This window comes from Artibeus jamaicensis, unplaced genomic scaffold, assembly GCF_021234435.1.
Source record: "Artibeus jamaicensis isolate MK-2021 breed Jamaican fruit bat unplaced genomic scaffold, CSHL_Jam_final scaffold_537, whole genome shotgun sequence".
Lineage (NCBI taxonomy): Eukaryota > Metazoa > Chordata > Mammalia > Chiroptera > Phyllostomidae > Artibeus > Artibeus jamaicensis.
In genome coordinates, this window is record NW_026522047.1 from 43,968,975 (window position 1) to 44,112,997 (window position 144,023).

Sequence of the window (144,023 nt, forward strand, 5' to 3'; positions counted from 1 at the left end):
AATGAACTGACTACTATCTCTCTTTTATGAGACCTGGCCTCTGTTTCTTCTCCCCAATGTCTCCCCAGCCCAGGGCCTGGCACAAGCTGGGTGCTTAGTAAGTTCTGTAGAATGAATGAGTGAGGGCATGAAGGTTTGCCATCACCCCCAGGTCCCCATTCAGGATGCTACTGGCATACCGTGGGTCAGGCCAGGGATGCGGCTCAACACTGTCCACTGCACTGGACAAAAAGTTATCCAGCCACAAATGCCAATAGTATGTGGCAGGGACACCCTGCTGTAGGGTGTCCCTCATCCGAGGCTGACTTATAAAGGGGTCGCCCCAGTGGGCCTGGCCCCAGCAGCCACTTGGACAGAAGTGGCAGTGCTGGTTAACCCAGATCCCCAGACTGGATTTCACCTTGGCCCGGCCTCCACATTCTAACTGTAAAAAGAGGGGTGCCATCAAGGACATATCCACAGGGCAGAAGGACAACCCACAGCATGGGAGAAAATATTTGAAAATTCTATATCTGATAAAGAATTAACATTCAGAATATATAGAGAACTTTTAAAGCTCAACAACAAAATAAACAATGTGATTTAAAAATGGGCCTTAAACACCCATTTGTACACCTGTCTTCCCAGGAGCATCATTCACAGTAGCTGAAATGCAGATGCAGCACTAGCCTCTACTGGCAGATAAGTAGATAAACACAGTGTGGCCCACCCAGACAATGGAATATCGTTCAGCCTTAACAAGGAAGGACCTTCTGACACCTGCTATAACATAGGTGGACCTTGAGGACATTATGCTCAGAAACATAAACCAGGCACAGAAGGACAAACACCATGGGATCCCACTCACAGGAGGTCCCGGGAGGAGACAGAGCCACAGAGACAGGAAGTGGATGGTGGGGGCCAGGGGCTGGGGGAGGAGGTGGGAGTCAGTGTTCAATGGGGGCAGAGGTTCGGTTTGGGAAGGTGAGAAAGTTCTGGGGACAGATGGTGATGGTGGCTGCAGAATAATGTGAACGTGCCGGATGTCACTGAACTGTACACTTAAAAATGGGTTAAGATGGCAAATTTTATGGGGCATGCATTTTACCATAATTTTAAAAATTGGAAAAGAAAAAAAAGAAGAGGAGGTATAGTGTTGGTAGCCACATCTGGGCCACAGGCTGTCTGGCTTGTCCAGGAAGCCTCACAAATGTCCTGTCCCAGTGGCTTCTGCCTCCCTCAAGGTAAAAAAGCCCAAGTCCTCTCTGCGGCCCATGAGGCCCTGCACAACCTGCCCCGCCCCCCGCCCCCCCTCACCCCCTTCCTCTCTCTCCTCACACACTGCTCTGGCCACACCGGCTCCTTGCTGTTCCTCTGACACATCAGGCCCAGTCCTGCCCTGGGACCTTCGCACTGGTTGTTCCTTCTACTTGATATGCACTGTCATTTCAACATCTTCATGGCTGGTCCCCTCGCTGAAGGCCCTTAACCCTCTCTGCTCCTGGAGGAGAGAGTCCTGCATCCACCCAAGCCCCTCAGCCTTGTGTCTGACTCGTACTTTGGGGAACAAGACCTTTCCAGGGTGGAGGTGGCCACTGGGACACAAACATTCAGCCTCTTGCTCCACGTAAACTAATGGTTCCCACCCCTTGTGCCCACCTTGGGTGGGTGGGCATGTCCCACCCCCTCTTCCCATCTAAGCAGGACCCAGAACCCCCAGGAACCTGCTGCAACCAGATGGTGGGCACGAAGTGGTTGCTCAGTTAACCTGTGACCGAGAGTTCAATATGGGGGCAGAGAGAGGTGGAGACAGAGAGAGACAGACGGACAGAGGCGATGGGCAGGGAAAAAAAGAGAGAGAGCAAGCAGGAGGCCCAGAGACCGGAGGGGAGAAGGAGAGGGAGCAGGCAGAGAGCGAGCCGGTGGCCACTAACCCAGGAGCCGCCACCTCTGCATGACAACAGTGAAGGCCTGTCCCGCTATGAGCAACCGCGCTCACCCTGCCCCCACGGCCACTGGAACCTCACAGCAGTTACGTCAGACCCCAACCACCCCAAAGCTCCACAATAACTGGACCCCCACAATAGTCAGACCCCCCCACAATAGAGGGACTGCAGATCTGCACGGCAACGGGACCCACCTCGCCTCCAGCCCCAGAGTAGCCGGGCTCTTCGGCGACAGACCCGAGAGCCAGACTGGAGGACCAGGCCACAGCCAGACCCTCCCTGGTCCCTAAGCACCCTCTTCTGAGAACACAACCCCACCCCGTCCCCCCTCCGTACACACACCCACTAACGGGTACAGTCACCCATAAGTACCAACTCCACTGGGTCTTTTTTGGGGTTGCACGAAACCTGGCTTTTCATTCCAGTAGTGTTGACAAGGCGACAGCTGGCTGGAAGTCAAGTGTCAGTGGCTGCGCCGTGTGAAGATCAGGACCCTGGCGCGGGGATGACACCCACTGAGGATGCAGAGACATGAGAGGAGGTCGGAGTCCTGGTGATGAGAAAGGCAAGACAAGAAGTGAGCTGTGGGGAGCAGGTGGGTGGTAGAGAGAGTGTGGCTGCAGGGGGCCCCCAAAGTGGAAGTCAGCACTGGGGTCTTAAACTGGACACTCCCACAGGGGACTCCATGGAGCCCAGGCCTGGACCCTCTCCTCCCGAGGCAGCCCTCCCTGCCCCTTCCCCAGGACGACAACCTCTCCTTCTCCTCCCTCTCAGAGCCAAGTTGTCATAGGCAGAACTTCAGGAGAAAGAGGACCCTGGGGCAAGGATGAAGGGGAGAAGCCAGTATCCACCCCCCACACTCACTGCTTGGGGAGTGGAGGTCCAACGGGGCAACAGGGACAGAAGCGGACACAGATGAAAAGGGACACAGAGGAAGGCAGACCACAGAGAAACCCAAAGAGCAGAGAGAGACAGGCTGAGAAGTTGTTAGAGCGGAAAAGGCCCAGAGACAGTGTGGGAGAGGAAAGGGACATTGTCCCGCAAGACAGAGAGGGAGCTGCGATGGGCGGGGCGGCGGTCTGGGTGCCAGTTCCCGAAGGCCCCCGACCCCTGACCCTCGGCCAGCTCAGCCGGGCCTCTGCTTGCCTGTGCAGCTCACCTCCCAGCACCGCTTCCCCAGTGAGCCCTGTGGGAGCCGCAGCAGCCTCCGGGTCAGGCCTCCGACTCCTCTGTGGTGGCGAGGTACCACGCTTTCACAAAGGTGACACCCACTACCCAGCCAGCCGCTGCCCGTGGCTTTTCCTGAAGGGCCGTCCCTCTGGCTGGTGTCTGCCCAGGGAGCAGGTGCTGTGGGTTGGCCCTGTCTCGGGGGCTCACCCAGAGCAAACAGCCCCACCAGGGGGGGCACATGGGGCTGATCTAGCCACCGGGAGCCCAAGGAGCAGGACTGTGCCGGCCAGAGCTACAGCTTCTTATTCAAACCCTCTGTGACCCTCTGGAAAGATCGGGCCCTTCCTCTCCGCGCACACGAGGACGCCCTCCCGCCCAAACCCACTGCCGCGCAGAGCCTCTAACGCTCTGGCTCACCTGCTCTGTCCGGCCTGCCCATCAGAGGAATCTGGGGCACAGAGAAATTGAGCAATGTGCCCCCAGGAGACTGTGGGCCAGTTACTACCTACGGTATGCGTTTTCTGAGTGAACACCAGTAAACAGAGAGGAAAGGCATTCCACGCAGAGGGAACAGCGCCTGCAAAGGCCCAGAGGTAAGTCAGGGTGGATTTGCTGGGGAAACCCTGGAAGGAGGTGGAGAGATGTTTTCAGAGCTTGTAGGAAAGATCCCACATGTGGTCAGGGGCTGAACTGACCGCAGGGGCAGGATGGGGTCTGTAGGTGGGGAAGAGCCTGAGGCCTCTGCACATCCTGTGGGGGTTCCAGGTCTGGCCCTATTTGAGGAAAATACACCTGCGGTGGTGGGGGTGGGGGGGGGGGGCTTATTTTGGGGACAGCGGCACCTAGTGGGCTCTGTGTGGAACTTCACCCTTCATAGTTTTATACAAAAGATACTGCCATCCCAGCCACCTTCCCAGTGAATTAACATATTTAAAAAATTTTACATTCAGGACTTCTGCCAAGATGGAGGCATAGGTGGAGATGTTGTGCTTTCTCTCACAACCAAGTTTAGAGACAAGAAAATATTAGCAACAGAAAACACAGCCAGAACACAGAAAATTGAACTTTTCGGAAGTCTGATAACAATGAATGCTTCAGCCTGACCAGTAAGAGGGGCGAAACCAGCAGCTGGCGGAGCAGGGTTGCACAGAAAAACTCGGTCAGAGGGACTCAGGCGAGCGGATCCCAGGCGTGGGGGTGCAACGGGCAGACCCAGTGAGTGACCCAGTGAGCGACCAGTGGATCCGGCGAGGGTGCACGGCGGCGGGTTGACTGTGGTCCCACATTCCTGCACAGATAGACTGGCGAGGGAGTGGGCGGTGAGACGGGACCGAGCGGGCCCCAGTAGCAGGAGGCAGCAGAGAGGGCTGCCATTTTCCCGCTCTGACCCGGCCCCCACATACAGTGTCACAGCCCAGTGACCGTCCCTGGTGGCCCCGCCCTGCCCCTAAGGCTCTGCTCCTCATACTTAACGGGCTTGAACAGACCAAAAATAGCTCAAGAAGATCTCAAAGCCCCGGAGTCCATAACTCTAAGCGATGAAGAAATAGCAAAACTTTCAGATGCACAGTTCAAAACACTGGTGATCAGGATGCTCACAGAACTGGTCAATTTTAGTCACAAATTAGAGGAACATATGAAGGCTAAACTAATTGAAATGAAGGGAAATGCACAGGAAACCAATAGTAATGGAAAGGAAACTGGGACTCAAATCAAGGGAGTGAACCAGAAGGAAGGAAAAAATGACTGAACAGGAAAATATGAAGAAACAAAAATTCAAAACAATGAGGAGAGGCTTAGGAACCTCCAGGACATCTTTAAACGCTCCAACATCTGAATTATAGGGGTACCAGAAGGGGAGAAAGGAACAGCTGCCAGTGGAAAACTTATTTGAACAAAGAATAAAGGAGAATTTCCCCAATCTGGCAAAGGAAATAGACTTCCAGGAAATCCAGAAAGCTCAGAGAGTCCCAAAGAAGTTGGACCCAAGGAGGAACACACCAAGGCACAGCATAATTACATTAGCCAAGATTAAAATGAAGGAGAGAATCCTAGAAGCAGCAAGAGCTAAGGGGACAGTCACCTACAAAGGAGTTCCCATCAGACTGTCCGCTGATTTCTCAAAAGAGACCTTACAGGCAAGAAGGGGCTGGAAAGAAGTATTCCAAGTCATGAAATCTGAAGACCTACAACCAAGATTGCTCTATCCAGCAAAACTTTCATTTAGAATGGAAGGACAGATAAAGTGCTTCTCAGATAAGATCAAATTCAAGAAGTTCATCATCACCAAGCCCTTATTATATGAAATGTTAAAGGGACTTACCTAAGAAAAAAAAGATAAAAAAATGAACAGTGAAAGGACAGCAAGCTTACAGTTATTAACAACCACACCTAAAACAAAAGCAAACTAAGAGGACAGATAAATCAAGAGCAGAACCATAGAAAGAAGATCACATGGAGGGTTAGCAACAGGGGAGTGGGAGAAGGAGAAGGGGGGAGAAGGTACAGAAAATAAGTAGCATAGATGGTAGGTAGAAAATAGATAGGGGGAGGGCAAGAATAGTATGGGAAATATAGAATCTAAAGAACCTGAGACACGTGGTCATAAACTAAAGGGGGGGAATAGTGGGGGCGGGGGTGTGCAGGGTGGAGGGGAATGAAGGGGGTGAATAGAACAACTGTAATGGCATAATCAATAAAATAAAAAATTTTTTTAAATTTTACATTCATCTTCAGGAATAATTGTGAAATTAACAAATAATATTAATGGCTATAAAATATATTTAGATGGTGAAATTTTGATTAATTTCTGATAAATTATTTTATGTAAATTTTTCAGTAGCTGCAAATTTTAATAAAACTGAAATATCTGCAAACAGTATAATTTGGGAAACCACTGATTGAACATCTTATTTTTTTACTCATTCTTTTTTTTAAAAAGATTTATTTATTTATTTTTAGAGAGAAGGGAAGGGAGGGAGAGAGAGAAAAAACCATCAATGTGTGGTTGCCTCTTGTGCACCCCCCACTGGGGACCTGGTCTGAAACCCAGGCATGTGCCCTGACTGGAAATAGAACCAGCGACCTTTTGGTTCACAGGCAGGCACTCAATCCACTGAGCCACACCAGCCAGGGCTGATTCATTCTTTAATGTTAAGACCAGGAACAATTTTAAAGGAATAAGTTTTGTATACTTTCAATTACAATTTTATTTCTCAATTATAGCCCAATAAAGGCAAAAAATAAAATAAGTATAAAATAATGCTTTTATTTTAAAGATATTATGTAAATTCAATTCATGTATGAACTCATATTTACGCTTGATAGTGAGAATTATTGCAGCTCATGATTTGCAATGCTTCACTGTTTTAATAAAACACAAATATATCTTCAAGTGATCACGGGAAAGTACAGATTAATAATAATCGTTAGGATTTGCTGCCCACGTGACTGCTAGGTGTGCAACATTCTTCTTATCACTTTATACATAATAACCTTCTTTATTCCTTACCCAAACCCGGGAGGCAGGTGCCATCATTACCTCATTCCACAGGTCAGGAAACAGGCCCAGAGGAGCCAGACAATGGCCTAAAGTCACACAGCAAGGAAGTGATGGAACTGTGTGAACCCAGGCGGACCGCCTGCAAGGTGTGCATTCTCGACGTCTGGGCTGGAAGGAGATCAGTGAGGGACCACTTTCCTGGACACATGGCAAAGCTAACCAGGAGGAGTTGCGGGGGGACATTTTAGTCAGAGGGAACAGCAAGAGCAGAGGCCCTGAGGCAGGAATAAGTTTGACAAGTTTTAGGGATGGGAACTGGAGCTGAATGGGGAGTTGGAGGGGAGCACAGTGGGAGCTGAGGGGGAGATGGCAGCAGGTGCCGAATCATGCAAGGTCCCCGGGAGCCACTAGAAGCTCCCGGCAAAGGAGGAGTGACCCTACTGCCTTCTCTCCTGTCTTGCAGTCTCTAGTGTTGCCTAGAACCAGTCGGGGTCCCTTTGCATGTGAATGACAAAAGCAGGAGGTGGGATCTCACCCAAGAGGAAGGACCCAGAAATCCTCTCTGCCCAACCCAGCTACGTGGCTGTGGACAGGTTGCTTTCCCTCTGTGTGCCTCAGTTTCCCCATCTGGGCAGTGAGGATAATGACAGTATGTACCTCAGAGGGTTATTGGGAGAATTACATAAATAGGTTAATACAGGTCAAGTGATTAGAACAAGGGTCTGCGAAGGGAATGGTGAGCGTCCTAAACATCCTCCTACTGTCTCTCCACCCTCATCTTGTCCCTCCTCTCCAACTGCTGCCTCGGTCCTCAACCCTCAGAGCGAGTAGACGCTGTACTGCCCCTTGTCCCAGGGCTGCCTATGAACTTGAACCTCTAAAAGTTTATTCTAGTCGTTTTAAAATCATGGTTGTAGCTTTCCCCCCTCTCTCTCTGTTGCCACCTGTCTCCCTCTCCTCATCTCTGAGGCAACAGCAGCTCTATGCAACTTCCCCATCTGGACCCAGACACCCTCAGTCCTAGGGGGCTGGACGGAAGAGTCAGATTCAGTGAATCCTGGGGGTGGGATGGATGGGGAATTCGGAACACTTAGGACCACTTTCCCAATGTGTCACAACTAAGGAAGGCCTTGGGAAGCTGTGGTTTTGTGACCCCTTTGTGGGGAAGGTGCTGAGGTGGGGTGGGGTGAGGGACCAGGGTTAGCAGGACATTTGTGCCTTCGACAAAGAGGCTCCCTCTGAACTTCTGCTCAAAGCATTTGAGAGCATATGATGTCCTGGCCACGTGTCTCCGCTGCCCCCGGGTGTCTCTTTCCAGAACTGCATGGATTCAGCAGTCCAGACCAGCATCAAGTCCAGCTCTGAGAACGCCCTCAACCTTCGGTGATACCGTGGGTCCATCTCCCTGAAAAGACTACAGGTGAGAGGACAATAGAATGTCTGGAAGCCTCTGAGACGGCTAAGATCCCAAAGACCCCTGCCCACTAGTATTTACCCCTGAGTATTGTTGTCTCCTCTAATGTGTGCTGGACATGTGACCTGCTTCCAACGAATGGGATACAAGAAAAGTGGTTGTGTGGTTGGTTATACAGATTGCGACTTCTGTCTTGTTTGTACCTGCCCCCCGGTCTGCCCGCATCCCTTTTCCCCACCCCGTGCCTTTCCCCTTCCTACCTGTTTCTCTCTTCCTCTCTTCCTCTCTTCCTCTCTCCCTCACTGTCTCGTCTCTCTGTCCCCAGCGGCCCCACTCCTGTGGAGAGACTCATATCCAGCAGCTGCTGTCTTTGGTCAGCAGAGAGCTGAGGACTGCTCAGATGAGGCTGGAGGCAGGTCCTCCCTGTCAAGCCCCCACTGACCTCTTGATTGCAACCTCCTGAAGGACCCTGAGCCAGCCACCCAGCTAAGTCACTCCAGTTTCCTAACCTACAGACACCCCACGGTTTTAAAATTAAAGTTATTGGGGTAACACTGGTCAATAACATTATCTAAGTTTCAGGTGTACAGTTTTATGACACATTTGTATGTTGCATTGGGTGCCCATCGCCCAAAGTCCAGTCTCCTTTGTCACCGCATATTTGACCCCTTCACCCTCTTCATCCCCCCACCACGCTGTTCCCCTCGGTGACCCCCACCACGCTGTTCCCCTCGGTGACCACCGGCCTGCTGCCAGTGCCCGTGAGTCCATTTGTTTTGTGTGCTCATTTGTTATTTTCTGTTTTATATCCCACATATGAGTGAAATCATACAGTTCTTGTCCTTTCTGCCTGAGTTAGTTTGCTGAGCACGATACTCTCAGGATTCATCCCTACCGTCACAAAGGGCAGCCTGTCGCATCTTTCATGGCTGATTCGTACTTCAGTGTATGTATGTCCCACATTCTCTTCATCCAGTCACGCGTCAGAGGGGGCTTAGACTGTTCCATGTCTCAGCTATTGTGAACATGGGGTGTATATGTTTTAGGAATAAATGTTATTAAAAATTGTAGGTAGGTACCCAGAAGGATTATTGGTAATATGGTAACTTAATTTTTTTCATTTACAGTTTTTATTCAATATTATCCTATATTAGTTTCAGGTGCATAGCATTGTGGTTAGACACTCATATACTTTATAAAATGTTAGCCCTGATGTTTCAAGTACCCACCAGGCCCCATCCATAGCTGTTACAATATTATTGACTATATTCCCTATGATGTACTTGATACCCCTGTAACTATTCTGTAGCTACCAATTTGTACTTCCTAATCCCTTCACCCATCCCCTGGACACCCCTCCCCTCTGTCAACTGTCAGTCTGCTTTCTGTATCTATTTTGTTTGTTTATTTTGTCCTTTAGATTCCACATGTCAGTGAAACCACATGATGTTTGTCCTTCTCTGACTTATTTCACTTAGCATAATACCCTCTAGGTCCATCCACGCCGTCACAAAACGTAAGATTCCATTCTTCTTTGTGGGTGGAAAGTATCTCATTGTGTAAATGTACCGTGGCTTTTTCATCCAGTCATCTACTGATGGGCACTAGGTTTGCTTCCCAATCTTGGCTGTTGGAAGTAACACTGCAATGAACATGGAGGTGCATGTATTAGTGTTTTGGGTTTCTTCGTATATATACCCAGAAGTGGAATCGCTGGGTCATAAGATAGTTTTATTTTTAATTTTTTTGAGGAAACTCCACACTGGGTTCCACAATGGTTACTCCAGTCTGCATGTCCGCCAACATGCACAGGGGTCCCTTTTCTCCACATCCTCGCCAACACTTGCCATTTGTTAATTTATTGGTGATGGCCATCCTCACAGCTGTGAGGTGATATCTCATTGTGATTTTAATATACATTTCTCTGACGATTAGTGACACTGAACATCCTTTCATATGTCTGTTGGCCGTCTGTATGTCCTCTTTGGAGAAGTGTCTATTCAGGTCTTCTGCCCACTTTCTAATTGGTTGTTTGTTTTTCTGGTGTGAAGTTGTGTGAGTTCTTCATATATTTTCCATAGGAGCATTTTATCAGAGGTATTGTTTGAAATATCTTGTCCTATTTTGTTGGTTGCTTCTTCGTTTGGTTGATGGTTTCCTTGGCTGTACTGCTGGTTGTTTTAACCCAAGTTACATGTTGAGTTTAATGCTTGCAAGGCTTTGTTCCAAGATTGTGAACGGCACAAATCTAAATATGTTTTAAAAACATGGACAACTCTTTAACACTTGCTAAGCACCGGTCCTGACTGCTTGGCTGCCCCTTTCTTGTCCACACTGCTCCGCCTCCTGCACAGGAACACTCTTCTCAGCGCAACTCGGGTCTCCGCTCGGAAGCCACCTTCACAGAGACCGAGAGCCCCCAGAAACCCCCAGATTAAAACGCCTCCCATCTGTCTCTCCCCGTCGCCCTTCATCATGCTTTGAAGTCCTTCTCACCATTGGTTATTATCTGGCACATTGATTTTTTGTTTATTTATTGTTGCTTTTCCTGCTGGGCTGGGGGTTGTTTTATGTTCTGTTGTTTAATTTTATTGTTTAGCTAACATCAGTGAAACTACCCTTTTTCTGGTGTGCAATGCTTGGAATTTTATCCTACGTGTAATTTTGTGGGACCTGAAGACATAGAGCGTTATTTAATTTTTTTTTTGCACTTTCAAAGCGAAATACCGTTGCTCTGATATCTGGATAGAGAACATTCCGCCCCACCCCCCAAAACATACTTTCTTGTACTAAAACTTTGTAGTCACAGAAAAGGATTATTTTTCTTTTGCTTAGTGCTCTATTGCCAGTGCTTAGAACAATAGCTGTACTTGAATAGATAATTGGTAAATATTTTATGAATGAATGAATGAATGAATGATTGAATTGATGCCAACAAATATTGGAAGTTGATATTGTAAAGGCTACCAGGAAAAACTTCTCCTGGAGTTTAACTTCTTAACACAAAACGAGAGAGAGAGTCTGGCCAACAGAATTTGGAGAGTTTTATTGGTGCTGGGCATCTCTCATTACATAGAGGAGAAAGGGAGCTAAATAAGGGCTTCAGCTCAAGCTGGATACAGAGAGAAAGGTTTTCACAAAATTCTCTGATCTGCCAAGTGCTAATAATTTCCCAAGCCTCTGGGTCTTCCACCCTTGTTCATCAGCACACTAATTACTTTCAGGCATGAGGGAGGGGAATGGGGGGAACTTCCCAGGACAGAGAGTTGTGGTTCAGCAGTTACTTGATTTTTGGTTATTAAAAAATTTTTTTTCACCAGAATCATGGGATGGGTTCCCCATGGCAAATCCCAATATTCTTAACTTCTGGGTTTCATTCATCAGAATGCCCACCAGAAAGCTTTATTTTTTTCAACCTACAACAGGGCCAGGTCTAGAGGTCTGTTTGGCCCACAGAGAAAGTCTAATGTAACCCTCCTCGGAAAGAAAATAATGTAAGCAAATTAAATGCGCGATTATCCAAAATCTCCCTGCTTAAGAGGATGTCCCCTCCACAGCACCACTTGGAAACGTCTGGTCCCATTTAAAGCCACCGCATAATCCATTTGAGTTGTAAGTATCCATGTGAGTATGAGGATTACTTCACAACAGACATAAATAAATTTACTGCCTTTATGGGGACTTCAGAATGGGGAGATGAATGAGACTGCCAAGAAACATACTGTGGTGTGTGACACAAGACATGCTCACAAGGAATAGCTCTCATTTCTGCCACAAGCAGTGTCACTCCTCGAATGCATCCCACAGACCTGTGGTGACTGAGACCTAGGCCTCGACTTCCTTCTGATTTAAAGTCATGGTTCCATGGATTGTATCACCCTCGATATCTATCCTCTGGCTCTGAAGACACGCGGGTCAGGTGGTGGCTCCTGACGTTCCTAGAGCGTGGTCTGAATCTCCTTGTCCCTGCGCCTCCCACAACGCCCCCCTGGCACAGCCCATCTCACCCCCACCCGACGGTAGGGTAGGGGTGAGGGCAGGGGGGGCATGCTTCTCGCTCACATCCTCCTTGACTTTGGCCTCTGGGCATCAAGTTAATTGCTTGCTTCTTATGAGCAAGACCAAACTCTTGGGTTTATCCTAAAACTCTTCTCGGTGTGGCATTTCCCAAGCCATTCACCAGAATGGGATTTTCCACACCACAGATGGATTCTTCTTTCTCTTTCTCTTGCTCTCTCACATTTCACACACTGTTTTCTCTATCTCAGACACTCTTACTCCTCATATTGGCCTCCACAATTTTAAAGGACCATCGGATCCTTCAGGAGAAGACCCTGCACTCCAGAGTCTGTCGAACGCCCCTGCTGTATTCTACCCTCCCCACGTGTACATACTCCATTCTGTTCTGTTTCATTACACGCCTGGGGTCTATTTCCACACTCCATTACAGGAATCTTCCAAACTGCAGGCACTGTGTCTCTCCCACTCACCACACCACGGCCAGCGCCTACATGAAGTTCATAGTAGGTACTCCATAAGTATTTGCTGAGGGCTCAATGGAGGCTGAGCCGTGGAAAACCCCATCCGGTAGAACTAGACTGATTCTTCTGGGAATATGGCCTAAGACACACACAAAAGGACTTTTAGTGGTCTCAGTAACTGAGGAAATAGTGACAGGGTCATCTTAAGGTTTTCTTTTAAACTTCTGCCATTCAGAACTCAAAGTGGTTACTCTTCCAACCCATGCAATTCCAGATTTTGGCCCCCAAACACGGATGTCTGTGTCTTACTCCCCAGGAACTCCCAGGTGTCCTGATGGCTAGGAAGATGGAGTGATTTTTCTGTAGATGAGCTTCCTCAGGGCCCCCTTGAGGTCTTTGTTCCTCAGGCTGTAGATAAAGGGGTTCAGCATGGGGGTGACCGCAGTGTACATTACAGCAGAGGCTTTCTCCTTCACAGCCGTGCGGACAGATGAAGGGCACAAATAGACCCCAATGGTGGTCCCATAGAAGAGGGCGACCACAGAGAGGTGGGAGCTGCAGGTGGAAAAGGCTTTCTTCCTGCCACCTGCAGAGGGGACCTGCATGATGGCCACGATGATGCGAGCATAGGAGGCCAGGATGCAGATGAAAGGTGTGGCTATCACCATCCCGGCCACGATGAGCACGAAGATCCTGTTCACCAAAGTGTCGGTGCAGGAAAGTCTAAGAAGGGGAGTGAGGTCGCAGAAGTAGTGAGGAACCTTGTTGCCACAGAAAACCAGGCGTGCCATCAGGAGGATGTGTGTGAGGGAGATGAAGCAGGAAAACACCCAGGGGACACCGACCAGCAGGCCACAGACGCGTGGGCTCATGATGGTGGAATAGTGTAAGGGGTGACAGATAGCCACGAACCTGTCATAAGCCATCACAGCAATTAAGACAGTGTCAACAATGCCAAAAAAGTGGAAAAAGTACATTTGGGTCAGGCAGCAAGGATAGGAGATGGACTTGTTCTTAGTTTGAATGTTCACCAGCATTTTGGGGACAGTGTTGGTGACCAGGCCAAAATCAACCAAGGACAGGTTGGCTAAGAAAAAGTACATGGGCGTGTGGAGGTGGGAGTCCGAGCTGATGGCCAGGATGATGAGCAGGTTCCCCACCACCGTGACCACATACATGCAAAAGAACAGAGCAAAGAGCAGTGTGTCCACCTCTGGTTTTTCTGAAAGTCCGAGCAGGATGAATTCAGATGTGCTGGTGTGGTTCCTCGGGTCCATGGGCATGATTCCTCTGGAGGTATTGAAAAGGGGAAGTTATGTGGGTGATACAGAGATGATTTCAAAAGATTAGGCAAGATCACACCCAACTGCCCATTGGGGTTAATTACGATATCAGCTTATACACTTGTCACCTCTTAGACTACGGATGGAGCGTTGAAAGCAAACCACATGCCGAGGCTTCCTTCCAAAGTCCGTCTCTGAACATCCCTGTTCCAGACAAAGACTAGACAGTATGTCATGTGTGAATCCTTGCTGGGGAAAAAAAAAAAAACTACTAAAGACTAACTTCAGGGTAAAATCAATGAAATCCAGAAAGAAGAGATGTCCAAGTAGCAATAGTCAGTCAAGAAATCAGTATACAAAAGGGAAACCGCTAAACACCCAAAATTTATTTATAAAAAATTGTGAACTTATTCTCACATGTTTAAACTTCAGTCACCTTCAACATGCTCTCCATTTGATGCAATACACCCATCGAGATGTTTTTTCCACTGCTCAAAATAGTTTTTGAATTCGTCAATTTTGATGACTTTTAGTGCTTTTGCTGTTTTTTTGTTTTACCACTTCCACATCAGCAAAAGGTTTCCCTTTGAGGACTTTTTTTCAATCTGAGAAACAAAAGCAGTTGCTCAGGGCGAGATGGGGTGAATAGGAAGGGTGGGGCACAAGGGTCATACTGGGGTTTTTTTGGTCAAAAACTGCTGAACACTCAGCACTGTGTGGGCAGGTGCACTCATAAATCACCCATCATGAAATGGGCAAATGTGTTGAAACTCACTGAAGCCAAACACAGCCTCTCATAACAACACCAGCTCGTACACGGATACAGATGGATTCCTAGAACACTCACCTAGCAGAGGAAGCCTGTACTACAAGGGGCCTGCTCTACAGAAGACAATTCTGTTTTTTTTAAGGGTCCCTCCTTGTGTATGTAGAAAAATATGAAAACATTGAGTTTCAAAATAGTTCATTATTGTAATGAGAATGTGCATGTAAACAAGGTAGATGAAAAATGAGGCAGAAATAATATTAAGACAAGAAGAGAAATTAGAATAAAAGCTGTAAGATTCTTGTACTGAGTTGCAGGAGAATGGAAATACTGAGTATTTTGCACTTGCTATATAAAGCATACATAATTAAAGTTTAGGTGTAACCACTAAAACTAACAAGTACAAAACATATCACTTCTAAATTATAATAGGGGCACAGCAGAAATAAAGAGATTTATAACCAAACCATTTTCAGGAAAGGAGGTGGAAACCACAGACCACAGGAGTAACAGCAATTGTCTAAATGCCTTAACCAGTCGCTAAAGAAAAGGACTCTCAGATCGGACCCAGAAATGAAACCCTGATACTTCCCATGTACAAGGGATGCCGCTAAACTGTACTGGCATAAAAAGGCTGGACATAAAAGAATGGTAAAGATATAACAAAAAATACTAACTGAAGGGAAGTTTGATAACTTACTGATGTCGGGTAAAACATACTTAAGGCAAAAGGCATTACTAAAAAGCAAAAGGAAAGTCATTGTGTAAATGACTTTCAAAGTCATTTTTCCAAATGGAAAAACTCATTTGAAAGGGAATAAAGAGCTACTCATATGCATTTTTACATAGGCTTACTTTATAAAAAGAAAAACTAATGGAAGGAAAGAAAAATTACAAACCACATCTTAGAAAATTTTATAATTTTTTTAGTGCTTGCTATATCAGAATTTTGGTAAGGGTATTGAAAATTTGAATAATACAATTAACCAGTTTGATATGAGCACTACACTAAATTATTAGAGAATCCACATGTTTTTCAAGGACATATAGAACAACTATAAAAATTAGGCCATATAGAAAATCTTAATACCAAAAAATACATATCAAGCAACGCATGGAATCTGACCAAAATGTAATACAATTAGAAGTCAATAGTAAAAAAGATATGTTTGGTCGTGGTCAGGTGCACTGAGAAGCAGGCACCGCAGCATGGGCTGTGCGAGGACCTCCAGGCGTCTCCCTCCGAAGTTACGAGTGGGACAGCCGAATTCAACGAAGGATTCACGCAAACACGGCGGAGTCTTGGTGCACGAGACTCTGAAGGCGGGCGTGTGGGAGCAGATGGCAGACGTGGGACTGGGAGGGGGAAGAGCAGAGACAGGAGCGTGGGCAGTGCTACACTGCACGGCGTCAGAGACAGCGTGAGGGGTTCGGGTGCCACGCCAGTGTCCCTCTGGAGGGGATGCGGGCAGTCAGATCTGGGTGGCTGACACACACCGAGTCTGGGTCCAGGGCCAGGGCCCAGAAGCGGTGCAAAAACCGCCTCAGCGCTCCGCAGCCCTCTGGAGCCGACAGAGGGTCCCACAGATGCAGACACCTGCCCGCCCCTCCGCCCACGGCCCACGCAGCAGTCACATCCGCACTCAGCACATTGCTGAGGGCTGAGAAAAAACCTTTCAAACTTCAGTGGCCTGTGCTCGCTGTGGTGAAACCCGGGAGGAAGAGAAGTGTGGACGCCTGAACTCCCCCCAGCCCCGCACAGGCCCTGCCCGGCACTGTGCACCCTTTCTTCCCGCATCCATGGCCCTGAAGCGGGGCAAATCAAAACGACAATGAGACACCACCTCACACCTCTTAGAATGGCCATTATCAGCAAGACAAGAAATAAGTCTTAGAAAGAAGAAAAAGGAGCCCACACACACTGCTGGTGGGAATTTAAATTGGTGCAGCCACTGTGGAAAACAGTATGGAGTGTCCTCCCCAAAATTAAGAATAGCGCTACCACATGACCCAGGAATCCCTCTTGTGGGTGTCTACCCCCCAAATTTGAAGACACTTATTTGTAAATATACATGTGTGTATCTGAGAGGTCTATCTGGAAAAGTCCAGCCATTGTTAATGTAATGAAAACAGTTGGCGTGACAGTGGTGTAACCTGGCAGCCAAGGAGAGTGAACTGGAATGTGAGTGTGTGAACAATGGCGACTTCACTGTCCTAGTCAGCGGGGGTGGTAGATGCCATTGATTGAGCCCGTGTGCTGTGTGGCCACTGCATTCAAAGTGAGGGAGCAGAGCAACGAATCTGCATTAAATTTTGCATTAAGTTTGAACCTTCCTCCACGGAAACTATTTGAATGATTCAGAAGGTCACGGCTATGGGCCACCGGTAATTGGCTGCTTCATCATGACACCATGCCCGCTCATGCACCAAGTCTCATGCAAAGTTTTTGGTGAAACACCAAATCACCCAGGTGACTCGGCCCAGATTTGGTGCCCTGTGACTTCTGGCTCTTCCCAAAACAAAAATTGCCTTTGAAAGGGAAGACATTTCAGACCCTTGATGAGATTGAGGAAAATACAATAGGGCAGTTAATGGTGATTGTGAGAACTGTGTGAGGTGCCAATGTGCCTACTTTGAAGGGGACTGACTGAGCTGTCATTGTCCTATGTGCAATGTTTCTTGTATCTTGTATCTTCATCAATAAATGTCTCTCGTTTTCATATTACATGGCTGGATACCTTCGGGACAGACCTCATACAACCCTATGTTTATTCCAGCATTATCCATGATAGCAACACATGGGAACAACCTAAGCATCCTTTGGTGGATGAATGTATATAAAAGATTTGTTATATATATATATATACCATGGAATACTACTCACGTATAAGATGAAATACATCTGAGATGACATAAACAGATCTGGAGAGTCTCATGCTAATCAAAGTAAGTGAGATGTATAAGGAGAAGCCAAAAGCATAGTAGGCAGGGCTTGCAATGCATCAAAGGGACATAGATCCTACTAACTGCTTCTCAGATTTCATCAGGATGCCCACCCCCTGGTGCTGCTGGTGGATGCTCACCTGTGGACCCCCAACTGGCCCATGAGCTCACCCAGCACTCCACACAAAACACAGCTCACCCCTCCACACACGTGCTCCATGACTAGTTCCCTGTGTGTCCCAAAGGGCAGCAAGAAGAAACATCTTCAGATGGCTAGTGAACAAGGGCAAAGCCAGCCTGACTGAGGTTCAGGAGAAAGCACACATTCCTGAGCGGTTCAGACACCACCCCAGGGGAAGCAAACAGGAGGCTGCTTGCACCTGGCCTGGCTTTGCAGATGCAAGGGAAGGCATTCAATCTAAAGAATCCTCCACAGGGTGAAGAAGAAGTGTGGAGCAGGCGTGTCCACTTACGTGCTCTAACAAAGACTGAGAATTCCTAGAAAGGCTGACAGAGGTATTTCTAGCCCAAAGCAAGCTTGTACAGACTGATAAAAAGGTGAAGGCTTCTTCAAAGCCTTGACAACACCAACACATGACTTCGGGGAACATGAAAAGCCAAGGAAAGGACACAACCAAAGGCATACAGTTTTCCAGTAACTGACACCCCAAAAATGCAGATTTATGATCTGGTAGAGAATTCAAAATAGTCGTTTTAAAGAAGCTCAGTGGTTGGGGGAGGGGTGGGAAACAGGGGCTGGGTGAAGGGAGCAAAGGAGGGAAAAAACACGGGACATCTGTAATAGTCAACAATAAAGAAAGAAAACACAGAAAGACATTTAATAAAATTTAAAAAATACATGCATTGATCTTTTATATTGAAATTCCTAAACACCCCACAAAAAAAACTGTTAGAACTAATAAATGACTCAGTAAAGTTGCTATATGTGGATCAACTTACAACTCAGTCACATTCCTACACCTTATCAATAAGCTGTTTGTAAAAATTAATTCCTAAAACAACCACATTTACAATAGTATCAAAAATAATTTAAAAGTTAGGAATAAATTTATCCATTCGGTGAAAGAGCTGTACACTGAAATCCATAAAATAATCATTGAAAAAAATTGAACACACAAATAAATTGAAAATATTACATGTTTATCAACTGAAAAAATTAATACTGTGAAATGTTCTACTCAAAGAGGTGTACAGATTCAATGCAACTTCTCTTAAAATTCTCACAGCATTTTTCACAGAAATGGAAGACACAATCCTAAAATTTGTGTGGAACCACAAAAGACTCTGAAAGGCCAAAGCAATCTTGAGTAAAAACGAAGCTGGAGACATCACATTTCCTGAGTTCAACTATATTACAAAGTTCTAGTAATCAAACCAGTGAGGCACTGGCATAAAAACAGACATGTAGACCAAGGGAACAGGATAGAGAGCCTAGAAATAAGCCTGTGCAGACAGTCAACTAATCTTTTACAGGAGTGCCTAGAACACACGATGGGGAGAGAATGGACTCTTCAATTACTGGTGTTGGAGAAACTGATACCCACACGCACAAGAGTGAAAGTGAACCTCTGTCTCACACCACTCACAAGAATTACCTCAAAATGTGTTAAAGACATATGTGTAAGATCTGAACCTATAAAATCCCCAGAAGAAAACAGGGGAAAAGCTCCTTGACATTGGTTTTGAAATGTTTTAAAATCTGGCACTAAAAGCATAGGGGACAAATGTAAAATCAACAAGTGGAACTAAACTGAAAAGTAAACTAAATATTCTGCACAGAAAAGGAAACAATCAACAAAATGAAAAGGCAACCAGTGAAATGGGAGAAAATATTTGAAAACTGTATGTCTGATAAAGGAACGATATCCAAAATATATAACAAACTTACCTCAATAGCAAGATTATAAATAATCCATTTGAAAAGTGGGCAGAGGACCTGAATAGACATTTCCTTAAAGAAGATATACAAATGGGCAACAGGTACCTGAAAAGGTGCTAAACATTACTAGTCATCAGAAAATGCAAATAAAAATCATGAGCTACCACCTCACATCCTTCTGGATGGCTATTATTAAAAAGACAAAATATAACAGTGCTGGTAATGATATGGAGAAATGGGAACCCTTGCAAACTGTTGGTGGGTATATAAATTCTTATGGCAGCTGTGGAATACAATCCTCAAAAAGAATTAAAATAGAACTACCCTATGATCCAGCAACCCCGCTTCTGGTTACATATCTGAAAGAAACGAAGTCCCTCAAATGGGTATCTGTTCCCCCATGTTTATTTTGCAGCGTTACTCACAATAGCCAAGATAGAGAAACAACCTAAGTGTCCATCAATGGGGAATGGATACAAAAGCTGTGAAGAGAGAGAGAGAGGGAGAGAGAGAATGTTATTCAGTCACGAGAAAGAAGAAAGTCTTGTCATTTGTGACAACCTGTATGAACCTAGAGGACATTATGCCGGTGAAATGTGCCAGGCAGAGAAAGAGAAACATTGGGTGACCTCACTGTGTGGAATTAAATTTTTTAAAAAGTCAAACTAATAGAAACAATAGAAGGGTGGTCACCAGGGGCTGGGGAATGAGGAGATGTGGGCGAAGGGTGCAAGCTTTCAGCTGCACGATGAATAAGATGTGTTCATGCACAGCATGGTGCCTATAGTTAATAATACTGTATTGTATACTTGAAATTTGCTAAAACAGTAGATCTTAAGCATGTTCACATTGGCTCTCTTTTCTTTAGTAAAGAAAAGACTTTGCTAAACATTTTGTCCCATGACTCTTTGATAATTCTGCTAAAATTATCGGCCCTCCCCCCACAGAGAAACATGCATTTTGGCATTATTCTGCACACCATTTCAGGGTGTTCAGGGACTGCCCTAAACTCCAAGTCAAGAGCTACTCAAAGAACAAATTCGTAGAAGTTTCCTGCTTTTCAAAATTGATTCTCAGACTTAAAACTTCAACCCCTAACACTCACACCTGAATTTCTACCTGCAAACTCAGTATTTCCTCTTGGATATTTGCATGGATACAATGTGGAAGGAAGGAAAGTACATAGATGATTGGATTCAGATCGACCAGGATTAAAACCTGGCTCCATTTAGTGACTGTTAGCCTCTTTAATCTTCATTTTCTGTACCTTTATACTTGGGAGAAATAATACCCACCTTCAGGTTTTCTCAGAAGATGAAGTGAAGTAACACGTGGAAAGCGTCTGATCCAGCGCTCAGTGTCGTACAGTCTCGACCAGCATTTGGCAGCATCAGCTGATATGAAGGATGACGGCTGTGCAGAGAAACACCTGGGCGTGACCCCCGGGCTCCCACTTTCTAGCTGGGTGGTGCCAAGCAAGTTGCCTGACCACTGGACTCTCACGCTCTTGGCCAAAAAGGAATGATAATAGCATATAACTTACTGGGTTGTTTTGATGTTTAAATAAGACATTTATGAAGATTGTCTACCATGTCTGACACAGAATAATATAGTTAAAAGTTGTGATCTCCCTTACTCTTTCTTCCTGGTTGGTAAATTCACCATGTAAAAAGCCAAGTGTACTGTCTTCTGCAGCCCCTATGTCCATGAGTGAAATCACCGACCTCCAGACCTATGACTGAAGAAGCATTGACTCTTCCTCCCTCATTTCGTCCACTGCCAAAGCCAATCTGTCCATAAGTTGCCGCATCTTCCACAAGTTGAACATTACATTTTGATATTCATTTCCCATCTACCTCACACCCTGAACAGAGGCTCTCACCCATTCTAGGTTGACAAGTACTCGTTTTTAACTAGTTCTCCTGCATCCATTCTCTCTCCTCAAAGCCCTCCTGAAATCCCTGCTGGATTAATCTTCATGAAAGATAGCTATGACCACACCTCTTATTTACTCACTTACTCCATGAACAATTATTGACGGTTGCTGTGCACCAGGACTTGGGCCGAGTGAGGGGAACGGACACGCGAGAAGACAAAGACCCAGTCCTGCTGATTTTTGTGGCCAGCAACTTGTGCGGGATCCAGAAGGGCACGAACACAGTTGTTTAATATATAATGGATCAGTAATGATTCTTACTGAGAGAATACATAATAAATGCGTGAATATATAATAATTCTTATTTTATATATGAAATATATACACACACATATCTGTCTCCTTGGGTCTCATATCAGAAAATGGAGACAGGAGGAAATAGATAAAATCAAATGGGGTTTCACATTTGATTTCACATTTGAAACTAAGCCAGGCAGACTGAACCTAGAGCTTGTACTCTGAATCTCCATTATTACAGGAATCACAAGTGAATTACTGGATTCACAGTGGAGATTCAAGAGGCATTCATCAAATTTGGGGGAGTGGACATGAGAAATAGCCCCTGAGAATTACAAGAATACTCAGGCAACAGAGCTGAGTCAGGCAGCAGTGTTTGTAGATCTGGTGTTTGCCCAACAGACTTCATGAATCACTGCTGTTCACTGGGTAAACTCCAATGTTTAACTTCAAATTCAAAAATACCCTGTGATTCTACTACAATTTATACTTCTTGCTTTATTTACTACTGCCCTCCTAAAACTATGTTTGATACCAGCTTGGGGGGGGGGGCAATATGCCAATCTGCCTCACGACCCACCTTTTCCTGCTATTTCTTGTCTCCACGCTTCTTCATATTTCTTATTACTTAGTAAAATTCCTAGTATGTGCCCAGAGCTACAGTAGACATGTTACACATATGACATAGCATCCTAACAACAAACTACGAGGTACAGCGCACAATCTTCGTTTTACAGATGAGCTGCCTGGGGATGCGCAGCTCCCACAAGTGTGGAATGGTGAGCTTGGTTCCAAATGCACGTCCACCTGAGTCTAAAGCCCACAGCCTCTGCTCTTGGCAGCACCGGCCCTGCCTGCTCTCTCTTCCCGGAGCTACCTTACCGTCCCCCACCAGACTCCGCCTCCACAGAGCCCCCGAGTCACCGGTGGGTTCTTACTCTGTGTCCTGACATCAGATTAGAAGTTATGCCACTCTATGGCCCTGACAACATTCTACTTTGTAGTTTCATAATTTTACTGAAAGAGTCAGACATGTTTTTAATCCCAAGAGGGGCTAGTGAATGCCCAGCGGATTCCATTCCTAGATCGAAGGGCTCCTCTCACATGCCCCTGCTCTCACATCCAGTGTGTCACTCGCTCACTCTGTCTGTCACTCCTCATCCTCCCACCACCCCTGGGGAAAGTTCATGTCTCAGGAATCAGGAGGCTCAAAGTTAACTTCATCCTGGTGGGGCAGGAAGCAGAACTCTCCCACACAAACCCTGGGAGTCTGTGTCTGGGCTGTCTCAGCCTGGAAAAACAGGAATGACTCTCCAGGGATTTGGAGACTCAGTGACGGAAATAACTCAAACTTCTGCCTATGGAAGTTTGGGGAAAATAGCTCTTTTTTGTGGGCTTGGAAAAGCAGGTTCGGGTACTAAGAACTGCACTACAAATCGTGGGGTTGGGAAATGGCTCATTGGCATCACAGCTGGACGAGGTTGAGATAGGTAGATAAGTGTGGTTCTTGGATCCAGGGATGGGAACTGGGTGCTGAACTGAGCCAGGGAGACTCTCCCAGTTCCCTGAGAACACAGGCTATTCTCTCTCCCTTTCTGCCACCTGCATTCTCTCCAAGTGCGCTCGCTTTCCCTTGCTCTCTCTGTCTCCTCTCTCTCCCTCTTGTTCCCCTCTCTCCTTACCTCCCTCCCGTCTTGTCCTCCAAGTCCACTCACTGGGCTATTTTTCTCTCGGTATCATCAGAGTCATGAGTCGAACTTGTCCCAGTGTCCTCCCTGGTGATGTAGTTAGACCTTGGAGTTAGAAGGATGCCTCATAGGGGCATAAGTAGATATCCTCCTGGCCCAGAGAAGAAAAGCTGGAATAGAAGACAAATTGTAGAAACTGGGGGGAATATTTGTAATTTCCCTGCCAATAGAACTCAATTCCCCAGGCCCCTTGTTAGACAAATTGTCCAATTTCACCTCTATTCCCTGAAGAGTTCAGTTTCCTACGGAGGCCGGAACGTGGTGGTAGTAAGAAGCCTCTATTGATTACTTTAGGTCTTCAGGAAGCAACTTGTGGCAAACTGTTCCCCAACTTGCTCTGCACCCTCTTCTCAGGGAACGAGCTCTCCTAGGCTCCTAAACTCTGTCCTCCCAGGCCCATAGGGAAAGTCGCCATCCTTCAAAACAGTGTTGCTCATCACTTAACCGAGAACAACTCCCTGCATTCACCCAGTGACGTCACACCAAGCAGCAAGGCTGCCTGCAACCCACTTAAGCTCAAGAGGGCAACCCTCTGTAAGGGCACCCCGGCTCCCTTCCAGTTCTGCTGATGGGACAAGTAGAATCTGACCCAATGGGCACACAGAGAGAGGGAGGCTGCCTGAATGCATCTGCAGCCAGATCCTCACTCTGAGTGTTGGTTCTAGGGTAGCAGCAGAAAGAGTGTCTGCCTTTGCATTTTTAGGAATTCAGTTTTGTGAGATCACTGCCAGATGATCAGGGCATGTGTCCACTCAATAAACACCCATGGAGCTGATTGATACATTAAGTTCCAGTCTTTAAAAATGTTTAGTTATAGAGATGCCCAAACACAGACAAAAGTAGAGAAAATAGTACTGGGCTGTGTTATATGATATTGCTAGTGTTTCACCATTTTTGACCAACATAACTGATCATTTTTCACTTGCTTGCTGCTTAGGTGTTCAGGCAGGTAGGTCTGATGCCCGGAGGTCAGGCGGTGTGCAGGTCAGGTGTTTGGATACATGGGGATGAGTGTGGAGCCTGGATCCACTGGGGTGGGCCTGGCCCATGAGTCTGCAGTGCTGGGCCTGGGGCCTGGGTCCACGGAGGTTCTGGGGCAGACTTGGAGCCTGGGACCCAGGGGGCCAGCCTTGTGCCAGGGTGGTCTAGAGGCCTGGACCCTTGGGAGCCGGTCTGAATTCTAGGTCCACAGGAGCAGGCCTGGTGTTGGACAGGCTGAGAGTCTGGGCTACTGGATTCAGCCCAGTGCTGGTATAGGCCAGAGTCCTGGGGTCAAAGGGCCCAGCCTGGCCCTGGGCTGAGTGAGAGCCTGCGTCTAATGTCACTGGCCTTGAGCTGGGTCTGGCCCAGGACTGGATCTGTAAGTGCCTGACTGGGGGTGACAGGTGAGCCGGGAGCTGCTGCAGCCATTGCTGGCTTTGGCAACAAAGCCGGGTGCTCACCCATTTCTCTCCCACGTGGGCTGTGCTGCCCGGGATTGGGCCAAGGTGGTCAGGAACAACACAGACCACCTTTTCTACCACCTTTTCTACGATCTTTTCTGATTTCTGTGCTCCACTCTGGCACTGTAGTCCCTCACCTGGAAACCTTTAATTGGGTGTTTCTAGAAGGCAACAAGCACAGGGAGCCTCTGTCCTGTCATCTTGCTGACACTACTCCCCTGTATCAGACTTTTTAGTACAATGTAGCTGTTCATCTTGAAGTTGTTATCTGTGGATTCCTTTTTAAAAAAGATTTATTGGGGTGACATTGGTTAATAAAATACAGGTTTCAGGTGTACATTTCTATAATACATCATCTTTATATTGTATTGTGTATTCACTAACCCAAATCAAGTCTCCTTCTATCACCATTCATCCCTTTTACCCTCCTACCTCCCCCACCCCCTTTCCCTCTGGTAATCACCATATTGTTGTCTGTTTATGGGATTTTTGTTTGTTTTTTGCTTAACCCCTTTATATTTTTCACCCAATCTCCTCTCCTGACAGCTGTCAGTCTATTCCATGTACCCATGCTTCTGTTTCTATTTTGTTCGTTCATTTATTTCATTCATTAGATTCCACACAAAAGTAAAATCATATGGTATTTGTCTTTCTCTGATTGGCTTATTTCACTTAGCATGATATTCTCCAGGTCCAAATATGCTGTTGCAGAAGGTAAGATTTCCTTTTTTTAAAACAGCTGAGTAGTGTTCCATTGTGAAAAATGTACCATAGTTTTTTTATCCACTCATCTACTGATGAGCACTTGGGCTGCTCCCAAATCTTAGCTACTTTAAATAACACTGTAATAACATAGAGTTGCATGTAGTCTTTTGAATTAGTGTTTCAGGTTTCCTCAGGTATATTCCCAGAAGTGGAATCTCTGGTCATCAGACAGTTACATTTCTAATTTTTTGAGGTAACTCCACACTGTTCTCCACAGTGGCTGCACCAATCTGTGTTTCTACCAACAGTGCACAAGGGTTCCCATATCTCTACATCCTCGCCAGCACTTGTTGTTTGTTGATTTATTGGTGATGGCCATTCTGACAGGTGTGAAGTGATATCTCATTGTGGTTTTAATTGAATTTACTTGAATATTAGTGACATTGAATATTTTCATGTCTATTGGCCATCTGTATGTCCTCTTTGAGGAAGTGTCTGTTCAGGTTCTTTGCCCATTTTTTCATGGATTGTTTATTTTTTTGGTGTTGAGCTGTGTAAGTTCTTTATAAAATTTTTTTACCTTTTCAAAGTATATTTTATTGATTATTCTATTACAGTTGTCCCATTTTTTCTCCCTTTTATTGCCCTCTGTCCTGTACATTCCATCCCCACCATATCCCTTCCCCCAGTTCATGTCCTTTCATGCGTGTAAGTTCTTTGGATTCTCCATTTCCTATACTATTCTTAGCCTCCCCCTGTCTATTTTGTGCCTACAAATTATGCTTCTTATTTCCTGTATGTTATCACCCCATTATCCCCCTTCTCTCCCCATTGATAACCCTCTATATGATCTCTATTTCTGTGATCCTGTTCCTTACATTCTGTTCTTGTTCTAGTTTTTTGCTTAGTTTTAGTTTTAGTTTTTTTAGGTTTAGTTGTTGATAGTTGTGAGTTTGTTGTCTTTTTACTAGCATAGTTCTTCATAAATTTTGAATATTAACCCCTTATCAGATGTATCATTGACAAATATGTTCTCCCATTCATTGGGCTTTCTCTTCATTTTGTTGATGGTTTCCTTGGTTGTGCAAAAACTTAGTTTGATGTAGTCCCATTTGTTTATTTTTCCTTTTGTTTCCCTTGTCCCAGGGGATATATCAGAAAAATATTGCAACTTTGCTCTTCCTTCTTAAGATTGCTGTGTCTATTCAGGACCTTTGGTGATTCCATATCAATTTTTGAAATATTTGTTCTAGTTCTGTGAAATATGCCATTGGTATTTTGATAGGAATGCGCTGATTCTTTAGATTGCTTAGGTAGTACGGACATTTTCATGTTAATTATTCCTATCCATAAACGCAGTGTATGCTTCCACTTAATTGTATCTTTTTCAATTTCTTCAGTATCTTACCATTTTCTGAGTACAGGTCTTTTATATTCTTAATTAAATTTATTCATAGGTATTTTATTTTTTGATGCAATTGTAGTGAGATTATTTTCTTAGTTTACATTTCTGACAGATAATTATTGGCGTATAGAAACACAACTGATTTCTGGATATTTATTTTGTATCCTGCTACTTTACTAAATTCATTTATCAGTTCTACTACTAGTTTTTAGGTGAAATCTTTAGGATCCTCTATATACAGTATATCATCTGCAAATAATGGCAGTTTTACTTCCTTTCTAATTTGGATGTCTTTTATTTCTTCTTCTTATCTGATTGCTATGGCTAGGACTTCCATTACAATGTTGAATAAGAGTGATGAGAGTAGGCATCCTTTTCTTGATTCCGATTTTAAGGAAAACATTTTTAGCTTTCCCCCCATGAAGTATGATGTTATCTATGGGTTTGTCATGTATAACCTTTATTATGTCGAGGCATATTTCTTAGAAGAAATATGGGAATAGATTCCCACTTTGCTGAGAGTTTTTATCATAAACTGGTACTAAATTCTTGTCAAATGTTTTTTCTGCATCTTTTGATATGATCTTATGATTTTTGTTCTTAATTTTGCTTATGTGGTATATCACATTAATTAATTTGCAGATATGGAACCAAACTTGCATCCCAGGAATAAATCCCACTTGATCATGTATTGCTGAATTCAGTTTACTAATATTTCGCTGAGGATTTTTGCAACTATGTTCATCAGAAATATTGGCCTATAATATTCTTTTTCATAATTTCTTTGTCTAGTTTTGGGATCAGGATAATGCGAGAAGGATACATGTAATTCCTCTTTAAATGTTGTATAAAATTTACCTGTGAAGCCTTCTGCTGCAGGACCTTTGTTGAGAGTTTTTTACTACTGTTTTGATTTTGTTAGTAATTGGTCCATTCATATTTTCTGTTTATTTTTTATTCAGTATTGAATGGTTGTATGTTTCTAGGAATTTCTCCATTTCTTCTAAATGGTCCAGTTTCTTGGCATATAATTCTTCATAATAGTTTCTTATAGTATTTTGTATTTCTGTGATATCACCTGCTACTTCTCTTTTATTTCTGATTTTATTTATTTGGGTCTTCCCTCTTTTTTTCTTTATGAGTCTGTTTAAGGTTTATCCATTTTGTTTATATTTTCAAAGACCCAGCTCTAAATTTCATTAATCTTTTAAATCTTTTTTAGACTCTGTTTCACTTATTTCCAGTATGATCTTTATTATTTCCTTCCTTCTACTCACTTTGGTCTTTCTTTGTTTTTCTTTTTCTAGTTCCTTTAGATGTAAGTTTGGATTGTTTATTTGAGATTTTTCTTGTTTCTTGAGGTTGACCTTGCAAGGGAATAAATCAAGCTTCCTAATATCATTAATTACAAAGAGACACCTTTGTTTGAAACTTTTAAAAAAATGTAGGATTTATTGGCAAAGGAGTGCATGTACATGTGTTCAAGGCACGTGGAACGGAGGTGAGCGTGAACAGGTGGAGAGAACCGGGTGATGTGAACTGGCCTAACATGGCTAAGAATTAGCCACAGTTAGTTTCTCTCTTCTGTAGTCTTGGTCTTAAAGGAGTTGTAGTGCCCAGGGAAGAGAATGAATGAGACTAAAAATACTTGCCTAATGAGGAGTTTTGAACATTGATCCCCAGGGATACAGAGACTATAAAAAATCAGCCTGTCACAATCTCGCCCAAAAGCCCTTGCCTGGCCAGGAAGCAGCACACTGGAGCCTCCTTCCAGACATGATCCTCATTGACCAGGAGCCCATTGCCACCCTTGGTCTCTCTGCCCTTCCTGTGGACAGAGCTTCCATCTTAATATCCAGGTGACATGTCAAGCACCAATGTACGATGATGCCAGCCAGGTAACTTAAAATCCTTTATTGATGCTCTGGAAGTGAGGGCAGGCATTTTACTACAGTTTCATCCAGGAGAATCTGCATAATATAATCAGAGCCAAGTGTCCCGGGGACTCTGCCTGTCTTCTTGTTGACAAGTTCCCATGCACATTTGTATCCGTACTCATCTAGTTCTCAATCTGCTGTCTCCTATATCTAAAATATGATAGAATTTGGTTTCCTCCTGAGCAGAAATCTGCCCCTTCTCAAACATGGTGACTGCAACAAAACTTTCTGACATTGACTTGAATTCTTGTGGATTGTACTGGGGAAGGGACTTGGTCAGCTTTTCCCTTCATTTCCATTCCTGGTTTATGATACACCATGTAGGGAGGGGTGTTTGTATTCTCTGCGTAGCTGGGCTGTGAAAACACAGAGGAGAAAGTACAGAGAGATTTAGCCAGCTGCCTTCCTAGTGCACCCGTTTCTCTTTATAAAATTACCAGGTATTTTATATAAGGACATAGCATGATATCATATCATACTATAGCAGACATACTATAATAAATCAAAAAACATAGGACCACTCTTTAACTTATTCCAGAATTAACAAAGATTGACATTCTGTTGTATTAGCTTCAGGACTTTTTAATAAGTAAAACAAATAATAGGCGTACTGAAGCCACCCTCTTTTTATCTCCCTCCTTTTCTGTTTTCCCTTTCTAAAAACAATACCATCTGGAATGTGATGGAACCCCCCAGGTGCCTTATATTTTATGTATCTTCATAAACATATAAAGGATAAAAGGCATTGACCATAATACTATCAGGGAAGAGAGAAATAGATTGTGATGTACAATATAGCATAATACTATCTGTTAATTAAAATTAACAAAGTGTTACTAACTATGTCAGCACTAGTCAAAAAATAAATTGCATAAGAATGTCAATTGTAAATGACATGTACTGTATGTCTCCACTTATGGAATCTTTTTAAATGTCAAAGAATGCAGTTATTTATACTCATTACAGTAAAAATTGCAGGGGAATAATGTGTATGAAGTCAGTGTGGTTAGTGTGGCTACTCTGAGGAAGGAAAAGAATTGAGACTATGAAAATTATGATGTGGGAGCTTCACACACACCTGTGTTGTCTATTGCAGTAAAAGCATCTACAGTGAGGACTGAGATGTGTGTGGATTTTAGACTGTGGTCTGATGTGTACCTAGCACCTTGTTATCTATTTATTTTGTAGCTCTTTAAAAGTTATAATTTTTAAATGTGTGTATATTTATTTTTATTCTAGACTATTACCTGAGAAAGTTCATATATATTTTTAATATTCTCAGGCTGCAGACTTTTAGTCATACAAAATCTTTTCTTATATAGAAACTTATATAGGTTTTTGTTATTTATATTGACTCAATATCTATTCATTTTATTATTTAACTCATTTTCATTGGTATACATTTCACTATAATTTCATGCCAAACGAATTTTGATATTATTAATGTTTACTTCATTCTTTTTCTACACAATAAAGATTCCAGCCGGAGTTTCCTCTCATAAGCCCATATACTAAGAATGTTCTGTCTTTCTATTTTTTTCCAGCTTGCCCACCCATTGCTTCTTTCTGAGGAATAAAATGTACCAGAAGCTCTTGTTCAGGGACAAAAAAGAGCACACACACAAAATAGGAGGTGTCCATACGAGGGTCCCACTGACTGAGGGCTGTGTTGGCTGCTTCACCTCTGTCCGTGGCTCATCATTGCTCATCACTCAGCACTGCAACAGCCCCATAAGGCTGCTGGACTTCCCATGAGATGAATGAAGGCACCAGGCTTCTCATGTAGTTGGACAGCTTTCTCCACTCACAAAGCAAGCACCAGTTTGGATTAAATTTAAAGCGTTTGAATCTAATCAGTACACCAAATAATAAAGACTGTCACGGCATCTTCCGCCTTCCCCAGAGAGGAAGGCCTGCTGCTTTGCAGACAATCCTGTTAGGACACCTGATTATTTCATTAGTATCTTATAAATCATCCTGTCTCTGTCTCCAAGGACCAAAAAGCTGTGCCTATTTTTGTCTGTTTTATTAAGAGCTTATGCATTTTATTTTTTGTCTAATGTAGCTGTTTTTATTGTTCCGAATGATATTCCACTTATCACCTTAGGGGAAGAAGTCACTTAGGAGGAGATAGATAATGTCAACAATATGGTTGTCCACCCTCTAGAATAAATTCATAATGCAGATGAGTAGCGTGCCTGTGGGGAAGTTTTATGAACTGTATGCTAATGGGCAACATTTCAAAAACCTATGCTCGGCGGCAGAGACTAGACTTGGGCAGATGCCATAACCTGACACACTTTTCAATGTGTACAAGTGAACACACCCTGCAAGGGAAGGGAAAATAGTGAGGCATTCTTTAAGATGAATATATTAAAATTTTGAAGTAAAATTATGAAGTCCAGGGGATGGTTTAGGAATTCTAATTCTCTATTATCCAGAGGCATTAACAATGATTTTCAAACAGCCAACTCAGCAGTCAGTTGAGTTCTTATCTTTTCCAACCCTGTACGCTTCACATCTGTGACAACCTCATCTTTCCTCAGTTTCCCTGTGGAGAGATAGAGGGACGGCATGGTCTAACTCATGGCTAATTTGACAAGCCCCTCAAATGACCCCAAGCATGTCAAAGTTTGAGGACTGTGCAATACAGGAGAGACTGAATAACTTCATTCTCATCTTTCTATTTGTTTGAAGGCAAAGAAATATTTCTGAAAGAAATGCCATGTTTTTTCTTTGTTTCAGTCTCAGCACTTGACATAAGGTGAGAAACAAAGATGGTGACCAATACAAAATTGGGGAACAGCTTGGAGAGACCAGAAGATGCAGCAAAGGAGACGGAAATAGTAGCCAATGACACAGTGAAATCTGAATAATACATGGTGCTGAAATATGACTAAGAAAGTGCTTCATTTACATTGTAAACTGAGTCATTGTTGCTGACAATTTAAGTAAGAGAAGGATGAAACATTAAACCTTGACCTTAAGGTAGAGCACGTTGATGACTCTTCAAAAGCACTTGAATGGGACTATGAAAGGAGCAGAAAAATGAGTGAGCCTGTTGCTAGAATAGGATGTAGGAGTCAGAGAAATTAGACTTCTTAGAGATTAGGAAATGCCAATGTATTGAATGCTATCAAAAATGAATTAATCAAAAAGGGGAATTATGATATAGGGAGAGGTGGGAGAAAAGAGTTATGTTCCAAAGTAGGCAAGAGTGTTTTGGTTCTAACAGAAGTGAAAATTTTGACCTTGATCAGGTGCTAATAAAACAAAATATTTCTCTTAAAAAGAAATAGACAACAATTATTGAGGAACATTATGGTAATTAAATTGCCTGATAACACAACTTTCCAGGAAATACAGCCTGAACTAAGCAGACTCACAGAAAGGTTCTTTCAAGCATTCAAGAATTGTACATTTCAGTCCTGGCCTGATAGCTGAATTGGTTAGTGTTGGCCCCATACACCAAGTTTGTGGGTTTGATCCCTGGTCAAGGCACATACAAGAATTGATCAATAAATGCATAAATAAGTGGAACAACAAACCTATGTCTCTCTCCCTTTCTCTCTCTCAAATCAAATAAAGAAAATAATTTTTAAAAAGAATTGTTAGTTTCAATATTAAAGGTTTATTTTAGAAAATATAAGGGAAAGAAAATACTCTATCTCATTTTCTAAGGTCAGTACAACCTGAATGCCTAAAGCATAGAAGTTTAGCAGAAGAAAAAAAAAATCACAAGTACTTTCACTCCTACAAAATGACTAACAAAACTCCATAAAATTGAATCAACCAAGAATATAAATGGATACTGCATTCTGGCAAATTCGGTTTTGCTTCAGGAATGCAAGGCTGATTTTTGCTCTGTGTAACCCCATTGTTTACTTCCACAGGTCTTTAAGGCCTTCGTTAAAATGGTAATTTCTCAGTGAGTCTCCTTGCCCTTCTGTGTCCATTCGCAACAGCTTTACACATTCTTGACCTGTGGAGAAGTGTGCTCTCTGCAGCACCTCTCATCACCTCTTAGCTGATATTTTTCTATAGTAGGTAGATGTGTAGACAGAGATTAGCATCTAAGGGTTTACTGGGGGAGTTCTCACCAGTCCCTGTGGAAGGAAAGGGAAGAAACGTAGGACTGGCCAGAGACACAGTGAAATGTAACGGAGTTCCAGTGCCAAACTCCCATGACTCTGCATGAAGTTCTGTGTCTGCAATGTTGCTTCAGTTGTTCGAAATCGGGGCAAGAAGTCCAGGTCTTAACATCTTCACTGATCAGTCGTTATTATGCAGCCCTGGCAAAGGGGCTGACTGTGAAGGGCTGTCCACACCCAGCACAGGGCCTGGCAACAGTGTGTTCTCAACGTTTGGTGAATGAATGACTAAATGTGTGCATTAGAATCTTAAATATAATTTGACACATTTACAGAGTAAAAACCAAACACATGATTCTTTTCAATAGATAGAGAAAAAACATTGGAATATAATGCAACATCCTTTCATGATGACAAAAATAGTGATGCGAGAATAAAAGGAACCAATTTAAGCCCCAAAAGGATATTTCAGAAATAATCCACAGTAAATTAAATACCTAATGGTCAAAAACTCAAAACATTCTTTTCAAAATCAAGAACAATACATAACAGATGTTGATTAACACTACTTTTATTCAAACAACACAGTTCAGGTTTGACTCATTAAGAAGAAATAAACATGCAACCATTAACAGATAATATTAACACCTGGGTAGAGAATGCCAAAGAATCTATAGATAATTTATTAGAAAGAACAAGAAAATGGGGTTAAGTTGCTGGAATCAAAATACTATACAAATATTAACTGCATGGCTTTACTAAGCAAAATTTATTTAGAAAGTGTAATTTCTAAAAGGTACTTCAAAAAAAGATTTTATTTATTTTTAGAGAGAGGTGTAGGGAGGGAGAGGAACATGAATGTGAGAAACATTGAGACTGAACCTATAACCCAGGTGTGTGCTCTGACAGGGAATTGAAGCCATGACCTTTTGCTTTGCAGAACAATGCCCAACCAACTGAGCCACACTGGTCATGGCTAAAAGACACTTTGAATAAAATGTTACATAAATACCTGGAAAGGGGTTTAAGAAAAGATGTGAAAGCACAATGTGGAAAAATCGATAACATTTTATTGAAGGACACAAAAGAAGATCTAAAAAATGGAACAAATATTTTAATTTCAAACAAATATACACAATACCATAGAGGTGTCAATTTTCCCCAATAGCTTTTTAAATTAAGACAAATCTTGGGATTTCATTGTATTTGAGAAGCTGATTTTAGAAATTTATATGAAAGAACAATGGAGAAAGATTATTCAACTTGAAGGCAAATAACAAAGTGAAGTATTTGCCTTTCCAAATGTTAAGATAATATGGAGCTATTATAATTAAAATGCTTTGGTCCTGGAACAGATGGAAAAATAATACCAAGTAAAAACTTCACTGTTATGAAAATTTCACTATATGATGAGGACAGAGGAGGCATTGGACACTTTTTTCTGATAATGTGCCATGTAATCCAGCAATCCTACTCCTGTGCATCCAGAAGAAGTGAAACGGGGACCTCATAGAGATCCCCATGTTCATTGTTGATAGAACTATAGAACAGAAGTATGTATCTCAGATCTTCCCAACATGTGAACTAATGTAACTATGTCAATTTTATAGATGAGGAAACTGAGTTTAGAGAATTTAAATAAATAGTCAAAGGCCACCGAGCTATGGTTTAACAGAGGTAGGATTTAAACTAACAGGGTCTGATTCCAAAATTCTACCCTTAACTTGTTGATCTCTGGTTTGGGGTATTCGAAGAAGTTGGTTAGGTTTTCTGGGTCTCTATTTATTTCTCTCTGTTGTATTCTAACAGTTAATCCCCAAACAGCTACCTATCAATGAAAACATGTTATTCTAGAGACAAGCTTACTCAAAGCCCCAATCATGTCTTTGTTCCTCAGACTGTAGATAAATGGGTTCATCATAGGGGTGACCACTGTGTATATCACTGATGCTATTGCACTTTTCCTGGAAGAGTGAGTAGCTGCAGAACTAAGGTAGACCCCAAAACCCGTCCCATAAAATGAGGAAACAACTATTAAGTGTGACCCACAGACAGAAAATGCCTTATACTTTCCACTAGCTGATGGAATTTTCAGGATGGAGGAGACAATTCGGATATAAGAGAAAATTATCCCTGAGAGAGGAACAGCGCCGAACAGGCTGGTCACTAAATACACAAAGACGTTATTGATGAAGACATCAGAACAAGCAAGTTTGAGAATTTGAGATAACTCACAGAAAAAATGGGGAATTTTCCAGTCTGTGCAGAAGGACAGCCGCAGTGCCATCAAAGTGTGGAGCAGGGCGTCCAGAACACTAGTTAGAAAGCACAACAGAACCAGCAGCCCACAGAGTCTGGGGCTCATGATGGTGTTGTACCTCAGTGGGTGGCAGATGGCTACAAATCGATCATAGGCCATCACTGTCAGAATTTCATTTTCCAATCCAGCAAAAGTCAGGACAAAGCAGATTTGGGTGAGGCAGCCTGTGTAACTGATGGCTTTGCTCTGTGTCTGGATGTTCACCAGCATCTTTGGCACGGTGGTAGAGGTGAAGCAGATGTCGACAAAGGACAGGTTGCAGAGGAAGAAGTACATGGGCATGTGCAGGTGGGAGTCATACATAATGGCCAGGATGATGAGCAGGTTTCCCAGCACGGTGACCAGGTACATGGACAGGAACAGACAGAGCAGGAGGGGCTGCAGCTCTGGGTCATCTGACAGTCCCAGGAGGACGAATCCCACAGTATCTGAGAGGTTTCCTGATTTCATGTTGTGAATGGTCCTGATGTAAAAGATAGAGGTGACCGGAAAACACAGCTTGAGAGACACTTCCTTAAAGTTGTCTATGCTTTCGAAACCAAATCAGTTACAGAGCTTTTCTCCTGCTTTCTTCACTCCCCTCTCTCCTTTCTTCTTCCTTCCCTGCTTTGCATTCCCACACAGCCTACCCCCACACCAGACTCTGCCCCAAGGTTTTATTTTCCATCCATTCTTTGTCAAGTAGGGGTGCTAGGTGAGAAGAAAATAGGAATGAAACATCCTCTCCCTTAAGATGCCGCCAAGCAAATAATAATTCCAGAATAAAACTATTGCGTCTGTATTCTAGAAAACAGTTTGGAAAACTACAGCCTGTGGGCCAAATCCTGCCTACTGCTTATTTTTGTAAATAAAAGTTTAAGAAATGCAGCTGTTTGTTTATGTGCTGTTCATGGTGACTTGCATGGTACAACAGCTGAGTTGAGTACTTGTGAAAGAAACCATACAGCCCCCCAAACCAAAAAGATTTACTATCTGGCTCCTTACTGAAAAAGTTTGCCTACCTCTATTTAGCCCAGAAACTTGCTTAGATTTAGGTTTCACTTTTGGCAAATACCCTTAAGTATTTTCATGAGGAAGCACACACTGTCTGCCTGTCTTGTTTCTTATAGTAATTATTGCCTGGACCCACTAATTCATCTGGAGTTACAAAGAGCTGACATCCTAGTTCTTTGTTCATTTATTGGCTGAAATACTTGCATTAAAGAGGAACTTTCTCTAATCAAATAGGAGGTCACCCTAAAGCAGAGTTTTTGTTTTTTAAAAAAGCAGAATACACCTAGATTCATCACTTTTTAAAATAATAATTTGGCTTTTGGCATTATCCAGAGATGAACCTTGTATCATCCTGAACTCTGGATTCTAAATGCATTTGACATGTTTTAATTTATTGCCATTATTATTCATCTTGACTCTCAAAATATCTCATTGTTGGCTAGTGAAAAACTCCTCAACTTGCCTCCTGAGTCCTTCTGAAATGAACCTAGCAGTCTCACATCTGCCTCAGATTTGGTATGAAAAATGTTCTATGCCCATCTTATGCACTTTCCATCTCAGGCTTGCAACCACTCATTTTTCCAGGGAGTGCTGGCTTTCTTACAGGACAAATGGTATCTAGGAATCACAATCTAGCCCTGATGGGATTTTGGTGATATCAGACTGGTCATTGGTTTTAGTCCTTCTTAGTAGGCAGAGTCCAAAAATAAGTCTTTTTAAACATTAGTTTATCTAATTCTTTCATAAAATCTAAAGAATAGGCATCACTGGCACCCTTTTATATTTGAGGAACCTAGGCAAGAGGATGTTTAAGTGTGACTAACAGGTATATACACAGATACAGCTAATGGGTGGCAGAGTTAAGAACTGACTTCAGGAAGTCTGACTCCAGGGCTGGCATTCTTAACCATGATGTGTTAATGCCCTGAACAACTCTACAATTTGATTTCATATGAAATCATTCTGGTTCTGTCATTTCCCCTTGAAAAACTTGAATGACATCCTAGCAAATAAAAGCCCAAGCTTATTCCTTGGTCTTCAGTCTCCCAATCTCCCATGACTCCCCATAGTTAGTGTGTATTGACTGGCACCATCACAGCAGTGCACATCTGTAACACCTGAGGTCAAGATTACAAAATGCTGCCTGGTCAGATGGAAGCTTATATAGGCCTATCATGAGTCAGATGTATGGGCAGAGGTAGTTTAACAGACACTGGGCACAGGGGGTCTGTTCCATAGGGTCACACAGGGACCCTTGCTGGTACAGGCTCCACAGTCTTGTCATTGTATCACTTGAAACATGTGGCCTTTTTAGTCATGAATGTGGTGGATATAATGTGTCCACAAATTTTTTGATACTTTCCCTTAAGGAAAAAGACAAGGAGAAATATGTTAAGAAAATACATTTCTCTTTTCTCTTCATTATTTTTAAAAAACTTTATTTATTTATTTACTTTTAGAGAGAAGGGAAGGGAGGGAGAAAGAGAGGAAGAGAAATATCAATGTGCGAGAGAGAAACATTTATCAGTTGCCTCCCACAAGCCCCCAATGGGGGACCTGGCCTACAACCCAGGCATGTGCCCTGTGTAGGAATCGAACCTGTGACCTTTCGGTTTGCAGGCTGGCACACAACCCACTGAGCCACACCAGCCAGGGCTTCTTGGAGTCATTTGAAGTCTAAAATATCCTTCTCAGAAGCTAGGGTGAAGCACTTTTCATATAAAAGGCTCTAAATCAATAAAATAAAATAATCGTTGTGTCCCTTCAGAATCCTAGTGAGAAAGTATCTCGTTTAAGTAGCCCTGACATCCATGCCACGTAACAGTGACATAAACAGTGGCATGAACAGTGACATGAACAGTTACTCCCCAGAAAGGCTGGTGAAGAGAGAAGGGAAATAGCAGATACACCTGAGTAATTATACTTTCCGGGTAATGACTGGACCTACAGTAATAAATGCAGTGCTTGGCACAGTATATTCAAATAGCAAAACGTCAGTACTTTGTGCCTGTCTTTATGTTAGAGAATAAAAATAAGACACTTGGTTTTGAACGTTTCTAACCTCTTCCTAACTGGTAATTTCTAAAATAAACACACGCGATTTCTTCTGCTTAATGGTCTTTGAACACAGGACTGGAAGGGAAAACGAGAGGGGGGGGGAGAGACAGACAGAGAGAAAGTAGTTAATTTCAAAAATATTTAAATGTTAATGGAGTCATTGCAGTTAATCTCTGGGCATATTTAATAGTTTAGATAGATTCATTTGCCCTTCTCGTTCTTCCTTTATTGATATCTCATCATCAATGTCTTCCCCTCTTATCAGTTTTCCTTTCTTATTGCAGTGTGTGAAATGAAAATTAATCTCTCTTTATCCAATAGCATAGGTCACCCCCTCATTTTTTGTCGTAACCCACGTCTTCCATTTGTATTATGGGTAATGAAAGGTTAAAGTCAGTGTCAGTTGCTATTTTGGCACTATTTGCTGAGCAAGCCCTTGACCATGTTAAACACAACAACCCTTTTACTCTTCTGAGCTTTTGTCCCCAGGACTGGAACTCAATGGAAAGCAAGAACAGAATTTGAATTACTGGCCCCCCTCCCACAGCCGCAGGCAAAAGGTGACATTGGAGCTTATGCAAAACCACCCGAAATCTCCGGTGTTGGAAAGTCCCCAGCAGCCTAGAGGCTACACAACAGCACCCCCCACCCTTTTTTAATCCAATTGTAAACCAATAAAAACCGTGACCCTCTGCTTTCTTGGAGAGTAAGTAAAATTTCACTCCCTGCACTTTCTTCTCTTTGTGAATTCTTTCACAGCTCTTTTCACAGAACTCTCTATCAGATAATATAAGAAAGAAAATGTAATCTTAAAAGTTCTCATCACAAGGGAAATGATGTCATTCTGTAGCATGATGGATGTTAACTAAATTTACTTCAGCAATCATTTCACAATGTAGATGTATATCAAATTAATATATTGTACACCTAAAACCAATACAATGTAATATGTTGATTATATTAACATTTTTTTAAATGTCAGTGAGCCATCACTTTGGCCCCCTCCCTATTATTCCTGGTTGGGCCATCTCAGCCCCCGGGTTGGGGGAGGAGTCACCACTGGAGCCAACTCCGAACCAGCTCCAGGCCTCTCCTAGCCCGGCCTGGCTTATCCAGATGCCCGAGAAGTGGATCATGCAGCCCCCTGTGAAAGAGAAAGCAACAAGCTCAAAATGTCCTTGTGCTAAAGCTCATGATAACAAACCTGGACTTGTACTTGACCTAACTGCTGTTTTAACCTCCCTCAGATACATAATCTTAACCAGTCTGGAATTTTCTGGTCAACTTCAGTGTGGTAATCAATGTGGTAACCCCCACCCTCCACCCTTTAGAGCAAGGGATCTGCATGATAAAAACAGGTGCTATTGCGTTTCCCCAAAAGAAGATGCCCTGGTCAAAAAACAATCTCTTCTTTTCTCTTGTTAATAGCTCTCTTGCTCCACCCTTCTTCCTATAGAACCTTCCCTTTTCTGCATAACTCCTTGGAACACCCTTCCGCTTGCTAGATGGGAGGCTGCCCAATTCATGAATAAAGCCATTGCTTAATAAAGCCAGTTAGATCTTCAGATTTACTCAGTTACATTTTGTTTCTTGGCAACCATATAGAAGCAACAAAAGGTCAGCATGTGCTAGCGTTGTCAAAACATCTGCCTACATTCTTATAAACTGAGTTTAAAAATTTTCTGTAATGGTGCCTCAGCCTGATACATCACAGACACACACCAGGTTAGAGTTGAGTGGTGCGGGGAGCCCACTGACTCCAAGCCCTTCGCCTCACAAATTGAGGCCCTGAGCAGAGGTGACTTTTCCTGGAAAAAGCCAAATGATCACAGGAACGTCAACCATCTAGAGGTAGCACCTGAACTCGCACACTCCCTGGTTTCATCCTGCATCCCCCAATTAATCACGTGAATCTGTGACATGGAAGGTTCCCTGTGCTTCTCTGAGCAGGTTCAAACGTTTTCATTTCTGTAATGAGAACTACTATAAAAAAGGGTGCAGGGTGTTGTAGGGGAGAGAGATGAATAAATGAAAAGCACCCAGCACAACAGTCAGCATGCGGGGCCCTGCAGTGCTTTTCCCTATCGTTTTTGGTTTTAGCTGTGGACAAGGCGGAGTGAAAGGGGGAGAGCAAAGGGAGGACACCGATTATCCTGTCTCAGGGCTGAGCAAGGAGGAACGTGCTCAACTCCCCCCCCCCCCCCGCCCCCCCCCCCAGCCCGGGAGCCCTCTTCGTGCAACACAGTGGAGAGAGGTGATAATCTCTGTAAACACCACCGTGAGAGTGGACATGCGAGTTATGGCAGAGCCATGTTACAGAGCGTTATTTTAACACTATTTCATTGTACTTAATGTTTTCATTGTTGACCACATTAGTTTTTTAAATATTCAAAATCAAAATATTTATATTACTTCTAGACACATAAAATTAAACTGGAAAAATTATTAAAGGAGAAGTGCATTTCTACAATGACAGCTGTAGAATGTTGAAATTTATGTAAATATAAGTGTCCCTTAAAAATTAACTATCATTTATTTTCATAAAGTTTTATAACGTTATATCTGAAACATCCCCAAAACTAGAGTGACAGTGGAGGGCTTTAAGCCCACCAGCCAGCATGATCAAATACAAATTCAAATACATGCCATACTTGCTTCAGTTAAAAAAAAAAAAACAAAAACAGATAAACAATGTAGAGTTGCTCGAAGCCCCAGCACCGTCCTGCGCAATCTCAATATTCATGCAGCCTTCCCTCCCTGGGACACTCAACTTCATCTGTGTCATTTCCCTGAAGTGTTTCACACAAATAATGATGTGTCCAGAGACATTCTGTTTATGTAACATTACATATTACACGTTCATGTTTGTTACACATGGTATCACATTCCATTTTTATTCAGCAGCTTGTTTTTGGCTTAACACTGTTTTCTATATTTAACAAGGTATTGATACAGGCAGGTCTGGTTCATTAATTTATCATACTTCTCACATCAATGGACATTCGGGTTTGTTATAACTTTTTTCCATGGTAGAGAAGTACTTGTAGAGACACATTCACGTGTAATAATAGTTAAAGTAATCATGGCAAATACCCACCAAACTCCTCAGAGTCGAACCCTCTGGGAGGGATGGAGGGGAATGAATAATAATAAAGAGGACTTTCCCGTGCTGACATAAAGTTATCCCTGTGTGAAGGAAAAGAAAGGCCTTTCTGTGTAGATTTTGGATTCTGAAATGCAGTTAAAAATTAAAAAACAAGAATATTTTATATGTATGTGTAATACTTTATTATTTTTAAAAGGTGCCTGAAACTAATATGGCAAAATTTCAGCATTAATTATAGAAGGTGGCTGTTTATTTTACTGCTCACATTTATGCTGTTCTGATGGTTTAAAATATTTATTTAAATTACTTAAAATCATGTTTGGTTTAGGAGGTTTTTACAGAAAGACTGAGAATGTAGACAAGCGAATCCCAATTTCCAACCCCAGGGTCCACACAGTTAAGAGATAGGGACAAAAGACCTAAGTTCTCTAAGAATGAAGTTTGATCAAGGTGTGGTAAAACTGAGAAGCCAAACTCACCCCATTCCAGCCCCACTCCAGACCAAATAAATGAGGGACACCAGAGAATTATAGAACATCTGTCTGGTTTTGAAAGGGGCTAATTCATGCTCAGATAGGAAACAAGTGCCTGCAATTTAGAAGACGGAGTAGGAGCCAGAAATGATGAAGGCTGATTACAAATCAGATGCAAAAGGGAAAATAGATATAGGAAGAAGAGAGTCAAAAATTAGTTTTGAATTTCACTTAACAGCTTAACCCTACTGAATTTTCTCTTGCCTTGTGATGTCCCTCAGATAGACCAATTTTTAAAAAACTGCTCAGAATATTGCACAGCGTTTCCTGGGCAGGGCAGATTACCTCGGAGCCGTCCATGGAGCCATTGATGAGTAACTCACCTTTCCTCTGGAAATGGGAGATGGGACATCTATCCCCAGGAAGGGCAGGAGGGCCACGTAAGGCTACTGGGCTTCTGGGAAAGAAGGCTCATCTCAGGAGACTGGGACGTGTGGTTTACTGGCTTGCAGTGGGCTGAGTGGAGTGGTCACAGGCAGACTATTTGCCGTCTTTGTGGCCTTGGGGGCTCAATTCCCAGAGCTCCCCATCAGCCAAATATGTGCTTTCATTTCTTCCCCAAGGCTGTTTGAATCCTTAAGGAGCATAGCTCACAGAAGAGAACTCCTGGGTGACTGACTTCCTGACCCCGAGAAAACAGATATTGCTCCTTCTCTTCCTGTGTATTTCCTCTTACCTCCAGGGAATCTCATGCCAGGATTCTTGGGTCTGACTTTAAGGGAACTGGTGGTCTTCTCCTCAGACCCATCCCCGCTTTCTCTGAGAGCATCGCGAAAGGACTAGAGAACCGGAGTGAATGTCCCCACAGGGACAGAGACTCAGAGAATGTGTCATGGGATCACTTCCACAAGGCCACTCTGAGAAAATTTTATCTTAATCGAAGTCTCTTGATGAATGAGGTTGGTTTTATTGTAGGGAAGGGGTAGCAAAAAAACCCAATTTACTGGCTACTCAGGCAGGCTTTTAGAAGTTCCCTGAAAAATACACACCAAAGTCAACTCTCTTGAAGAGGTCACAAAAAGGCACCGTCCATACAGGAAGCAACTGACAAATTGACTGTGTTAACATTGGGAAACTGAAAAGTATACAGGAACTCTCTGTATTATGACTTCAACTTTTCTGTCAGTCTAAAGTAGTTCAGTAAAAGTTTTAAAAAGTCAAAAATGGTACTGCGATGTACTTGTCAAAATGGCCCAAAGGAAAAAGACAATATGAAATATTGGCAAGAAGGCAGAATTGTATTATGTATTGGTTGGTTTCCAAACTACTTTGGAAAATTGTTTGGTACTATTGAAAGAATGTGACCATATATATATATTCCCTGTGCCTCATTAATTGTATACCTAGATATATACTCAACAAAATATGGACAACTGCGAACCAAAAAATATATACAAAAATGTTCAGAGCAGAGCTATTTGTAAACTGCTCCAGCTATAAACAACTTAAATGCCCCCAACAATTTAATGAGTAAATGTAACATATTCATGCGAGGGAAAATGATGCGGCGATGAGAATAAACTCTCTGTGTTGTTGAGATGCAACAACACAGATGGATCTTGCAAATAGTAATGTGCAGAAGACAAGCACACATGATAACATGTGTTGTCAGGTACTATAACTCTGCCAATGTACCAAAACCCACCAAATCTTACGTTTCAAAAGGGTGAACTTTATGGTGTGCAAATGGTATCTCAATAAGATGTTAAAATGCATATGGTTTCATATAGTACTTACACTCTGGTGGTAGGCATCGGGGTGATTAGTGATCAAAAGGGAGCATTAAAGGATGATTCTTGGGGTCCAATAATCTATTTTTTGGCCAGTGTGTGGGGTAGTTAATACAGTTTTGGTTTTTTGGGTTTTTTGCCTTGTAAAAATTCATGGAATTATACATTTTTTAAAGGTTTTATTTATTTTTAGAAAGAGGGGAAGGGAGGGAGAGAGAGAGGGAGAGAAGCACTGATGTGTGAGAGAAACATTGCTCAGCTATCTCTCACACATCCCCAAATAGGGACCTGGCCTGCAATCCAGGCATGTGCCCTGACTGGGAGTTGAACTGGTGATCTTTCAGTTTGCAGGCTGGTGCTCAACCCACTGATCCACATCAGCCAGGGCAATTATACATTTTTGTACATGTTAAATATAAACAATAAAGTGTGTTGGAAAAAGCGCAGAATTCCAAGGAGAATTTAACCAACCACAATTTTTATAGGAAGATTCATTATGGACCACTGAATCAATAATGAATCTCTCAGGAGATGGCAGGTCAAGAAACATGAAATGTACAAGTACATAGATAATTTGTAAGTGCAGTTTAAAAGCTTTATCTAATAGATAATCACACATCCTTATATACCAAGTAATTATTCAAATGTTTACCATATATAATTTATTTAAAACTGAACTGCCATGGGCTATATTGGTTAGTGATTGCAGTCAGTTGGGAGAAAAAAAGAAAAACAACCTTCCTCCCACCACCAACATACACCCCACAACAAACACACTGAAAACATGGGAGCCTAATCCATTAGGTGTTTATTTTTCTCAAGTAACAAGTCTTAAAGATATTGCTAGCCAGTCCTCCTCCTCAGTGTTGAGCTGTCTACCACAGAGATTCCAGGGGTGATGACTGAGCAGAGAATTGCTCACGGTCATCTATAGCCGAGGTCTCTCCCACATGTGTGTTATTCAGACACATTCTCACCCCCTTCACACCCAATTTTCTCTTCAGTCAACATTTGCTTGTATGTTCACTGGACACCGTTCTGAGTGGAGGTCACTGAGGGTTTCATCCGCCCTGAACTCTCTCTCTCACGGCACCAGAGGTGTAAGAGTTTACTGAGAGTGTGCCCACAGACATGGCATTGAGGGGGTGTTCTCCAGGACGCACTGTCTTGCACACAGTAAGGTTCCACCTCACACTAAAGGTTTTCCCACATCGATTACCCTCATAGGACTTCTCTCCAGTACAAGTTCTTATGTGCAGTGTGAGAGGGACATGCCTCCTGAAGGCTTTTCCACTCACCCCACTTAGAGGGTTTCTTTTCCCTGGTGTGATTTTTCCTGTCTCTTGTGAGGTAAGAAACCCTGGAGTCACATGGTCAGGCATTCCAGTCCCCGGAATAAGAGCTTTTTCCACAGACAATGGAAAGGCACTGAGAGACCCACTCACCCAGTAATTCCTTTCCAGTCTCATTGCAAGGGCCCAAGGATCCATCGTCCAGGATCCTGAAGCAAAATGAGGGGACAGAGTTGGTGGGGATTTAAGCCTTGCTTATGCCATGGATTCTCCAGGGGATAGTGCTCACTGAATCAGACTGGCTATGATCCTACCAAGCACAGAAGAAGGTAAGACCTGAGTCTCCATGAAGGATGTTAAGTAGTCCCTGATCTGAAGGATTCCCTGGCTGAGGTGGAAGGGTGAGACAGAAGTGAGAATGGCCCTGACCTGTGTGGGTCAGCTTATTGGGCATTGTCCTCCAAACCAAAAGGTTGTGGGTTCAATTTCCAGTCAGGGCACCTGCTTGGGTTATAGGTTTAGTCCTCCTTTGAAGTGCATATGAAAGGCAACTGATCAATGTTTCTCTTTCACATTGATGTTTCTCTCCCTCTCTTGCTCCTTCCCTTTGTGTCTCTCTAAAATCAAGAAGCATGTCCTTGAGTGAGGATAAAAAAAATTAAGGCTGTTTGATTGAAATAAATATGTGAAATGAGAAAACATTTTTTTTAAAAAGTAAGCATGGGGCTGTCTCCCTAAGAACATCCCTGAAGTGTGAGGGGTGGCTGATTTCTCAAAGCACTGGGAAGGATAGGAGCATGGCTAAGGCAAACCAAAAGAGTTTATTCAACATTTGTATTAATTACTCACTTTTTAATTACAGATAAATATACAAAACATAAAATTTACTGTTTTAAGCATTTTGAAGGGACAGTTCAGTGGTATTAAGCACCACCCCTTGTTGTGTGGCCATCACTGCCCTTTACCCTCAGAACCCCCGAATGCATTTCATCTTGCAAAACTGGAACACTATGTCCTCAATCCACTGCCCGCCAGTTCCGGCCACCGCCCTTCTGCCTCTTTGAATCTGACCACTCTAAGTATCTCACACAAGTGGAATCATACAGTATTTGTCTTCTTGTAACTGGTTTATTTCATTTAGCATGATGTTTTGGGGGTTCATCTGTGTTGTAGCGTGTGTCAGAATTTCCTTTTTTAAGGCCAAATGATATTGAACATTCCATTGTATGCATACCCCACACTTTGCTTACCCATTTATCTGTCACATACACTTGGGTTGCTCCCATCTTTCAGCTGTTGTGAAGAAGCTGCTGTGGACATGTGTGTTTAAATATCTGTTTGAGACCCTGCTTTCAATTCTTTTGGATATACACCCAGATGTGGAATTGCTGGATCATATGGTAATTCACTTATTAATTTTTTGAGAAACTCTTTAACATTCTAACACAGAAAAATTATCAAGTCTCTTTTCTACATTTAAATTTTTTCCAAATATATAACCTTCCCTCATGTTTCCAGAGTAGTAGCTGCTGAAACAGGTGACAGCCTGTGTGTCAGGAAATGAAGGGAAATGAAATGTCCTAAACTGAGCTCAGCATTTCCCATCCAGACTACTCTAACAATGATGTTGTTATTAATAAAAATAATCACAAGGGCAATAATTACAGCTGATATTTCTAAAGTATCCACTATGTCCCTAGTATTGAGACCCTTTCTTGTTTCATGCACAAAGCATCTTATTTATTTGAAGGACACAAATGTTCTTTGAATGTCGCTCAACTTCTTTTCCCTCTCTCATCATGGACTGTGTCCTTCCTTCCTCATAAACCATGGACTGAGCTGTGATCCTGTAAAGGGACCTGCACGATCGCCTTAGCTAGATGAACAGTTCGCGCCCGCTCCACCCCATGTGAGGGCCGAGGAGAAGCGGCTCACTGGTCTCCTTTGCTTGCTCAAGTCTCCATGCCCTCCATCCTCCCTTCACTCCTGTTAAGAATGTGTCCCCCTGCCCCCAAAAATAATTTCAAAAAGAAAAAAAACAATATGTGTAAAGCATACATCCTGAAATGAGTAGTTCAGTTTTGATGAGAGCAGGAAATGACATATTTTCATCAATTGTGTTTTTGTGCTGGTATTTATGCACCTTAAACTTCTCTCCTAAGAGTTTCTAAACTCGGCCATGATGTGGAGTGCTGGTTTTATGAGGGGGCAATTGCTGAAAGTACATCACCTCATGTGCAATTGTTACAGGGACCAGGTGATGGAGGAATTTGAAAGTCAGAGTGAGGACTTGGGTTTATCGCATGGCATGCTGCTGAAGTGATCCACAGGGGTGTGCTGGATCTGCACTGGCACTTTTGGGATGATTTCTCCTCAAAGATGACAGGTTTGAATGCAACTCAAGAGTGCTTGGAGAGTGGAGGGTAATTACAAAACCATTTCCATATAGACATAAACTAGAAGGTGGCTGCCAAGGAAAAATTAGCTAAAAGCAATTATTACTTGGTTACTTATTATAAAGTGACCCTGAGTTTCCAGACGTGGTCCACATATCTAGCTATATGGTTCCTAGCAGCCAAACAGAGGAAAGAAACGTGTGATTACAAGAGAAAACAAATCAGTAGTTAAGAGAAAGCACTAAGTATTCTTGTTTAAAGGGACAGATACGGGTGTGACATTTCTACAATAGACACAATAGAGGCTCATTCAACCTTTTCTTACAATATTCTTCCTTAGAAGCTCTGACAAATGACAAATCACCACCCAGCAAAAACAATTCCCTTGAAATGGCTGAGTCCCATAAAGTGGTTTGATCTAACTGTAAAATATAGAATATTTAAAGGACTGACTTAATGATGTTATTTCTCACATTGCAGCAGTAGAGAATGTGGGATATTTCCAGCAATCCCTGAGACTTACAATCAATGAGCAGACTCAATTTCTAGTTAACTACAGAGTTAAGATTCTCTGAGAAAATGAAGACCTCTAACCAGGTTTTGTGTTGTATGAAGAAACAGCTAGAATTTAGTTCGAGATTTTTAAAACAACATCTGGGAATGACAATTCCTTAAAAAAATAAAACAGCATATGTTTTCATTTTTAATTATAGCATTAGAAAAATATGTGACACATACGAATCACCCAAAAATTACGTGGTGAAGGAAGGAATGAGTAGAGAAACCTGAAGGGAAGAATTGTTTAAATATTACTAGAGCCATGACCACTATTGCTCAGTTGGTTGGGCATTGTCTCACAAAGCAAAAAGTCACAGGTTCTATTCCCAGTCAGGGCACATGCCTGGGTTACAGGCCAGTTCTCAGTTGGGGGTGTGTGAGGCAACCAATCAATGTTTCTCTCTCACATCAACATTTCTCTCCCACTCTTTCTCCCTTCCTTCCCCGCTCTAAAAATTAAAAAAATTAAATCTTTAAACATGAGTAGAATTGAAAGAATAGCTAAAAGATTGTGTCAAACAAGTGATGTCTGATCCATTGTAATTCATGTCTCTATTTTCCAGTGGACTCATCAATAACATGGAATCAGAAAACCAAACAGGTGTAGCAGAATTCCTCCTCCTGGGTCTCTCGGAGGACCCAGAACTGCAGCCCCTTCTCTTTGGACTGTTCCTGACCACGTACCTGATCACTGTGCTTGGGAACCTGCTCATCATCTTGGCCGTCAGCTCTGACTCCCACCTCCACACCCCCATGTACTTCTTCCTCTCCAACCTGTCCTTTGTCGACATCTGCTTCAGTACCACTATAGTCCCCAATATGCTGGTGAATATCCGGACAGAAACCAAAGCCATCACCTACGCTGGCTGCCTCAGTCAGGTATATTTTTTCATGGTTTTTATATGTACAGACAATTTACTCCTGACTGTGATGGCATATGACCGCTATGTGGCCATCTGCCACCCTTTGTACTACACCGTCATCATGAACCCACGCTTCTGTGGCCTGCTGGTTCTCCTCCCCTTGTTCATTAGCATTATGATCGCCTTGCTCCACTGCCTGATGGTGTTGCATCTGTCCTTCTGCACAGACTTGAAAATCCCCCACTTCTTCTGTGAACTTGCTCAGATCCTCAAACTTGCCTGTTCTGATACCCTTGTCAATGACATCCTGGTATATTTAATGACCAGCCTTTTGGGTGGGGGTCCCCTCTTGGGGATAATTTTCTCTTACACTCGAATTGTCTCCTCCATCTTGAGAATCCCATCAGCTGGTGGCAAGTACAGAGCTTTTTCCACCTGTGGGTCTCACCTGTTGGTGGTTTTCTTGTTCTATGGAACTAGTATGGGAGTCTACCTTAGTTCTACAGCCTCTTTCTCCTCCAGGACTAGGGCAGTGGCCTCAGTGGTGTACACAGTGGTCACTCCCATGATGAACCCCTTCATCTACAGCCTGAGGAACAGAGACATGAAAGGAGCTTTGAGGAAACTTATCTCTAGAACATGTTTCTTTTCATGACTTTGCCATTTGCCTTGGGTGTGAACTTCCAGAATGAGTCAAAGGGAATGAAATATTGCATATGCCAGAAATCAGAACTCTTCATAACTCAATCCTCCTAGAAAATTAGTTAATCATGGGCTTTCTAGTCAAACAGCTTTGTACTAAATCCTGCTGTCCTGTGTTTTACTACTTGTCATTTATCAACTAACTTAACTCTGAATTCAGCTCACCATCTGCAAAATGGGCAAATAATATTAATTACACACTTAACAGTGATATTGGGAATATATCTTATGTTGGGATATATGAAATAATTTAATATATGTCTATTAAGCACTAGTAAATTTTAATAAATAATAATAAGGTGTTGAAAAGTCTATTATATTTCAGTAAATCTTGGGGAAAATAATAACTATCAAGTGTACATTCCATGTGTTAGTGAACTTGTAGTGGATACTCATTTGCCTGCACATTAATATGCTGATTAAGTCGATTCTTATCTTACCCTCCCCTTTGAGTCGTCTTCATCTTTTTCTTTATTTTTGTCCTCTTTTCTGCTGAAATCTATACAGAGAAATATATTTGAATAAAGTCAACTGGGATTTTTATTAGAAATATCAATTGGTTGCCTTCTGTATGCACCCCAACTGGGGACCACACTTACAACCCAGGCATTTGCCCTGATCACACGAATCAAACTTGAAACAGCCACATTTTGCTTTGTGGGACAACACCCAACCAACTGAACCACACCGGCCAGGGCACAGAAGTACATTTTTAATGTCCAGATATATGGAGGATTTCTTTATGCTTTTGCTATTGATTTCTAATTGCTATTGTATTGCATTGTGTATATCTTGTATAAGTTTAATTTTTTGAAATTTATTGAAACTTGCCTTTTGTAGCCCTTGTGGTCAAACTTAATTAATATATAGTGTTTGCTGAAAGAAAAATGGGTATTTTGATGAATGTGTAATTCTGTAAATTGAGTGCATTTTCTACATATGTTCAATAGGTCAAGTTATTGAATCATGTTTAAATCTTATTTATTTTGACTGATTTTTTTTTTGGTCTCCTTGTTGTATCAGTCATGGAGTGAATAATATTAGAATCACCCAGAGTGGTACTGAATTTGCCTATTTCTGCTTGTAGTTCCATCTGGACCATTAAGTACAGATATTCAGGATTGTTTTGTCTCCTGGTGCCTTGAATCTTTCATGTTTATGAAGTCGTCTTTGTTACCTCTGGCTGTGCTTCTGCATTAGAATGTGCCTTGTCTGGTAGTAATGTGCTGCAGGTGCATGAGCTTCTTCTGGGCCCTCCAGCGACCGGAAACCAGCTGCAGTCTGTATGGTCATGGGGTTGCCCCCAGTTAGTTTTCCTGTTCCTAACAGACATCCCTCTGGGATGCCAGCCCACAGCAAGGAGCCCCTGCTTTGCCACCTTCACTCTTGAGCCTGTAGATACCTAAAGCTCATATTAGTCACTCAGCTGCCTCTTCTAGACAACCTCAAGGGTAAAGCCAGCTGAGGGCCTGGCTCACCTCTCTGGAGCCCTGCCCTCTCTAAGTCTCCACGCAGTGATTTATTTCAACAAGAACACATGTGTGTGTCTGAAGGGTGATGCACCCCAAACACAACAGGACATAAGCTCCTGTGCTCAGGACCCTTATGGACCCTCCCCTTAATATCTTTTGTAAACAACCTGTTTTCCTGAGTTTGGTGAGCTGCTCTAGAAAATTTATTAAACCAAGGAGGGGGTCATGGTAGCCTCCAATTTATAGCTGTCAGAAGCACAGGTGACGACCTGGACTTGCCATTGGCATTTGAAGTTGCAGCAGAGAGTGGAGGAAGTGCAGTCTTGTGGGACTAAGCCCAGAACCTGTCAGATCCGATGCTGTCTCTGGGCAAGTAGTGTCAGGCTAAGTTAACTTGGACACCCAACTGCTATCCAGAGAATCTGATAATCATTCAGTGTGGGGGAAATTTGTGGCCAGAGTGTCAGCAGTGAAGTATTAAGCATAGTCTGAAACTAAAGGAGACAGTGGGGAGACAGAGTTTCTCTTTAGTTCCACATAGCCTAAAACGTTTACTCTATGGCCCATTATGAAAAAAGTTTGGTTCCTGCCCTTCCATGGTTCTCAACTAACATTTGAGGCTCTTCCTTCCCTAAATTTTTACAACTAAAATTTGACAAACTTTGTGTAAAAATCCTGCAAGGTGAGCTGCCATGTTTCAAATAATAAGTAACAAGCATAAGAGTAATGATCAATAACTCCAAGGGGAAAATAAAAGTGCATGTAAAAATCCTTTGAGCCTTCTTCTTTTATGCACAATAGAAGGAATTTCAGTTTTTAGACATTTTTGCCTAGCTTCCAAAACCCTGGTTCTTTCACAAAGGGGCGATGGGCAGAGAATTTAGGGTCCCCTGCCTTGCCCCTGCTTTGGAGCTGGTTAACTTTTGATGGTGGTCAGCTGTCCTGTGCATGTGATGTTTAGCTGCATCTCTGGATTCCACCATTAGATGCCAGAAGTACCCCACCAAAACCCAATTGTGACCCCCACCAAATTATCTCCAGCATTGCCAAATGTTCCCCAGTGAGAACCACTGCTCAAAAAATAAAATAAAATAAAAAGTTTTTAATTAATTGATTTGAGAGAGACAGACTTGGAATTGTTGTTCCACTTACTATGCACTCATTGGTTGACTCTTTTTTTTTTCTTTCCGCCCCACCCTGCCCCCTCATTGGTTGATTCTTGCAGTACCGTGACTGGGGATCTAAGCAGCAACCCTGATGCTCCAACTGACTGAGCTACCCTGCCAGGGCTAAAATAAAATGTTTTAATTTGCCTTACCCATCTTTAACTGAAGATGTGTGAGCATTTATGTCTGTGGTTCAAATAAAGCAGAGTAACCATATTGAACTTCCCCCATGCTGCTGAAAAACCATGTCCAGAAATGACTGACTACTACAAAGAACCTCCCTGCCCCATTTGACATGGGTAAGACTCACTGATGAACAGCTTGTTTACCCAAAACAAGGCCAGACACACCCCCTCCAAATTCCTATTCCTTTGTCTTATAAATGAATAGGCGAACTGTTTGTCCCCTTCCCTGAAAAACCAGCAACACACAGAGATAAATATTTCTTGTTCAGCTAACAGACCTCCCTAGTTACAGTGGCAATTCCAAATGTACAACCCCCCACCTATCACTTGCCTATTTCTCCCTATAAAAGTCTGAAGCAAAACCATCCAGCAGAGACATTCTGATCTCCAGATCTGGATTGTTTTCCCTGCTGCAATAACCTGAATAAAGTCAATCTCCTTACTTGCTTGATTTATGTTTGTCTTTGACAAACAACAACAACAATAATAGATACACACACAAAAATGAAATGGAAGAGTGAACTCAATTGAAAACAAAAGCACAAACTTAAAGTTATCAAATTAACAACTTTGAGGATGTAATATATAAAGCATTGTGATTATAGCCAGTAATACTGTATCTTATATTTGAATGTTGCTAGGAGAGTAGATCTCAAATATTCTCACCATGAAACAATAAATGATAACTTCCTGATGACATGGAGGGATGGGGGTGGCAGCCAACACCCTGGTGGCTCCATTTTAAAATGGCTCCCCTTATATTACCCTTTCATAGGCATGCGTCCTTTTCATGATTAGAGCATAGGTGTGTTCACTTTAAATTTGTATTTGTTGACTTTCTGTATGTTTGTTAAAATTAAACAAATACATTTTATTTTTACATAAGTTGAAGTCAATATTATTTTATGTTAGTATCAGATGAACAGCGGTTAGGCATTTACCTAATTTACTAAACGATCCCCCCAATAATTCCAGTACCCACCTGGCATCATACACAGTTATTACAATATCATTGACTATATTCCCTATTCTATACTTTAGATCCCCGTGGCTGTTCTGAAACTACCAATTTGAACTTCTTAATCCTTCACCGTTTTCACCCAGCTTCCCTACCCACTCCCCTTTGGCAACCATCAGTTTGGTCTATATCCATGAGTCTATTTCTGTTTTGTCTGTTTACTCACTTTGTTCTTTAGATTCCACCTGTAAGTAAAGTTGTATAGTATTTGTCTCTCTCTGTCTGACATTTCGCTTAGCATAGTACACTCTAGGTCTAATCATGTTGGCACAAATGGTAAGGTTTTATTCTTTTTGATGGCTGTTGTATATAGTAAATACCAATCATCTATTAATGGGCACTTAGGTTGCTCCCATTCTGGGCTTTTGTAAATAATGTTGCAGTGAACACTGGGGTGTATATATCTTTTTGAATTAGTGTCTTGAATTTCTGTGGATAAATACTCAGAATTGGAATTACTGAGTCATTAAGGTAGTTTTATTTTTAATTTATTGAGAAACATTTATATTGTTTTTCACAGTGGCTGCATCAATTTGTAATCTCACCAACAGCACACAAAGAATCCCCTTTCTCCACATCCTTGTGGATTTGTTGATGATAGCTATTCTGACAGGTGTGCAGTGAGATCTCATTGTGATTTTAATCTATATTTCTCTGATGACTAGTGGAGTTGAGCATCTTTCTATATCTATTGGCCATCTCTATGTCCTCTTTGGAGAAATGTGTATTCAGGTCCTCTGCCCATTTTTAATGGGATTTTTTTGCTCTTTTGGTGTTAAGTTGTATGAGTTCCTTATAAGTTTTGGATATTAACCCCTTATCATATGTAGCATTGATGAATATATTCTCCAGGATATTTACCAGTATGTAACTGACCAATATTTTATCTTTCTATAATAATTATGTATTTACTTTTAAAAGGATGTGCATGAGGTTTTTCCAATATCCCCTTCTAGGGTATTGTTTACCTGAGTAATATTTTTTACTGTTTGGGGAGTATTGCAGAATTATCCTACTCTGAATTCAATGGTTAAGTAGGTATTTTTCTCCTTTTTCATTCCATCAATTAATCCTCCTTGTGAGTTCACTGGGATTTCTTTTTGATGGCCATTGTATATAGTAAATACAGAGCTTGCAGAGAAGACAAGCTCTGATGCTGACCCCATATCGTCTACTGATTTTAACTACCCAATTTCTCCAATCCTGTCTGAATCCCAGAGAATCATTTTCCTTTCTTTGTCCTCTGTCCTGGCTCTAAATCTTGAAGATCCAATCCCTCACTTCTTCTGGAGTTTTCCCTGCCTTTCCCTGAGCCACCTCCTGTCCCAAGTCTTTCCACTTTTCCTCACATCTTTACTCACTTCTCTAGGTGGGCTTGTTGTGTTTAAAAACATTAAAAATTATTTTTTATTTATTGATTTTGGTGGAGAGAGAGAGAGATGGAAACATCCACTTGTTCCATTTATTTATGTGTTCATTGGTTGTTTCTGGAGCATGCCCTGACCAGCCAGACGTCCAACCCACAACCTTGGTGTATCAGATGATGCTCTAACCAACTGAGCTACCCAGCCAGGACTCTGCCAACCCCTTGTTTCTGAAAAGCAATAATCTAAGATACTTGTGTTATGCATTTCAGTCTTGCAACAATTTTAGGATGGCTCTTTTATACAGGTGAAACAGGCCGTGGACAATTTACTTGAGGTGGCTGCCTTGGTGGAGTTAGGATTAGAACTTTAGCTAAGAGGACGACTAATCTTGGTGCTTCCTGAGTTCTCACCCGACCCAGATAAACGCCCTCATCTGGAAGATTTGCCTCTTAAATGTCTGACTTGGGTGTTATAAAAGAGAACCACGAAATGCTAATGGAGACTTTTCCAAGTCTCACCATGGCCACTCTTGAGTTGATGCAGAGGTATGAAAAACAATTCTGGCAAAGTGATCAGGTTCTGGGTTGCCCGTCAAGTAGAACTAAATAATCCGTGATGGATCAATGGGATAAACAAAAAGGTCCAGGGTGTTGCCAAGGTTTACAGGTGGAAAGGTAGGATTCCGATTATTTGGGTTTGAGAAGGTGGAGTCCGGGGATTGAACTGTTATGTGTTAAAGTGTCTGTAAAATATCCAAGTGGTGAATGTCTCATTTGGTCTGGAATTCAGGATAGAGGTGTGGGGCTGTGAGTGGACATTTTGGGTCTTGAATGCAGAAACAGTTCTTAACTGAGAATCGCTGCAACGACAGAGAATGATTATAAGAAGCCTAAGAACTGAGTCCGGAGACTTTCAAACATTTAAGTTGAGGGCATGTGATTAACCATCAGAATACACCTGGGCACCCCTGCCATGCCCTCCTAAGCTCGAGGACTCCATTTTCCAGAATCCTTTCTGCTCAGTGCTTCCGGTTTATAGCGGCCAATGAAGTCCCGCGAGATTTAGAAGGCGGAAGCGGAGCGGAAGCCATTATTCTCCGGAGGCGATCGCTGCTCCTTACTGGGGCCTTAGAGAACTCTATGGTTTTCTCCCAGCTGTTGGTGACACTTCGAGTCCCCGTAGCCGATCGGACCTTCGGTTTGAACTTCTCGACCCTTTGGCGGGGACTTCCAAGACTTCCGCTACCCCTGCTCAGTTGGGTATGCCCCCTTTCCTCATTTAACCCTTTACGACTGGTCTTCCTGAGGGCACGGGAGGCCCACTAGTCACGGAGGAGTGAGGGGAGCCGGGACCTGGGACTGGGAAGCCAGGCAGTCCGGCGAGGAGTGTGTTTTAGGTCCTATGATTAGCGTTATAAAACGCTGGTGACGCGAGGACTGACATTTAGGACCATATTTAGCGGCCGGGGCAGGTACCGCTAATGATCTGGTTAAAAACAAAACAAAAAACTGACACCTTGGGGTGGAGAAGGAAAAGCCCGGCGGAATGAGCTCAGGGCATTATAGTGGCTCAGGAATTGGAGAGCGCGAGGATAAATTACCTTTCTTTTGCTCTTGTGGTCAGTTCCCTTTTGCGGTTAGTTTTGTTTAATATTAGAAAACTAGGCACACTGGTTTTCTTTCTGGCAGCGTTTGTCTCGAATGCTTTTTATATTTAATTTTTTGGTGCGCTTGTATATTTTTATGTTATTATGTTATTAAGTTTGACTCTTATGTACTACTGTAAATAGCCTGTAACTAGATGCAGAAATTCACTTCAACATTGCTATTTAACTTGAGAGTTGGTCCATTAATAGTTATTGTGATTACTAACGTTTTGCATAGATTTTTACCATCTTACTTGGTTCTTTTTATTTATCCTTCTCCTATAGGATATATGTGAAAAAAAGTATGAAAACACAAAAACACAATTCAAAGGACAACATAAAGCAAATCCACAAATCAGGCCAAGAAAGATTATGAAACCTCAGAAACCTTTGTGCACCTACATTGCATCCTCCTCTTCTCCTAAGATTTTCTATATGGATTTTGCTGTTTATATGTTTTCTCAAAAATGTATTTCCTTATTTTAGTAATTATTTGTGAATGGACTCACACTCTTTAAGTATTTTCTGACACATCCGATTTTCCATATTGGTGCAACTACTCATCCTAGTTTAGAGATTTCTAAATATCTTGTGGGTGAAGTTCATACACCCACCTATTCATTCTTGGAGACTCATGGCTTAAATTTTAGAATTAGTTTACAAAGTTCCACCTACTGAGGTTTTATTTTCAGGTTGTGTTGAATATTAATTTTGAGAATATATTGACATTATTATGCCATTGAATCTTATAATTAATCAAAGTTTATCTAGTTACATCTTCTGTAATGTCTTTTAATAAATTTTATGAATACCAATGAAAAGAATTTAAGGGTTTTTGGGCTTTTTTGTTAGTTTTTGCCAGGGAACTTTGTGTGCTTGTGCATGCTTTGAAATTATGGGGTTTTTTGCCCAACAGCTTTGTATATTGAATTTGAATTTCACAAAGTTTGCTAAAATAATGTAATTCTCTTAATTTTTATTAAGTGTCCTAGATGGTTTTCATAGACAATTTTATCTGTATAGAATGAATAAGTAAATATTTATAAATATTATTTGTTTAGTGCACTTAAAGAATTTTTTTTTACTGGATTAGCTGGGGACTTCTGTTAGCACTGAATGGAATTTGGGTAGGAGACAGTCCTGTTTTTTACATTAAGGGAATGACCTTTAGTGCTTGCTGGAGGCTTTTAAAGATAGTATTGATTAGAGAAAAAAACACCCCTCTTTTCCTAGTTTAAGAGCTTTTCTCTTTTCTCATGAACAGCTGTAGCTTTTTACAAGTTATTTTTTTTCTACTATCTACTTTCAAATCCTTGTTAATATATTTCCAGCACCTTAAAGGATGCCTGGACTCTTGGCCTGTGAAAGGTACTAGTACTGTTTGTTCATAGAATCAGTGAGTGAATAATATGCTTTTCTTAACTTGTCTGATAGTGTGATGAATCATACCAATGAAGTTTTCTAATATTACATTAAATATGCATTGGAAAATAACTTACTTAGAAAGGACACTTACTATTGTACTATTTTTGGCCTCCGTTTGCTAATTTTTCTTTGGTGATTTGGATCTATGTTTGAGTGAAATTGGCTTTTAATTTTCTTTTTCTTTTCAGATTTATGCCAGCCTTACACAATGAGTTGGTGCTGTTCCCTCTTTTTTTCTAAACACTGGAATATTTTGCCTAAGAATAGAGTAACTAGTTCCAGAAAGGGAGCTGTATCAGGAAAAGCATTTAGATCTGGAGGTTTTTTTGTAGGATTTTATTTTTTTAAATTTTAGTTATTTGATTTTACTTTAGAGAGAAGGGAAGGGAGGGAGAAAGATAGGGAAAGAAACATCTATGTGAGAAAGAAACACCCATTGGTTGCCTTCCCTGGGACCAGGGACCACACCCACAACCCACGCTAGTGTGCAGACTTGGTCAGCACTTGTTATCTCCTGTCTTTTTGCTAATAGCCATTCTGATAGGTGTAAGGTGGTATCTCATGATTTTGACTAGCATTTCTCCGATGATTAGTGATGTTAAGCATCTTTTCGTGTGACTGCTGGTGATTTGTATGTCTTTGGAAAAATGTCTGGGGCCTTTGCCCATTTTTTAATTGGATTTTTTTTTACTATTGAGTTGTATGAGGGTTGTGGGTTTTTTTTTAACATATATATTATTTGGTTATTAACCTCTTGTCAGATGATTTGCAAATATTTTCTCCCATTTAGTAGGTTGCCTTTTCATTTTGCTGATTATCTACTTTGCTGAACAGAGCATTTTAGTTTGATATAGTCCCACTTGTTTATTTTTGCTTTTGTTTGCTTTTGGTGTCAAATCTAAAAATGTCTTTGCCAAGACCTTTGTTAAGGATCCTACTGCCTGTTTTTTACTGGGACTTTTATGGTTTCAGTTTTTACTTTCAAGTGTTTAGTTCATTTTGAGTTAATTTTTGTATCTAGTGGTTTGTGGTTTTATTCTTTTCCATGTGGCTGCCTAGTTTTCCCAGCACCATTTATTGAAGAGACCATCCTTTCCCTGTTGTTTAATCTTGGCTACTTTGTCATAAATTAATTGACTTTGTATGTGTGAATTTATTTTGGAGCCCTGAATTCTGTTTCATCAGTGTGTCTGTTTTTATGCCAATCTGTTCATTTTCTTAATGATGTTATTTGATGATTAAAATTTTTTCATTTTTGTAAAGTTTAACTTACTGATTTTTTTGGTCTGGTTTTGTTTGTGTCTAGTTTAAAATATTGTTGTGTAATTCACAGTCATTAAAATAGTCACTGGACTTTATTTTCTGGTGTTCGATTAATCTCAAACAAATTTTTAAATTCAGATTTTTTGTGTGTGTGTGTGGTGATAAGAGAAGTCAAAGCTTCTTTTTTCCTATTGAGTCTTCTAGCATTGTTTATTAAAATGGCTGCTGTCCCTTTTTAAGTGAACAGTACTGTGATAACTATGTATGGTGCCAGATGGGTACTAGACTTATCATGCAGATCATAAGTTATATGTGTCTGATCACAATATTGTACCCCTGAAACTAATATAATAATATCAGCTATAATTTTAAAATAAATTTGTAAAAAAGACTGCTTTCCCTATTGAATTGCTTTGTTTCCTTATTGAACATTATGTAACTCTGCATTTATAGGTCTATTTCTTACTCTATTCTGTCCCATCGATCTATCCATTTATGCTTATTCCAGTAACTTCATTACTGTGGTGAAGTTTGTAGTATGAATCATCCAGGTATGTTTTTCTTACTTAACATTGTCTGGCTCTTTTAGATCTTTTGCATTTTGATACACATTTTAGATTTGATTTATCAATTTTTGAAAAAAGCCCTGCTGGGATTTTGCTACGGACTATATTGTATCTGCAGATGAAGTTGGGCAACACGAACACTTTAATAATGACTCTTAGAGTCCACGAAAATTATATTCCTTCCCAGTTATTTAGGTCTTTAAGTTCTTTCAGCAGTGCTTAAGTTTTTATTGTCAAGGTCTTACACAGGTTTTGATTTATTCCTAGATATTTTATGCTATCATATGTGGAATTTTTTTTTCTGGTTGTGATTCCTTTGAAAGGAATAAGATTATTTGCCAAAAGTAAGGGTAATGGTAAGACAGTTTTTTATTCAGGAAAAAAATGTTGAGATTTTTACCTGGCTACTGGGAGATTGGAAGATTGAGTTGCCTAGTATGTGTTTCTTTAGTGTAGATACTCCTCTCAGGGTAACACCTCTGAGTTTCAAAGGTTACTGGTTGTGTGGGGGATGGTCTTTGCTGATTTGGGGTTATATTAGGCGGAGGGTTAAAGGAATTTGGACAAATAAATTGTAGAAATGATGAATTGTGATGAATCTCAGCTTGAGAGGTGTGGCAGTGAGAAGAGGAATTTGCCGTTGGGGGGGCAAAATGGTAGAAGCATGAGTTGCCTGGCATCCTCTCTAAAGTGAAAGAGTTCATGCAAGAAGAATGTTGTGTGGAAGTTTGTCCACAGAACAGATTTCTAAATCATTGTCTGCTAGGTAAAGTTGATAACTAGAGATGACAAGGCCTGTGTGTTGGCCCACAGTTGTGTATGTTGGTGTGGACTATGAGGCCAAACAGCATTGGAGATTGAAACGTGTGGTGCTAGATGGCCTGTATTCGTGGATACCGGAAGCACCCAAAACCATAGCAAACATTGAAGTTGAAGAACAGATGTCTATGGCCCAAGTGTATAATGAGTGAGAGAGTTTAACAGAGTTGTACTTGATGACAAATTACTTGGAATGAATCTGAATCTTATTTGAAGCAGGTCAAGGTTCTCAACCACATTGCCTGGAGGTTTTGCCTAAGTAAGGTAGAGTCGGGATCAAACAGGACTTGCAGCTTAAAAGAGGAAAATTCTGATTTTTGCGGCTGGAAAGCAAAAATCAGAATTGTCCTGTGATCAGGAGATAAAGAGCCTTGACTTCTAGTAATCTATTTCTCATTTACCCCAGAGGCCTGCTCCAAGAGTCCCATACCAGCAAGAGAGTAGCTTGTTGATGCCAGTGCCCTGTTGTTTAGGCAAATTCATTGTCATTCTCACAGGATGGCAGCTGTTGATCTCTCTCCCGCATGTGGTAAGTTCTTGGGGTAGAGAGTGCCCTCAGAAATCAAGTTTAACTGACTGCTGCCACTTCACAAGGACAGAGGGAGGGGTGCCATGGGAGGATGGATGAACTGGAAAGCAGTGGGAGCGAATGTCTGGGAGGCCTCCCAGGGGCCTGATTCAGGGTCTTTGTGAGTTTGGGTGAGGGAGGGAGTGTGTGTAGTGGTGGGAAAGGAAGGATACAATTGTAACTCTACACTATCTCATTTGTTATTTTGATAAATCGGAACAAAATAAAAGCTCTACCTCTTAGAGCTTTAATTTCTTCACTTATAAATTCAGACCGTGTATCACTTTTTTATGGTATGTTGGTCCACCTTTCTTTTTCTTGTCCTTGAGCAGAGCAGGACTGCTGTGGATTGTTACCAAATGTGTGTGTTTGTGTTCATTGGGGACATGTATGCACATGTACAGTTTTATGGTTTGTGAGTGTCAGACAAGCTTTCATTCTCATGGATCCTGTCTTCTATAGCTGTATCCACCCAGGACCTTGCCCATATCCAGGAGTCAGAAATTCCTCTTGCTTTGAAAGACTATTCTTGTCACCAAGATGTGGACCTGCTGGCTTATAATGGCCTGGAGCTTCATATGCCAACTAATGTTGGTTCCCAGGTACACCAAAATCTCAGGGGCCTTGAGGGTGGGAGAGGGACTTCCTAGAACACCCCCAATATCATGTAATAAAAATTTTTAGACCCTTATTTAGGCTAATTGAGGTCAATCAGGGATCAAGAGAAAGAGCCAAAGAATGTTGTGAGGCCATCCTGGTATCAGGGTTGTTAGGGAAAATGACTTATGTACCAAATGTTTCTCTTATGATATGATTGAAAGGGCTTGGGCGAGGCTAAAAGTGAAGAGAGATTTTGCTCTCATGTCAGAGTTGCATCTAAAATTGTGAGACAGGGTGAGATTACCTCACTGGGAAGAGAAGACAACTGCTGGCTGGTAAACACAGGTCGGTTTCTCACTGACCCCAAATATATGTGTGTTTCAGGACTCAGTGACTTTCCAGGATGTTGCAGTGGACTTTACTGAGAAGGAGTGGCCCTTGCTGGATTCTTCTCAGAGAAAACTATACAAAGATGTGATGCTGGAGAACTACAGCAACCTTGCCTCAGTCGGTAAGACTGGCATCATTTCTTCATTTATGAATAAAGTCTTTTTAAGTACTTGCTGTGACGTAGCAGCTAGGTGGGGATTTGGAACACAGTTGTGACCTGGTCCTCCTGGTATCTCCCCACGGATATTGAGAGAAGTCTGTTGCATTGGCTATGGAGATTATCGAGTGTGTCTGAGGTTGGGCATAGGTTTCCTTCTTTTTTCTTTTTTAATTGAATTTATTGGGGTGACACTGGTTAACAAAATTATACAGGTTTCTAGTACACATGGGCATAGGTTTTGGGACTAAGAAATCCTTAATTTCTGAGTTAACAACTCTTTTGAAGGGCAAAATATGTGGGTATTTGTGTTTTTGTTTTTTACAAAAGCCTTTCACTGTGTTCCGTAGAAATCTGTCACCATCATTTTGCTGCTCCTAAGTCAGTCTTGTCTATCTTCAGAACTCTTGACTTCAGAACCCATGTCCTCTGCACAATCCTCCCTCAACATGTGTCTTTCCCTGTGATTAGGGTGTCAGGTGGGGAAACCCAGCCTCATCTCCCACTTGGAGCAAGAGGAGGAGCTGAGAACAGAAGAGAGGGGTCTTCTCCAAGGCACATGTCCCGGTAAGCACCAGGCAAACACAAGTGCTTCTGAGTGTTGACTGTATCCAGTGACTGGGGTGGAGGGAGGGCCAGTAGCAAAGGTCACCCAGGGAATTTGAAAATACTCATTGTCTTTTGCTGCCCCTCCATTCTCTCATAGGTGATTTGGTTTCACTGTCCTCTCACCTTGGAATTTGACATGTCCATACAGACATTTTCTTCTGTCCTTTCAGTCAACATTCCTGATCATAATTCTTTCTGTTGTTATTAGTATCAGTCTTTGAAGAAATGTTTGGTGTGCTGACTTAAGTGTCTACCACTGTCATTGCCAGGTATCTCCCACAGCCAGATTTTTCAGTCTTTTCACTTGTGTGCATTCTTTCTGTTCACATCACTTTTCCTTCTTTAGGATTGTTACCAAAAAATTCACCCATTTTTGTCACCAGCATGCCACCATTTTTTTCCTTACCAGAAGCTTTGTCTTTTTCCAATATGTTTCAGGTTGGGAGATTCCATCTAAAAGCAGATGGTCCATTCTCATGCAAGATATCTTTTTTGGGAAGGAAACATCTAGTGGTTTGACAATGGTAAGATTCCCTTGGCGTGATGCTGAATCTTCCGTATCAGGATACGACTGGGGCAATGTAAGGTAGAAAAGGAGCTTAAGAAGTAGGCCAGTGGCATTCCCCAAGAGGAAACAGTGTCAGAGACACTGAATATTACCAGTTACTAACCCCAGATTTTTCCAGTTAGAGTTCTGATGAGTAAATGCTTCTGTAACTGGTTCTCATTGAGTGCTGGGGCTCAGTTCAGATTTAAACATAACTGTTTAAATCTGCATACACAATGTGTATGTAGAGAGCTTTGTAACAGTGGCACACATGGAACCATACGGTGTACACAGCATTCACCTGTTCTGGTTGATAGAGTCCAGGTGGGTCAGGAGCAGTACTTTGCACTGTGGGTTTTGACATCTCTAGACATAATGACGTGCTTTGATTTATGTCAGTTTATGTGGGGATAAGTTTTAGGAATGTAATGAATAGTGGATATGCCTTGTTTAGCACTTATCTTTCAATTAACAGGAAGGAACTCATCTTGGAGAGAAATCCACTGAATATGCCCTGTTTGAAGTCTTCAGCATGGGTGCTCATCTTACTCAGCAAATGGGAAGGCACACTGGCAAGAGGCCCTATCACCGCCGGAACTGTGGGGTAGTTTTCAAGAATAGACCCCACCTAACTCAACATGTGAGCATTTACAATGGGAGAAAAATGCATGAATGTCATCAGTGCCAAAAAGCCTTCACCACAAGTGCTTCCCTCACACGGCACAGGAGAATTCACACTGGGGAGAAACCCTATGAGTGCAATGCCTGTGGGAAAGCTTTCAATGACCCCTCAGCACTTAGGAGTCATGCAAGAACTCACCTCACAGAGAAGCCCTTTGACTGTAGTCAGTGTGGAAATGCATTCCGAACCCTCTCCTCCCTGAAGATACACATGCGAGTTCACACTGGGGAGAGACCTTACAAGTGTGATGAGTGTGGGAAGGCGTATGGCAGAAGCTGCCACCTCATTGCTCACAAAAGAACCCACACTGGAGAGAGACCCTATGAATGTCAAGACTGTGGGAAAGCTTTCCAGCACCCTTCACATCTCAAAGAGCATGTCAGGAATCACACTGGGGAGAAACCCTATGAATGCTCCCTGTGTGGAAAAGCCTTTCGATGGAAGTCTAATTTTAATTTGCACAAGAAGAACCACATGGTTGAGAAAACATATGAGTGTAAAGAATGTGGGAAATCCTTTGGTGATCTTTTATCACGGAGAAAACACATGAGAATTCATATTGTAAAGAAACCCATTGAATGTAGGCAGTGTGGGAAAACATTCAGAAACCAGTCCATCCTTAAGACACACATGAATTCTCACACTGGAGAGAAGCCATATGGGTGCGACCTATGTGGGAAAGCCTTCAGTGCGAGCTCAAACCTGACCGCACACAGGAAGATACACACCCAGGAGAGACGCTACGAGTGTGCTGCCTGTGGGAAAGTCTTTGGTGATTACTTATCCCGCAGGAGGCACATGAGCATTCATCTAGTAAAGAAGCGTGTCGAATGCAGGCAGTGTGGGAAAGCCTTCAGAAACCAGTCAACTCTTAAAACACACATGAGGAGCCACACGGGAGAAAAGCCGTACGAGTGTGATCACTGTGGGAAGGCCTTCAGCATAGGCTCAAACCTTAATGTGCACAGGAGAATACACACTGGGGAGAAGCCTTACGAGTGCCTGGCCTGTGGGAAAGCCTTCAGTGATCATTCATCTCTTCGGAGTCATGTGAAAACCCACCGGGGAGAGAAGCTCTTGGTGTCGTCAGTGTGGAAAAGGCTCCAATGACACACCTTTAAGAAACATGGGAGTTTAGACTGGAAGGAAATCTTGCGAGTGTAAGGAAGGCAGGAAAGCCTTACTGAACTCATCTTACTGGATAAAGGAATACATGAAACCTCGCAGAAATAGTTTGTGTAATGACTGGAAAGACCTGAGTTTTTTTCTCATCACTTTGGAGATCTGTGAGAATTCCTGCTGAGGGAGAAAGGGTGTATCTGTGGTGTGGAGAAGCCATCAGTGTACATCGAATGCTTAACAAACATGACAAGGAGCGAAACTCTAGCCAGGTGTTTAAAGTTAAAATGACTACAGTACCACCTGGCACCTTCTGACACATGAGTAAGCACACGAGGGAGAATCTGTAAAGTCATCAAATTGGCAAACAATTCCTGATCTCATTGTATTCCTCATGAGAGAAGTAACACAAAAGAGAAACATCTATAAAATAATAAACATGGGAAAGTCAGTAACGGGTCAGCAAGCTACAGCCAGCTGTCTATGTATGTACAGTTCTCAAGAATAGGTTACATTTGTAAGGAAAAATATGAGACAAAGATTATATGTGGCCCACAGAGTCTAAAATACTTGCTGTGTAGCCCGTTACAGAAGTGCCAGCACCCATGGCACAGCAGTGGTTCTCAACAGGGGCTAGTTTTGCTCCCCGGGAGGCATTTTGCAGTTTCTGGAGACAATTTTGGGTTTTAAAATTGGGGAAAGTGTTACTGATGAGGTTGGAAGACATCAAGGATGCTGCTAAACGTCCTGCGGTGCAGAGGAAGGAGCCTCCCAGACTTATGTGTCCCAAATGTCGATATTGCTGAGGCTGAGAAACCTTGAGGCTGAGCCCCTCAATTTTTATGAAATTTGAGTATTTACAGTAGAATATTTAAAATTTCAAAAATACAATCCCTTTGTGGAGATGATTTCAGCCACAGCTTCCCACTTGAGCTTATGAGAATTCATTCATACCCCAATTGAATTTTTCTAGTGAACAGGAGATTGCATTTGTCTTTCATCATGAATACAGACTGTAGCTCATAAATTTTTAATGTTTGTTTTTTTAAAGATTATGCTCTAAATTTCCCTTATACCGTATCACAAAAGATTTGTATGTAGTAATTTTATAATTTCATTCTTAATAATGTGTTAATTTTCTTCTGGATGACTTACTTGACCAGTAGACTCTATAAAATCTTAAGTACTGTGTAATGTGGGTATTTTAGAAAAATGCCTTTTTGTTATAGTTTTCCAAATTGAATGCATTGTGATCAGAGTATGATGTATTTATCATGTGTGTCCTTTGGGATGTTCCAACCAATGTGGCATATACTTGTAGTTGCTTCCCCAGTATCTCAGCTTCTATATCAAGAAAACCCAATTTTTGTCAGATTAGTAAGGTGTACTGTTTTAAAAATCTCTTAAAACATTTTCTCACATCTAGTACTGTCCATGTTCCACAACCTGGCCACTAACAATTAAGCAGATGTTACTGTATGGACTCTAAAAATACTCTTGAAAAAGAGGCCTTTCCTACCTGAATTCTCCTCATGTTTGTTTTGTTTTCTTTTCTCCCTTCTTCCCACCTTGCAAGGATATCCAGTATCTAGTGTCAAGAGGTACATTTTGTGACCATAAGGATACAATGCAGATTAGGGAGGATCCTGTAGCAAATTCACAAATGAGTCTGGCCTTCTCTGTGGCTTCTTTGAGTGTCTCTAGCAATCCTGGATTTGTTATTTCCAGAGTTCCTATTACATAAAAAAATAAATAAATAAATAAAACTGGTAATTGGTTTAAGCTGCTTTGGATGTTTCATTTTTTTTTCTTTTTACTAGGTTGTTTTTTTTTTTTTTTAATTGGTGGAGGGAGGGTTCTGCTTCATCCAGCTGAATGCTGTCTAAACTTCACCTGGTCTTTAGTGAGGGTTTTTTTTTTTTTAGAGATATAAGAAGGGAGGAAGGAGAGGGAGAGAAACATTGATGTAAGAGGGAAACATCCATCTGTTGCCTCGCATGTGCCCCACCTGGGTTCCAAATCCACAACCCAGGAATGTGCCCTGACCAGGATTCAAACTGGTGACCTTTTGTTTGCAGAACAACTCCCAACCAAATGAGCCACACCGGTGCGTTTTTATAACGGCTACATGTGTGGATATTACCAGCTTATGTTTTTAATTCTTGGTTATGGATTTTTTAATTCTTAAAACCAAGTTATAAAGTTATGTTTCATTTCTTTGTTCTACTTAAAACATTAATTTTCCTGACTTCTTATATTAAACTTGCATTGAGTGGACATCTACTTTTCTTCATTTTCTTCTTAAGTTGAACAAAACTGTTCATAAATGTTTTAGAGAAATACACTAGCTTTCTATTCACCTTTTGCAAGTAAAAAGAGTGGATTATTCCACTACTGACATACTTAAAAAACAAAAGTGCTGAAAAAGCAGGTGCTGTCAGTTGTGTTTGCACATGGAGAATCAGGCTAGGAAGTCTGGTGACTTGTCTGAGGCCAGCATGTTAGCAAGTGGTAGTGCTTGTATCTAAACCCTGGCATCTGGGCCCATCTTTATGTTAGGGCTTGATCTGCACCCTAGGTCTGTAGAGTGAATTAGGATATTTGCCTTCCAGTTGCTTCCATTCTACATAGGGTTGAGGCACCTGAAAAATGAGTAAATATATTGTATGTCTGATGGTGGGCGGTGCAGTGGAAGAAAAATTAAGCATGGTGATGATGGAGAGAAATGTGGGCTTTAGGAGAGCTGTGGAGTGGTTGGGGGAGTCTGTTAAAGGAGACATTTGAGCAGAGATGTAAATGACCTGTAAGTGTGGGTTGTATTATAAAATGGAGAAGAGCACCCTCAGCAGTTCAAAGGCCATGAAAAAAATGTGCGTAGGATAAAGGGGCCAGTGTGACAAGTGGATCAAGCAAGAGCTGCAGAAAATGAGGTCAGAGCTAGATGGAGGGTCCTGATTCATGGGCACATCCTGTGGCTTAAGTGGGAGGACTGCCTTTCATCCTTAGTGTGGAGGGTTTTGAACAGAGGAGTGGCAACTATACAATTGATGATTTTAAAGGATCACAGTGGCTTGTGGTTGATAGGTTCTGTTAGGCCATTGCAGAAGTGAAGTTACATGTGGTCAGATAAGCAGTGATTTGACAGTCATAGTAATGACTACAGCTGTAGTTTCATTTTCATTTTAGATTATGTATTGTCCCCCAACTTACCTTTTTACCTGCTGATGTATAGTTAGTTACTGGACTGTTTTCATTTTCCCAGTTATGAGCAATGCTGCTTTACAAAATTTTGTACATGTCTCCCGGAGCACTGGTGAGTTATTCCAGAGTGTGGGGTTGCTAGGTCATGAGGTCTGTGCATGTTCTGTTTATTAGTAATGCCTAAGTCATTCCTACAGTGTTGATACTTGGTGTGTGTGTGGTAGTATTTAAAACATTGTAGGGAAATGCAGAAAAATGCTTAAATCACACATGTAAAGGAAAATTATGTGAATAAATGTCATCAGGCAGGAAAGAGTATTGTCAGCATTCCTGATACCCCTTCTTGCCTCATTCAAATGACAAGCCCTTCCTTACTGTCTGTAGATAAAAAAGCCAACATAGCTTGGATTTTTTCTTTCTTACCCCTATACAAATGGAACCATACAGTATATGTTCTTTTGTTTCTGCCTGTCTTTTTTTTTTTTTTCTTTATTAGAAAGAAAGGGAGAGAAACATCAATGTGTGGTTCCTTCTCATATATGTGCCCTGCACTGGGGACCTGGCTCACAGCCCAGGAATTTGCCCTGACTGGGAATTAAACCTGAGACATTTGGGTTCACAGTTTGACACTCAGTCCACCGAGCCACACCAGCCAGAGTTGTGTATGTGTGTGTGTGTGTGTGTGTGTGTGTGTGTGTGTGTGTTTGTCTTAATTTTCCCTAATATTTTTGTGAAATGGAGGCATATTGATTTGAATATCTCTGACTAGCACATTTCATTGTGTTATATTGTTTTGAACATTCCACAATTTGTTTAAGCAGTTTGTGATGATGGACAGGTATTAGACATTTCAACTTAGGTCTATTATGAATAATGTTACTATGAGCATATTTTAATATTTCTGATAGTGTACAAATGTATGTATTTCTTTTGGGTGTGTGCTCTTTACTGAAATTCATGGGTCACATGGGATGCATATGTTCATTTTTCCAAAGTGGTTATGCAAATTTGCTTTCCAAGAAGCCTTTTTATTTAGTTGGATAAGATACTGAAGTTGCCTGCCTTTTTCTTATTGATTTATGTATTTCAGATACCCCTTCCAGAGCCCTGTGATTAGATATGTTTTGCAAATACTTTTCTTCTACCCTGTAGCTTGTCTCTTCAGTGTTTTAATTGCTATTTTTTTTGATGACATGAGTTCTTAATTTTAATGTCATTTAATCTTTACAGACAGTGCCCTTCTGTTCCTGAGTAAAAATACTTGCCCACCTTGAAGGCAGGAAGATATTCTACATTTTCTTCTACAAGTTCTATTGTTTTAATATATACGTTTACATTTATAATCCACATAGAATTGATTTTTTTGTGTGTGTATTTTGTGAGGTAGGATTGAGGTTTTTTTTTTGTTTGTTTGTTTTTTTCAAATTATTCCAGATCATTTATTTAAAAAGTACATGTTTATCCTAGGGATTTGAGCTATCACCTTTGTCATATACTGAGCTTTATATGTCTTTGGCCTCATTCTGAACTTTATTCTTTTGTCATGAAGTTTAAATTGTAAGAGGCTTTATAATAATTTTTAATGTCTGTATGGACTGGTTTCCCCTCATGATTTTTCTTTTTAAATATTTCCCTAGGTGTTCTACTTTTTTATATTTGTACTTTCCTATTACCTTGTCCAACTCTTAAAATTAGCTTGTTAGTATTTTTATTGTCATTGCCATGAATTCATAAGTTCATGATGGAAGAACTACATCTCGATAATGTTAAGTTGTCTTATCCAAGAACGGGATGTCTTTCCATTTGTTTGTCTACTTTGGTTTTTGTCAGGAATATTCAAAAATTTTTGTTACACAATTTTTCTCATAACAAGTTTTTGTTGTTTTCCCGAAGTATTTAATCTATTATTGTAATGAAACTTTTCATTACCATTATGACTTTTTTCATAGTTTCTGTGTAAGAAAGCTACTAACTTTGTATCTTAATTTTATAACTTGTTATTTCACTGAATTCTTTTACTTTTTAAGTTTTATTACTGCTTTTCTGGGTTTTTCCAGGCATACTATTGTTATCATCTGGAAATTGAGATAGCTTTACTTGTTTACCGATTTTTAAGCCTGTAATTATTTTTGCTTGTCTAATTGCATTAGCTAGTACCTCTAGAACAATAATAAATAGTAGCAGTGATAAATAGTGGGCATTCTGGCCTTGTCCTAGGTTTAAGACCCCCTATTGTTCTTCTGTTAATTAAGACAATGTTTTTTAGAATGAAGGGAAATGTTTATTTTATCATATTGTGAAGGTATTTTATATTGAAAGTTTTTACCATGAATGGGGTTTGAATTTTGTCAGTTTTTCTGAGCATCTATGAAAATCATGATTCTTTTTCTTTTGATGTATTAATATAATATATGACTTAAGAGATTAGCCAAAGAACATATATGCATATATGCATAGCCATGAACAGAACAATGCGATGAAGGCTATGGTGGGGGTAGGGGCTGGATGGAGGGGGGCAAAAGGGGAATGAAATGTGGGGCATCTGTAATAGCATCAACAATAAAAAAAAGTCTTGCATTTTGAATGAATTTCACTTGGTCATGGTGTATTATTAATGCGATTTTAGAATCTGCTAGTATTTTGTCTAGAATTTTGCATGGTATGCATGAGTGATAATTGGTCTGTAGTTTTCTTTATGCTTTATTTATCTGACTTAGGTACTATTATACTTGCTTCATAAGAGGAATTAAGATTTCTTAATTACCTTTTCAGTGCTCTGGAATAATTTATACAGCATTAGTAGTCTGGTTTTGGAAGATTTGGTAGAACTTCTTGTGAAACTGGGTCAAGTGGTGTTCTAATGGGATATTTCTTTAGGAACTTTAATTTCTTTTATGGACGTTGTTATGTGTTAAGCTTTCTAACTTGAATGGCATTGGTGTTGGTAATCTGTTTTCCTGGGAAATTGTCCAGTTCATCTAGTATAAAGGTCAGCAAAATCATCTCATGATTTTAAAAATGGTTTTTGATTCACTGCTCAACACCTTTTTTTTTATATTTGCTTTTTCTTTTCCTAAATCAAATGAAATAGTGATTTGTTGTTTTGTTTTTTTAATGAAATTTTGAGTAGTTAGATCTGTTGTTTTCTGTTTTCCTCATTATTTTTTTCCAAACATAAACAAACCTCAAAACCAAACTTAAATTCCAGCCTAACAGTGCCGGGTGCAGTAGCTGTGGACAGACTAGGTACAGTGCTGTGAGACCACTCACAAGTGGCTCCAGGAAGTGGCGCCCCTTCCCCAGGGAATTTACCTTCAGGGGCCTAAGCCAAGGGGAAACAGGGAGTCCTGCAATGGAATGGGGGCAGGCAGAGGGAAAGGCACTACTTCTTGGCAAAGGAGATCTTCATGGGGTTGTTCTAGGTAATTTTGAAGCCCTGTGGCAAGTCCCCAGGAGCCCCTGCGTGCACCTCATTGTCAAACTCCATGAAAGCCATGTCATGCCATCCTGGGACCAGCCATACCTTGAAGCCAGGGAACTGATTGAAAAGCATGGACAGCATGAGCTTGTTGGTCTCCTGGCAGATTGGGGAGGAACAAGATGGGATTCAGTGGGTTTTCTGAAAGAGGCTGGTCGGCAGCATCTGGCCTGGCATAAGCTGCTGTGGGGACATGGACCCTGGTGGGTTCTGCTGGGGTTTGAGCCCTGGAGATAGGATCATGCCAAAGGGTGGCGTGTAGGGAGGCTGGCCCAACATGTGGTGCATGATGCAGGGAGACTGAGTCATTGGCAGCATGCCTGGCACAGGCCCTACTAGGAGGGCAACTGTCCCACCCTGCACAACCTTCTTAGCAGCCAGGGTCTCTTGGTTTTCCTCTTCTGTTTACCATCCTGCTTCACGAAGGTACCCTTCATCTTGGCAGTGATATCCAAGTTGGTCTTCGTATACTGGGTGTGCATGGGCTTGTCATAGAAGGAGAAACTCTGCATGGAGCACAGGGCTTTGGTGGCGCTGCTGACCTTGAAGGTGACAAAGGCCTGGCCCTCATCTTAGCTCTATGACACCAGGATATACAGGATCTGGCCAAACTGGGAGAAGATGGCATATAGGGACTTCTTCAGCTCATCCTTTTTGAGGTTGTTGATGTAAATAGCGTGATTGGTGTGGGTCTGGGGACCTGCCATGGAGGGAAGTACCCATGGTGGGGTGACAGAGGCACAGTCTGGCAAGTGCCTCCTGTCATGTTTCTGAGTGCCGAGCACCTTCCCCATTAATTTCTGCTGTTATCTCCATTTTTCTTTATGCTTTCTTTTGTTTTATTTATTTTTCTTAACTAATAATTCCTTAGTCATTAATTTTATTGACAAGTGTTTTGTGCAATGAATTTTCCTCTCATCACTGATTTAAAATGCATTCTGTAGATTCTAATATATATATCTTGAAAATTGGTATTTCATTAAGAATCTAATTGAAGTTTGTATTTCTCCTTTTATGCAGGAGTTATTAAGTATTTAAATTTCCAGGTAGCCTTTTTTGTTTTTGTTAGGTGTATTATATGTTGATTTTTCTGCAAATTAAATATAACATGCCTTGGTGTAGATTTTCTTTGGTAGTGATCCTGCTTGATGATATCTTAGCTTCCTGAATCTGTGGTTTGATGTCTGTCATTCATTCACTTTGGAAAATTCTCATCCATTATTACTTCAGATATTCTGGTTCTTTCTGTCATTCTTTTCCTAGTACTTCCATTACATGTTACACCTTTTGTAGTTGTCCCACAGATCTCAGATATTGTTTTTTTCCTCTCCTTGCATTTTCTTTTTTGACCTCTAGCATTTCCTTTGGATTTCTTTGAGTTTCTCTCCTTACATTACCCTTTTGTTTTTGTATGTTCGCTTTTTCCATTAGAATCCCTAACATATTGATCACAGTTATTGTAAATTCTCGACCTGATTATCCCCAAATCTCTGTTATATCTCAGTCTGTTTCTGATGCTTGCTTTCTCATTTTAGATGTTTTTTTCTTGCCTTTTAACATGTCTTGCAATTTTTTTGGTTGAAAGCTTGACATAATATGTTGGAAAAAAAGGAACAGCAGTAGATAGATAGGCCTTTAGTGGTTTATTTTTATTTTTTCCTAGCTAGAAGTTAGTCTGTTACTGGTTGCTGTAGCTATTAGGTCAGAGGCTAAAGGTTTCTCTAGTGTCCTTGTTTTTGTCCCCCCTGTTTTCTTTGGGTCCCTCTACAGACTCCTTGTATAAGGGCTAAAACTAGCAGTTCTTTTAACTCTATTCCCACTGTACAGAAGGCCTAGAAAATTATTCTCACCCTTTAGTGTAAGCAATGGAGTTTCTTTATGTCTAGCCCACTGCTACTTTTCTAAATTCAGAATAAAAGCTGATTGTTTTTTCAAACCTACCCAAATGCTCCTTGGGAATCTAAATAAATAAATATATCTGCTTCCAAAGACAAGTTCTAGGCTCACACCCTCAAGAATTGCTCTGACTTAATATTTATCATTATTTAAAAAAAAAACTACTTTCTCTACCTCACACAAGAAGATGGTAGATTTAAATACTTTCTAGGTAGGTTAATGACAGTCTTCCACACACCACAGTGTGTGGTTCAGACAGCCCTGCCTTTCCTGCCTGCACCAAAGGGTGAGTCATTGGGCTGATGGTACGTGATGGGAGGGGCGTATGGCCACAGGGCTTCTGCCTTCCTGACACCTCCGCCCTTCCTTTGCATTTGGAATGCTTCTGTGCAGGTGTTTGGGTGAGTGGTAGGAGCACTTTCACATCTTTGAAAGAGGTGCTGAGTCTTCCACAGGCCTTGGTCCATAGTTTTCCCAGGTTCATTAGTGAAGGAATAGCATTCATTGCTTGGCTCTTGCCTAATGTGGAAAAGATAAGTGTATATGCCCTAGAGGCCAGGCCTACGGGGAGGAGAGCACGCCTCTCAGCACTGAGTCAAAGTTGGTATTTCTTAATTAGGAGCCTTGCGATCCAGTGCAATTATGCCCTCTGTGCCCAGTCCCTCCGTCACATTAATTAGCACAGAAGGAAACTGAATTCCCATCTCCACCTAAGTGTTCCAGAGCTGTCGCATGTTATTGCACTTCCTTGCCAGTTCTTGGCACAGATATATCTTACACAATCTCTCTGGAGGGAACTTCTAATTATACTCTTACCTAGTCTTGTCTCACTATGGCTTTCAATTATTGGGGCCTCTCAGCAGTAAGCAGCTCTGTCTTGTATAATGCCGATTCACTCAGGATTTTTTACTCTCTAGAGAACCAGTGACTGTCAGCTAAGTGCCTTGCATGAAATTAGGCTTTGGGAAGAAAGACAGTAAGAAATGGTACTGTCCTTAAAGGAGTAAAGGTCAAGGAAGAGAAACAGTTAATTCATTCAGGAAGTCTCCAGGATAGGATGTTGAACTTGGAGCTGTCTAGGAAAGCCATATGGAAGAGGTGTTACAAGTTAGGTGTAGAAGGCTTATGTGTGGTGTTGAATGAGCATGCCAGTCCTGTGTGTAAGGCACAGACAAAATGCATCACATTCTCTGACATGTAAAAGGACAGTCGTAGAGGTAGGAGGTAAAGCTGGAGGGATAAATGAGACAGGTTATATAACACAGAGACATACATTAATACTTTACATAACAGTCTCAATTTAAATGTTAATTGGGGCTCCAAGCTGGCTGAAGAAGTTCATAGCCTTTGTCAAGCCCAGATGGGAGATACAGCTCCGAGCTGCAGGAGCAGGCATCTGAGGATCCAGTCTCAGGGATGCCGACCCCAGGCTTCCAGGTGCCACCCTCATAGGACTGAGGAAGAAACCGGACCGACCTGATCCAGGCCTTTCCCCAGAGCTTCCAGAGGGAAGGCAGGAAGGAGGGCCAGGAGGTGCCCTGTCCAGAGGTTTGAACTGAATGGGTGGGGAGATCAGGATCTTCAGAACTGGGCAGATTGGTAATCATGGAGAGAGATTGGGCTGAAATGCCTAAGAAGAGAGCTATGTCTTCCCAGGATTCTTCCTTTTCCCAAGAGACGAGCACAGAAAAGGGAGAAGTGGCAGCTCTGTGCCTCACAGCCAACTCCCAGGCATCCATGACATTCAAGGATATGGCCATGGACCCCACCCCAGAGGAGTGGGCTGGATCCTGCACAAGGGGACGTGATGTTGGAGAACTATAGGAACTTGGTCTCTCTGTGGTTTCCAGTTTCTAAGCCTGAGAACGAGTTTGGAGAACGGAGAGGAATCATTGATGCTTGAGGAAAAAAAGTACCCCAAAGCAGCTATTCAGGAAGAATAATTGTCACCTGTCTCTGCCTGAGGAAATTACACGTATGTCATCTAATGGGTAGGACCCTGGATGCGCACCACTGGTCCACGTGTCTCACCGAAGACTCCTGAGGTCTTTATATGTAGGCCTGCAGAGGTCCCTGCATCCACATTAGCAGCTGCTCAGCTTTCTTCATCCATGTGGACCAGGATTCGTGGGTCTCATCCTCTGTCAGTGAACATTAGCACTCTTTCTAGTTCCTAGCAGTTTCATCAGTGCTCTGATGAGGAACCTCGAAAATATACCTTTGAAAAATTGTGCAAGACTTGCTGTGGGGGGACCTTTTGAATGAACAATGAACGAAGGCATGCACCTGTGGAACTGGGACGGGTCCTGCACACTGTTCTTCCATGGGAGGAAGGGCCTTTCCCCCTTCTCTGCAGGGGATCACTGGGGCCTCTGCTATCTCACTGTGTCCCCAGGGCTGGTAGCCACCAGAACAGAATCCTGCCAGTCCGAGGGTGACAACACAGTGTGTTTCCAGTGTTGACAGTGGGTGTGTCCCCATCTGGGAGGTTGGGCGTCTGACATGTAGAGACGTGTGCACTGCCTCTCACTGGAAGTGCATGTGCTTGCCTCTGTCCCTTTAAAAAACACAGACTTGTGAGAGTTTGCCGCACTGCAGGCATGTGACGCCTCCCTCTGGCCTTGTGTCGTGAGGAATGCTGTCCACCTTGTGGTTTGTCCTCCCAGATTTCTGTATCTTTTCATTTTGTCTGGGCACAGGATGAATCAGCCATTGTCCCACTTGCTTCTGACCCCCACCTCACACTTAGCACAGCGGTCTCTACCCCAAGATTATGCACAAACTTACCAAAAGGGCTTCTTTTTCTCTATATCGTCTCTAGTGCCTCTGGGATTTTCCTCTTAAATAACAAAAGTATGTGAGCAAACAGAAGACACCTATTGTAAGATTCCACATAAGGAAATGTCCAGAATAAGTTAACAAAAGAGGGAGAGAGCTCATCAGGGATTGCCAGGGGCGGGAGGAGTTGGGAGTGAGCACTTTTGGTGCATGATTTCCTTTCTGGGATGGAACATCCAGCAGCTGGTCAGTGGGGATGCTTGCGCAGTGTTGTGAATGCCCATATGCTCAGAGATAGCCCAATTTACAATATGAACAATATTTAATACTTAATCATGCCGTGGAGAGAGGGGAAGTATAACAATATAAAAGGAAAAGGGGGAGTAGGAGGGCTGGTTCAATAACACACCGCTCTAGAATTGGCCCTGGTACATTTTGTAGGACAGCTCCTTGTGGTGGGAACTAGGGCAGGCAGGGCGGGGCCTCAGATCAGCAGATGTTGCACAGCCTGACCTGGGCACCAGTGCTGGAGCTATAGCAGCTGCCGCAGGTGGCATAACCACTGGAGATGGGCACCCCTCCTGGTCTGACCCTGCATCCAGCTCTTCCAGATGTAGGACAAGTGCTGAAGCAAAAGCAGGCTTTGCCTCCTGAGCTCCTACTGGAGTTGCAAGAACAATCACCCATGGGCCTGGATTTCCATGTCCCCCCACAGATAAAATACAGCCACAGCCTTCCAGAGAAGCCACAGCCCAGGACCCACTGCAGATCGTCTTCCCCATGGACAGACCAGCAGATGGTGGTGTGGGACTGGGCTTTGCCCCTGGGCAGCCTCTGTGGGGGCTTCCTGTGTGTCTGGCACCACCCTGCCCCATATGCTTGATTATATCGCCAACTCACACCCCTCTCTTCCACCTCTCACCCTTGGTCTCCACATCATTTGGCCACTTGCAGTAACATGGCCACTATGCTCCAAGATGGATTCTGAAGTTTTGAGCTGCCTGTGGAGCCTGGATGGCTTCAGGTGAAGAGCCCATTTTGGCCTCCATGGGTACCAGACCCCCAGGAACCTATGTGGCTATTGTCACAACAGGCCTTCTCTGGCCCACACTGGTGTGACACACCTGCCCCTCAGTGGTGGCGACAGGACCAGGGTCTTTGTCAAACACCTGTTGCTCCTCCAGGACCTGGGCTGAGCTCTATAATACAGTGACTGACAGCCAGTCCCAAGGCCTAAAGCCCTGCTGGACCCTGGTTGCTGTTGCTTCTGCCCACTGTACCCTTCTGCTCCAGGATCAGGTCCAGCCCTGTGTCTACACACACCTCTGCCCAGGGGAAATGAGATTCACCTCCTGGGCTTGGGATGAACCTCAGGCAGGTGCCACCACCCATACTCCATGTCCACCCAGGCAGCCTTGACTTGGGGTAGAATGTGACTGGCCCACTAGGCTTCACACCTTCCTCCGTTCCTGCTGAGGGAAGGCCCTGTTCATGTGAATCCCCTTATACACACGCACAGGTAGGTGACATAGGGCCGCTCAGGTGGGATCAGAGTGTTGGCCTGGCCCAAACAAAACCACCCTGGACTTCCCCGTGTGTTACCTCTGGGTTCCACCTGAAAAGGACCACAGGCATCTAGGTTGAGTCTGGACCCAGGGGGTGTGTGTGGCCACGACAAAATACACTTTCACGGCTCCTTCTTTTGAGGCCTTGGCCTCAGGATATAGTCAGACAACAAGAAATCATCTGCTGGCTGAAATACCTCTACCTAAGTGCTCTGGGAGAGAGGCAGTTTCAGAATGTGGCTGCCTGGTTACCAGGGTTCCAAGTTCTGTGGGGCTCTGTTGTCTGGAAGTGAGGTTGCTGCCTGGGTCCCCTACCCTGAGCATCTCCTCCGATAAGAGCAGTGACCCTGTCTGGAGAACCCTCCCCTGCTTCCAACCCTGCTGGAGGGGCTGACCCTGGAGCGTGTCTCAGGGCCACACGTAGGGCCACTTGTTGAACCTGTGCTTTCTGTCCCACTAGAATTTTTCTTCCACCAGTATGACTTTTCTAAGTTTTTGTTTCCTTCATCTTCTTTACAGTGTGATTCATGTCATAAATAAAATTCACAGTTTATTGACACAGACAGTGTCTGCGGCATTATGGATGAGACATGAAACAAATTCACATGGACTACTGAGTCCTGTGGAGGAAAAGGGACAACACAGCTACTCCCTCAAGGGGGAGCGCCTCGGAGTAGCCTAGCCACTCTCTCAAGGGGAGAGTACCCTGACCCTTGCCTAGACAGGCTTTTACTGGGGTTAATTTTCACAGGAATATAGGTAAAGCTCATCAGTCATTGTCAGGCAGTAAGGATCTAACAATAGATAGCATAAGAAGAACTATGAGGGCCTATTCTGAGTCAGAGTCTGTTAGCTAAAGGGTTACAAAACTTTGGGAAACAAACTCATTTCCTGTCCAGACCTTTATCATTTAATTGAGAGCATTATTAGAAAGGCAGGTTTCACAGGATTTTATATATTCTTTCTTAGGCCTGATCACCTGGGGAGCCTGCCCTTTCCAGCACAGGGCTGCACTGCCCTCTGGCATTGTGTCAGGCTTAAGTCAGGTAGTGGACGTAAGGCTGCCAAGAGATTAGGAGACTTCTCACAGACAGAATGAGAACTCAGACTTTGTCAAAGCTGAGGGGCAAGGGTCCTTTACCCCCTTCCTCCCCCCCCAAGTCCTTCCCTAGGGCCCCCATGCCTGTCTTATGTCCTTCCTCCCTTGGGTAATCTTACCCATTATTGGCTAACTGATCAAGTATTGGGGGCCAGTTATGGAAAAGGGAGCAGAAGTGGCACCCCTGCCAGGAAGATAAGCTTTGTCTCCTTAGTGGCTTATGGTCTGAAGGTCGTTCACTCAGCCTTAGCCATGGGGAGTTTCAGCTCCTGGAACCAGGCAGGGTGGTTCCCAACAGTTTACATTTAAAAAATAAATGTGAATTGAAGTTGATGGAAATCCTTTGACATGTGATGAGCTATGCAGCTGAGAAGGTTAACCTGTGCCCCACACTAGATTATAATAAAGGGGTCCCGTTTATATTTACCCAAAACACAGTGGTTTGATGCAACCAGGGTTTATTTAGTTTACAATTCTGTTGGTTGACAGTTTGAGCTGTGCTTAGCTGGGATTACTCATGTGTATGCCACTGGCTGCAAATTTGGTGTGGGGGTTACTTGCTCCTCACTCAGGTCACATCCAACAGCTGTCCAGGGGGGCCTGGATACATATCGTGGGAAGGTTCAGAAGAGCACAGGCTCTACTGTGTGAGTGTTTGTCCAGTACCTGCTTGTGTCAGGTGTGCCTTGCAGCAGACTGCCCAGTCCAACTCATGAGTAAGCCCAGAGTGGGCAGGTACTCACTCACCCAGAAGGGGTGTGGGCACAAGCAAGCAAAGGAACAGCAACTGTTTTTGCAGTTGCCACAGGGTCAGTGTTTGTATCGCAAGTGTCCAGTGGAGAGGGAATAACTTTATATAGATGAAATTGCCATGCAATAAAGTGCACTCTTAAAATACACAGTTTGATTAGCTTTGACCCCTGTGTACACTTGTGAAGCCATCACCACAATCAAGTTGGTGAACCTCTAAAGTTCCCTCATATTCTTTTGGAATCCCAATCATTCCCCAGGCAGTGAACCAGCAAGGGTCTCGTCCTCTGGAGCTCTGGGCCACTAAAATTTGTTCATCTGGTTATTTGGCAAATGGCACTGGTGCTTCTGTTGCAGACCTGAGGCTTCCTCCATGCAAGGATATTCCTGACCAGAGACTGGTAGCTTAGTTCCAGACTGTTCTGGGCCTCGGGGAAAGCAGGGTCTTCCTCCCACTTCATTTTCTCTGCATTTTCCTTTCCTTGGTTCTGCTGAGTCATGATAGACCAGTGGTTCCCATCCAGGAGTGATCGTGCCCCTTAGGGACATTGGCAATGTCTGGACACGTTTTAGCGTGTGAATGACTGAGGCGAGAGGGTAAGGGAAGCTGTGGCCTGTAGTGTAAAAGGCACAGATGCTGCTACATTTCCTACAATACACAGGACAACCCCATCATAAAGAATTATCTGGCCTCAAATGATAACAATACCCAGGTTAAAAAAAAATCATAGAGTAATTAATTTTCTGTACCGGGGCAAATTGAAAGATGGAGAATGAATCAGACAATGCTCTAAGCTTGTTAGTGTGGTCTTACTCTCTTGCCTTCATCTGATCTGCCCAGGTCACCAGGGCCAGGTGCTGTGTAGAATGGTCGGTAGTAAGACCGTGTTGCACTGAATAAAGTAATTTGTTTTTCCCAGAAGCAATCAGCTTGTACCTACCTCACCCTCAGATATCTGCTAGAGAATGAGGCTAGGCAGAGCTTTTTGGGTTCCAGCATCCTGATCTGCCTCTTTCTGGCACAAGGTGGGGGCACAAATAATTAAATGCTGTGTTCATAATATTATGCCCACTATGTTTTGTATATTAGACACTTAACACTAATTTTCTGTTTTTACCCCAACAACTATTTACACATAAAGATTTGGAGGCTGCTTAGAGATAGTAAGCTAATAAATGGTAAAGGGAGGATTCAAATATTAGAATCTTCCTAGTCTGAATCCAGTGATCACCAAGAGGGTTCCACAGTCATCCAGACAACCCAAGACAGATTTTTTAATTAAGTTTTTAAAAATATATATTTTATTAATTATACCATTACAGTTGTTCTATTCCCCTCTTCCTTCCCCTCCATCCTGCACACCCCTCCCCCACCATTCCCCCCCTTTAGTTTATGACCACGTGTCTCAAGTTCTTTAGGTTCTATATTTCCCATACTATTCTTGCCCTCCCCCCTATCTATTTTCTACCTACCATCTATGCTACTTATTTTCTGTACCTTCTCCCCCCTTCTCCTTCTCCCACTCCCCTGTTGCTAACCCTCCATGTGATCTCCATTTCTATGGTTCTGCTCCTGATCTAGCTGTCCTCTTAGTTTGCTTTTGTTTTAGGTGTGGTTGTTAATAACTGTGAGTTTGCTGTCCTTTCACTGTTCATCTTCTTTATCTTCTTTTTCTTAGGTAAGTCCCTTTAACATTTCATATAATAAGGGCTTGGTGATGATGAACTTCTTGAATTTGATCTTATCTGAGAAACACTTTATCTGTCCTTCCATTCTAAATGAAAGTTTTGCTGGGTAGAGCAATCTTGGTTGTAGGTCTTTGGATTTCATGACTTGGAATACCTCTTTCCAGCCCTTTCTTGCCTATAGGGTCTCTTTTGAGAAATCAGCTGACAGTCTGATGGGAACTCCTTTGTAGGTGACTGTCCCCTTATCTCTTGCTGCTTCTAGGATTCTCTTCTTCATTTTAATCTTGACTAATATAATGATGATGTGCCTTGGTGTGTTCCTTATTGGGACCAACTTCTTGGGGACTCTCTGAGCTTTCTGGATTTCCTGGAAGTCTATTTCCTTTGCCAGATTGGGGAAATTCTCCTTTATTCTTTGTTCAAATAAGTTTTCCACTGGCAGCTGTTCCTTTTCCCCTTCTGGTACCCCTATAATTCAGATGTTGGAGTGTTTAAAGATGTCCTGGAGGTTCCTAAGTCTCTTCTCGTTTTTTTGAATTTTTGTTTCTTCATATTTTCCTGTTTGGCCATTATTTTCTTCCTTCTGGTCCACTCCCTTGATTTGAGTCCCAGTTTCCTTTTCATCACTATTGGTTTCCTGTGCAATTCCCTTCATTTAAATTAGTTTAGCCTTCATATGTTCCTCTAATTTGTGACTATAATCAACCAGTTCTGTAAGCATCCTGATCACCAGTGTTTTGAACTGTGCATCTGAAAGTTTTGCTATTTCTTCATCGCTTAGATTTATGGGCTCTGGGGCTTTGAGATCTTCTTGAGCCATTTTTGGTCTGTTCGTGCCCTTTGAGTATGAGGAGTGGAGCCTTAGGTGTTTAACAGGGCAGGGCCACCCAGGTTGCTGGGTTTTGATGCTGTATGTGGGGGCAGGGTCAGAGCAGGGAAATGGCGGCCCCCTCTGCTGCCTCTCGCCGCTGGGGCCTGCTCGGTCCCATCATCTCACCGCCCACTCTCTGGTTGTTCTATCTGCGCATGAATGCGGGACCACAGTCAACCCACCACCCTGTACCCTCGCTGGGTCCACTGGTCGCTCACTGGGTTGCTCACTGAGTCACTCACTGGGTCTGCCCGTTGCAACCCCATGCCTGGGATCCGCACACTTGAGTCCATCTGACCGAGTTTTCCTATGCAACCCCGCTCTGCCAGCTGCTGGCTTCGCCCCTCTTACTGGTCAGGCTGAAGAATTTGTTGTTATCAGACTTCCGAAAAGTTCAATTTTCTGTGTTCTGGCTGTGTTTTCTGTTGCTAATATTTTGTTGTCTCTCAACTTGGTTGTGGGAGAAAGCACGGCGTATCCACCTATGCCTCCATCTTGGCGGAAGTTGTTTTTTAATTAAGTTTTTAATTTTTGCTCACAGTTTAAGAGATTCTCCCCAATGGGTCTGAACCAGTGTAAAGGATGCATTGTTTTCCCCATTCCCTGTTGCAGGGAGTCCTTGTCTGGAGTCCTTTCCAGGTTTAATTTTAGTCTCTGGGCCCAGGGAAGTTCTCTCCTGGACTCTACTGATAGTTTACAATCTCTGCATCTTTGTGTGGTCAACAGAGATTTTGGTAGCCCTCCTGGATCTTGTGGTGGCTAGCAATTATTGAGTCAGACACTGTTCTGGGCACCCTCATGTGTGACATTTAATCCCACCCCTGCCCCCCAGAACTGTTTAGAAAATGCATTGTCATTCTTATTATTATGGATGAGGGTATGGATGTGCAGAGAAGTAACTGCAGGTAAGATTAGTGAGTGATGAAAATATTTGAGCCCAGAGCCCTCTTAGCCATTGTGCTCTGCTGCCCCTCAAAATATGATAAGCATTGTGAAAACTGGAATGATTGTGGGGATGGTGGCCAGGGTGGGCTTCTGAAGAGCTGAGTTTGACTTGAAGCCTAACTTGTGAGAAGAAGCCAGGCATGTCAAGATTTGGTGAAACATGCACCAGGCAAGGAAGACAGAGAGTGGATTTCTTTGGACTCTTGTTTCAGATCTGCTAGTGAATAGGGATGAACAAAGTTCAGAATTTTCTCTTAAAGTACACACTACAAAGAAGCTTCTTATTAAAGTCTAAAGTATAAGTCAATGGCTGCCACCAAAGCAGGATACAGCAAGTAAAATTTTATATGGTCAGGGAGGTCAGTATGACAGCTAAGATAACAGTTCCAGACAGACCAGGAAAGACATGGTCCATAGTGATTTGTTCTAGCTAGAATATAACCTAGGGATAATGATGAGTCAATAATGTGTAAACATTTGTTGTCACTCTTTTCCTCTTCTCCCCCACTGCATTCCTTGACTTGCTTTCTCCTCTCTAGATGCTTGCAGGAGTCTGCATTTTTAAAATAGTTTATTTTTACAAGTTTAGCTATTGGTTAGTCATTCTTTTTCCTTGGTAGATGGTGGGTGTTTGGGTGTCCTCCTTCAAGTTTGTCACTGGTTCAGCAATGTCTTCTAGTATATCATGAATAGCAGTTCTTCTCTGTCTTTAGACTACATATTTAGGAACACTAGTTATCAGCACCTTGGATCTCTGTTGCCTTAACTTGCATGACCTCACCAAGAGTGAACTCCTCTGCTGAAAAGTCTCCTCAGAGCCTCTTTAATGTCCCTGTTCCTCAGGCTGTAGATGAATGGGTTCAGCATGGGGACGACCACTGTGTACATCACTGAAGCTATCGAACCCTTCCTGGAGGGATGGGCTGTTCCAGAAGTGAGGTAGACCTCGAGGCCAGCACCATAGAACAAGGAGACAACAGAGAGGTGAGACCCGCAGGTGGAAAAGAATTTATACTTACCTCCAGCAGATGAAATGCCCATTATAGAGGAGATAATTCTAGAATAAGAAAAGAGAATCCCAGCCAGGGGAATAACACCCAGCAGACCCGTTACAAAATACTTTAGGATGTTGTTGGCAAGGGTGTCAGAGCATGCAAGCTTGAGGATCTGAGCAAGTTCACAGAAGAAGTGGGGGATTTCTGTCTCTTTGCAAAAGGACACCCTCAGTACCATCAAACTTTGCAACAAAGAATATGTCAGGCAGATTAACCAAGAAAGCAGAAGCAGGAGACTACAAAGGCGAGGGTTCATGATGACTGTGTAGTGCAGGGGGTGACAGATTGCCACAAACCGGTCATAGGCCATCACGGTCAGTAGCAAATTATCTAGCCCAGCAAAAATCATAAAGAAATACATCTGGGTAAGGCAGCCTTCATATGTGATGTCTTGGCTCTGTTTCTGGATGTTCACCAGCATCTTCGGGATGGTGGTGGAGGTGAGACAGATGTCAGTGAAGGACAGGTTGAAGAGGAAGAAGTACATAGGTGTGTGGAGGTGGGAGTCAGATATGATGGCCAGGATGATGAGCAGATTTCCTGTAACACAGACTATGTACATCTAAAGGAACAACCCAAAGAGGAGGGCCTGTAGGTCCATATTTTCTGAAAGTCCCAGAAGGATAAATTTTGAAGTAGCTGTTTGATTCCCTGTTTCCATATACATTTATGGGAATTCTCTGGAAAGAGGCAAGAATTATATTAAAACTAACAAAGCAGGAATGTGCCATCCATTTCAAACTCATTCACTCATTAAGTTTTATGTTTTATCTAAGAGTTTCATTTTCTTTAGTTGATGAAAATCTGTTCTATAGTACCTTCTCTTCCATGCTTCCACCACTACTACCCGGAATACTTTCTCTTTAAAATGAATGTACCACACCACTCAGGGGTCTCCTTTGCATTATCCCTGACTCCCAGCTAGTACATGTCCTTGTACTTCTTCTGAAAGGACAATCAGCCTCCTCAGCAACTCCTTTCTGCCTGGTAGCTGTGGTCTCTTTGGGTCCCAGGGAAATGTACAGGATGGGGAGATTATTGGCAGTTGCTAAATTTAATGATTTTTTTCTAAAAGAGACTTTATTTAGCTTGCTTGTTTTATTGATTAGGTTCCACTAATAGGTGAGATCATATGCTATTTTTCTTTCACCACCTAGCTTATCTAACTTAGCATAATCCTCTCCAGTTTCATCCATGCTGTCATGAAGGGTACAATCAACAAAACAAACAAGCAAGCAAAATATAACCAGAAACATTGAAATAAAGAACAAGCAGACAGTAACCAGAGGGGAGAGTGGAGAGGGACTATGGAGGAATATAGGAGAAGGTCCATCAAATAATGTATATAAAGGACACATGAACAAAGCCAAAGGGGGTAAATTTTAGGGTAGGAGGCAGGGAGAGGTGGGGCATGGGAGACCATGGTGGGGTAAAAGTGGAGACAACTGTACTTGAACAACAATTAAAAAAAGAAAAGAAAAAGTAGGTAGAGAACTAGAGAAAAATATTACACATCCACAGATATAAAGAAAAAGTGTACATAATTTTTAAAAGTTTATTTAAAAAGTTATACAGGTAGTGGAAACTTCCCCAACCCCACTCTGTGGACGGGGGAACCTCGCCTGGGTGTGCAAACCCCAATAAAGCTCTATATTGCCTTAAAAAAAGTTATACAGGTAGTAATGGTGAGTAGTATGTGACATAGACTTAGGAAACAAGTTGCAGAAGTAAAAGAAAGGACCCTTGGAACATACATTCAGGAAGTGGTGGGAAAGAGAGAAAAAGAGCTAATGATGTGTTTTGTTTGCCCTGGTCCTTTACCAGTATCTAGAAATACATCATTTTCTGTGTCAAGTTTGGCTCAGAGAAGGTATTGGGAAATGATTTTACAGGTAATTCATTGGTGTCCCAATTTATCCCTGTGCCATTGTAATGACTGCGATGCACCTCCATGCCAAAGGCCAATCAGACTCCCTCACCTTGCATTCTCATTATGTCCTGAATGTTTGCATTGTAGTTCTTTAAGTTTCTTTAGATGGGAGAACTATGCCTTTTCTATTTCATTTGCATTTTCTATCCCAAGCATTTAGCACAGTACCTGGTATTGTTTTTTTTCTGTATGATGGCTCCAGTAGTGCTTAGTTGTCTTTAACTTCATTCAAAACAATTTTGTTAGATTGTATTGTAACAGCTATCATTGGTGTGCATTTTTAAAAACTTATCAAAATTGGTGAATTTTTGTGCAGCCATTTTAATATTGAAGATGGCATGAAATATGCAACATTTTTGGCATATTATGCTTTATTATTTCAAGAAAAGTAAAAATGCAACTGAAATGCAAAAAAAAGATTTGTGCAATGTACGGAGAAGGTGCTGTGAATGACTGAACATGTCAAAAGTGATTTGCAAAGTTTCATGATGGAGATTTCTCACTGGAAGATGCTCCCCAGTTGGGTAGACCAGTTGGAGTTGATAGACATCACATCAAGATGGTAATTGAGAATAAGCAATGTTCTACCATGCAGGAGATGGCCAAAATATTCAAAATATCCAAATCAATAAAATTATTGGTGAAAACAATTTTAAATGTGTCTTTTCTTTTATGGAAATAAATGAACAGACTTTTGGGCCAATCTAACACATAATAGGTGTTCTGTAAATATGTATTTAAAATACAATAAAAATTAAATTAAATTAATCAAGAAAAATAAATATGTTAAAAGAAAATTTTAGGGACTAGGAAATTCCCTATCAAAACCCTCTAACCAGAAATAAAGACACTGTTTATCATAAAGGCATTTTGATTGAACAGAGAGAGAATGAGAGCTTTCTACCTTTTTATTTCACTCCATTAAAAAAGGGGGTCTTTGTTTCTGTTCAAATATTAGGTTGCTGCCATAGGAGGGAATTTATTAACTCAGAGACAGCTGTCTTCAATTTTATTTTTATTTTTTATCCTCACCTAAGGACCTGCTCACTGGCTTTTGAGAGAGGGGAAGGGAGAGAGTAAGAGGGAAAAAAAAACATCAGTTGCCTCCCATATACACCCTAATTGGAGTTAAAGCCTACAGCCATGGTATGTGCCCTGTCTGGAATTGAACCTGCAGTCCTTCAGTTTACAGGATGGATGCTCCAACCAACTGAGCCACACTGGCCAGGACAGCTGTCTCTAATTTTATACACATGTAAGAAAAAGTCCCTTCTTTTGAGTTGAAACATGTCTCTTTATAAATTATGTGATCTTAGTTCCTCCCTCTGAGGGTCATTTCTCTTTACCATGGTCATCTTTAAATATTTTGTAGATATTTGGAAGACTCTGTATCCTCATCTTTCATTTATTCCACAGTTATTTGAGTGCCTACTGTATGCCAGGGTCTGAGCGAGGGCTTGGTATAGAAAGGAAAGAGGCAAGAGCTGTCTTCCTATAACTTTGAGTACTGTGGAAACATTGCTGCCTTTGACTCCTCTGCACTAATTATCCTAATTAAGATCCTTATGATACACTTGAGGAAAGGGATTAGAAATATTACCTTATCAGGAGATCCAATAAAGTTTGTAAAAGAAGGTTAGTGATGAGGGTAGGCAACTTTTAAAACCATGATAGACATAAATGCAGCTCCACAGTCAGACAGGGGAAGTGAGGAATGGGTGAGGATGGCTGTTGATACAATAGTTTTTCATAAAATAGGTGAATAAGTGAACATTCTTATTTAGGAAGACTGACTGTCTTTGGTATCAAAATGGCAAAATAAACCGCCACTGGACATGTTCTTCACTCACCAATGCCACTTTAATTCAGGTCCTGCTAACCTCTCACCTGTGCTCCAGATGGTCTGGCGCCCTTCTAGTCCATTCTGCGGGGGATGTCACCATAGTTCAAGTCAGCATTGTATGCATCTTAAAAATTACTCAGTGGCTTTATGTTCCTCCAGGAGAGAACCTAAACTCCGGAGCCCTTCACGACCTGGCCCCTGTCCTATTGAGCTGTCTTCATCTTCCACTCCACCGCCCTCATCCTGGCTTCTAATCCATCCTTTGCATTGAGAAGGAAATTCCCCAAAACTTTCCAGTGAGGCAAGAGGATGGCTATCACTCTGAAGTATTGTCTAGTTTCCTGCCTAATTCTCTCATTTTCTGGGGAATGTTCCTTTGTTTGGGACCTAGACACTGTGAAGTTCGTGTTCATAGGAGTTTAATAAATTGCAAGTGAGTCCTGGCTGGTGTGGCTCAGTGGATTGAGCACCAGCCTGTGAACCAAAGGGTCACCAGTTTGGTTCCCAATCAGGGCACATGCCTTGGTTGCAGGCCAGGTCCTCAGTAGGGGGCTCTCAAGAGGCAACCACACATTGATGTTTCTCTCCCTCTCTATCTCCCTCCCTTCACCTCACTCTAAAAAAATACATAAAATACTGAAAAAAATAAATTGCAAGCGATTCTGTCTAGCAGACATACAAATTATTTCTTTTCATCTAAGAAAGATTACCCCCAAAGGTTATTGTTATTGTCCTTGGGAATCTCTGTCTGATAGAAAAGATAATCCCAAAGGCTATGGTTTTCTTTTCTTATATTTTTGCATCCAACTTGGAAACTAATTCCATCATTCCTTTCCTGCCTATACAAATTTCTGTTCTTCAAATGTTCTGCAAACTAGCTTTACTTTGCTCACTCCTCACTAATAAGTAAGTCTTCGGCATACATTCTCTCTATATTTCTATGAGTCACATTTTCATCCATTGGAAAATAATGCTGTGATGTTAGATACTCAACATCTTATAATCCTGGGAACATTAAATACAGTTTCATAGCTTTAGACCTTTGCATTTACCAACCCCTCTCACACAGGGTCCTTCTCCTCTGTGTTCACCTGGAAGAGTCCTATCCTTCCTTCCACACTGTTCTGAAATATTTATTTACGCCCCCATGCAGCACTGACCACTCTCTCTTTGGACATTCTTTGTACCTTGCTAGACTGGACTACACATGGGGCAAGTCATCACACTACATGCCTGTGTTTGTTTCTAGAATTTTCATCCTCCCAGGAGAGCAACATGTTATGGTTACCTCTTCATGTGCAGCACCTAGCTCAGTGTTGGGCATAGGGAAGATGTTGTATAGATTCAAAAGTGTCCCATCCAAAAAAGTGGGGGAGTGAAAGTTCAAGTGAGTGGAGAGGGGGCTATGATGGGGAGGCCCAGAACTGAGAGGCAGTGAAGGACAGCAGACCTAAAGACAGAGGTAAGAGAACATCAGGTCTAGCAAGTCTGGAAAGAGCTCCATTCAGAGTCATGGACTTTACCTTGCTTGGCTTTGGTAGGCTTTTCCTCATTCTATATCCCTGCCGATGTGCCAGGAAAGCATGCAAGTATATCTTTTGTCCCCCTCTTACCTCTGTTGCAGCAGCTTCTGAGAATGCAGGTGCATCACAATGGAATTTCTGAAGATGTGGGATTTATAATCTTTACTTCTAATGGGGGATGAATAAGAGGAGCAAGGATGATATGGTAAGTGCAGGACCCAGGGGTAGACTGACACGTGGCATGGCCCAAGGGAAATTCCTACTGGCCTGGGACAGGTGAACCTGAAGTGAAGGAAACAGGAGGATTATTTGGTTCTGAATTTCCTTGCTTCTCATTAACTAAATTGCTCTTCTGACTCTTTCTGGAGAGCTCCTCCCTTGAGGATCAGTGGAGTGATCTCTTCTACCCACTGTGAGCCACACTGGAGCCACATATGGGACCCTAAATGCCAGGCTTTGAGTTCTGTGTGCCATGTAGCTTGTTTTATTTCATCTGCAAAATCCCCTTCAAAATCTATGTGCACATTTTATTATTATCTTATGGAAGATGAAAGGAGCATAACATTTTTAGGTCATCTGTACAAGTCATGAGGCAAAAAGAAGTGGAGCCCAGTTTAAATCAGGAAGTCTGAGTACTGACGCAGGGCAGCTGGCCAGTGTTCTCCTCTTGCCAACCCAACAGGGTATTTCAGTTCCCTGGACACTCCAGGAGGAGATCACCTACTCATTGTGCTCTTCCCTTTGCAGCTTTCTGGTAGACCACAGCAAAGAGCAGAGTGGCACCTGCTGCATCATCTTTATAGGAAGGGTGGAGGACTGAGGAGGCAAAGAATACAGAGTTGGCACACAGTAATTTAGGACAAAGCCCCCACTCCTGGATATCCCTCCAGAGCTGTCCACTTCCTCCTCCATGCATGTAATCAGCCCAGTCAATCTCAAAGAGAGACATAACATCAGGTCTTGGTTCCATTCCTACTCAGAAAACTGAAAACAGCTTTAAAACTGGAAACAGTGCTAAACAAAGAACATGTATGCATAACTCATAGATACAGACAACAGTGTGGTGATGGCCAGGGGGGAGTGGGCAGGGCCTGGGTGGAGGCAGGGGGAAGGGGGGAGAAATGGAGCATCTGTAACAGTGTCAACAATAAAAATAAAGAAGAAAAAATTTTAATGTACCTCAGATATGTCTGTGGCTAAAACCTATGGGCTCTGCTTAAAACTTTATAAAGTTTGGGACACTGAAGTCAGACTCAGAGACTGACAATTAAATTTTGAATCCTTGTTTGCTCTACTTATTATTTTTGTGACATGGGCCAGTTTTTACTATCTCTGAGCCTGGCTTGATGCTGAGTTGATACTACTGCATTGAATAATGATTAACAGATAGTGGGTGATCCCTATGGGCTCAATATGTGGTAGGTGCATAAGGTAAGTGAAAAACAAGTTTTGGGTATTATCTTTAATAATGATGAGGCTGATTCTTATGTCATTCAACTTAAATGTCCTGTGAGCTGGAGTTATGATTTACCTTGATCCCTGACAGGATGGTTTTTTTTTTTTTTTGTCCTCATATAAGTAGATACTTATTTGGAGATAAACTATTGCATCTAATTTATTTTTAATTCCTTAGGGCCTGTATGTTGCTGTCACAGAGGAAGCATGAAATATAGAACAAAAATATCTTTCAAATATTGAATATACCCCTCTTTGATTAATAGAAACAGCATAGGCAACATGGCTTCCACCAATTAGGTTCTTTCCTCCCTTTCAAGTTTTTCCCGTAGAGCTAGAGAGAAGATAAAATAGTGCTTGTTTGGAACTATTTAAATTGTCTGTGTAATGGACACATGGGACCAATTATTTTTCATTTGAGTATCTACAACATTCAAGGTGTCCCAGCTAAACAGAACCACAAAATCTAACACATCTCAGAATTTCTCCTATGGGTCTTCCAGAAAATCCAGAACTTCAGCCCTTCCCCTGTGGTCTGTTCCTGTCCATGTACCTGGTCACCATGCTTGCGAACCTGCTCATCATGCTGGCTGTCAGCTTGGACTGCTACCTTCATACCCCTGTGTACTTCTTCCTCTCTAACCTGTCCATGGCTGCCATCGGTCACAGCTCCACCACAATCCTCAAGATGATAGTGGACATCCAAAATCATAGCAGAGGCTTCTCCTATGTGGGCTGCTTAACTCAGGTGTACCTTCTAAATCTTTTTTGTGTGTGTACGGATGCCATGCACTTGACTGTGATGGCCTATGACTGGGTTGTGGCCACCTGTCACCCACTAATGGGTCACCCAGTCATCATGAACTCATACTTCTGTGGTTTCTTAGTTTTGTTGTCATTTCTCATTAGCTTTTTGGACTGCCAGCTGCACAATTTGATTGTGTTACAACTCACCCGCTTCAAGAATGTGGAAATTTCTCATTTCTTCTGTGATTCTTCTCAGCTTCGCAACTTGCCTATTCTGACACCTTCACCAATAATATAGTCATGTATCTTGTTGACCCCATTTCTGGCTTTCTCCCTACCCTAAGGATTTTTTTCTCTTACTATAATATTTTCTCCTCCATTCAAAGAGTCCAGTCATTGGTGGGAGGTATAAAGCCTTCCCCACATGTTGTTTTCACCTCTCAGTCATTTGATTATTCCATGCAGCAAGCATTGGAGTGAACATTGGTTTAACTGAGTCGGCTCCCCCAAAGTCTCAGTGATGTACACTGAGGTCGCTCCTATACTGAAGTCCTGTGTCTGCAGTATGAGAAACAAGGACATTAAGAGGGCCATGCAGTGGCTCTTCAGTACCTGCTTGCAATACCTGGGCCATATTTTTTTGGTCTGTGGATTAGAATAGATTGTGAAACCAATTATCTAGACTTGACAAACACGCCTTTCTGCTCACGTAATTTTTTGTAACTATCATGACCTTAATTCCTCTTGATGTTTCATATGTAGATATTGCTTCTCTTGGCACATGGAGAAATACTCTGGGATTCCACCTGTGTCAAACACTACATAGAGTTCGAATCCTGTAACATCTAAGGAATCTTTTCTTTTCATCACTTATGACCCAGGCACCCTGGTGTAGCAAAACTCTGTTTTTAAAATAACCCTCCACCCAGGCAACCATCACTCTACTTTCTGTCTTTATGAATTTGGCCACCCTGTTCATATAAAAGGGATCATGTACACTCTGTCCTTTTGTGGGTGCCTAGTGTCTCTTAGCATAATGTCTTCAAGGTTCATTCTTGTACCAGTGTCAGAATTCCCTTCCTTTTTAAAGACAATATAATATTCTATGTATGGGTACACCACATTTTGTTTATCCACTCATCTGCCTATAGAATACTTGGGTTGTTTCCACCTTTTGGCTGTTGTGAATAATGCTACTGTGAACACGAGTCTATAAGCAACAAAAGTTTAAAACATTTTTTAACAAATCTGAGCTTATAATTTTGGTCAGCTATAAAATGCCTTGGAATCTTGCACACAAAATGAAGAAAAGCTTTTTTTAAAATACATGATAAAGCAAATTATTTTTTAGTTTTTAAATTTAATTATCAGGAAGAAACTAAAAAGGAAATTTTTAAACATGAGAAATTTAATTTAACCACTGAACAATTGCCCATAGAATAAAAATCTTTCTTAGGATATCAGAGAACAATTGATTTGAAATTTCAAAAAATGCAAGTACTTTTCTTTTATTGAGTGTTGCAGATAAGAGAACCTGTCCAATTAATGTTTTGATAAACTTTATCTCAAAGAAATTTCCAAATTTGTTTTAAAAATGTGTTCTTCCTTGATAGGTGAGGCTCAGTGAGTTGGTTGAGACTTATCCTGCAAACAAAGGGTCACCAGTTTGATTCCTGATCTGGGCACATGCCTGGGTTGTGGGTTTGGTCTCTGGTTGGGGTGCCTACGAGAGGCAACTGATCTATATTTATTTCTCATCAATATTTCTCTTCCTCTCTTTCTCTCTCCCTCCCCTTCTCTAAATAAACACAATCTTTTTTATAAAGTAATATGTTCAGTTCATAGCCACAAAATATAAAGTCATGGCATTTGTATTTTTTAATCTACTTAATGGAGTTGTTGCACTCTAGGACTATTTACTAAAAGGGTTGATAAAATTACCTATATAATATTTAATGTCTTGTATTTATAGTTCCAGTGGCTGTTGGATGATACCATTGAGATTATAGGTGTTTTTTCAATGATATGTATGTGGTAGAAAACTATTCATTTAATGATGTTATACTTGGTGATAGGAAACTTCTTTACTTAATAAACTTGTGTTAACACGCCCTACTTTGATTTTACTGTTCTATTTCTAATTGACTCAACTAATTAAAGGATTGTATGTTTCACTTAGAATTAAGAATAAATCATTAAAAAATGGATTGCTGAACTCTGATTTTTATGGTAAACACAGAGGATTAGCATAATTTTCTACAGTCAACTAGAGCATTTTCTTTTCATCATATCTGAAATGTAAAAAGAAATCTTATAGTACTATCCTCTCTCTTTTTCTCTTCACAACCAAATGTCTTGATAATGTTCTACACTCACGAGGTCAGTTTCCTCACTGCTAGGTCACTCCCAAGCTCACTGGAAATAGACTCTTCCACATCACTCTACCAAAATTGCTCTGTTGTTTTTCATATCACTAAACCCAAGACTTATTGTTCAACCTGTACTTTACTTGACCTCAGACCATCATTTTGCAGGGTTGACTCTTCCTCTTTTGAAACATGACTTTCTCTATCTCTACAGCATATTCAGCACCATGTAGCCTATCCTGTCAAAGGGATTCACTGAGACAGGTGCGTCTCCATTTTCTTCTGTGTTACTTTGAGCCCCTAAGTACTGTGGCTACACACAGATGAGTCTTTGCAGCACAGATCATTCCTGAGGGGGGAATCTCTTTTCCTCAAAGCCAACTCAATGGTGATGACAATGAAGGAAGAGGCCTGTGGGGCAAGGAGTGGGATGCAGTGGTCAGGGTAGAGAGATCGATCTGGCTCCGAAGCTACTTTCCTGGAAATAGAATTAGCACATGCATTCAATTCTGCCATTTGCTCTCCACCCCAAAGAAGCTTAGTGACTTCAAGAGGAGAACATCAAAGAAACTATTTAATGAGGAACGATGAGAAATCATTCTCCTGAGGCTTGAGAACCTACAAATACTTCCCTGGCATCCTCACCATAGTTCAATGACACCTGGCTGGGAGAAGACTACACCTGCACCTCTCACAGACATGACTTTGTGACAAGTTCTGTCTCCCTATCATTCCCTGTTGGATGCTGTCTTCAGCATCCAACAGTCAGAGCAGAAAGTTTTTTCAAATACTTGTTTAAGCAATGCTAGTGGAGTGAGTCATCCATCTGGCCTTATGAGTACTATGTATGAAAAGAAGTATTTAAAAAGTCACGAGGGAGGGAGGTAACATAGTTGATAATGTTCCATGACAGTTTTATTTGAGTCTCTGGAATTTATTTTTCTGGCTACTTACATCTTTTTTGATTCCACTGCAACTGTTTTCTGTTGCCTCCAGTTCTGATGGAAACTTACTTTGGGCCCAGTGACTTGCTAAGTGTCAGTAGGAATTGGCACTTTCTCAAGTGTAAAAAGTTTCCAACCCACCTGCTAAGAGCTTCCTTGTCCTTCTCTAGTACAGTAGTTCTCAGTGTGGTTTCTGAAGCAGCAGCATCTGTTTCCCTGCACCCATCTCTGCTGAGAGCTGGCCAGAAATGCAGAGTCTCAGGCCCCACCCAAAACCTGCTGACAAACTCCAAGGATGAGACCCGACAGCCTGTTTTAATGAGCCCTCCAGGTGCCCGTGATGCAGGCTATCACTGGGGAACCCTGGCTCCTTCATGGTTTGGTTTCTAAAAGGTTACACACACTGTTTGATTCAACAAATATGCGTGGAGTGCCCACTCTGTGCCAGGTGCCATGTGTGTTGTCATTGCAATTGTGAATGGCCCCATTTTCCCTCCATCTTCCCTAATGACTCTGTGCAGGGACATAAGAAAACTGATAACACCGGTGACTTTCATTAGTGTTTCTAGGTAAGTAACCCTATCAGCAGCTGACAGTGGCCAATTCCAAATCTTAGAGGAATTCAAGAAAGATATTGACAGCAACACAATTACAGTAGGGGATTTTAACACCCCAATGTCAAAAATGGACAGATCTTCCAAGCAAAATATCAACAAATATATTGTGGCATTGAACAACACCCTAGATGAAATGGACTTAACTAATATATATAGATCCCTTCATCACCAAAAAGCTAAATACACATTCTTTTCAAAAGCACATGGAACATTTTCAAAGACAGACCACATGATAGGACACAAAATGAGCCTCAAAAAATTCAAGAAAATTGAAATCATACCAAGCATCTTCTCTGACCACAAGGGACTGAAATTGGAAACCAACCCCAAAGGAAAAAACCTAAAACACTCCAAATCATGGAGACTGAATGGTATGCTATTAAACAATGAATGGGTCAAGAATAAAATTAGGGAAGAAATAAGAATGTTTCTGGAAACAAATGAAAATGATCTCACAACAACCCAAAACTTATGGGACACAGTGAAGACAGTCCTGAGAGGGAAGTTTATAGCAATACAGGCTTACCTAAAGAAGATAGAAACATTTCAAACAAACAACCTAACCCTATGCCTGCAAGAACTCAAGGAACAACAACAAAGACAGCACAGAGGAAGCAGAATGAAGGAAATAACCAAGATCAGAACATAACTAAATGACATAGAGACTAAAAGCACAATTCTAAGGATCACTGAATCCAGGAGTTGGTTCTTTGAAAAGATAAACAAAATAGACAAGCCTTTAGGTAGGTTCTTCAAGAAAAGAAGGGAACAGACACAAATAAACACAATCAGAAATGAAACAGGAGAGATTACAACTGATATGACAGAAATAGAAGGGATTGTAAGAAATTACTATGAAGAACTGTATGCCAAGAAATATCAAAACCTAGGGAAAATGGACACATTTCTAGAAAAACATAATCTTCCAAAACTCAAAGAAAAAGAAGCAGAAAATCTGAACACACCAATAACAGCAAAAGAAATTGAAGCAGTAATCAAAAAACTCCCATCACACAAAAGCCCTGGACCAGATGGTTTCACAGGAGAATTCTACAAAGCACTGAAGGAAGAGCTAACCCCTATTCTTCCCAGACTATTCCAAAAATCCAGAAGGATGGAAAACTCCCAAATTCTTTTTATGAAGCCAGCATCATCATAATTCCAAAACCAGATAGAGACACAACAAAGACAGAAAAGTTCAGGCCAATATCACTGATGAACATAGATGCTAAAATCCTCAACAAAATATTGGCAAATAGCATCCAACAATATATCAAAAAGATTATACACCATGACCAAGTGGGATTCATCCCAGGGATGCAAGGATGGTTCAATATTCACAAATCAGTAAATGTAATACATCACATAAACAAAAGCAAAGACAAAAACCACATGATTATATCAATAGACTCGGAAAAAGCTTTTGATAAGGTACAACACCCATTTATGATAAACACTAAGCAAAGTGGGAATAGACGGAGCATTCCTCAATATAATAAAGGCCATATATGAAAGACCTATAGCTAATATCATACTCAATGAGCAAAAACTAAGATCTTTTCCACCAAGATCAGGAACAAGACAAGGATGTCTACTTTCACCACTTCTACTCAATATAGTTTTGGAAGTTTTGGCCACAGCAATTAGGCAAGAAAAGGAAATAAAAGGCATCCAAATAGGAAAGGAGGAAACAAAACTGTCACTGTTTGCAGATGACATGATAGTGTACATGGAAAATCCTATAGACTCTACCCCAAAACTGCCCAAACTAATTAATAAATTTGACAAAACAGCAGGATACAAAGTCAATATCCAGAAATTAAAGGCATTTTTGTATACTAACAATGAATCAGAAGAGGCGGAAATCAAGAAAAAAATCCCATTCGATATAGCAAAAAGAAAAATAAAATATCTGGGAATAAACCTAACTAAGGTTTATTCTAAGGTTTATTCTAAACCTAACTAAGGAGGTAAAAGACCTGTATGCAGAAAACTACACAGCACTGAAGAAAGAAATCAGGGAAGACAGTAACAAGTGGAAATGTATACCGTGTTCATGGATTAGAAGAATTAACATCATCAAAATTTCCATACTACCCAAAGCAATATACAGATTCAATGCAATACCTATTAAAGTACCAATGGCATATTTCACAGACATAGAACAAACACTTCAAAAATATATATGGAACCATAAATGACCCTGAATAGCACCTGCAATTTTGAGAAAGGAGAACAAAGTAGGAGGGATCACAATACCTTATACCAAACTGTATTACGAGGCCACTGTAATCAAAACAGCCTGGTACTGGCATCAAAACAAGCACATAGACCAATGGAACAGAAGAGATAACCCAGAAATAAACCCAACTGTCTACAGTCAATTAATATTCGACAAAGGGGGCAGTAACATAAAATGGAACAAAGATAGCCTCTTCAACATATGGTGTTGGGACAACTAGATAGCTATGTGCAAAAAAAAAAATGAAACTTTACTATCAAGTTATACCATACACCAAAATAAATTCAAGGTGGATAAAAGACTTCAATATAAGCCATGAAACCATTAAAGTCCTAGAGGAGAACATCGGCAAGAAAACTCAGAGATTTCACGCAGCAACATTTTTACTGATATGTCCCCTAGAACAAGGAATGTAAAGCAAGAATAAACAAATGGGATCTCATCAAAATAAAAGCTCTGCGTGGCTAAAGAAAACAGTATTAAATTAAAAATACAACCAACTGTATGGTAAAACATATTTGCCAATGATACCTCAGCAAAGGTTTAATCTACAAAATATACAAAGAACTTACACAACTCCACTCTAAGAAGACAACCAACCCAATTAAAAAATGGGAAAAGGACTTGAACAGACACTTCTCCAAGGAGGACATACAGAAGATCCAGAGACACATGAAGAAATGCTCAATATCATTAGCTATCAGAGAGATGCAAATTAAAACCACAATGAGATACCACTTTATACCAGTCAGAATGACTATCATAAACAAAGCAACCAATAACAAATGTTGGAGAGGATGTGGGGAAAAGGGGTCAGAAAACTGTACTTGAAAAATAACTAAATAAGGAACTTCCGCCAAGATGGAGGCATAGGTGGAGACGCGGTGCCTTCTCACACAACCAAGTTTAGAGACAACTAAATATTAGCAAAAGAAAACACAGCCAGAACAAAGAAAATTGAACTTTTCGGAAGTCTGTTAACAACAAATTCTTCAGCCTGACCGGTAAGGGGCGAAACCAGCAGCTGGTGAAGCGGAGTTGCACAGGAAAACTACGTCAGACCAATTCAGGCGCGCGGAATCCAGGTGCAGGGTTGGACCTAGTGAGAGACGGAGCGAGCGACCGAGCCAGCGACCGTGGGAAAACAGTGAGGGAGCAGGGCTGCGGTTGACTGTGGTCCCGCGGATAGACAAGCCAGGGAGTGGGCGATTGGACCGGGACCTAGCGGGTCACCGTGGAAAGCGGCAGCGGTGGACACCGCCATTTCCCCGCTCTGACCCCACCCCCACATAAGCGTCACAACCCAGCGACCTGGGAGTCCAAGGTTCCACTCCTCATACTCAAAGGGCATGAACAGACCTAAAATGGCTCAAGAAGATCTCAAAGCCCCAGAGCCTATAAATCTAAGCGATGAAGAAATAGCAAAACTCTCAGATGCACAGTTTAAAACACTGGTGATCAGGATCCTCACAGAACTGGTTGATTATAGCCACAAATTAGACAAACATATGAAGGCAAAACTAATTTAAATGAAGGGACTTGCACAGGAAACCAATAGCGATGAAAAGGAAACTGAGACTCAAATCAATGGAGTGGACCAGAAGAAAGCAAATAATGGCCAAACAGAAAAGAGTCAAGAAGCAAGAATTCAAAAAAATGAGGAGAGTCGTAGGAACCTCCAGGACATCTTTAAACGCTCCAACGTCCGAATTATAGGGGTAACAGAAGAGGGAAAGGAACAGCCACCAGTGGAAAACTTATTTGAACAAATAATAAAAAAGAATTTCCCCAATCTGGCAAAGGAAATAGACTTCCAGGAAATCCAGGAAGCTCAGAGTCCCAAAGAAGTTGGACCCAAGAAGGAACACACCAAGGCACATCATAATTACATTAGCCAAGATTAAAATGAAGGAGAGAATCCTAGAAGCAGCAAGAGCTAAGGGGACAGTCACCTACAAAGGAGTTCCCATCAGACTGTCAGCGGATTTCTCAAAAGAGACCTTACAGGCAAGAAGGGGCTGGAAAGAGGTATTTCAAGTCATGAAATCTAAAGACCTACAACCAAGATTGCTCTATCCAGCAAAACTTTCATTTAGAATGGAAGGACAGATAAAGTGCTTCTCAGATAAGATCAAATTCAAGGAGTTCATCATCACCAAGCCCTTATTATATGAAATGTTAAAGGAACTTATCTAAGAAAAATAAGTTAAAAAAACTTGAACAGTGAAAGGACAACAAACTCACAGTTATTAACAACCTCACCTAAAACAAAAGCAAATTAAAGGACAGCTAGATCAGGAGTGGAAACATAAAAATGAAGATCTCAAGGAGGGTTAGCAACAGGAAAGTGGGAGGAGGAGAAGGGGGGAGAAGGTACAGAAAATAAGTAGCATAGACAGTAGATAGAAAATAGATGGGGGGCAAGAATAGTATGGGAAATATAGAATCTAAAGAACTTCAGACACATGGTCATAAACTAAAGGGGGGTAATGGGATGGGGAGGTAGGGTGGAGGGGAATGAAGGGGGGGAATAGAACAACCGTAATGGCATAATCAATTAAAAAATAAATTAAAAAAATAACTAAATTAAAAATATGTCATAATAACTACCATAATAAGTATATTGACTTTGTAACTATGCATAGTCAATATTATCATAATTAATATGAATATTTCTTGTTTAAATAATTAATTGTTTTATATTTTTATTTTTAATATTTATTGGCTTATTCTTTCATTAGATTTATTTCCTCGATCAATATTTATCAATATTTAAAACTCATAACACTTTTAAGTGCTTGACAATAAAAATGTAATATATAATGATGTTAGAAGCTTGGAAAATGCAAGTAATGAGAGATATGGTAGACAACCCAAAGGATGCATTTACCTATCTATGTGCACCATGCGTTTACAGTCAAAACCTTATTTCCTGATTACACCTTCCAGGCTGTAACTGGTTTAATAAGTGTTCTTTCACCAGAGATGCATTTGATAAATTTGATTATTGTTATAGTTTAAAGTACTTGTACTTTCAGAGATGAAAAGGGGAATTTTGATTTTGTTTCTAGTTGCTGTTACTTTTAGTCAAATTGCACAATGTTTAATACTCATTGAACTATGGAATATTCACTTAAAGGAGGCCCAAGCCAGGGTGCTGAAGATTAAATTCCCATTTTGTATATTACTAGGTATATGACCTAGGCAAGTCACCTGGACCTCAGAACCCTCAGGGAGGAGAGTCAGGATCACTCCAGCAGGTAAGCCATGCAGAGTGGCAGGGGTATTATTCAAGGGTGAGGGGAACTGAGAATGGATAGCAGAGGACAGAGACACTGAGAATCTGTTGTGGCTTTGAGTTCACCTACAGTAAGAGAAGCTGTAGTTTTTCCCAGTTTTTCCTAATACTGCATCTCACTCACCCTCTACCCAAAACAAACCCATTGAAACCATGGAGGAGCTTCTCCCAAAACTTATACAAAATGTTGATCCAAGTAAAAGCAAAAAAAATAACGATGAAATAGACAAGTGAGCCCACATCCAACTAAAACATCCTGCATGGTAAAAGGAACCATCAACAAATAAGAAAAGCAACCTACCAAATGGGAGAAAATATTTGCAAATCATATATCTCATAAGTCAGTAAAGTCTCTGATATTGCTCCTAGTCATATTGTTTCTGAGATATCTCTCCTTGGTCAAGGGGAAAGAATGAAACTACATCCAACTAAAATGTTTTTGCACTTCAAAGAAATCGATGAACAAAACAAAAAACACACCCTACCAATTGAGATATTTGCCAATGATACATCCAATAAGGGGTTAATGTACAAAATTTATAAAGAACTTATACAGCTTAACACAAAAAACCCCCCAAGCAATTTAAATTAAATAATGGACAGAAGACCTAAATAGACATTTCTCGAAGGAGGACATACAGATGGCTGATAGACATATGAAAAGATGCTCAACATCACTGATCATCAGCTAGATGGACTGCTATGTTCACTGCAGCATTATTTATAATAGTTAAGATATGAGAGCAACCTAAGTGCCCATCGATAGACAATTGGATAAAGAAGTGGTGATATGTCTATAATGGAATATTACTCAGCCATGAAAAAGAATGGAGCCTTATTACTTGCTACACCATGCATGGACCTAGAGGGTAATATGCTAGGTGACATAAGTCAAATACTATATGAGAAAGACAAATACTATATGATTTCACTTACATGTGAAATCTAAAGAACAAAATTAAGCAAAAAACGAAGCAAAAAGACTAGTGGATACAGAGAACAAAGTGATGGTTGCCAGATGGGAGGGGCATTGTGGGGCTGGGTGACAAGGATGAAACCATTAGGAAATACAAATTGGTAGTTACAGAACAGTCATGGGGATGTAAAGAACAGTATAGTGATTATAGTCAATAATATTGTAATAACTATGTATGATACTAGACCATTTTGAGGGATCACATAAATAAGTTATGTAAATATCTAACCATTATGCTATACACCTGAAACTAATATACGATAACACTGGATGTTAACTGTAATGGAAAAATTTAAACAGTTTAAAAATCTTGTGAGGCTAAAAAGAAAGGTTGACTCAAATGTCGCTGGGGAAAGACTATAGAGAATGTTGTGCTTGTTGCCCAGATCCTTTTTCAGAATTAAGGGCTTATTTCTCCAGGTGCAGGGAGTGCAGCCATCTGACAGCCCTCAGTCCTCTTTGTCAATAGCACTCAGTGGAAGGAAGCTGCCTCACCCAAGAGACACCACTCAGGTCTCCTGCTGTGGGGAGAAAAACTGGACAAAGACTTTTGCATTCACCATTGTATTTGCACTGAGGTTGCTCCTGAGCTGCTCCCAGCCACTCACTGAGAATAACAGTGTGCCAGTGCATGCCCATTGCTGTGGTCACATAATGACACTGATGACCAGGGTCAGTTACCCCTTCCAAAATGGTGACTCCTCTTCTTGGTGTGGAGTTCCTGAAGGGCCATGCTGCAGTAGAGCTTGAAGTTCAACAGGACTTTTGTCATATGTCTGGAAGTGTATCTTTAGGAGTCAAGGCCTCTGAACCTGCAGAGGCCAGAGCTTTGGAGATCCACAGCACAAACTTCCCAATTGGCTCAAACTTCCCAAGTGGCTCAGTGGAGGTGTCATTGGAAGGGGGCCACTTCTACTTCCAACCCTTGACTTATGGGCCCACATATGCTATAAATCAAAGATACAGCACACTACTGTCAGTGATTCAGAGTGCATACTGCCCCCTGTGAATTATGTAGTCAGCACTTCCTGTGTATTCAAATGCCTGCACGGAATTTGGTTGTTCTCTTTTAAACTAACCTGTTCCTCTATCTTCCATTAAAATGTTTTCTTAAACCTCTCATGTTCCATCCTCTCTGTACACAGTGCTTTACTTTCTCCTTCCCTTCTCCCACAAGCATTATAGGTGGGTTGTGTTTGTCACCTATATCTCCCCAATGCCCATTCTTTAAGCCATTCTACTAAGATTATTTCTGACTTTGCTCTTCTATTTAGAGATAATAAATGGCCCTCATTAATGTCAACAGGGGGTCCATGTCACCAGCAAATATGAAAAAAACTTTCAGCCCTCATTTGGTTAGTCCTTTTGACAGAACCAAACTATTAACCACTCTGCTTGTCTTCTGAAAGGACCTCTTCATCTACATGACACTGTAGACACCAAGGGATTCATGAAATGCAAAGTTTCTTCAAAGGAAGAACAAGGGAAGAAAGTTGGTTTCTAGCTTTGGTTCCTGAGGAAATTATGCATTCCTTAGGAGACACCTTGTCACTTTCGAGTCAAGCCAAAGAAACAAGTGTTTCTCATGGGAGGAGATACACTGATCTCTCACCCACCCCCCCACCTCACCCCTTGATGCTTATACAGACACACAGTACATGACAATTTTCATTCTTTAATCTTTGCATCCAATGGGACCTCAATAGTTTGGAGAGTGAAAAGACAGCAGAACAATTTATTTGATGAGAGCCCTGAGACTTCAACCCTGGAGATGGTGGAATCTTTAAATGTGGTTTTTTGGTTTTGGGTTGGTTTTGTTTTTTTTTTTTGTCCCTCTCCTTAATTCTCTGATCCCAGCCAAATACAAACCCAATGAATTGGGTTTCCTGGGGACAGACCTTGGAGACCAGAAAGTTTCAGTGGCGTGGTATCCTTTAGAGAGAGTCATTGTATTCCAGTGAGGGCCCCTGGAATGAAAAGGAAGTAAGACAACATGGGTACTGGGCTTTACCTCTCGAATAATTAGACTGGGACAGACCTGCACGACTTAGCTTACAACAATCAAGTCCCTGTACCTTGAAGGTACTTTAGTTTCCACTGAAACTGTGTTTTCCAGCCTTTGTTCTGTTTCCTTCTCTCTCTTCTTGTAAACTAGAGCCTCTCTACAATAAAAATTATTTTCCAGAGAATCTCCAACTCTGACATCTACTATGCACGAGGTATTGTCTATTTTGTCCCTAATGTGATTGAGTTATATTCCCTATTTTGCAGCACATTTGACTTGTTGATAGCACTTCAATATTGATGTTATTCTTGTTTCACCTTAGTGTGCATAATATTATCTACAAGTAATATAATTATTTCTGATGTTCAGTACTCAGGCTGATTTCCTTTCCTCATCTTACCAGTCTCTTTTAATGTACGGCAGAATTTCAAGTGATTGAAGTTGGAGTTGACTACGTTGGTGTGTTCATGAATTTAACACAAATGTTTTAGTGAGTTAATGCAGAACATTCTGTTGTGTGCAGCTTTGAAACAACTCTTTTTTGTCTTTTTAAAAAATTATTTATTTTTTATTATTGTTCAATTACAGTTCTCTCCATTTCACCACACCACACCCTCCCACCCTTGAACCTACCCCCTTTGGCTTTTTCCATGTGTCCTTTATACTAATTCCTTGATGGCCCTTCCTCTTCAGTTAAGAAATCACCACTGGTTTCCTCATTTAGCAAGAGGAAACTAATTATATGATGAGGTTGAAGATTTCTTTTTTGTGTTAGTTGACACTTTTGGTCTTAATCTTTGTTATATATCTGACATTTATATACGTTCTATGTGCCAGGCACCAGATGAGTATCTGAAATGACAATGGTGAACAAGAACAGTTGTAACTGCTAACCCCCAAGTGAAAATAAAATTGCCAACATGAGAGGCACTTTAAGGAATGGTACAAGATGCTCAGACTGTGGGCCTCACACACTCAGTTCCTCCTGACCCCAATTATCTGTTTTCTATCTCACTGGTCTCTGAAACCCCTTCTGTTACTAACCCAAGTGCAACTGCAAATTCTATTCTCTTAGCCCCAAATGCTTGACCTGTTAACATTTCTTCTAATTCACAATTACCCATCTTTCCCCCCACAGCACAAACATTCATATTTCAGAGAAGAGTTTTCGACTCACCTCCCAAGACTAAATGGGTCCTCAATGATTTTTTTCTCTCCTTAATTAATTAGCATTCTCTAGACATTAGTAATAGTGAAACTTTTTTTACCATTGAGAGTGTAAACATTTATTTACTTTCTTTTATAAATTAAATTTATTGGGATAACATTGTTTATAACGTTATATAAGTTTTAGGTGTACAAATTTATAATATATCATCTGCATATTGCATTGTGTGCTCACCACCCAAAGTCTAGTCTCTTTCCATCACCATATATTTGACCCCTTTTACTTTCCTTATCCCCCACCCAACTTCCTTCCCCTCTAGTAACCACCACACTGTTGTCTATGTCTACAGGTTGTTTTGTTTGCATATTTGTTGATTACAGTTTTATATTCCACACATGAGTGAAGTCATATGGTTCTTATCCTTTTCCATAGGATTTATTTCACTTGGCATGATTACTCTCAAGATCCATCCATTTAGTCACAAATGGTAGTATTTTGTTTTATTAATGACTGAGTAGTATTCCACAGTATATATGTAACACATCTTTTATAAATATATTTTATTGATTATGCTATTATTTCCCCCTCCACTCCCCTCTGACCTGCACACCCCCTCCTATCCACATTCCCCCAGCTTTAGTTCATGTCCATTGGACATACATATAAGTTCTTTAGCTCCTACATTTCCTATAGTATTCTTACCCTCCCCCTTTCTAGTTTTCTACCTACCATCTATGCTATTTATTCTCTGTACCTTCCCCCCACTCTCTTCCTCCCACTCCCCTGTTGATAACCTTTTCTGTGATCTCCATTTCTGTGTTTCTGTTAAAGTCCTAGTTGTTTGCTTAGTTTGCTTTTGTTTTTGTTTTAGGTGTGGTTGTTAATTATTGTGAGTTTGTTGCCCTTTAACTGTTCATATTTTTATCTTCTTTTTCTTTGATAAATCACTTTAATATTTCATGTAATAAAGGCTTGGTGATGATGAACTCCTTTAACTTGACCTTATCTGAGATTCTATTCTAAAAGAGAGCTTTGCTGGATAGAGCAATCTTGGATGTAGGTCCTTGCCTTTAATGACTTGGAATATTTCTTTCCAGCCCCTTCTTGCCTGTGAGGTCTCTTTTGAGAAATCAGCTGACAGTCTTATAGGAACTCCTTTGTAGGTGACTGTCTCCTTTTCTCTTGCTGCTTCTAAGATTCTCTCCTTATCTTTAATTTTGGGTAATGTAATTATGAGATGCCTTGGTGTGTGCTTGGGTCCAACTTCATTGGGACTCTCTGAGCTTTCTGGACTTCCTGGAAGTCTATTTCCTTCACTAGATTTGGGAAGTTCTTCTTCATTATTTGTTCAAATAAGTTTTCTTCTTCTTGCTTTTCTTCTTCTTCTTCTGGTATCCCAATAATCCTGGTGTTAGAACATTTAAAGATGTTCTGGAGGTTCCTAATCCTCTTCTCATTCTTTTGAATTCTTGTTTCTTCATTCTTTTCTGGTTGGATGCTTCTTTCTTCCTTCTGCTCCAAATCATTGATTTAATTCCTGGTTTCCTTCCCATCTCTATGGTTCCCTGTACATTTTCCTTTATTTCACTTAGCATAGCCTTCATTTTTTCCTCTAATTTGTGATTAAATTCAACTAATTCTCTGAGCACCCTGATTACCAGGGTTTTGAATTGTGTATCTGATAGGTTGGCTACCTTTTCATCATTTAGTTATATTTTTTCTGGAGCTTTGAACTGTTCTTTGATCTGTTTTTTTTGTGTGTGTGTGTGTCTTGTGTGCCTATTATGTAGTGAGGAGCAGAGCCTTAGGTGTTCACCAGGGTGGGGTAACCCACTTCAGTGTGTTGTGATGCTGTATGTGGGGAAAGGGTCCAAGAGAAAACAGTGTCATTTGCTCTGCTCTCTGCCAAATTTCTGTCACTTCCCCCATTCCCCACAAGCAAATTGGGCCATTCTGGTGCTGATTCTTGGGTGGGTTGGCCTGTGTTCACTCTAGGATACTGCAGATCTCTCCAGTGAACTCTCCTGTTGAGCTGGGAGTCTCTCCCGCTGCTCCAACCCTCATAGGTGTTTTCAATCAGTGGTTTGAGGCTTTATTTCTGTGCATTGTGGCCCTGGGTTGCACATTCCATCCCACTCCCCAGTTGTTCCTCCCAGTTTATCACCACCCAGTCCACAACCCACCACCTCACAAGGTCCACCCGCTGCTGCCTTGCCAGTCAGCTGTAGCCTCGTGTACCCCACTCCACAATCCACCACCTTACTGGGTCAGCCAGCTGCTGCCCTGCCGATAGGGCATGGCTGGCCATCTCCCCTCCTACCAGCGTGGACGAATGTGTCTACTTTAACTCCTTGGTTGTCGGGCTTCCCTACAGTTCAATGTTGCCAGTCCTGGTTGTTTTTTGTTTTGAAATTGTTGTTTTTCTGCTTTTGGTTGTGCAAGGAGGCACAGTGTGTCTGTCACCTACACTTCCATCTTGGCCAAAAGTCTATACACATACCACATCTTTATCCAATCATCCATCAAAGAACACTTAGGTTGTTTCCATGTCTTGGTTATTGTGAATAATGCTGCAATAAACATAAAGGTACATACATATGTCTTCATGAATACATGTTTTCAAATATCAGGTAGATACCCAGAAGAAGAATTGCTGGGCAACGTGCTAGCTCTCTTCTTAATATTCTGAGGAACTTCCATGCTGTTTTCCATAGAGGCTGACCAACTTTCTTTCCCTCAAGGGTATCTATTTCTCCACATCCTCTCCAACACGTCTTTCTTGTTAATAATCATAGTCATTCTAACAGATATGAGATGGTCTCTCATTGTGATTTTGACTTGAATTTCTCCTATAGTTAGTGATGTTGAGCAACTTTTCATATGCCTATTGGCAATCTGCATGTCTTCTTGGGAAAAGTGTGCAGGTTCTCTGCCCTTTTTTAATTAAACTGTTTTCTTGTTGTTGTTGAGTTATATGAGTTCTTTACACATTTTGGATATTAGCTCATTATCAAAGGTGTTGTTTGCAAATATCTTCCCCCATTTGGCTGGTTGCCTTTTCATTTTCAAATCTGAAATTTGCCTTTCAACTTTTAGGATGAGTTCATGTATAGACACTCCAAATATTTTTAAATGAAGCCTATTAATTTTTCAACTCATGCTACTGATTTTAGTACCACACATCATTCCTTGAGAGCATGCTCACATGAGCACATGCACTCACCCATGCTTTTAATGCTAGTGTGCTTTTGTTCCCATCTTTCACCCTATTATCTTTGTAGTCCATATACATCTTTCTTTTCTTGGAAGAATCGACTTGGCAGGAAGTCTTTGAAAGAGAGAACCATAAGGATCTCAATTAACTAGGAGTGCTGCATAGTAATAAAAAGATAATACACTCGCTGTGTTCATAATGATGTCTGCCCCAGGTTGAGAGGAACACTCATACTGACAGCCATGCAAGACAGATTTGTTGTGATATTAACAACAGTTTGTTTTTTCAAGTGTTCACTGTATGTCACAAAAACTACACTACAAAAATTATATGAATCATCTTATTGAATCACCAATCTATCCTACAATGTAGGGAATAGTTACTGCTAGCATTGTGGAGGTGAGGTAGTTGCAGCTGAAAGAGATTATATAACTTTGTCAAGGTCACAGAGATAGAACATGGCAGAACGAATTCTATTCCAGGAGGTCGGACCAGATCCTGTTTTCTAAATCACAGCTCTATTATACTGTACTTTGGAAGAGTTATATATCAAAAATAATTGTAATAAAAAGAATATATTGATAATGTTCATGATGATAGCTATAATTTATTGAGATCATACTCTCAATAAAGACATTATGAGACAAATCATCTGTGATTAAAGACGTTTATAGACTTCACAAAGATGGCAAGAGCAGTAACCACATTTGTAGAAACAAACACAATAAGACACATGGAGAGTTAACTGAGGCATCAATGTAGAGTACCAGATCACAAGAGTAAGTTTGTTTGAGCTGCAAACACACATTTTAATCACTATTCTGAAGTCACAGAACTATGGAGGTTATCAAAGTAAACACCTTAAATGTCCTTAGTTATTTTGAAAAGCTAATATGAAAAAAGAAATTGGTTTATGTCCATAGATTCAGATAAGAGTAAAAGATAAAAAAAGAGAAAGATTTCTGCCAAATTAAAGAAAACTGAGAAATTACAGAATTTAAAATGATATTATTCACTTAAATAAGTGGATCACTGGCATTGGAATGACTACTAGATCATGAAAGATGTCTGCACAAAGGTGGATCAAAAGGTGATGGTGAGCTGATGTGCCATTTGGCTGCTTTTGCCTCCTTCTCCAGCAGACACACCAGCAGCATGGAAGTAGGAAACCACACAGAAGTATCAGAATTCCTCCTCATGGGTCTCTCAGAGGATCCTGAACTGCAGCCCTTCCTCTTTGGAGTGTTTCTCTCCATGTACCTTGTCACCGTTCTTGGGAACCTGCTCATCATGCTGGCTGTCAGCTCTGACTCCCACCTCCACACCCCCATGTACTTCTTCCTCTCCAAACTGTCCTTTGTTGACATCTGCTTCACCTCCACCACCATCCCGAACATGCTGGTGAACATCCAGACACAGAGCAAGGCCATCTCCTACAATGGATGCCTCATTCAAGTGTATTTTTTTACAGTTTTTATTGGAATGGACAACTTCCTCCTGACCGTGATGGCCTATGACCGGTATGTGGCCATCTGCCACCCCCCTGCACTACATGGTCATCATGAAGCCACACCTGTGTGTCCTGCTGGTTCTGTTGTGTTGGTTCGTCATGTCCTGGGTCTCCCTGGTTCATATCCTACTAATGAGGAGGCTGACCTTTTGTGCAGGAACTGAAATTCCACATTTCTTCTGTGAACTGACCCAGATTCTCAAGGTAGCCTGCTCAGACACCTTCATCAATAATGTCTTCATGTTTGTGTTTGTTGCCCTACTGGGTGTGATTCCTGTCACTGGAATTCTCTATTCTTATGCTCAGATTGTCTCCTCATTAATGACAATGTCCTCTGCAGGGGGGAAATATAAAGCATTTTCTACCTGTGGGTCTCACCTCACTGTGGTCTCCTTGTTCTATGGGACAGCACTAGGGGTCTATCTCAGTTCTGCTGTGACTCATTCTTCCCTGCAAAACTCAGTGGTCTCAGTGATGTACACTGTGGTCACCCCCATGCTGAACCCCTTCATCTACAGCCTGAGGAACACGGATATGAAGGGGGCTCTGAGAAGGCTCCCAGAACTAGGTGTACAATGTGTGTCCCAAAGGTAAATGCTGCAAATTTAAGTATTCTGGTTCTTTTTCTTCCTCAAAAGACATTATTGAGTTCTTCTGTTTCTAAAGCACAGAGGATTTCTTTGGTTTTATAATAGTTTCTTCTCAACAACTCCCTGAGAAACATCCTTTTTACTTTTCTTCCCTACATGGTGTCCACAATGCTCAATGTTTGGCCAGCATCCTGCAGCTATTCTTAAGATTTCTATGTTTAAATTTAAAGCACTTGTCATATCAAGTGCTGACAGTTTCCCAAAAAGTTTTCTTCATGCGTTGTTGACCTTCACCTTAATTTGGCTCTACTCTGTTTTTTTTTTTCCCAGAAGAAATGGAGTGAAAAGCATAGAGTAACAGAACAAAGTGCCTACAATATCAGGATCCTATATGATTCTTCATATGAATGACTTAATTTCATGTTAAAAACATTTCTTTCAGATATTTTCTCTCCGTCAGGTGCTTCTGTGTTGAGTGTATAACTGCTTTCAAAGATTATATTCTCTGGGTAGGCTGCTCCATTTATCATTATGTAGTGTCTTTCTTTGTCTCTCACTGTAGCCTCTGTTTTGAAATGCAGAATGAGGGTCATTGGGCCTCTCCAGGATTTGTTGTTCAGTGTCCTAAAACAATGTTTACTCAACATCTGATCCTGTGCATGCTGTTGAAAGTAGATCCCCAGGATCCAACAATTCAATGACAGGTATATACCCAAAAGAATTAGAAGGATAAATGCAAATAGATGCTTGCAGACCAATTTCATAGCAGCAATAGCCAAACTATAAATACAATTCAAGTATTCATCAACAGAGGAATGGGAAAGCAAAATGAAATGTATATGCAATGGAATATTGGGCAGCCTTTTTAAAGGAATGAAATTCTGATATATGTGCAACATCATTGAAACTTGAAAACATTATGCTAAGTGAGATGAGCCAGACACAAAAACATAAGTATTGTATGAATACACTTACAAGAAGTACTTAAAATAAGTAAATTGATGGAGACAGAAAGTAGAATAGAGGTTTCCCTGGGCTGGGAGAGGAGAAGAATGGAGAGATGTTATGGAATGGGAATAGAGCTTCCATTTGGGATGATGAAAAAGGGGTGGAAATAGATACCAGTGATGGTTCCATGATATTGTGAATAAACTTATGCCATAAGACTGTACTTTTTAAAAATGGTTAAATGTCACACATGTACATATATTTATAAAAATAAAAATTAAGTGAAATCATGGCAATTTATTTTAAATGTAGATTCTTGGGGTCCCCTCCCCAATGCCCCCAATCCACCCAGAGATGTTGACTAGATGAGTCTCGAGTAAGTATCCATCTAGGAAGATATATATACTAACAAAAGCCTCAGTTTATTGTTTTGATAAAGGTAAAATTATGAACCATTGCCCCAGAGTAATGGATCTTAATGGATTGTCAAAGGGACCTATAAAATTTGAAACGTGAAAATTCTGAATTATCAGATCCAAATCAGGCCTACTGAGACAGACAATGGGGAATAGGACTCTGAAATCTGTTCTAACGCATCATCAAGGTCATCGTGGGGCAAATGAGAGTTGGAGAACCATCCCCTAGTGAATCCTGGGACCCTTTGTCCTCAGCCATCTATCCAATGAAGAAACTACAAGTCAGGAAATAATCACACTCCTTCCTGACAGGAGATCCAAGGAAGTCTAGAGTGATTCTTCCCAGAGGAAAGGGATCTAGGGGGAGAGAATCACAAATGGTCCCACTGTTAGTCTCCCAGAGGTAAGGAACTGGCAAGACAGAGATGCCTCCCTTGGTGACTCTGCCTCTGAGGAGTCACCTGATCAGGATGTCAGAAACTCATTGATCTATTTGTCTAACAAACTTCAGAGGGGATTCTGCCCCAAGGGCCTGTTAACCTGTAACATATCAACTTATAGTCATCAAGGCTCTCCTGTGCCAAACCTAAGACACTCATGCCTTCTTCAGCAGATACAGCCAGGCCCTGTCCTACATGCCAGGCTCTGAATTCTTGCTATTATGGAGGACAGACCTTCCTTTTTCATCACCCACGTTCCATGAAAGAACAAGATTCACACTGTCAAGCCTTCAGAGCCCAGTAAGTGTTGTAGGAAATAAGAGAAAGGGGTGGTAGAGTGAATTGACTATTGTTAAGTGAATTGATTGTTGTTAAGCACAGGGCAGGGGAAACCCTGTTTTGTCTATGGAGAATGAGCTCTAGAAGTTACTTGCTTGGGAGGGTGAATGGCTAGACTCCTTGTTTGAAGCTACCATTGCATGATGAGATTTTACTTTAGAGATACGTTATTTGGTTACATTGTTGATGGGATTATGGGAATGGGGAGAAAAAGGCTAACCCACCTGTCCCCTCTGACACCAGTGCACTTCCCACAACCACACTGTGTAGACAGTCACTAGTCTTTGGAGTGCAAATGGATGCCACCAGGTGCTGATGGAGCTCTAGGTCCTTTACAGTGAAGATTTGATCCCTTCTTATTCTTTTTCTTTGTTATTCAACCCAAGAGTTCCAGAGCCTCCATCCTCACTTAGCCTAGACAAATCTTTCTCAGTGCTTTGTCAGCCTCACTTATTTGGGAACATCTCATTTCTCAAAGAAGATCTGTCTTTTCTTCTCTCTGCATCCTTATCCATGGTTCTTACTAGGGAGCTTCAAGAAGGAAGGGTATGAAGTCCTTGGTGTCTAGGGCTACAGTGCTTAAAGAGAGATGGCAATAAAAGGATGTATGAAAGTCCAACATCGAATTCCTTATTGACAACTAACCCTTGTCTCTGGGAATTCTGGGAAACACTAGAACCGATATATCCCTTTCTCATAGTTCCCACTGACTACACTTGGATGTCAGGTCTCACCCTTCACAAGGAATATAAAATAATTAGCAAGATCAGAATTATTTTCCACCAGTTTGGCCTTCATTCCTTTTCTTTAAAGCAGGTGACTTGGTTCTCCATCTTTAATGATATAAGAATTCACCAACCTATTTCCTTTGCCCCCAGTTTTGTCTGCTTTAAATCCATCTTTCACTCCAGACACTAGGGAAAATTGTGATACAAAGCATGACCCTCCTTTGGTTGCACTTCCTCCACAGTCTCAAACTTTATCTATTATTCTTTTCAAGTTGCTAAGAATGTGGTCACCTCTTGGTCCTCATTCTCTACTGGCCCAGGACCCCACAATGTGCTTTAGCTTGTGGCTAAAAGCACTCTGACCCAGGCTGTGTCTTGCTCATGGTCTTTCACCTGCTTGCTTCTCTGCCTGGAGAGCCCCTATTCAATAGTCTACCCATGTAACTTCTGCCCAGAGATCTCTTCCTCCAGGATCTCTTCCCTGACTCCATCACTCCAGGCTGCATTTGGGACTCTTCTCAGTACCCCAGTCTCCAGACTGTCTTCATCTTACCATTTAAGTCATTGTATTACAATGACCTGTTTGTGCATCCATCTCTGGAAGGTGGGCTCCCTGAGGTTGATGACCAGACCCAATGGCTGACACTTCACCTGTCCCAAAGGAGCCCTTCTTGCCAAGTGGCTTCCAGAAGTTCTTCAGTGACTGAAAAGCAGCCTAGTTTAATTCTTTACTTTCCAGTATGGCTTAACAAACTTTGCACTACCATGAAACACCAGAAAGACAATAGGACATACTTATTTGGTGCATGAGTAATGAAGAAAGTATAGCTGACACAGGGCTGAATCCTCCCCTTTTGATTCCTAACCTCTGGTCCTAATGTAAAGCATTTCTAATGTGGGGGAAACTTTTTCTTAAGATGACCATTATTATTCATTCCATGACCCTTTAAATCATAGTTCATCTGCTTTTGCACCTCCAGTCTGGACATTATAGAAAAAAATCACTGTGGTTGATTTGAATTCCAACAACCTCAGGACAAACCCTGTAGCCCTCAGACCCCTGGCTTTGTCCATCAGAGCAAGGTGAATTCTCATTAGTCTCTCTCCCTCATTTCCAGTATTTTTCATTGAATATGTTTCACTGGTCTCAGCTTTTATTTGGCACAAGGAAGCAATATTGGACAATGCTAGAAATAAAACCATCTTGTGCCTTTATCAAACACACTAACTACTTAAAGCCAGAAGGTTTGCACGGCCTCTACCTTTCTTCCTCAGAGGTAGCAATATGCACCTGAGATGGTCCAACTTCAGAGGCCAATCCCTTTTTTAACCATTCCTCCAAACAGCAAAAGTCATGAAAAGAATTTTAATACTGGCCTCCATGGTGCTCATGGAAAACACTATGTCCTCCCTTAATGTCCTCAATAGGCTCCTGACTGTGATAAAACACATAACAAACAATTTTTACCATAGGTATATCTAATGGATACAAACAGGGTTACGTTTGTATCCACAGCATCTCACCAACTTAGAACAAAACAATATTGAATTAAAAAATGTTGACAATGTGAATAAAGCAATGTTAACCACACTGAGTGACACAATGTTACTTGAGGACCTGCTGTACTTGTAAGAAGAGAGAAATTGCACCAGGATGTTTCATATCAGCCCAAAAAGGTGAGCATCAAACAAGAGGTGATGCTTAAAGTAGCACTGGGAAGGTGGGGGCAAGGGGCATTGGTCCATGGCCTGCCAACCTCTGGCTCTCCCCTTGCCAGATCCTGGGGGTCCTGGAACCAGAGGGGGGAAAATGAGTGTCTTCTTTCACTCTCCCATTATCTATTGCTCCTGGAATTGGATCATCATGTGCTTGGGGAGAGAGCACAAAGAGGCCACGTCTGCTCATACAGGGATGAGAGTGTTTAGCAGTTTCACATACAAGAAAAAGGACTGCAAATATGAATGTTGAGGGGCTTCCAGGAAGGGAATTAAAAGGTAATGAATGTCCTCATTTATCATCACAGAGAAGTAACCGTGCGACAAGTATCCTCTATGAAATTGTTCATACATGTGTCATTTCCCTGTTCAGTCTCTCAGTCATCTAATCTTCTGTTTGTGCCTCTGGATAATTAGGATAGAAAGTCAGGTGTGTGTATGCAGGTATTTCAGACAAAAGCTGTGGAGAAGCAGTTGCTGATGCTAGTGTGGGTAAAGATCCCAGGTGAACTGCAAGAACAAGAGAACATAGGCTGAATTGTTTGAACCTGACAGGGATCAACACTGGGAATGTGTGTTGCCCAGGACTGAGAAGAGGAAGTGGCTATTTAATGAGCAGCAACTTGATATTCCTTTTCTGTCTCCATTTCTCTCTATTCTTCATCAACCTCTTATTTATCCTCACTCCATACAGTCACCTCCTTGCAGGTAAGGAATGCTAAAAGTTTTATAGTTGGACACCCAGGGACTATATGATGAGCTGCAGGGAAGGAAAATATTTGTTTGTAAGCTCTTCCATTGATTAATTCTGCTTCCAACCAATATTAAGAGTCCCTTTTGTGCTAAGAACTCAGCTAGTATTGAGAACTGACGTGGTTGGGAATTACCTAAGCAGGTGAGAGTCTGTGCCATATATATAGTCACAGGTAGGAATGAAGAGAAGGAAGTAAGGAGAGGTTTAAGCAGAGAGAGAAGGTCCTGAGAGTAGCAGAGACATAAGAGAGTATGGCCCATCTGGGCAAACAAAGGCTTTTCGAAATGATCAGAATTGAGGATAAAATTGAGAGGTGGTGAGAAATAAGGCTCAGGGGGAGGTCATGTGGAGTCATGATACACGAAGGATTCTGGATGATTTTAGGAGGTGGCACAAAGGCACTTCCAAGAATTTAGGCAGGAGAGTGACAGGATCTAATTTTTATTTTGGAAATTTCAGACAGCTGTTTGGAGGAATCAACAGTGAAAGTGGAGACCAGGAACAAAGCCTGTAAAATGGACTGGGAGGAAATGAAATTGTTTTCTTTCTTCCAACACAGTTGATGCAGTTAGCATACAGCACACTCCAAGGAATATCAGAACCTCAGGCATCTCCCACATACTCTCTCCTATTCTGCTCAATAAATATCCAATGCAAGAGAGAAAGCCATACTTATTGAAAGTCAAGGTAATTTAGAATATGTCATGACAATTTGCTTATTATATCTCTCAAATGATTTGAAACCACTAGAAATTGTTGCAAACTTTCCATCTCCCAAAGTGGCAGAACAAAGATCCATTGCTAAACAAATTGGCTATGATATGGCCATTTTTTGTTATTCCAGAGACGCTGTGAGCTTTGGGGTTTTTTTCATCTGAGATATAATTGACATATAACATTATATTAGTTTCAGGCATACAACATGATTTGATTTTTATATACATTGCAAAATGATCATCTGAATAAATCTAGTTAACATCTTTCATCATACATACTTATAGAAATTTTTCTTGTGATGAACTTTTAAGATTTACTCTCTTAGTAATCTTCAAACATGGAGCACAGTATTGATTATAATTACCATGTAATACATTGCATCCCCAGGACTTATTTATTCTATAACTGGAAGTTTATACCTTTTTTTAAAAAGATTTTATTTATTTATCTTCAGAGGGGAAGGGAAGGAGAGAGGGAGAGAAATATCAATGTATGGTTGCCTCTCATGCATCCCCTGCTGGGAACTGGCCTGCAACTCCGGCATGTGCCCTGACTGGGAATCAAACCACAGTCCTTTGGTTCACAAGCCCACACTCAATCCACTGAGCTACACCATCCAGTGCTGGAAGTTTATACGTTTTGATCCCCTTCCCTCTTCTTCCACTTTGGCTTCTCTACCTAAGAAGACTGACAGAAATGGCAGCAAATGGTGGTTTCCTGTGTAGTTAGGGGCATTACAGAACAGCAAGTATAGAAAAATATTGGTAACAGAACACTGAAGATCACTTTATGGTTTTATGCTATACCTTGTCCCAGGGTATAAGACTCATTCCTCTGTGTCTACTTATAGGACCCATAGGCCCTGAGGTGAAGAGAGTCAGAGGTAAGTGGTCCGAGGATAAGTCCCCACATGTGCTCAGCCCCAATCTAAGCATCACTGAAATGTGAGTGCAAATCCGATTCTCATTCCTTTGAACTCATCTGTAAATCTAGATGCAACTTCTCTTTTCCCCCAATATTAAATGAACATCATAGATGGCATGACTCAAAATTCTGTTCATTATCTTTCAAGTAGTATCATAGGGTACTGAAATAGTTTAAGGCTTGATATCCCCTCTTTTCTTGGACATTTTAGCCAATCACTTAACTACACAGATGAAGGCCCTGTTCCTACAAGGTGTTGCTCTTCCCTGGTACATCAAGCCTTAAGCATTACTGAATGTCACTTATTATTTGGTGAAAATATTTTTCTTTCTTTTTTTCCTTGAAAAGTAAACTTATCTTCTACTCATTCTCCAATTCTCTGGTCAGATATCTGAGATACTCTCTCAAATTTTCTCACCTCCTAGACATGGTTATCTGACCCTTTTTGTGAGTCCCAGAGAAGGCAGACAACCCAGATCAAGCTGCTGAGCTTCACCAGACCTCATGCTCCACATTTGTGTTAGAGCAAGTACAAACCCTTTTATCTCTGAGGTCCAAGGTTGCTCTTAACTGTTCAAAGTTAATTCTAAGACAGAGGGAAAGAAGGTGGGTGAGTGTCCCAGATAATGAACAATGATTATTAATCAACATTATGAAATGTTGCATGTAATAAATAAGAGAATATAGAGTTCCTTAATTTTGTAGCTAAAGGCTTGAATGCTTAGTCATTTACTTCAATAAATTTAAGTAGTAGGAATAATCTAGAGTTTGTCCAGTGTCTATTTCATGCTATTTTCCTTCTTCAATCATCTAGATGAGGTGTCAGCAACATGGAAACAGGAAATCAAACAAGGGTTTCAGATTTTTTACTTCTAGGATTTTCTAAAGACTCAGCACATCAACCCATACTTTTTGGTCTCTTCCTGTCCATGTACCTGGTCACCATGCTCGGGAACCTGCTCATCATGCTGGCTGTCAGCTCTGACTCCCACCTCCACACCCCCATGTACTTCTTCCTCTCCAACCTGTCCTTTGTTGACATCTGCTTCACCTCCACCACCATCCCAAAGATGCTGGTGAACATCCAGACACAGAGCAAGGCCATCTCCTACAATGGATGCCTCATTCAAGTGTATTTTTTTACAGTTTTTATTGGAATGGACAACTTCCTCCTGACCGTGATGGCCTATGACCGGTATGTGGCCATCTGCCACCCCCTGCACTACATGGTCATCATGAAGCCACACCTGTGTGTCCTGCTGGTTCTGTTGTGTTGGTTCATCATGTCCTGGGTCTCCCTGGTTCATATCCTACTAATGAGGAGGCTGACCTTTTGTGCAGGAACTGAAATTCCACATTTCTTCTGTGAACTGGCTCAGATTCTCAAGGTAGCCTGCTCAGACACCTTCATCAATAATGTCTCCATGTACGTGATTGTTGCCCTACTGGGTGTGATTCCTGTCACTGGAATTCTCTATTCTTATGCTCAGATTGTCTCCTCGTTAATGAGAATGTCCTCTGCAGGGGGAAAATATAAAGCATTTTCCACCTGTGGGTCTCACCTCACTGCAGTCTCCTTGTTCTGTGGGACAGGACTGGGGGTCTATCTCAGTTCTGCTGTGACCCATTCTTCCCTGCAAAACTCAGTGGTCTCAGTGATGTACACTGTGGTCACCCCCATGTTGAACCCCTTCATCTACAGCCTGAGGAACAAGGATGTGAAGGGGGCCCTTGGAAGGCTCCTCCACCCAGCAGCACCTTGTCCATGATGGATCACTGGCCCCAGAACTAAGTGTACATTGTGGACCTCGGAGGTTAATGTTGCAAATTTAAATATCCAGGTTCTTTTTCTCTCCTATAAGACATTATTGATTTCTTCTATCCAAAGCACAGATGATTTCCCTTTTCTTTGTTTTTGTATTAGTACTTGTTTGGCTCTTCTCAGCAACTCCCTAAGAAATTTTTTTTTTTACTTCAGCAAGTGGGCAGCGACCAGAGGGGAGAGGGAAGGGAATTTAAGGGGAAAAATGGGGAGGGATTTTGAGGAACAAGTATGAAAGACACAGGGATGAGGACTGGGGGCGGGGGGAGGAAATGGGAGGGAGGTGGGGAGACGGGGCAGGGGGGCTGGGATGGGAGAAATAGACAGAAAACTGTACTTGAAAAATAACTAAATTAAAAAAAAATTTTTTTAATTTTTCATCCTTGCATGCTGTCCACAACACTCCTCATTTGGCCAGCATCTTACAGCTATTCTTAAAATTTCTAACTTTAAACTTAAAGCACTTGTCATTTCAAGTGCTTAGGTTCCCAGAAAGTTGTCTTCATACCTGATTGATCTTCACCTTAATTTCCTTGTATGCTTGTTTTTTTTCCAGAAGAAATAGAGTGAAAAGCATGTAGTAATGAGAACAAAATGTTTACGATATCAAGACTCTATGTGTTTCTTCACATGAATGACTTAATTTCATGTTAAAAACATTTCTTTGAGGTATTGTCTCTCATTTACTTCACTTTTCAAAAGAAAAGACTGAAATTCAGGTGGACTACAGCCTGGCAGGTGACTTTGCTATTCTGCCTTTCACAACAACAGTGACGTGATTTCAATTTCAAAGGAGGAATCCAGGTTTTAAAGGTGTTTTCTTCAGATGACATAGAAATCAGTGCCTGGGAAAATTGATATGAGTCAGTCCTTGTGATTGTTTCTTCCACTCATCATCCTTCCTTTCCCATTTTCTTTGACCTTTGTTTTCCATAATTGCAATTTTGAGATATGCCCTCTAGGAACCAAATATATTACATTTATTCATGTAATAATGAATACAATAAAATAAAGTTTGTTTTCTCACATGTTTTAATCATTTTGGAACTCTGTGGGAGTGCATCAGAAATAATAGTTACACATTTGTGGAACATGTTTAGAACTTTGGGGGAAGGGTATTTCCAGAAGTGTCTGCAAGGAAGCATGGAGTAGCCCAAAGGAGCTTAGTGACTTCAAGAGGAGAACATCAAAGAAACAATTTATTTAATGAGTAATGATGAGAAATCATTCTCCTGAGGCTTGGGAAACCACAAATACTTCCCTCGCATCCCCACCATAGTTCAATGACACCTGGCTGGGAGAAGACTACACCTGCACCTCTCACAGACATGACTTTGTGACAAGTTCTGTCTCCCTATCATTCCCTGGGTGAGTCTGTCTTCAGCATCCAACAGTCAGAGCAGAAAGAGTTTTTCCAAATACTTGTTTAAGCAATGCTGGTGGAGTGAGTCATCCATCTGGCCTTATGAGTATTGTGTATGAAAAGAAGTATTTAAAAAGTCATGAGGGAGGGAGGTAACATAGTTGATAGTGTCCCAAGACAATTTTATTTGAGTTCCTGGAATTTATTTTCCTGGCTATTTACATCTTTTTAGATTCCTGTGCAGCTGTTTTCTGTTGCCTCCAGTTCAGATGGAAACTTATTTTGCACCCAGTGACTTGCTAAGTGTCAGTAGGAATTGGCACTTTCTCAAGTATAAAAAGTTTCCAACCCACCTGCTAAGAGCTTCCTTGTCCTTCTCTAGTACAGTAGTTCTCAGTGTGGTTCCTGAAGCAGCAGCATCTGTTCCCCTGAACTCATCTCTGCTGAGAGCTTGCCAGAAATGCAGAGTCTCAGGCCCCACCCAAGACCTGCTGACAAACTCCAAGGATGAGTCCCAACAGCCTGTTTTAACCAGCCCTCCAGGTGCCCATGATGCAGGCTATCACTGGGGAACCCTGGCTCCTTCATGGTTTGGTTTCTAAAAGGTTACACACACTGTTTGATTCAACAAATATGCATGGAGTGCCCACTCTGTGCCAGGTGCCATGTGTATTGTCATTGCAATTGTGAACAGCCCCATTTTCCCTCTATCTTCCCTAATGACTCTGTTCAGGGACATAAGAAAGCTGATAACCCTGGTGACTTTCATTAGTGTTCCCAGGTAGGTAAGCCTATCAGCAGCTGACAGTGGCCAATTCTGTATTTGGTTTTCAACTATTATACCTGGGGACAGGTATAATAGTTGGCATTTTCTTGTCATATGGCATTTTTTGAATTATTAGAAACTATGTTAAATGATTATAACAGCAAGCATGATTTCTCCTTTCTGCTTTTTTTGAGTTTGTTTTGTGTTCTTAGGGTTTAATGATGGATCTTGGATTAACACTTGGTTAGTATAGTGCTATGCTAACACCTAAAGGCAATATCCTTCTATTCCACATGACGGAAATGTTCTGTTCCCTTCCCATCAGTGACTGTTAAATTTTATTACATATACATTTAGGTTGCAACTGTCATTATTTCCACATTGACTTATTCATGCATCAAGCAGATAACATTATCTTACTGCTTTTGTAGGTTGCTGCATCAATAATGTGAGAATAACTTGTAGATTTCTTGTTTCTGATATTTATATATCACAAGTAGGATATATATGTGTGTGTGTGTGTGTGTGTGTGTGTGTGTCACAAACAAGACATATATAAAAATAAGATTATTCCAAATTTTGTTCCAACCTTCATTCAACTTTTTATGCTCTTTGAGAATAAACACTGGGAATACCAGGATAAATAAATTTTGTAATATGTTACCTGAACTTGTGTAGTTTATGATTCAGTCATGAGAGGGACAGATATTAAGCAAGAAATTTCATAAGTAAATGTGAAAACATAAGTATGACTTAGGCAATGAAGAAGAAAAATACAGGGGAGTATAAAAGCTTGGAATAGGGGGAACTGTACTTGGTGGATGGGTTCAGGAAGGCTTGTTTGAGGAATTGATGTTCTGTATAAGAGATAAGGACAAGACTGATCACAGGAAGACAAAGGCTTGGAGGAGCACCCCAGCCTGGAGGACAATACTTACACAGGTGTGGCTGGGGGAAACTCACAGCACTGTAGCATTCCTGAGAAGGACAATGTGTTGGAACTTAGTGAGAGAAAGGCTGGTGCTGTGCTTAATAAGATGGGAGGTTGGAAGGAACCAGCATGAGCTGGCAAAGCTGGAAAGGGTGTAAAAGAAAGAAAAATCATAGCCCGGTCTCCCTTATGGACACTGAGGCAAAAATCCCCAGAGGAAAGCACCTTCCAGATGATGTTTGTGTTTGCTTCCACTTGGGGCTTAAGGTGCATTTTGTCCAGGACCACTTTAGACTAATTTCTTCTGGCTGAGGTTTCCAGGTGAGTGTGAATGTGGGCTCCACACCTGTCAGTGGTCACCTCAGCTCCAATGATTTTCAAAGTCTGCCTCTTTCTGACATTTCATGGATGAATTTTCCTTTTTATTTTTCTACCCTGTCCTATTGAACATTATGTGAAAGTGTTTTTAACTTCTACTTCTGACATCATTTCAGGTTTAAAGAAAATGTTTAAATAGTAGTTCCTATGTATATCTTTTACTGGACCCCCTAAATGTTAACATTTTTACCACCTTCACTTTTTTCTTTATCCAGTTTTCTCTCTCTCCCATGTACATGTGTGTGCACACACATGTGGGTGTGTTTGCAAAACCATTGGAGAGCAAGTTGTATCTTTAAACCTTCAGTGTTCCCTAAAAGCAATGACATTTTCCTCACATAACCACAATGCAATGATCAAAATCAGGAAATTAATGTTGATATAATAAGATTATTACATTTATAGACTTCATTTCTATTTTGACAGTTGTGCTAATAATGTCATTTAGAGCAAAGAAAACCCAATATCACACATTACTTTTGGTTGACCTCTTGTTAGCCATCTTTAATCCAGAACAGCTCATCCTAGACTTTCTCTGAATTTGGTGACATTGACATTTTTGGATATTTCTTAGTTTGGGTTTATCTGATGTGCCATAGTCTTTAGATTGAAGTCCTGTGTCTTGGGCAAAAATCCCACAGTAGTGACATTGTGTCCTTTCCAGTGCCTCCTACCCAAGGGAAACAGGATGTTGATTCATCCTATTTTGAAGCTTCAGATGGATTTTTAAGATAGGTGGGCAGCAATTCTGAGCTCCATTTGGTAAGATTTCATTTGGTTTCATTGCTGTAAAATGGGAGGCTAAGATGGGTGGGTGGGACAAGGCACTCCATTTTTAGGTTTCCATTTATAAGTGAATGGAGACCCAACTCTCAGAAAAACTGACAAACTTCATAAATAACTTGAGTGAAAGGCATAGTCAACATTTCTATTATGTGGAGGGCGCCAGTTTGTACTAGTTCATGCTGTTCTTGTCTCTTCCTTCGTAGATATATCAACTACATGAAAGCAGGAAACAAAACAGAAATCTTGGAGTTCATCCTCCTTGGGCTCTCAGAGGACCCAGAACTGCAGCCCCTCCTATTTGGGCTGTTCCTGTCCATGTACCTGGTCACTGTGCTTGGGAACCTGCTCATCATCCTAATCATCAGCTCAGACTCCCACCTCCACACCCCCATGTACTTCTTCCTCTCCAACCTGTCCTTGGTTGACATCTGCTTCAGCACCACCATAGTCCCCAATATGCTGGTGAACATCCGGACACAGAGCAAAGCCATCTCCTACATGAACTGCCTCACTCAGGTGTATTTTTCCATGCTGTTTCCTATCCTGGATACTCTACTTCTGACTGTGATGGCCTATGACCGGTATGTGGCCATCTGTCAGCCCCTGCACTATGCAGTCATCATGAAGCCTCATCTCTGCAGCCTGCTAGTTTTTATTACTTGGTTCATCAGTGTCATGACATCCCTTCTCCATATGTCTCTGATGATGCAACTGAGTTTTTGTAGAGATCGTGAAATGCCACATTTCTTCTGTGAACTGACACAGATCATCAAGCTGGCCTGCTCTGACACCTTCCTGAATAATGTATTCATATATTTTATGACTAGCATGCTTGGTGTCCTCCCACTTTCGGGGATCCTCTTTTCCTACTCAAGAATTACTTCATCCATAAGGAAGATGTCCTCATCAGGGGGGAAGCAAAAAGCATTTTCCACCTGTGGGTCTCATCTCTCAGTCGTTTCTTTATTTTATGCAACAGGCATTGGGGTCTACTTCACTTCTGCAGTGACTCACTCTGCCCAGAAAGTCTCAGTGGCTTCAGTGATGTACACCGTGGTCACCCCCATGCTGAACCCCTTCATCTACAGCCTGAGGAACAAGGATGTGAAGGGGGCCCTGGGAAGACTCCTCAGCAGAGCATCCTCTTATCTGTGATAGAGCCACTGGCCCCAGGACTCAAGAGCTTTGTGAGTAGCAGTGGCAAAATCTTGTGTCCTGAAGTTAGTTCTTACTCTTGAATCTCTTAAATCATCTTGTTCTTTCATCTGGTCCTTAAGGACTTATGACTTTGATCTCTCCTAGTTTTTAACACACATGTAAACAACTAATCTCCCAGTAACTTATTTGATGACATTTTGCCTTATCTGTTGTCCAAAAGTTAGGTTCTTATCTTCTTCCTCACCTTTACACTAGTGAATCCTGAACTTGGATTTGAAGCATATACTGTATCTTTACCTCAAATGTTGCCCTTGAGTGCTTAAACTACTGATTGTTTACCTTATTTCTCTGTTTGATTGTGAATTTTTATTGTTTGTGTGGGTATATCACCAACAGTGGGTTTTTTTAAGTGGATAAAGTATGATTAAAATACATATCAAAATATTGTTGGTGTGTTAGTGTTTATTATATGGTACGCATGTGATAACTGTTCTATTATATTATGTAATCTTTCTAATAGGAAATATTATGTCCCCATTTTAGAGGTGACAAAAATGAGATTTTCAAAAAGCTAAAAACAAAACAAAACTTCCCCAAAGTTACAGAGGGGTGAGTGACCAAGTGGCAGATGCAGGATTCAAACCTAGAACTCTAACCCTGAGCCACAGTCTGAGATCTAACAGTCTTCACAATTTTTCAAACAGACTTTGCTGTGTATGTCTCTCTGGTAGACTTTACTGCCGATCAACAATATTCTGATTATCCTCTTTTTTTTTTGCATACCCAGAAAAATTGCATTTCCTTTCTCCTTGAAGGTAAAGGAGGCAATATCATTTTATCTGTTCAATAAAGTATGACTGGGACTGATGTATTCCCTCTAGGCTGGTATATTTAAGAGCTGGAAAATTGTTCTTTTTATTCCATCTGACTTTGACATGGCTATTGTGGAATAGAGCATCATAAAATCAAAATAGTTTAATAAATGTAAGACTGGCAAATACATGTAGGAGTTTTGTGGATAGTTACTTAAGCCTGTATATAAATGACTTTTTAAATAGAAAATCTCATAAATCCTGTTAGTGCCACAAGTTCATAACCTCTTTTCAGTGTGCTGTGAGACTCTGTGATATGACATGACAATCATGACCACAAGGAGAGGAGTACATCCAGCACAGCCAATTGCTACTTTCATTTACCCAGAATTTGCAAGGCGTTTTTTTGGAAGATTTACTCCTATCTACTCCTTGAAAACCTCAACATTTCAATATCTCAAACCCTCTCTCATGTCCAACATTAACCGTTCAATCAAATAGCCAAAAGTCTCAAGGCTTTACATATCAACCAGCAATGGCAATGTGTTCAGTGACAAAGAGAGGTCCAATTATCACCAGGTTACTTTCTTCAAAGGAAAAATTAATATTCAAAAATTTGCCTTAAATGGCTTAATGTAATACATGTAGTATAATTATATATCTGTCTATAACTATCTATCTTCCATCTATCTCCCTACCTATCTACCTACCTACCTATCTGGCATATAAAATTTCCTGGGGCCAAGAGAACAGAGAAAGAGGCTGATGACTCCATCATTACATTAAGAGTTTATTAAGGGAATTTACATATGAGGCTTGTCTTGGGTGGCAGCACCATGACATGGCTATCACCCATGCTGTGTGGCAGATGTGAGGAGTTATATAGGACAGGGCAATATGGATGGGATTACTGGGGCATGACCCAACCCAGGTAAGGAAGAAAAACCTTACTGCTTGCCTGAGGAAGGGCAGCAGCCTGTTCCAGCAAATGGCACTCCTGGGCATAGAAGAGAGGGCCAGATGGTCTCTGAGGGAATTTATGGGAAACAGTCTCTCTTTTGTCCAGAATCTAGCTGGATCCAGGTTAAGGTCCAGCTGCAGTCATGTTATTGAACATGACTCTACTCTATCTCTCTACCCATTCATACCAGATTTTAGCCTAAGGCTCCAACATGTCCCTTAGCTCTTCTCTCTCAGTGTCTTAGTAAATGAAGAGTTTTCTGTGGAGAAGATGAAGCAGGGTGTTTCTGAGTATGGGCAAGACAGTGGGCACAATGGAACATTTTCAGGGATCAAAGATGGTTCAATGATGGAAGAAGAACCACATAGAACTATATAAATGAGAGAAGTGGAAATGATAAAACAGTAGAAAGTCTTATGTGGGTATGTGTCTTTAATATCATTTAATATCATAATAACTACTATAATAAGTATATTGACTTTGTAACTATGTATAGTCAATAATATCATAATTAATATAAATATTTCTTGTTTAAATAATTAATTGTTTTATATTTTTATTTTTAATATTTATTGGCTTATTCTTTCATTAGATTTATTTCCTCGATCATGCTATCAATATTTAAAACTCATAACACTTTTAAGTGCTTGACAATAAAAATGTAATATATATCGATGTTAGAAAGCTTGGAAAATGCAAGTAATGAGAGATATGGTAGACAACCCAAAGGATGCATTTACCTATCTATGTGCACCATGCGTTTACAGTCAAAACCTTATTTCCTGATTACACCTTCCAGGCTGTAACTGGTTTAATAAGTGTTCTTTCACCAGAGATGCATTTGATAAATTTGATTATAGTTATAGCTTAAAGTACTTGTACTTTCAGAGATGAAAAGGGGAATTTTGATTTTGTTTCTAGTTGCTGTTACTTTTAGTCAAATTGCACAATGTTTAATACTCATTGAACTATGAAATATTCACTTAAAGGAGGCCCAAGCCAGGGTGCTGAAGATTAAATTCCCATTTTGTATATTACTAGGTATATGACCTAGGCAAGTCACCTGGACCTCAGAACCCTCAAGGAGGAGAGTCAGGATCACTCCAGCAGGTAAGCCATGCAGAGTAGCAGGGATATTATTCAAGGGTGAGGGGAACTGAGAATGGATAGCAGAGGACAGAGACACTGAGAATCTGTTGTGGCTTTGAGTTCACCTACAGTAAGAGAAGCTGTAGTTTTTCCCATTGGTCCTCCTCCTTATAGTGTATCTCACCCACCCTCTACCCAAAACAGACCCATTGAAACCATGGAGGAGCTTCTCCCAAAACTTATACAAAACGTTGATCCAAGTAAAAGCAAAAAAATAATGATGAAATAAACAAGTGAGCCCACATCCAACTAAAACATCCTGCATGGTAAAAGGAACCATCAACAAATAAGAAAATCAACCTACCAAATGGGAGAAAATATTTGCAAATCATATATCTCATAAGGCAGTAAAGTCTCTGATATTGCTCCTAGTCATATTGTTTCTGAGATATCTCTCCTTGGTCAAGGGAAAAAAATGAAACTACATCCAACTAAAATGTTTTTGCACATCAAAGAAATTGATAGAGAAAACAAAAACACAGCCTACCGATTGAGATATTTGCCAATGATATATCCAATAAGGGGTTAGTGTACAAAATTAATAAAGAACTTATACAGCTTAACACAAAAAAAAAACCCCAGGAAATTCTAATTATATAATGGACAGAGGACCTAAATAGACATTTCTCCAAAGAGGACATATAGATGGCTGGTAGACATATGAAAAGATGCTCAATGTCACTGATCATCAGCTAGATGGACTGCTATGTTCACTGCAGCATTATTTATAATAGTTAAGATATGAGCGCAACCTAAGTGCCCATCAATAGACAATTGGATAAAGAAGTGGTGATATGTCTACAATGGAATATTACTCAGCCATGAAAAAGAATGGAGCCTTATCACCTGCTACACCATGCATGGACCTAAAGGGTAATATGCTAAGTGACATAAGTCAAATACTATATGAGAAAGACAAATGCTATATGATTTCACTTACATGTGAAATCTAAAGAACAAAATGAAGCAACAAATGAAGCAAAAAGGACTCATGGATACAGGGACAAAGTGATGGTTGCCAGATGGGAGGGGCATTGTGGGGCTGGGTAAAAAGGGTGAAAGCATTAGGAAGTACAAATTGGTAGTTACAAAACAGTCATGGGGATGTAAAGAACAGCGTAGTGATTATAGCCAATAATATTGTAATAACTATGTATGGTGCCAGGTTGACACTATACAGGTTGATACTATTTTGAGGGATCACATAAATAAGTTATGTAAATATCTAACCATTATGCTATACACCTGAAACTAATATACGATAACACTGGATGTTAACTGTAATGGAAAAATTTAAACAGTTTAAAAATCTTGTGAGGCTAAAAAGAAAGGTTGACTCAAATGTAGCTGGGGAAAGACTATAGAGAATGTTGTGCTTGTTGCCCAGATCCTTTTCAGGATTAAGGGCTTATTTCTCCAGGTGCAGGGAGTGCAGCCATCTGACAGCCCTCAGTCCTCTTTGTCAATAGCACTCAGTGGAAGGAAGCTGCCTCACCCAAGAGACACCACTCAGGTCTCCTGCTGTGGGGAGAAAAACTGGACAAAGACTTTTGCATTCACCATTGTATTTGCACTGAGGTTGCTCCTGAGCTGCTCCCAGCCACTCACTGAGAATAACAGTGTGCCAGTGCATGCCCATTGCTGTGGTCACATAATGACACTGATGACCAGGGTCAGTTACCCCTTCCAAAATGGTGACTCCTCTTCTTGGTGTGGAGGACCTGAAGGGCCATGCTGCAGTAGAGCTTGAAGTTCAACAGGACTTTTGCCATATGTCTGGAAGTGTATCTTTAGGAGTCAAGGCCTCTGAACCTGCAGAGGCCAGAGCTTTGGAGATCCACAGCACAAACTTCCCAAGTGGCTCAAACTTCCCAAGTGGCTCAGTGGAGGTGTCATCGGAAGGGGGCCACTTCTACTTCCAACCCTTGACTTATGGGCCCACATATGCTATAAATCAAAGATACAGCACACTACTGTCAGTGATTCAGAGTGCATACTGCACCCTGTGGATTATGTAGTCAGCACTTCCTGTGTATTCAAATGCCTGCACGGAATTTGGTTGTTCTCTTTTAAACTAACCTGTTCCTCTATCTTCCATTAAAATTTTTTCTTAAACCCTCTCATGTTCCATCCTCTCTGTACACAGTGCTTTACTTTCTCCTTCCCTTCTCCCACAAGCATTATAGGTGGGTTGTGTTTGTCACCTATATCTCCCCAATGCCCATTCTTTAAGCCATTCTACTTGGATTATTTCTGACTTTGCTCTTCTATTTAGAGATAATAAATGGCCCTCATTAATGTCAACAGGGGGTCCATGTCACCAGCAAATATGAAAAAAACTTTCAGCCCTCATTTGGTTAGTCCTTTTGACAGAACCAAACTATTAACCACTCTGCTTGTCTTCTGAAAGGACCTCTTCACCTACATGACACTGTAGACACCAAGGGATTCATGAAATGCAAAGTTTCTTCAAAGGAAGAACAAGGGAAGAAAGTTGGTTTCTAGCTTTGGTTCCTGAGGAAATTATGCATTCCTTAGGAGACACCTTGTCACTTTCGAGTCAAGCCAAAGAAACAAGTGTTTCTCATGGGAGGAGATACATTGATCTCTCACCCACCCCCCCACCTCACCCCTTGATGCTTATACAGACACACAGTACATGACAATTTTCATTCTTTAATCTTTGCATCCACTGGGACCTGAATAGTTTGGAGAGTGAAAAGACAACAGAACAATTTATTTAATGAGAGCCTTGAGAATTCAACCCTGGAGATGGTGGAATCTTTAAATGTGGTTTTTTGGTTTTGGGTTGTTTTTTTTTTTTGTCCCTCTCCTTAATTCTCTGATCCCAGCCAAATACAAACCCAATGAATTGGGTTTCATGGGGACAGACCTTGGAGACCAGAATGTTTCAGTGGCGTGGTATCCTTTAGGGAGAGTCATTGTATTCCAGTGAGGGCCCCTGGAATGAAAAGGAAGTAAGACAACATGGGTACTGGGCTTTACCTCTCGAATAATTAGACTGGGACAGACCTGCACGACTTAGCTTACAACAATCAAGTCCCTGTACCTTGAAGGTACTTTAGTTTCCACTGAAACTGTGTTTTCCAGCCTTTGTTCTGTTTCCTTCACTCTCTTCTTGTAAACTAGAGCCTCTCTACAATAAGAATTATTTTCCAGAGAATCTCCAACTCTGACATCTACTATGCACGAGGTATTGTCTACTTTGTCCCTAATGTGATTGAGTTATATTCCCTATTTTGCAGCACATTTGACTTGTTGATAGCACTTCAATATTGATGTTATTCTTGTTTCACCTTAGTGTCCGTAATATTATCTACAAGTAATATAATTATTTCTGATGTTCAGTACTCAGGCTGATTTCCTTTCCTCATCTTACCAGTCTCTATTAATGTACAGCAGAATTTCAAGTGATTGAAGTTGGAGTTGACTGCGTTGGTGTGTTCATGAATTTAACACAAATGTTTTAGTGAGTTAATGCAGAACATTCTGTTGTGTGCAGCTTTGAAACAACTCTTCTTTTTTGTCTTTTTATTTTTTTTCTAAAGATTTTATTTATTTATCTTAAGGGGGAAGGGAAGGAGAGAGGGAGAGAAACATCAATTGGTTGCCTTTTGTGTGTCCCCTGCTGGGAACTGGCCTGCAGGGAACCAGCCTGCAATCCAGGCACGTGCCCTGACTGGGAATTGAACCTCAATTGTCTGGTTCACAGGCCCGTGCTCAATCCACTGAGCTACACCAGCAACGGCTCTTTTTTGTCTTTTTTTAAAAAATTATTTATTTTTTTATTATTGTTCAATTACAGTTCTCTCCATTTCACCACACCACACCCTCCCACCCTTGAACCTACCCCCTTTGGCTTTTTCCATGTGTCCTTTATACTAATTCCTTGATGGCCCTTCCTCTTCAGTTAAGAAATCGCCACTGGTTTCCTCATTTAGCAAGAGGAAACTAATTATATGATGAGGTTGAAGATTTCTTTTTTGTGCTATAGTTGACACTTTTGGTCTTAATCTTTGTTATATATCTGACATTTGTATACGTTCTATGTGCCAGGCACCAGGTGAGTATCTGGAATGACAATGGTGAACAAGAACAGTTGTAACTGCTAACCCCCAAGTGAAAATAAAATTACCAACATGAGAGGCACTTTAAGGAATAGTACAAGATGCTCAAACTGTGGGCCTCACACACTCAGTTCCTCCTGACCCCAATTATCTGTTTTCTATCTCACTGGTCTCTGAAACCCCTTCCGTTACTAACCCAAGTGCAACTGCAAATTCTATTCTCTTAGCCCCAAATGCTTGACCTGTTAACATTTCTTCTAATTCACAATTACCCATCTTTCCCCCCACAGCACAAACATTCATATTTCAGAGAAGAGTTCTCGACTCGCCTCCCAAGACTAAATGGGTCCTCAATGATTTTTTTCTCTCCTTAACTAATTAGCATTCTCTAGACATTAGTAATAGTGAAACTTTTTTACCATTGAGAGTGTAAACATTTATTTACTTTCTTTTATAAATTAAATTTATTGGGATAACATTGTTTAATAACATTATATAAGTTTTAGGTGTACAAATTTATAATATATCATCTGCATATTGCATTGTGTGCTCACCACCCAAAGTCTAGTCTCTTTCCATCACCATATATTTGACCCCTTTTACTTTCCTTATCCCCCACCCAACTTCCTTCCCCTCTAGTAACCACCACACTGTTGTCTATGTCTACAGGTTGTTTTGTTTGCATATTTGTTGATTGCAGTTTTATATTCCACATGTGAGTGAAGTCATATGGTTCTTATCCTTTTCCATAGGATTTATTTCACTTGGCATGATTACTCTCAAGATCCATCCATTTAGTCAAAAAATGGTAGTATTTTTGTCTTGTTAATGACTGAGTAGTATTCCATAGTATATATGTAACACATCTTTTATAAATATATTTTATTGATTATGCTATTACAGTTGTCCCATTTTCCCCCTCCACTTCCCTCTGCCCTGCACATCCACTCCTACCCACATTCCCCCCTGCTTTAGTTCATGTCCATTGGACATACATATAAGTTCTTTAGCTCCTACATTTCCTATAGTATTCTTACCCTCCCCCTTTCTAGTTTTCTACCTACCATCTATGCTATTTATTCTCTGTACCTTCCCCCCCCCCCACTCTCCTGTTGATAACCTTTCCTGTGATCTCCATTTCTGTGTTTCTGTTAATGTCCTAGTGGTTTGCTTAGTTTTGTTTTGTTTTTGTTTTAGATGTGGTTGTTAATAATTGTGAGTTTGTTGCCCTTTAACTGTTCATATTTTTTATCTTCTTTTTCTTTGATAAATCCCTTTAATATTTCATATAATAAAGGCTTGGTGATGATGAACTCCTTTAACTCGACCTTATCTGAGAAGCACTTTATCTGCCCTTCCATTCTAAAAGAGAGCTTTGCTGGATAGAGCAATCTTGGATGTAGGTCCTTGCCTTTCATGACTTGGAATATTTCTTTCCAGCCCCTTCTTGTCTGTGAGGTCTCTTTTGAGAAATCAGCTGACAGTCTGATGGGAACTCCTTTGTAGGTGACTGTCTCCTTTTCTCTTGCTGCTTCTAAGATTCTCTCCTTATCTTTAATCTTGGGTAATGTAATTATGAGATGCCTTGGTGTGTGCTTGGGTCCAACTTCACTGGGACTCTCTGAGCTTTCTGGACTTCCTGGAAGTCTATTTCCTTCACTAGATTTGGGAAGTTCTTCTTCATTATCTGTTCCAATAAGTGTTCTTCTTGTTGCTCCTCCTCTTCTTCTTCTGGTACCTCTATAATTCGGATGTTGGAGCATTTAAAGATGTCCTGGAGGTTCCTAAGCCTCTTCTCATTCTTTTGAATTCTTGTTTCTTCATTCTTTTCTGGTTGGATGCTTCTTTCTTCCTTCTGCTCCAAATCATTGATTTAATTCCTGGTTTCCTTCCCATCTCTATGGTTCCCTGTACATTTTCCTCTATTTCACTTAGCATAGCCTTCATTTTTTTTCTCTAATTTGTGATTAAATTCAACTAATTCTCTGAGCACCCTGATTACCAGGGTTTTGAATTGTGTATCTGATAGGTTGGCTACCTTTTCATCATTTAGTTATATTTTTTCTGGAGCTTTGATCTGTTCTTTGATCTGCTTTTTTTTTTGTCTTGATGTGTCTATTACGTAGTGAGGGGCAGAGCCTTAGGTGTTCACTAGGGTGGGGTAACCCACTTCACTGTGTTGTGATGCTGTATGTGGGGAAAGGGTCCAAGAGAAAACAGTGTCATTTGCTCTGCTCTCTGCCAAATTTCAGTCACTTCCCCCATTTCCCACAAGCAAAGTGGGCCATTCTGGTGCTGATTCTTGGGTGGGTTGGCCTGTGTACACTCTAGGATCCTGCAGGTCTCTCCAGTGAACTCTCCTGTTGAGCTGGGAGTCTCTCCCGCTGCTCCAACCCTCATAGGTGTTTTCAATCAGTGGTTTGAGGCTTTATTTCTGTGCATTGTGGCCCTGGGTTGCACATTCCATCCCAGTCCCCAGTTGTTCCTCCCAGTTTATCACCACCCAGCCCGCAACCCACCACCTCATGAGGTCCACCCGCTGCTGCCTTGCCAGTCAGCTGCAGCTTTGTGCACCCCACTCCACAATCCACCACCTTACTGGGTCGGCCAGCTGCTGCCCTGCCGATAGGGCATGGCTGGCCATCTCCCCTCCTACCAGCGTGGACGAATGTGTCTACTTTAACTCCTTGGTTGTCGGGCTTCCCTACAGTTCAATGTTGCCAGTCCTGGTTGTTTTTTGTTTTGAAATTGTTGTTTTTCTGCTTTTGGTTGTGCAAGGAGGCACAGTGTGTCTGTCTACCTACACCTCCATCTTGGCCAAAAGTCTATACACATACCACATCTTTATCCAATCATCCATCAAAGAACACTTAGGTTGTTTCCATGTCTTGGTTATTGTGAATAATGCTGCAATAAACATAAAGGCACATACATATGTCTTCATGAATACATGTTTTCAAATATCAGGTAGATACCCAGAAGAAGAATTGCTGGGCAATGTGGTAGCTCTCTTCTTAATATTCTGAGGAACTTCCATGCTGTTTTCCATAGAGGCTGACCAACTTTCTTTCCCTCAAGGGTATCTATTTCTCCACATCCTCTCCAACACGTCTTTCTTGTTAATAATCATAGCCATTCTAACAGATATGAGATGGTCTCTCATTGTGATTTTGACTTGAATTTCTCCTATAGTTAGTGATGTTGAGCAACTTTTCATATACCTATTGGTGATCCGCATGTCTTCTTGGGAAAAGTATACAGGTTCTCTGCCCTTTTTTAATTAAACTGTTTTCTTGTTGTTGCTGAGTTCTATGAGTTCTTTACACATTTTGGATATTAGCTCATTATCAAAGGTGTTGTTTGCAAATATCTTCCCCCATTTGGCTGGTTGCCTTTTCATTTTCAAATCTGAAATTTGCCTTTCAACTTTTAGGATGAGTTCATGTATAGACACTCCAAATATTTTTAAATGAAGCCTATTAATTTTTCAACTCATGCTACTGATTTTAGTACCACACATCATTCCTTGAGAGCATGCTCACATGAGCGCATGCATTCACCCATGCTTTTAATGCTAGTGTGCTTTTGTTCCCGTCTTTCACCCTATTATCTTTGTAGCCCATATACATCGTTCTTTTCTTGGAAGAATTGACTTGGCAGGAAGTCTTTGAAAGAGGGAACCATAAGGATCTCAATTAATTAGGAGTGCTGCATAGTAATAAAAAGACAATACACTCGCTGTGTTCATAATGATGTCTGCCCCAGGTTGAGAGGAACACTCATACTGACAGCCATGCAAGACAGATTTGTTGTGATATTAACAACAGTTTGTTTTTTCAAGTGTTCACTGTATGTCACAAAAACTACACTACAAAAATTATATGAATCATCTTATTGAATCACCAATCTATCCTACAACATAGGGAATAGTTACTCCTAGCATTGTGGAGGTGAGGTAGTTGCAGCTGAAAGAGATTACATAACTTTGTCAAGGTCACAGAGATAGAACATGGCAGAACGAATTCTATTCCAGGAGGTCCGACCAGATCCTGTTTTCTAAATCACAGCTCTATTATACTGTCCTTTGGAAGAGTTATATATCAAAAATAATTGTAATAAAAAGAATATATTGATAATGTTCATGATGATAGCTATAATTTATTGAGATCATACTCTCAATAAAGACATTATGAGACAAATCATCTGTGATTAAAGACATTTATAGACTTCACAAAGATGGCAAGAGCAGTAACCACATTTGTAGAAACAAACACAATAAGACACATGGAGAGGCATCAATGTAGAGGCATTAACTGAGGCATCAATGTAGAGTACCAGATCACAAGAGTAAGTTTGTTTGAGCTGCAAACACACATTTTAATCACTATTCTGAAGTCAAAGAACTATGGAGGTTATCAAAGTAAACACCTTAAATGTCTTTAGTTATTTTGGAAAGCTCATATGAAGAAAGAAATTGGTTTATGTCCATAGATTCAGATAAGAGTAAAAGATAAAAGAGAAAGATTTCTGCCAAATTAAAGAAAACTGAGAAATTACAGAATTTAAAATGATATTATTCACTTGAATAAGTGAATCACTGGCATTGGAATGACTACTAGATCATGAAAGATGTCTGCACAAAGGTGGATCAAAAGGTGATGGTGAGCTGATGTGCCATTTGGCTGCTTTTGCCTCCTTCTCCAGCAGACACACCAGCAGCATGGAAGCAGGAAACCACACAGAAGTATCAGAATTCCTCCTCATGGGTCTCTCAGAGGATCCTGAACTGCAGCCCTTCCTCTTTGGAGTGTTTCTCTCCCTGTACCTGGTCACTGTTCTTGGGAACCTGCTCATCATGCTGGCTGTCAGCTCTGACTCCCACCTCCACACCCCCATGTACTTCTTCCTCTCCAACCTGTCCTTTGTTGACATCTGCTTCACCTCCACCACCATCCCAAAGATGCTGGTGAACATCCAGACACAGAGCAAGGCCATCTCCTACAATGGATGCCTCATTCAAGAGTACTTTTTTACAGTTTTTATTGGAATGGACAACTTCCTCATGACTGTGATGGCCTATGACCGGTATGTGGCCATCTGCCACCCCCTGCACTACATGGTCATCATGAAGCCACACCTGTGTGTCCTGCTGGTTCTGTTGTGTTGGTTCATCATATCCTGGGTATCCCTGGTTGATATCCTACTGATGAGGAGGCTGACCTTTTGTGCAGGAACTAAAATTCCACATTTCTTCTGTGAACTGACCCAGATTCTCAAGGTAGCCTGCTCAGACACCTTCATCAATAATGTCTTCATGTATGTGATTGCTGCCCTACTGGGTGTGATTCCTGTCACTGGAATTCTCTATTCTTATGCTCAGATTGTCTCCTCATTAATGAGAATGTCCTCTGCAGGGGGAAAATATAAAGCATTTTCCACCTGTGGGTCTCACCTCACTGTGGTCTCCTTGTTCTATGGGACAGCACTGGGGGTCTATCTCAGTTCTGCTGTGACCCATTCTTCCCTGCAAAACTCAGTGGTCTCAGTGATGTACACTGTGGTCACCCCCATGCTGAACCCCTTCATCTACAGCCTGAGGAACACGGATATGAAGGGGGCTCTGAGAAGGCTCCCAGAACTAGGTGTACAATGTGCATCCCAAAGGTAAATGCTGCAAATTTAAATATTCTGGTTCTTTTTCTCCCTCAAAAGACATTATTGAGTTCTTCTGTTTCTAAAGCACAGAGGATTTCTTTGGTTTTATAGCAGTTTCTTCTCAACAACTCCCTCAGAAACATCCTTTTTACTTTTCTTCCCTACATGGTATCCACAATGCTCAATGTTTGGCCAGCATCCTGCAGCTATTCTTAAGATTTCTAAGTTTAAATTTAAAGCACTTGTCATATCAAGTGCTGACAGTTTCCCAAAAAGTTTTCTTCATGCGTTGTTGACCTTCACCTTAATTTGGCTCTACTCTGGTTTCTTTTTTTTTTTTCAGAAGAAATGGAGTGAAAAGCATAGAGTAACAGAACAAAGTGCCTACAATATCAGGACCCTACATGTTTCTTCATATGAATGACTTAATTTCATGTTAAAAACATTTCTTTCAGATATTTTCTCTCAGTCAGGTGCTTCTGTGTTGAGTGTATAACTGTTTTCAAAGATTATATTCTCTGGTTAGGCTGCTCCATTTATCATTATGTAGTGTCTTTCTTTGTCTCTCACTGTAGCCTCTGTTTTAAAGTGCAGAATGAGGGTCATTGGGCCTCTCCAGGATTTGTTGTTCAGTGTCCTAAAACAATGTTTACTCAACAACGATCCTGGGCATGCTGTTGAAAGTAGATCCCCAGGATCCAACAATTCAATGACAGGTATATACCCAAAAGAATTAGAAGGATAAATGCAAATAGATACTTGCAGACCAATTTTCATAGCAGCAATAGCCAAACTATAAATACAATTCAAGTATTCATCAACAGAGGAATGGACAAGCAAAATGAAATGTATATGCAATGGAATATTGGGCAGCCTTTTTAAAGGAATGAAATTCTGATATTGTGGAACATTGTTTAAACTTGAAAACATTATGCTAAGTGAGATGAGCCAGACACAAAAACATAAGTATTGTATGAATACACTTACAAGAAGTACTTAAAATAAGTAAATTGATGGAGACAGAAAGTAGAATAAAGGTTTCCCTGGGCTTAGAGAGGAGAAGAATGGAGAGATGTTATGGAATGGGAATAGAGCTTCCATTTGGGATGAAAAAGGGGTGGAAATAGATACCAGTGATGGTTCCATGATATTGTGAATAAACTTATGCCATAAAACTGTACTTTAAAAATCGTTAAATGTCACACATGTACATATATTTATAAAAATAAAAATTAAGTAGAGTCATTGCAATTTATTTTAAATGTAGATTCTTGGGCTCCCCTCCCCACTGCCCCCAACCCACCCAGAGATGTTGACTAGATGAGTCTAGAGTAAGTATCCATCTGAGAAGATATATACTAACAAAAGCCTCAGTTTACTGTTTTGATAAAGGTAAAATTATGAACCATTGCCCCAGAGAAATGGATCTCAATGGATTGTCAAGGGGAACTATAAAATTCAAAACATGTGAAAATTCTGAATTATCAGATCCAAATCAGGCCTACAGAGACAGACAATGGGGAATAGGACTCTGAAATCTGTTCTAACACATCCTCAAGGTCATTGTGGTGCAAATGAGAGTTGGAGAACCATCCCCTAGTGAATCCTGGGACCCTTTGTCCTCAGCCATCTATCCAATGAAGAAACTACAAGTCAGGAAATAATCACACTCCTTCCTGACAGGAGATCCAAGCAAGTCCAGAGTGATTCTTCCCAGAGGAAAGGGATCCAGGGGGAGAGAATCACAGGTGGTCCGACTGTTAGTTGCCCAGGGGTAAAGAATTGGCAAGACAGAGATACTTCCTTTGTGACTCTGCCTCTGAGGAGTCGCCTAATCAGGGAGTCAATGACTCGTTGATCTATTGTCTAACAAAGTTCAGAGAGGATTTTGTCCCAAGGGCCTATTAACCTGTAACACATGAATGTATAGTCACCAAGACTTTGCCAAACCCAAGACACTCATGCCTTCTCCAGCAGATAGAGCCAGACCCTGTCCCACGTGCCAGGCTCTGAATTCTTGCTATTATGGAGGACAGACCTTCCTTTTTCATCACCCACTTTCTATGAAAGAACAAGATTCACACTGTCAAGCCTTCAGAGCCCAGTAAGTGTTGTAGGAAATAAGAGAAAGGGGTGGTAGAGTGAATTGACTATTGTTAAGCACAGGGCAGGGGAAACCCTGTTTTGTCTATGGAGAATGAGCTCTAGAAGTTACTTGCTTGGGAGGGTGAATGGCTAGACTCCTTGTTTGAAGCTACCATCGCATGATGAGATTTTACTTTAGAGATATGTTATTTGGTTACATTGTTGATGGGATTATGGGAATGGGGAGAAAAAGGCTAACCCACCTGTCCCCTCTGACACCAGTGCACTTCCCACAACCACACTGTGTAGACAGTCACTAGTCTTTGGAGTGCAAATGGATGCCACCAGGTGCTGATGGAGCTCTAGGTCCTTTACAGTGAAGATTTGATCCCTTCTTATTCTTTTTCCTTTTTACTCAATCCAAGAGTTCCAGGACCTCCATCCTCACTTAGCCTAGACAAATCTTTCTCAGTGCTTTGTCAGCCTCACTTATTTGGGAACATCTCATTTCTCAAAGAAGATCTGTCTTTTCTTCTCTCTGCATCCTTATCCATGGTTCTTACTAGGGAGCTTCAAGAAGGAAGGGTATGAAGTCCTTGGTGTCTAGGGCTACAGTGCTTAAAGAGAGATGGCAATAAAAGGATGTATGAAAGTCCAACATCGAATTCCTTATTGACAACTAACCCTTGTCTCTGGGAATTCTGGGAAACACTAGAACGGGTATGTCCCTTTCTCATAGTTCCCACTGACTACACTTGGATGTCAGGTCTCACCCTTCACAAGGAATATAAAATAATTAGCAAGATCAGAATGATTTTCCACCAGTTTGGGCCTTCATTCCTTTTCTTTAAAGCAAGTGACTTGGTTCTCCATCTTTAATGATATAAGAATTCACCAACCTATTTCCTTTGCCCCCAGTTTTGTCTGCTTTAAATCCATCTTTCACTCCAGACACTAGGGAAAATTGTGATACAAAGCATGACCCTCCTTTGGTTGCACTTCCTCCACAGTCTCAAACTTTATCTATTATTCTTTTCAAGTTGCCAGGAATGTGGTCACCTCTTGGTCCTCATTCTCCACTGGCCCAGGACCCCACGGTGTGCTTCAGCTAGTGGCTAAAAGCACTCTGACCCAGGCTGTGTCTTGCTCATGGTCTTTCACCTGCTTGCTTCTCTGCCAGGAGAGCCCCTATTCAATAGTCTACCCATGTAACTTCTGCCCAGAGATCTCTTCCTCCAGGATCTCTTCCCTGACTCCATCACTCCAGGCTGCATTTGGGACTCTTCTCAGTACCCCAGTCTTCATCTTACCATTTAAGTCATTGTATTACAATGACCTGTTTGTGCATCCATCTCTGGAAGGTGGGCTCCCTGAGGTTGATGACCAGACCCAATGGCTGACACTTCACCTGTCCCAAAGGAGCCCTTCTTGCCAAGTGGCTTCCAGGAGTTCTTCAGTGACTGACAAGCAGTCTAGTTTAATTCTCTACTTTCCAGTATGGCTTAACAAACTTTGCACTACCATGAAACACCAGAAAGACAATAGGACATACTTATTTGGTGCATGAGTAATGAAGAAAGTATAGCTGACACAGGGCTGAATCCTCCCCTTTTGATTCCTAACCTCTGGTCCTAATGTAAAGCATTTCTAATGTGGGGGAAACTTTTTCTTAAGATGACCATTATTATTCATTCCATGACCCTTTAAATCATAGTTCAGCTGCTCTTGCATCTCCAGTCTGGACATTGTAGAAAAAAATCACTGTGGTGGATTTGAATTCCAACAAACCTCAGGACAAACCCTGTAGCCCTCAGACCCCTGGCTTTGTCCATCAGAGCAAGGTGAATTCTCATTAGTCTCTCTCCCTCATTTCCAGTATTTTTCATTGAATATGTTTCACTGGTCTCAGCTTTTACTTGGCACAAGGAAGCAATATTGGACAATCCTAGAAATAAAACCATCTTGTGCCTTTATCAAACACACTAACTACTTAAAGCCAGAAGGTTTGCATGGCCTCTACCTTTCTTCCTCAGAGGTAGCAATATGCACCTGAGAAGATGGTCCAGCTTCAGAGGCCAATCCCTTTTTTAACCATTCCTCCAAACAGCAAAAGTCATGAAAAGAATTTTAATACTGGCCTCCATGGTGCTCATGGAAAACACTATGTCCTCCCTTAATGTCCTCAATAGGTTCCTGACTGTGACAAAACATATAACAAACAATTTTTACCATAGGTTAATCTAATGGACACAAGCAGGGTTACGTTTGTATCCACAGCATCTCACCAACTTAGAACAAAACAATATTGAATTAAAAAATGTTGACAATGTGAATAAAGCAATGTTAACCATATTGAGTGAAACAATGTTACTTGAGGACCTGTTGTACTTGTAGGAAGAGAGAAATTGCACCAGGATGTTGCATATCAGCCCAAAAAGGTGAGCATCAAACAAGAGGTGATGCTTAAAGTAGCACTGGGAAGGTGGGGGGAAGGGGCATTGGTCCATGGCCTGCCAACCTCTGGCTCTCCCCTTGCCAGATCCTGGGGTTCCTGGAACCAGAGAGGAAAAAATGAGTGTCTTCTTTCACTCTCCCATTATCTATTGCTCCTGGAAATTGGATCATCATGTGCTTGGGGAGAGAGCACAAAGAGGCCACGTCTGCTCATACAGGGATGAGAGTGTTTAGCAGTTTCACATGCAAGAAAAAGGACTGCAAATATGAATGTTGAGGGGCTTCCAGGAAGGGAATTAAAAGGTAATGAATGTCCTCATTTATGATCACAGAGAAGTAACCATGGGACAAGTATCCTCTATGAAATTGTTCATTCATGTGTCATTCCCCTGTTTAGTCTCTCAGTCATCTAATCTTCTGTTTGTGCCTCTGGATAATTAGGATAGAAAGTCAGGTGTGTGTATGCAGGTATTTCAGACAAAAGCTGTGGAGAAGCAGTTGCTGATGCTAGTGTGGGTAAAGATCCCAGGTGAACTGCAAGAACAAGAGAAAATAGGCTGAATTGTTTGGACCTGACAGGGATCAACACTGGGAATGTGTGTTGCCCAGGACTGAGAAGAGGAAGTGGCTATTTAATGAGCAGCAACTTGATATTCCTTTTCTGTCTCCATTTCTCTCTATTCTTCATCAACATCTTATTTATCCTCACTCCATATAGTCACCTCCATGCAGGTAAGAAGTGTTAAAAGTTTTATAGTTGGACACCCAGGGACTATATGATGAGGTGCAGGAAAGGGAAATATTTGTTTGTAAGCTCTTCCATTGATTAATTCTGCCACTCAACCAATATAAAGAGTCCCCTATTATGCTAAGAACTCAGCTAGTATTGAGAACTGACGTGGTTGGGAATTACCTAAGCAGGTGAGAGTCTGTGCCATATATACAGTGACAGGTAGGAATGAAGAGAAGGAAGTAAGGAGAGGTTTAAGCAGAGAGAGAAGGTCCTGAGAGCAGCAGAGACATAAGAGAGTATGGCCCATCTGGGCAAAGAAAGGCTTTTCAAAATGATCAGAATTGTGGATAAAATTGAGAGGTGGTGAGAAATAAGGCTTGGGGGGATGTCATATGGAGTCATGATGCACCAAGGATTTTGGATGATTTCAGGAGGTGGCACCAATGTATTTAAAAAACTGTAGGCAGGTGAGTGATACCATCCAATTTTCATTTCTGAAATCTCAGTCAGATGGCTGGGTGGAGAAATCAAAGATGAAACTGGGGACCAGGAAGGAAGCCCTGCAATAGACTGGGAAGAAATGAAATTGTTCTCTCTTTTCCAATGCAGTTGATGCAATTAACACACACAGCACATTCCAGGGAATATCTAGAATCTCAGGCAGCTTCCACATTCTCTCTCTTATTCTGCTCTATTAAAGAAATTCAATGCAACACAGCAAGTCACACTTACTGAAAGTCAAGATAGTTTAGAATTTAGAATAAGTCCTAATAATTTGCTTACAATATCTCTGAAAGGATTAGAAACCACAAAAAAAAATTTCAAACTGCCTGTTTCCTAATAGGTCAAAAGAAAGATATTCATCCATTGCTAAGCAGATTGGGTATGATATGGACATTTTATCATTCCAGAAACATTCCAGCTGTGAGCTTTGGAGTTTGTTTAATTGAGATATAATTGATATATGACATTATTATATTAGTTTGATGTGTACAACATAATGAATTTATTTTTGAATATATTGCTAAATGATCATCTCACTAAGTCTAATTAATGTATTTTATCATACATTCTTACAGAATTTTTTTCTTGCAATGAGAAGTTTTAAGAA

The 144,023-nt window shown here is 41.4% G+C and overlaps 9 protein-coding genes, 1 non-coding gene and 3 pseudogenes across 11 annotated transcripts in view; 8 read left to right on the forward strand and 5 right to left on the reverse strand.

Annotated features, from left to right (window-relative positions):
* The window catches only part of NFILZ (NFIL3 like basic leucine zipper), an 18,831-nt gene extending 15,691 nt beyond the window's left edge, over window positions 1-3,140 (reverse strand). Inside the window, exons 1-2 of the mRNA XM_037154331.2 lie at window positions 3,085-3,140; window positions 2,298-2,475 (exon numbers count right to left, since the gene is read on the reverse strand). The gene's annotated coding sequence lies outside the window, so the exon portion shown is untranslated. The remainder of the gene's footprint in view (window positions 1-2,297; window positions 2,476-3,084) is intronic.
* Window positions 3,141-12,830: 9,690 nt separating this feature from the next.
* LOC119056014 (olfactory receptor 24) lies at window positions 12,831-13,775 on the reverse strand. The gene has a single exon (XM_037154332.2). It carries the CDS (start codon window positions 13,773-13,775, stop codon window positions 12,831-12,833), a length of 945 nt encoding a protein of 314 aa, XP_037010227.2.
* A 20,941-nt stretch (window positions 13,776-34,716) lies between these two features.
* Window positions 34,717-35,658, reverse strand: LOC119056026 (olfactory receptor 7G3-like). Its single transcript, XM_037154344.2, has one exon. It carries the CDS (start codon window positions 35,653-35,655, stop codon window positions 34,717-34,719), a length of 939 nt encoding a protein of 312 aa, XP_037010239.1. The 5' UTR covers window positions 35,656-35,658.
* Window positions 35,659-48,444: 12,786 nt separating this feature from the next.
* Window positions 48,445-54,665, forward strand: LOC119056015 (olfactory receptor 7G3). 2 transcript variants are annotated; one of them, XM_053658536.1, is made up of 2 exons: window positions 48,451-49,362; window positions 54,639-54,665. In XM_053658536.1, exons 1-2 carry the CDS (start codon window positions 48,451-48,453, stop codon window positions 54,663-54,665), a joined length of 939 nt encoding a protein of 312 aa, XP_053514511.1. The 2 variants fall into 2 exon arrangements, with proteins under 2 accessions (XP_037010228.1, XP_053514511.1); XM_037154333.2 differs by lacking the exon at window positions 54,639-54,665 and having other exon boundaries at window positions 48,445-49,389.
* Window positions 54,666-55,729: 1,064 nt separating this feature from the next.
* On the forward strand, window positions 55,730-66,816 carry ZNF317 (zinc finger protein 317). The gene is made up of 7 exons (XM_037154338.2): window positions 55,730-55,903; window positions 60,769-60,891; window positions 61,393-61,532; window positions 61,915-62,041; window positions 62,549-62,644; window positions 63,125-63,210; window positions 63,709-66,816. The coding sequence occupies exons 2-7, from the start codon at window positions 60,861-60,863 to the stop codon at window positions 65,023-65,025; spliced, it is 1,797 nt and encodes a 598-aa protein (XP_037010233.1). The 5' UTR covers window positions 55,730-55,903; window positions 60,769-60,860; the 3' UTR covers window positions 65,026-66,816.
* A 491-nt stretch (window positions 66,817-67,307) lies between these two features.
* On the forward strand, window positions 67,308-67,437 carry LOC119040992 (small Cajal body-specific RNA 24). The gene has a single exon (XR_005080957.2). It is a non-coding gene; the product is annotated as a small Cajal body-specific RNA 24 (non-coding RNA).
* A 4,180-nt stretch (window positions 67,438-71,617) lies between these two features.
* On the reverse strand, window positions 71,618-72,420 carry LOC119056030 (U1 small nuclear ribonucleoprotein A-like; annotated as a pseudogene).
* An 11,391-nt stretch (window positions 72,421-83,811) lies between these two features.
* On the reverse strand, window positions 83,812-85,028 carry LOC119045718 (olfactory receptor 7D4-like; annotated as a pseudogene).
* Window positions 85,029-91,070: 6,042 nt separating this feature from the next.
* Window positions 91,071-92,520, forward strand: LOC128626356 (putative gustatory receptor clone PTE01; annotated as a pseudogene).
* Window positions 92,521-109,844: 17,324 nt separating this feature from the next.
* Window positions 109,845-110,793, forward strand: LOC119045803 (olfactory receptor 7D4). Its single transcript, XM_053658646.1, is given in 2 exon segments — window positions 109,845-110,228; window positions 110,230-110,793. Coding segments are annotated over 2 exon segments (948 nt in total).
* Window positions 110,794-118,601: 7,808 nt separating this feature from the next.
* LOC128626385 (olfactory receptor 7D4-like) lies at window positions 118,602-119,540 on the forward strand. Its single transcript, XM_053658647.1, has one exon. The coding sequence runs from the start codon at window positions 118,602-118,604 to the stop codon at window positions 119,538-119,540; it is 939 nt and encodes a 312-aa protein (XP_053514622.1).
* Window positions 119,541-124,015: 4,475 nt separating this feature from the next.
* On the forward strand, window positions 124,016-124,972 carry LOC119059047 (olfactory receptor 7D2). Its single transcript, XM_037158599.2, has one exon. The coding sequence runs from the start codon at window positions 124,034-124,036 to the stop codon at window positions 124,970-124,972; it is 939 nt and encodes a 312-aa protein (XP_037014494.2). The 5' UTR covers window positions 124,016-124,033.
* An 11,733-nt stretch (window positions 124,973-136,705) lies between these two features.
* Window positions 136,706-137,653, forward strand: LOC128626384 (olfactory receptor 7D4-like). The gene has a single exon (XM_053658645.1). It carries the CDS (start codon window positions 136,706-136,708, stop codon window positions 137,651-137,653), a length of 948 nt encoding a protein of 315 aa, XP_053514620.1.
* The last annotated feature ends 6,370 nt before the right edge of the window (window positions 137,654-144,023 follow it).

Excerpts from the sequence above, each read along its gene's own strand:
- LOC119056014 (XM_037154332.2), bottom strand. The coding sequence starts at position 13,775 with ATGCCCATGGACCCGAGGAACCACACCAGCACATCTGAATTCATCCTG.
- LOC119056026 (XM_037154344.2), bottom strand. The coding sequence starts at position 35,655 with ATGAAATCAGGAAACCTCTCAGATACTGTGGGATTCGTCCTCCTGGGA.
- LOC119056015 (XM_037154333.2), top strand. The coding sequence starts at position 48,451 with ATGGAATCAGAAAACCAAACAGGTGTAGCAGAATTCCTCCTCCTGGGT.
- ZNF317 (XM_037154338.2), top strand. The coding sequence starts at position 60,861 with ATGGCAGCTGTTGATCTCTCTCCCGCATGTG. Across the intron at positions 61,533-61,914 it reads CAACTAATGTTGGTTCCCAG|GACTCAGTGACTTTCCAGGA; the intron begins GTACACCAAAAT and ends TGTGTGTTTCAG. Across the intron at positions 62,645-63,124 it reads TCTCCAAGGCACATGTCCCG|GTTGGGAGATTCCATCTAAA; the intron begins GTAAGCACCAGG and ends AATATGTTTCAG.
- LOC128626385 (XM_053658647.1), top strand. The coding sequence starts at position 118,602 with ATGGAAACAGGAAATCAAACAAGGGTTTCAGATTTTTTACTTCTAGGA.
- LOC119059047 (XM_037158599.2), top strand. The coding sequence starts at position 124,034 with ATGAAAGCAGGAAACAAAACAGAAATCTTGGAGTTCATCCTCCTTGGG.
- LOC128626384 (XM_053658645.1), top strand. The coding sequence starts at position 136,706 with ATGGAAGCAGGAAACCACACAGAAGTATCAGAATTCCTCCTCATGGGT.